The 143,779-nt window shown below is 44.3% G+C and overlaps 1 protein-coding gene and 3 long non-coding RNA genes across 33 annotated transcripts; 1 reads left to right on the top strand and 3 right to left on the bottom strand.

Moving 5' to 3' along the window:
- Positions 1–23,171: 23,171 nt before the first annotated feature.
- Positions 23,172–55,770, bottom strand: LOC117002110. 3 transcript variants are annotated; one of them, XR_004419210.2, is made up of 4 exons: positions 55,418–55,770; positions 31,778–31,904; positions 25,476–25,550; positions 23,172–25,289 (listed from the first exon to the last, which is right to left on the bottom strand). It is a non-coding gene; the product is annotated as an uncharacterized LOC117002110 (long non-coding RNA). The 3 variants fall into 3 exon arrangements; XR_004419211.2 differs by lacking the exon at positions 31,778–31,904 and having other exon boundaries at positions 25,476–26,214; XR_004419209.2 differs by lacking the exon at positions 31,778–31,904 and having other exon boundaries at positions 55,418–55,768.
- A 3,757-nt stretch (positions 55,771–59,527) lies between these two features.
- On the bottom strand, positions 59,528–64,210 carry LOC117002111. Its single transcript, XR_004419212.1, has 2 exons — positions 62,873–64,210; positions 59,528–60,364 (listed from the first exon to the last, which is right to left on the bottom strand). It is a non-coding gene; the product is annotated as an uncharacterized LOC117002111 (long non-coding RNA).
- A 2,802-nt stretch (positions 64,211–67,012) lies between these two features.
- On the bottom strand, positions 67,013–80,566 carry NR2F2 (nuclear receptor subfamily 2 group F member 2). 4 transcript variants are annotated; one of them, XM_033070510.2, is made up of 4 exons: positions 80,548–80,566; positions 80,096–80,157; positions 71,823–72,350; positions 67,013–68,666 (listed from the first exon to the last, which is right to left on the bottom strand). In XM_033070510.2, exons 2-4 carry the CDS (start codon positions 80,136–80,138, stop codon positions 68,392–68,394), a joined length of 846 nt encoding a protein of 281 aa, XP_032926401.1. In that variant the 5' UTR covers positions 80,139–80,157; positions 80,548–80,566; the 3' UTR covers positions 67,013–68,391. The 4 variants fall into 4 exon arrangements, with proteins under 4 accessions (XP_032926401.1, XP_032926400.1, XP_032926399.1 ...); XM_033070509.2 differs by lacking the exon at positions 80,548–80,566 and having other exon boundaries at positions 71,823–72,371; positions 80,096–80,317; XM_033070508.1 differs by lacking the exons at positions 80,096–80,157; positions 80,548–80,566 and adding an exon at positions 75,161–75,622.
- On the top strand, positions 77,001–124,788 carry LOC117001858. Of its 25 annotated transcripts, none has more exons than XR_004419168.1 (9): positions 77,001–79,451; positions 87,205–94,258; positions 95,533–95,584; positions 95,704–95,861; positions 98,559–98,837; positions 102,240–103,845; positions 107,965–110,688; positions 111,748–116,709; positions 121,417–124,788. It is a non-coding gene; the product is annotated as an uncharacterized LOC117001858 (long non-coding RNA). The 25 variants fall into 25 exon arrangements; XR_004419167.1 differs by having other exon boundaries at positions 95,510–95,584; XR_004419164.1 differs by having other exon boundaries at positions 87,205–95,861; positions 102,240–102,315; positions 102,812–102,876; positions 102,951–103,845.
- The last annotated feature ends 18,991 nt before the right edge of the window (positions 124,789–143,779 follow it).

Raw genomic sequence — 143,779 nt, 5'->3', positions numbered from 1 at the left:
TGTGCAGACAGGAGGGGTGAAGGGTCCATTGAAAAGCAGAGAGATTAGCAACTCATCACATTATATGTGGGTTATCAGGAGACAGAGGTAATGAAAGTGAGACCTATATCCTTGATCAATAAGAGTTTGACTGCATTTTGAGTTCATTTTCCCCTGCCGAGAGAGAGACAGCAAGCTTACTATTGATCACAGTGTTAATCCATAACTAGTCTGGGCCCTAGCCTAGTGGAACAAGGAGGAAAAATAAGATAATAAGCAGGAACTCTTGATCTTTTATTATGGTGTGCTAGATAAAAAGAGTGCAAGGTTCAAGGTGAAATACTTTATGGTTAACCCCTTCTTTGCTGCTTAACTCCAAGTGCATGAATGAAAGTAAATTAGGCAGGTCTCATGTTTTGATACATATTGACCTTGAATCCTGTTGACAAACCCTTTGCTATGAAACCCACACATGTGTACAGGTTACCACTCCACACCTCTTCAAAGCCCAGGGGATGGAGCACTCACGTGGCATCTGAGTGGTGCTGGGGTCACATCCCCAGCTGGTGACAGCCTTTGTTGTATCCCTGAAGCAAGCACAGTGAGGTGCTGTAGCTGAGACAAGGAGATGCATCCCTAAGCCTCACCTTAGCAGGGTTGTTTGAAAATTGAACTTGCTAGTCTTAACACAGGCAATAGTTTCCATTACTTGTGTATTTATTGCAACCTTTGTTAGAAGCACATCTAGATACTCCTTGGTCATTGATTTTGCCTGTGAGTTGTGTTTTTCTTTCCTCTGATGTTTTTAACTGACCACATGTGCAATTAAGACAACTTACTTTTTCCCATGGCAACACCTGACTGATGTCAGAGACTGCCACGTTTTGAGGCCAGCTGATGGGAGGCATGACAATTGTACTTTTAAATAAATCCTGTGAAAAGGAGGAAAATTAACACTTGTTGCAAATAGGTTTTTAAACTATTAACATTCCATAAACCACAATTTCAGTAAAATTTTAAAATACCAGCATTCCCTTCAAGACTAAAATGAGCTGTGCTTTTTGATTAAAGTTTCTATGAGGCATTCATAGTACAAGTTTTGGGTTCCTTCCACTTGGAGGTGAGGAGCACACCAGGAGCTTAGTCATGTTGGAAACATCTCCTGTGGCTCCTGTATAGATGCAATAGAAATATTTGTATTTCTACAAGCATTTAGCCTTTCTGCCTCGTGTGTGATCCCATCACAGCTCACCAGATAACAGCTCAGTACTGGCATTTCCAGCCAGAGTTAAGTGACTCATATTCCAGCAGAGCAGTGCCATTGCCTGTGCTATTGGAAATGTCCTGGGGATATGACTGAGAAAAGCCTTGCAAATGCAATTTATGAGGATTTTTTTCATTCACTTAAAAAATATAATAAAATTAACAGAACTCCTCTCTATACCTTGATTTTTTTGGGGCCAAAAGTCACAAGTTTGGTCTGCCTAGGTAAAAATTACTGATCTTCTGTAGACTGCATCAATGCACATCATCCCTGGGTGAATGGGGAGCACAAAGATACCAACACACACATGGCACTGAAGCAGGACTCTCACTCATCTCACTGTGAGTCTCAATTTAGTGTTATAATTTGATCCTCCAGCTCGGCCAAATCATAATTATGCTCTGCCTGTTAATGACACGTTGCTGCTTTGGCTGGATAATGTACTTTTCAGCTCTCCCAGGTTACACCTAACTCATTCAGATAGCCCATACAACAAATTTACAACCTCTCTGGAGCTACCTCACAGTTCGCTCCTCCTAGTAGTTGTTAAATTATCCCTATGTATCATTTACACGTTGCATGATTTAGTTGGGATAATTAATGCCTGCAAAGTACTCTGAGGTTTTGGGATGAAATGTACAGTAGAATTACAATGAATTGTTCTGGTGATGTGATGATAAATAAATACTGCAGGGAAAAAAAAAAAAAAAAAAAAGACAACAGCTTTAATATGCTATTAAAAACACAAACCTGTAGCTAGAATGCTCTTTTCCAGCTGTGAGTGCCCTGTAGTCTCAGATACTCAAACAAAGAGAAGATTAATCTTCAAGTGGTAGATAGTCACTTATTCTTTAGTGTTCAGCATGTTTTACACAAGGGTGTGTAATTCAACTATTCACTGTAACATAAATCAATTTATGGACAAAACAGGAGGAGGAAAAAGATCCCATTGTTCTTTAGCTTTATAACACAAAAAAAAAAAAAATAATAAAAGGGAAAATGAATTATAGGAGTCCAAAGAAATTGCAAGAGTGTTTTTTAAAAATATCAAATGGTTAAAATATTGCTGTAGGCAGCACCTACAGGTTAAGCTGAGTGATCCTTCCTGCATGGAAGAAGAGAAGCAGAGGCTCCTGCAGATCAAAAGCAAGCATCTCTTTGCAATTTTAGGGGCTATGTTTACTGGACTTTTCTCCTTTATTTTATAGTATTTCAGTAGTTCAATGAATGTTATTAGTTTTACATTCTGAAAACACAGCTTTGACTGCAGAGGCTCAAGTAGTTGATGCCTTTAATTCAAGGTGTTGGTTTTCCCCGACAAGGAGGTTTCCCCAAACTCTCTCATCTCGTTTTTGTCGTGCACTTGAAAGCACTCATTAAGTTTGCAATGAAAGGAGGTTGTTAGAGCAGAGGAAATTGTAAAGTGGACTCTTGCACAGGGGCTGCTTTTATAAGGCCATGATCTGGACTGGACACTGATGCCTCGAGTTTCTTGCACAGCTATTTATAGATGCACATGAACAAGGCATAGATTTGTGTTCTTTGAACGACATCCCCTCAATCTTTATGGATTGTATTTTCTGACTACAGCCTCCATTTATGCACATGCCAATATTTAGTGCAATCCCTGCACAAATAAATGTTATTGTCTTCATCTAACCACGGCAGCAACCTTAAAAATATCACTGATGACAGATGTGTGTGCAGAGATTCAAACATTCAGATAAAGACGTCTGTGTTCCTCTTGTGTAACGTGTGCCAAGCCAATAATGAAATGCAATGTAACATTTATAGTCAGATCAGAGCTTTGTGGTTTTACTCTCTTGAAAGTACCACAGTTCTCAGGCTGACATTTCTGCCCAAGCTGCCCCTGGGGAGGGCTGCAGAGCCCTGCTAAATATTTGCAAATGAGTCTACCCCTTGTGAAAGTCTAATATGGAAAGTTTTACCTTCAAACTGTGAACTGTAAATGTTTTTTAAGGGAGGAATAGCACGGTCTGGAGCTGGAAGTCTGTTTTACTCTTTGCTTTACATGTTTCTAGAAGTGAGAATTCAGTCAGCCTCTGGAGACAGGGCAAGGTTGTGATTCTGCATATTGAGTTATGCATTTTGTCCAGGGAGGAAGGATGTATAGCAAAGGAAAACCATGATAAAAAATAATTAAAGTGAGGTGGATTTTAATAAATTTTGGTCTAGTTTTCACATATACATAGTGTCCAGAGTGAAAACCTGAAGAGAGTCCCTCAAGTCTGTATCTGGTGCATTGTTACATTCCATGCCCAGCTGTCAAATAAGTTAGGGTAGGTCATTAACTGTCAGACAAAACACTTTTTAAAATCAGAGTTTACCCCTATGACTTTTTTTGGCCAATTTGTCAAGTTTGACAGCTGAATTTCCTTAGGCAAAGCAAGCCCCTCTGTTGTACTGTGTTTGAGATGGTCCAAAAGGACCGAGATGGATGTGGCAGAGGCTGCCAGGTAGGATGGGAAAATGCAGCCTTAGAGGACAGAAACCAGATGCCAGCACAAATCACAGAGTATTCAAAGAGCAGCAGACAGCAGCAATAAAAAAAAGTGGTAGAAAATGTCACTTATTTTTTTATAGTTTGGAGCTCGTGGGTGACCTGTGCAAAATGTGTTGCTCATAATTATGTCCCCAGTCCATTTTGTAAAAATCAATGCCTGGACATGCTGGGATATCTGGCATAAAAATTAATTATCCTGTACACATGAATAAAGTGGCAGTGGGATATTTTACTGTAACAGAGTCTCTAATCACTCTGAGGAATACTGGTATGAGACGTTTCAAAGCGGGTTTCAGCTCCAGATTGTCGAAACTAACAATAATTTCTGTAATTATTTTATATTAATTATAGGTCATCTACTAATATCTTTAATTAATTAATGCTCTAATGTGATTGTGTAATTTATAGTTAGTGTTGAAAAAGGTTAATTTGTCAAGAAAGACACAAGGTAAACAGAAATGTTATTAAAACCCTGTATAAACATTCAATATAAAACTTGAACTAAACTAAAAGCAACAGTTTAAAGAAATAAATGCTTGAATATCTACATATATATGGCCATCTATCCACTGGAATTTCATAGAATGGTTGGATTTCTTGCAGGGGTTTTTCTCTCCTCAGAAATTATACATCAGCCTTTTTTTCTTTTTTTTTTTCAGTGGGAATTTTAATCTAAAAAAAAATAACTTTCTTGTGTCTTTGAAGAAATCATTCCTTTTCCAAAATTTTAAATATTGGAAATTTAATTTTAAATTCCAAAAGAAATTTTTTAATATGTTGCAGTTGTTATTGTGATTTCATTTACATGGAAAACTTAGGATAAATGTGAATGAAAAGATGAGGAGTTCTGTAATCAGATCAGTCCCATTTTTGCAAACAAAGTTTAATTTTAAAACCTTTGAAATTAAGGAATTTTTTCTGTCCAACATACAGGTCTTTCCAATGAGTTTGCAATTTACCTTACTGTCAGGCTTTAAAAAGTGTATTGACCATTTTCTTGACTAAATTTCCCAATGCCACAGATCTCAGAAAACCAGAATTACCTTTAGAGATCATTCACAGAGCTCCTTCCCATGTTCCAGGTGGGCTTTTAGCCCTGAAAAACTTCAGATCCCCTTTTCCAGGGTGTCTTAGAGCCACTGCCAGGTTTCTTACATCCCTACTTGCTGCTGGATCTGACAGACTTTTTTATGCCTGACTAACTTAGTTCAGCAGAATAATTTTTTCTGAACTCGCTGGAATTGCTCTTATTTGTTTAATGACAGCTGCTGAAGCTCTTGGGAGTTCTTTGAGGGATGTTTCCTCTTCCTACAGGTCTGTGCAAAACCAAGGGTGGTTTGGGTTGGGATAGTGAAGGAAAAGATTCAAACAACCGACAAGAATCAGGGAGTCGAGAGCCACGATGTTAAACAGGTGTAGTGGGATCAGAAGCCATCCCTAGTGTTCATTACTGGCATATGCTATAATACTATCAAATTATTTCAGCAACCTGATGTGAGAATGGGGTGTGGGGTGGAAATTTGCAGATGGTAACAAGGGCAAAAAATGCCGAATGAATTTTAAATCTGCACAGCGTAACATTTTAGCATCAAAGTGAGCATTTAGTACCAAATACCATTAATTAACATTTCCATGGGCTTTTTATTAAATGCTTGCTCAGCAAGTCAAGTGTCTTTCAAGCTCCGAACAGCTGTGAATGTATAAAAATATATTGACACAGATATATTCATGCATGCAAATAAATGTATTTCTTTCGTTTGTTGTGAATGATTGTTATTATATTATAGGGTTTTAACAAGCTAAAAACTAATTTGCATTATCAATCTGAGCAGCTGAAAGGGGGTTGTACATGAATACCTGTCTACCTGTCTGTAATCACTCTGTAGCATCTGGTCCCAGCTAATTCCCTGTTTCCTACTTATTAGTAACTCACTCCAAGGCAAGGAGAATGGGCCCTTACCCAGATTTCACATCCTGCATCTCTTTTAAGGCTACTCAGGTTCTAATTTAATAGCAGCTTTCAATCCAGAAAAGTTGGTCAATGCCATAAAAAGGGCATAAATTAAGTTTAAAGTAGTGCATTGCAGTGAACAGTCCCACAGCACGTGCAGTACTTGCAGCTTAATCATCAGACCCAGTCAGCAGTCACCTGATAGCTTTTGTTTTTAGCCTGTGATAGTAACTAAATTAATTTGTTTCCTAATAAAATATTTCAGGATGTTGAGAAAACACAGATAAGTAGATAGAATCCTTATTCGGATCATCAGCATTAACATAAAATCCTTTTGTGCTCATTAAAGAAAATACAGTCAATTTAATTAATGCACATTAATCCCCAGTTGACATTAAAATCAGCTAAAAAACAACACTGATATAGATTATTAAAATGAAACCAAAAAAGTGCACAAGGTGGCCTCTATAGGAAGAAAATAATTCCTAAAGACCCAGGGTTCTTTTTTCTTTTCCCTCCATATGGAAAATGTAATCTGGTTGCCTGTGCATTACTCCAAGGAAAGTTTGCAGCCTCCAGTGGTTTTGCTATGGGAGTCAGGGGCAGAGAAAGAAACGTGCTGGAGTCAAACATCTGTCCCATACTGGGTGATGTGAAAAACCCCTCTGTCATCCTCACACTGGTCCTTGCTGGAAGTGCAGCCCTGGGTTTGGCAGACCCTGAGCCGGGTTATTTTTGGGACTATTGCTAAGCCTGAGAAATTGCTGCTCACCTTCTTTATCCCATGAGTGCTTTTTGTACTCTGCTGCCCTGGCCATGAGCCAGCAGCGTGTTAAGACAAGGCATGATCCTCGAGTGGGTGTGAGCTCATCCCTGCTCAGCAAAGCCCAAACATTTGCTTTTAGGTGTGAGGAGCCTCAGTCAGGTCCGTGAGATCCTTCATGTGCCATCAGTTAAGCTGGTGCTTAAGAGCAGTATCATAAAAAATACCTGAGTGACTCAGGTGTGTGTCAGACCGAGCTGACAGAGCACTGTGGGTGTTCAGGCACCTAAATCTCCTCAGCCTTACATGTGTGCCCAAGCATATCCTGTGCTTGGATGTGTGAGTGCACATGCCGTGCCCTGGCTGGCAGCAGTGCAGGATTTGAGCCCCACCTGGTTAGGAGCTGTTTGCTGGCACAGGGGCAGTGCTCAGGGACCTCTGAGCCCTGCCCTGCACTGAGTGCCCTGGGAAAGCTGTGCTGAGCCCAGGCTGCTCAGGGTGGATTTTTGCTCTGTCCTCAGGGATTTGTCCCAACGCGGAGTGGGAATCCAGGCACCATTCAGCATCCAGTCCCATTCCCTTATGAGCTGGGATGATAACTGGGGTGTTTGAGGGCTGGGGTTTGCAGCAGCACTGCCCAAGGGGATTCCAGATCCACCCAAGCTCATTTTCTCTTCTCTTTCCCTGTTGTGGCTCTGACCACTGAGCCACGGAGCCATGCTCATGCTTGCATTGTCTCTGGCTCTGTTTTTCTGCAGAATGCAGCCATTTCAGGAGGAACTGATGAAATGTGACCCATTTCTCTTCATGTCCCAGCAGAGATGGAGAAGGAGCTTATGTCCTCTCAGACAGAGGAGGACCTTGAGCATAGATCACCATCTCTCTGGGGCTGGTCTAACACCCGAGGACTGATGGCAGGGCAGGGAAATCACACCTTCCAGGAGGGAAAAAACACCAGGTCAGTCCTCTTTCTTCACCCAGCTCATTTTCTCTTTTAAAGACCCGCTGGGCAAGCACAGAAACATCATTTGTGAAGGGCTCAGAGAAAAAGCAGAAAACACCAAATTGTTCAACCCTGCCAAGGGATAGAGAACCCTAGATACATCCAAAGGCAAATTCTAAGCACTTACCAGGCTTCAAGAAAAAAAAGCTGCAGTCCTACAAATTCTGGGTTAATTTTGTCCAGCAGCTGCACAGGCATTTTGAGAAGCCACATTTTGGACATGGGTGTGTAAGTGCCTCTGTACACTAGCATAAATTGCCTTTGAAATTTGGTTTTAGGTGGCTCTGCAAATATTATCTTACTACTTTTTTGTTGAATGGGGACTGAAATAATTTTCTGATAGGAGGTGGGTGTTGAGGAGAGATTGACCTTCAATATGTAGCTTAGATTTCAACTGAAGATGGCAGAAAATTTCTGGAAAGAAGAAATGTAGTAAGTTTTGGTTTAAAATTGTTGCATGTATAGCAAAAACAAATTCACTTCCATAGAATGTAGAATCAATACTATATAGCTGTCCTCCTGGATACCAGTATTGCTAAAATACCATTCAAGTCACAGCAGGTCTTATTTAAGAGAGTGAGTTTTGCCATTGATTGTTTGGTTATATTGCACTTTGTATTTCTTCATCAGTACCTCGTGGTTTTATTTTGTATGGCTTTTAAATCCAGCGAGAGGGTTTTTTTTTCCTTTTCCTCCAGGATTTTTGTCTCTGTTAGAACCTTATGCCCTCCCTTCCCTATTGATTACACTCACAGACTCTTATCTTCAGCTTATAACTTATTTTATTAACTACTTTAGAAAGTGAAGATAAAACATGAAGGAGGAGAAAGGGAATTGTGTGGTTATCCCGTGAACAGGGAGGTTTTATTTTTAGAGCATACTTAGGTGCTAACAAAATAAAGAATTCTTTTTCTGTTTAATGGCATGACATGTTCCAAACTATGATAAGGTTTTGGGCTAATTAAATAAGAAGTGAGGTCTGTTAATGTACAGTTTTTATGATAGATGTTAGCATGTCGAGTCTTTCCTTCTTTTTGCTTCATATTTTAAAGTTTCCTTTTATGTGTGTGAAAAATGAGTAAAAGTGTCAAGTCTTATCACGGCTGACCTTGCTTTTTGGCTAGCCTCTTTCCCTTATCTATCGAACACATTACTCTCCCCATCATAACGTGGTAGTGCAAACATCGCAGCTGCCCAGCAAACATGACCAAAGCTACCTTTAAACTACCTCTAGACTCTTTAAACTCAACTAAAAGGCTGATTAGGTTCCACCTCTTTGGTCATTATCTCATTCCGATAGCCACGCAATGAAAAAGCAATCTAGTAAAAAGCTCTCTCCTAGGAAAACTAGTTAAAGTGTGTGCTTGCTTAGGACGGTGTACTTAAAGAAAACAATTTATTCGTTCGTCAAAACCAACTGTGTAAACTAGTTTAGCTGTTTGCCGAAGCTTGGAATGAACAAACGTTGTTGTTTTCCTCGCACAGCTCCTCGGGGAGGGGTTGGGGGGCTCGGGGCGGCCCCGGCGCTCCCGCAGCGCGGTGCGGGCAGGGCGCGGGTCCCGCATCCTGCAGGGACAGCCCCGTCCCCTCCCCGCACCCTGCCAGAGGGGACAGCCCTGCCCTGCCCTGCCCCGCAGCCCACGGAGGGTGCAGCAGCCTTTTCCAGGGCAGGGAGAATCGGCATCCCCGCGAGAAAAGCCGTGGGGAGCCCCGGCCGCGCTCCATCTCCCGCTGGCTGATGCTCGCCCCTCGGAGGTGCATGACCCTCCCCGCGCTGTTTGATCCGTTCTGCCTCCCCGCTTTCCCAGGAATTATCTTCTTTTTTATTTTTTTAAATATTTTTTTTTGTTCCCCTAAACAAATTTAGAAGGAAGAGATTAGCCAGGGGAGGGAGAGGCTGGCTGCGAGCCCGCAGCCGGCGGTGGAAGGGAACCACAAGCTTTTCTCGGGCGGTGTTTGCTCGGGCTCCTTTAGCAAGCTCGGCACAATGGCAACTATTCAGGAATCAGTCAATATGACCTGGCACTAACAAGCCCTAAAAACATATATGCTTCATTCTCACAGAGACTAGAAATCATGTTTTTAAGTGGGATTTACTTTACTTTGTCAACAGAACAGGTAATGCGGAAAGTCTCCGCTGTGGAGTAAAAGCGCTCCCCGTGCCCTGCTCCAAATGAGATATTTGGACCATAAAACCTTTCCTGAAGGGTTTTTCTCTTTTCCAGCACAGGTCCTAAGTGACAGTGTTTTCCCAGAGCAAAATTCAGCTGGGAGGGAGAAGTGCCCTGGGAAACCCGTCTGGCCTCCCCCGGGGGTTCCCGAGGGGTGAGCGGGATGAGCTCACATCGGTACCGGGAAGGTGCACAGGGAGAGGGCCCCGGCCACAAAAGGGTTACGAGCCCGGAGAGTGAAGCTATTTGTCACCGGCACCCACCAGAGGGAAAAAAATAAAAAAAAAAAATTACTGATTAACGTGATCTGTCAATACGCCTCTGCCCCGCGGCGCTGCGGAGCTGGAGCCGATCCATTACCTGGCACCTCCTTTGCCATCTCCCTCACCTTGCCGAGCCCCTGCATCCCCGGCCTGGCCCTGAGTCATGGGCAAACACCGCCGGGTGCCAGGCTGCGCCCGGGGTACCCGCCCGGGCCGGGCGAGCTGCGGGCCCGCACCCAGCGCGGGGGTCAGGCCGGGTCCGGGACAAGGTGCGGCCTCCAGAGAGGCACTGAGGGACATCCCCGCTTCTCCGAGGGGCACAGACAAGCCAGAGGGGGGAAAATCCCTCAAGAGCTGAGGGGTGAATACCTGCTCTGGAGCGCATCCCTGACCCGGCGGGAGGAAGGGGTTAAAAATAGAAATAATTATTTTAAATAATATTATTTAAAAAAAAAAAAAAAATAAAAGTTATAAAACGCTGTTTTCCGTAGCAAAACGTGGTTACACGCAGGATCAACACTAAAAAAATAAAAAGTGATGTCTTAATGGAAGCTGCCCTCGATGCCCCGCGGCGGGGCTGAGAGGGGCGGACCCGCATCCCGCACCTCGCCCGGGATTGCCCCGCTCCAGCCCCGCTGCCGCCGGGATCCAGACCTCCCCGCGCAAATTAATTCATCACAGAGTTTGTTAAACAATTTGCAGGGCGGGCATGATGTGCGCTGGGGGCGTTGAGGGGTTTGGGTTTTGTATTTTTTATTTTTTTTGGGAGGTGGGGTGGTGATGGGTGATTTGTTTTTTATCTCCTCTCTGGGGCCAAACAGCAGCTGGCAGCCAAAAGACTTTCTGAACTGTTTCATTTGAGGAAAGTGAGGAGAAAACTGACGTCTGACTCTCTCCGCATTTTAAATATGTTTGAATATAATTGACCGACTGCCGCTGTGGAGGGTTTGACGTGCGCGGTGCTGCTGCACCCGGGTGCTCCGAAAGTCCCAGGAAATGCTCATTTGCAGGAAGAATTTGTTAAAAATGAAGAGCTTGGATTAAATATAGAGGCTAAAGGCGTTTGCGTGTGCCACCGTTCGCATCACGGTTCTGCAAGCGCCCCTCCACCTCTCCCCGCACATCAAATTTTTAGTTCAGAAAAGCCTGGTGGCTGTGCGGTACTGGCTCAGAGAAACTCCTCACTGCATTTCACGAAAACCTCCTCTGTGCTGTAGGACCTGCTGTGTTAAATTATGATCCAAAGGCTGTGGGGTGGGAACAATCAATCAGAATACCTGGGGTAGTGTGTAATGTGTGTGCTCTTGCCAGCGGGAGCAAGCGGCCCCTGAACACAGTCCCCCAGCAGGTTAAATAAATATGATACTATAGACAAACCGAGAGGATCACATGGCCGCATCAATCAGCTGTTGATAAAATACAATCTTCCTTTAATACACGCTGGGAAAGTTATTTAACACTTACAAAACCTGAATTCAGTGCTGTTTCTTTTAGCAAAAGGGGAGAAAAATATTCTTTGAAAGTGCAACTCTTCTTAAAAGGCACGGAGAGGTGACAGTTGCATTTTCCTGGGGGATATAATAGAAAGCTTTTAATGAAGCCACAGACACTGTACAAAGTACGTGAGCCACGATGCTGGAAAAATACAGAAGCTGTTAAAAGAACAAGTCAATGTAGAAGTGGCCGGAGTCGGTTCCTGGCTGCGCATTAGGGTTTATTTCCTTTTCATTCATGATTTCACAACCCGGGTGGCTAAAAGGCTCCCGAGAACTGTTTCTTCTTGGCATGCAATTAGGAACGAGCCGCTCCAAGGAGGAAGCGACCGGGGGTTCTTCCCTCCCAGCTCGGCGTCTCTCGCAGCTGCCGGACAGTTGGAGCGGCTGCAGAAGCGGCAGAGACGCTTAGATTTATTTTTTTTAAGATAGTTTGTCAAATAAATACTGAAATATTAGAATTTCCCGAAAGAAATCAATTCTCCCGGGTATTTGTTGAAATAAAAGGTTTTGGTAGGGGCTGATCACAGGTTTTTTGGTTGGATTTTTTTTTTTTTTAGTGTAGGAAGGAATGGGGTTCTCGGGGTGCGATGTGTTCCCCCCTGTCAGGTGAGAAGTTTTGCCTTCTGAGATAAAAAGAGCTGCCGGCCGAGTATGCTTTGGGATTATCGCCCATTTGTTAACTTCCCGCTGTCCACTCATGGAAGTGTCCCTCTGGAATTCCCTACCCGGTCCTTGTCCCCCTTCCCCACCTCTCCCCCCGTCCCGACAGGCCCCGATGGTGCCGGATCTCCCTGCGGGCTGCAGAGCCCCCGGCCCGGTTGGGGGCTCCGAGCCCCTCTCCGTGCACCTGAAATTCCTCAAGGCACGGGAAAAGTCAGCACCGAGCCCCGGGGAGACACGGCATCAATCACGGGCTGCCCAAAGCTCCGTGGGGAAAAGAGGGAGGAAATTCGGACAAGCTTTCCCCTAACAAATGGAGATTAATGCTCACTGGAAAAAGGAAGCGGTTGGGAGTGATGTTTATACAAGAAAAATCCTGGAAACAGGGGAAAGACTGGAAAAACCCCAAAAGCCTGGGAGGCTGCCGGTCCGGCGCTGATGTCAGCCAAAAAATACGGGGCTGAGGAGCCAAGGAAGTGTTTGAGTCCCGGTGATTCCCTCGCCCCTGCAGAGCCCCGCAGCCGCCGTGGGGCATCGCGGGGATGCCCCGAACCTTGCGGTGCCTCCGGGGCACCTCGGAGCGGGAGGAAAGCGCCGGGAAATCACAGCTCGGGACGGGACGGGACAGCCACAGCTCGGGAGGCTCTGCCCGGAGCTGGAGGGGTGGCAGGGTCCCCGCAGCCAGCCCTAGGGGAGCCTCGATGTGTGCGCAAAGTTGCGCTCAGGAGCTCTGTACCTGCACCAGCCACCCTTAAGCACTCTCCGGGGGCTTGTTGGGCGAGTGTAATGGCAAGGCCAGGGGGTCTTGTTTGGCTAGACGTGGGGACATTTGTCATGGCTGACCTGTGAACTTCAGCTTCTGAGCCCAGGACTGTAAGGAGAGGCTCGGGCTAATGTAATAAAGCGAGAGAGACAAGAGGAAAGGCCTATCTTGCCCCAGGGCCACCACATGTTCACTCCGTTTTACTGTCAGTGCTACACGGAAGCTGTGGCTTCATTTCATATTCTATTAATATTTACAGCGGCGATTGAATTTCCCATTACAAAGTTCACCATCCACGCGCTGCTAATATGAAATATTAATAGTTTTGTGCACATTATGAAAATTCTTCTTATTAAAATATATATGTATGTATATATGTATATATACGGGGCAGTTTGCAGGGGTAACTTCATTTGCTGCGTCCACCTGGTGCAGAGGGGACCTGCAGCCCCATCCCCGCCGGGGGATGTCCCAGAGCCCGGGTGGCACCGCAGGAAGCAGCGTGGCCCTCTCGGTGCCACCTCCACCCACGGGGCTGGGTCATTCACTGGTGAAGGGTCACGTTTGCCATCTGCTCTGGGGCATCCCGAGGACAGGAGATGCCCAAAACAGCTTTTCCCCGACGAGGGATGGGGCCGAGGAGAATCAGGTGGATCCGATGGTGACTGAGGGGTTTTAAGTTTTTTGACTGCTTCTCCCAGCTCGACTTTCCGAAACGGTTTGAAGTCCAAGCAAACCCTGGGTGTCTCGAAGATGAGTAATCAGGCATCACCTTACTTTGCAGACCGCAGCTGAGTCACTTTTCAGTTGCTGCTCAGGGCGGACAGAGAAATCCTATCTCCTGTGAAAGGAAAATTGGCCGCCAGAGTCCCAAAAGTGCCCCGAGGATCAACTGAAATGAAAGTAAACCGATAATTTCCAGATCGCGTGGAAAACAGAGGGATATCGAATTTAAGCACCACAAGCTCAGCCCGGCAGGACCAGGCTGTCCTGGAGCACTTTATCTCACTCCCATTCGAGGGAGATGCCCAGGTCATTCTGCTCTTTTTTGTTATTGTTATTTATCACTCTGAGCACAAGCAGCCCTTCCTTTTGCTGCATCTCAAACCTGCACGTTCGTGGCAAAATATCAATTTGCAATTTGTGTGTGAGAAGGTGCCGGGAGAGAAAAGTCTGGGGGCTTTGGGGAGCCCCACGTGCAGCATCCACAGGTGTTTAATATACTGGGAAGAAAGTTGGCATAACTGGGTTTGTGGATTTTTTTTCCCCGAGATAACTCTTCAATTACTCTCATGCCTGTCTGGAACTCAGATTCCATTAAAAACATAAAAAAATCCTAAAACCCAGCCTTGTTTTCCATCAGGTGGGGATCTGTATTGATTTACCCGGGTATTTACTCTCTGCTGATTGCAGTGAGAAAAAACAGCTCTAGAGTCACTCACTTCACCTTGAATCCTTGGTGAAGGTTGTGTTTGAGCTGGGAGTGTTCCCACCTCCCTGCTCCCCCAGATTTCACATTTCCCCATAGCTCTGGGCCCTGGCTAAGGAGTGCCTGGGGGTTTTCTCCGGGTTGTTTTGGCAGTGGGATGTAATCAGATCCAGAAGGAGCTCGCTGGGCAGCTGTAGGTGCTGCAGATGTAGGTACAGAGATTTGTCAGCCAGCAGATCGTGGTGGCTCCTCTGTTTTCCCAAAGCTTCTCCCACGCACAAGGAGTAGATGCTATTTATGACTCCTAATAGATCTGGATTAAGGTAATTTAGGAATCCTCGGGTTCGTCTCTCAGCTCGGGAAGATGACAGGCTCTGGGAGGTATGGATGGGTGACATTTCCACCATGAGATCCGTCCTTCCCCCTCCCTGCTGCCCCCCTTCGCGTCCCCCCCTTCCAGCCCTAAATGTGTCATGCTTTGTCACATCCTCTGCGTGTGTGTTTTTAGAGAACATTTGAATAAAAGGCTCGATGCCAGGTATTGGTGACACAGTGGGTGGAATTTGCAGCCTTTCCACAAAGAGTTGGAAGCCTCCATTTGCATAAGGTCAGGGTACAGCTTCTCACAGAACTTTAGCAGCATCTCTGTCTCTTAGCAACACTCTTGCACTCTTGGTCCCTGCATTAAATTGACTGGTCCTTTCCTTTTCTTCCTTTCATAGGGAGGCTTACAATAAAATGTCACCCTTCCAACCTGTGCCTGTCACCCAGTAGGTCATCTGTTTCTCTTACACCTCCTCCCCCCCACCACCACTTCATCTCCAATTAGAGGATGAGATTATTCATTTGGTGGATTCCCAAAACTGCTTCATTTTTTATTTTGTTAATTAATATTAATAACATTTCTCCCTTTGTATTAATAAAAAGGAGCCCTCATAAACAGTGAGGAGATAAGGAGCAAATTGCAGGCACCTGCAAAACAATGGGATTGGAGTGGGGTAATAAGGCGAGTGGAGATAGAGAGAGCAAGGTTTAGGTCATCCTCTCCACCCATTTAGTTGATGCAGGGTTGAACTCAGCATGGAAGCCTTCAATGTGCTCAGAATATTAGAGTCACCCCTCTTGGCTCCGGCATGGGAATTGGTGACAGAATACAGATGCTGATAGGTGGTGTTAATGGAGGGTCAGGCTTGGACAATAGTATCCATCACTTGCCTCATGGCTCTGCTGTCAGATGGAGTCATTTCTGACTGCTCTATCACCAAGATTTGGGAGAGATTCAATTATTACCTTAGGCTTGGCAACGGTAGATACAAATCTATGCCCAAAGGACTGGAAAAATCACCCCAGTTTTCTTCTGTCCCAAAGTACTGTTTCCCCTTACTAAACAAAATAAATAAAATAAATAAAAAATTTTAAGGGGGGGAAAGAAAATTTAAAAAAAAAAAGAAAAAAAAAAAAAAAGAGAGAATCAATGACAGATCATTTGATCTGTCCCTCTGCTACGAATTCCTGGGGAAAAAAATAAAACAACCAACACTTTGCTCGGCCTGAGAGTTCCACGCCAGTTCCATCACACAGTCAAACTTTTGTAGGGAAAGTTATGGCAGAACCTTTAAACTTTGGAGTCTGTACCCAGAATTTGTGCTTGTTCCCCCGAGGTTCGGGGCTCTGCATCCCTGGCAGGGAACTAAATCGCGTCTCTGGGTGCCAGGGCATGAGCAGGACACACTGCAGGTCCCCTCTTCACCCAGGGCGGTGGAGACATTATTTATCGAGAGCCCTCGTTAACTTTAAGAACGGGGCTAAAGGACAAACTTTAAGCGTGAAAAAAGCTCTCAATTTCCCCCTTTCTACTTTTTAAAGGTATTTAAGTGGTGATAGCCGTTTTAAATTCAGTCCGGATTTTATTCCCTGGCTCCCTGTGGCGACCTGATCCACTTCTGAGGAGGAACGGCTTGTTTTCTCTTACACGTTATCCACCTCTTGAGTGGCGCAAATGCTAAGGTGAAACCTGGTGCTTTTCAGCGGTATTTCTTCAAAACTCTTATTCAAACGCCCCCCTCCCTCCTCGCTGCTCCTCCCGAAGCTTTCAGACACCGTAATTCCTGCAAGATAAATTCTCAGGTAATGGGTTCTGAGAAAAAGCAACAGAGGTTAGGAGTCAACTGCCTCCTCTTTAATAATTCACATGTCATATTTCTTCCACTTTGTCAAGTTGGCTAAAGAAGATGGGCAGGGCTGTCACAGGCAGACACTTGAGTTTATTATCTGAGGGCTGGGGGGACCCAGGGAAGGGCGATGCCCCCTGTGCCTCTGGCAGGAGGAGAGGGGCAATTCCTGCTGCCCGGCTCCAGCCTTGTGTCTGCTCATCCTCAGAGACCGAGCCAAGGAACTCTTGTTTCCAGCAGCCTGGCTCTGCTCTTCCTCGGATCCCCCATTCTCCCCTCCTATTTGCCTTTCAAGCAACTCGTCCCTTCGATTCTTTTGCTACTATAATTTTTTTTTAAATTGTAAAACAGGTAAATTAAAAATTAACCTCACAAGAGCCCGCACTTCCTTTTATTTAATTTTTATTTTAGCCACCGTACTGGGATTTGTCTCCCTGGATGCTAATACACTCTTGGATGGGATATTTCTCTGCTCAGGTCTGTAAAACTTCCAGGACTCGCTGGCTCAAATTCAAACAGTTTTGGATAACCAAAGGAAGGCTGTTATTTAGCAGTGAGGTGAGGAAGTTGGGTTTGGGCTCTCTTCCCGCAAAGCAGTGGTGCTGCAAAACACCAAATGTAGGCAAAAACTTGTCACTAAAGGGAAAAAAACAAATAGTTTATTCTTAGGAAAATGGGCACCCTTCCTTAAATTATAAAGGTCTCCAAAAACAGTTCAAAATGTATATGTTATAATCCCAGGAATTCCCACTAATCTGTCTTTTCAGACGGCTTTTAGAAAAACTTCCAAGATTTTCTAAATTTGCGCTTTCCTGCCTCATCCTTGACACATCCTTCCACCACATTCCCCAGCCCTATCTTCGAGTGTGAGTGCCGATAATGTCATGTACCTGTGAAGGTGTCAGCTGCATTTTGAAATAAAACAGAAGAAAAGGAGAAGAAAAGCAGTTCCCTGAGCCACACTGCCTGCTCTGGAAAGCACACATACAGGTGAAAACACGAGTGACAGCAGAGCAGAAAATGTCTTTATTCTTCTGGGAGCTTCCTCTTTTCCCTTCTTACTATATCATTATTTTCCTCATGCTATCGTTTAAAGTAAAAACAGGGTTTTTTTCAACAGTTTTTCATTTCAACAGCAACACATTTTAACTGATCTTTTGCAGCGTGGTCTCTTATGTGTGGCCATAAGTGTTATCCAGAAACACTAAATCTGTCTTATCTGTCAGATTTTGGTAACCTTATACATGAAAGGGAAGAGCAAGCAACTTTGGTGGATTTAGAAAAAGGACTTATCAGTGTGAGCAAGGATGACAGCAAACCCCGAGGCCCATGGGAAGTCTGCCCTTGTGATACCGGCCAGGGTTTGTTACATTTTTGGTTAGAGGCTCATGACTTTCACCCTTTCTGCAAGCATCATTTCCAGAAACAGGCAGCTCTGCTTTGCGGTGAAGATTGCTCTGGGATTTCGTTGGGGTTTGTTTTTCTTTCCGAGAAAACTCTTTGTGTTACCGGGGCTTCAACACTTCAAAAATAAATATAAACCCGAAACAAGACCCATGAGCCAAAGAGAAATAACAAGCTGACAGTCGGCCGGCCGGCTGGAGAGGGCTGGGGGAGCATCCTTTGGGAAGGGATGCAGAAGGGCTTCGTGCTGTGATTCCTGCCTTCAGCCCTCCCCACGAAACCCTGTGCGCCCCGTGCCTTGCACAGGGGTGGCAGGCTGGCACTGAGGTCACCTTTGGGCTCTTAAAGCACACGAATGTCCCCAAACTGTCTGCGATTGCCGCGTTTCTCCCTGCCCCGAGGAGGGTGAGAAGCTCCCCGTGCAGTGCTCACCTGCCATAAGGCACAACATTACCCGGGCTGAAACTCTTCAATTCACAGTCTGACACTTCAAAACTTTTTTTAAAAAATTCTTATTATTTATTTTCCAGACACCAGCACTCCTTTTTTTTTTTTTTTTTTTTTTTTTTTTCTTTTTTTTTTTTCCCCCAGCTCCCGAGATGGGAGTTGATTTTCCCGGTGCCAAGCCGCTCCCAGAGACACCCGGCAGGGCTCGAAGGGAGAGACAGAGCCATCCTCCATTGGCAACCAGCGATGAAACGCACTTGAAAAGCTGCCAGGGAGAATTAGGATGGTAGCCCTATCCTGCAAAATCAGATGGTTTGCAGTGTCCCTGAGCAGCTGTTAAGCTTGTTGAGTTTTTTTTTTTATTAGTATTAGTAGTATTATTTCCCGGCATATTTTTTTAACACCTGCGAAGTTTGTCTATGAGGATGCCACTAAAGACAGAAGTACTGAGTGCTTGACAGACTCCATAAAGTCCTTGGCATCCTTCTGGGTACGTGACAGGTCCAGGGAGCGGGATGCGAGAGCCGGGGGGTGAGCGCGGCCCGGCGGAGCGCCGCTCCCTGCCCGCTCCGCTCCCTGCCCGCTCCGCTCCCTGCCCGCTCCGCTCCCTGCCCGCTCCACCTGGCACCGCGGGCGGTACCAGCCCCTGCACCCGGCAGAGCTGCCCTGCTGCCCCCAAACAGCAGAGGGACGGAGGGTCTGGGTGGGGAAGCCACCTGCAGCCTGTCCCTCCCGCCTCAGCCGCACGCAGCGTGTCCTGCGCGGCGCAAAGGGGGCAGAAGCTCTCCAGGCATGGAGAAAGCACCGATTTAATAGGGGGGCAAAGAGGTTTGGTGATCTCTGCTTCTTGTGAATGGATGAGGAGTGCCGCTGGTAGCGGGGCTCTGTCGGGCAGCCCCGAGCCGCTCCGGGGAGCCCCTGCCCGGCGGAGGATGCGCTGCGCTCCGGCCGGCAGCACCGCGTCACTGCTCACACCTGCGGTACATCCCTGCTCACACTCTGGTACATCCCTGCTCACACTCTGGTACATCCCTGCTCACACCCGCGGTACATCCCTGCTCAAACCTCTGGTACATCCCTGCTCACACCTCCTGTACATCCCTGCTTAAACCTGCGGTACATCACTGCTCAAACCTCCGGTACATCACTGCTCACACCTGCGGTACCATCCCTGCTCACAGCTCCGGTACATCCCTGCTCACAGCTCCGGTACATCACTGCTCAAACCTGCGGTAAATCCCTGCTCACACCTGCGGTAAATCCCTGCTCACACTCCGGTACCATCCCTGCTCACACTCCGGCACATCCCTACTTAAACCTCTGGTACATCCCTGCTCCCACCTGCGGTACCATCCCTGCTCACACCTCCTGTACAGCCCTGCTCACACCTCTGGTACATCCCTGCTCACACCTGGGGTACCATTCCAGCTCACACCTGCGGTACCATCCCTGCTCACATCCCTGGCATCAACGACCTGCTCACATCCCTGGCATCAGCATTCCTGCTCACAACCCCGGTACCATCCCTGCTCACAACCCCGGTACACCCCTGCTCACACCCTTGGCATCAGCGCCCCTGTTCACAGCGCCGGCATCAGCACTCCAGCTCACATCCCTGGCATCAGCACTCCAGCTCACATCCCTGGCATCAGCGCCCCATCTCACAGCCCTGGATCAGCTCCCCTGCTCACATCCCTGGCACCAGCGCCCCTGCTCGCACCTCTCGTCTGAACCCATCTTCCCTCTGCCTGCCAAACATCTGCAGCATCCCCCCTCCTGCCCCTTGATTCCACTCGCTGTTTCTTCTTATTGAGTTCTCCAAGTCTCTCTGCAAGTTGTCATAACCTGTAATAAAATGCCCTTTTCGTCTGGAGTTAGAGTCCAGAGGGCATCAGATCCATTTCCAGCTGACGGTGGAGAAGCCAGGCAGGGCATCAGCGGCTTTTGTGCCTCCAGGGCTTTAACTATTTCACAGCGAGGCACCCCGAGGGCAGCCGGGCCCCACCCAGCCCCTCTGGGTTCTCATTGCAGCCTGGCACGGGCACCCAGCACCACTCTGGGACCAGGGCTGGGGGTCCTGGGCAGCCCCTGCCCTGGGGGACCCTGGCAGGTGGGCACTAAACACCAGAACATCCTCATGGCCCAGCCAGGATATGTGAATTATTCTTATTTATTCTTATTCACATTGTCATTGTCATTATTCTTCATTCTTACTCTTAATTCTTTATTTTTATTGCTGATATCTCTAGAGTACAATGGAAGAAACATGACTACTATATGATACAGATATATACAGTATTATATATTATATAGAAGGCAACATCAGACATGTAATGAATATTTGTTCCTTTTCTATCTACATGCCTATGCATTGAGAATGATGCACGACCATAAACATGAACATCTGTAAGTGCTGTGTATTTATGCTTACATACATATGTACATTGATAAACATGCACTGTATAGGTGTGTTTGCACAGAGAGGGGGTGTATCCACATAGAGACATAAAGACACATTTTCCTTCTGTTATACTGCACAAAAAACGTTCACCCTGCCCAGGCTGCCCCCTCCTCTGCTTGCAGAGTTGTGTGTAGGACCGGAAAAGCATGTCAGAATATAAGGTGTGAGAGGCCAATAAGCCCTTAAGTGCTTACACGTGATTTATTTTCCTTTAAAGCCCAAGCAAACAAATCACAAAGAGGAGGCTGGTTAAAAAATACTCCCAGCAAGGTGCTCTGTAACCCCAGCATCGCCCAGCATGTCCTGGCAAGGGGTCAGGCTGTGGGGCTGCTGCTGGGGCTGCTCCTCTGATCACGTATTTATGGCCACTGCATCTTTGCATAACATTTACTTTGCTTTCTTTAATGGCTTTCTCCACTCCCTTCCCTGCTCCTCGCTGCAAACAGCCTCAGTCAGCTCCAGCGATGATATCAAGAAAGGTTTTTCTTTTTTTTATGGTCCAGCCAAAGCGAGGTCATTCTAATAATACCCAAGGTCACTGGTGGGAGCCACCGAGTCTCCCAGTCATTTTTCATTTGCTTGCAACAGTTAATGACAGTCACAGGGATGGAGCTGGGAGCTGATGGCCATGTGATGTCACCAGCACATGCTAGGGGATTATAAGGGCAGGTACAGGGCAGGGCAGTGGATTAAAAATGATGGAAAAAAAAAATCACTATTAACTGCTTCACTCCAACAGCTCGGTGGAAAAAAAAAAAGGTGCAGACAAAGGAGGGGGATTTCTTCCTCCCATCCCCCCCCAAATCAGTCCTCTAAAATGCCAGCTCAACTGCTCCATTTTTTCCTGATTTAGTGACTCAGCTGGAAAAGATCTGTGGAGCGTGTGAGAGGAGATGCTGCTTGCTGTACCAGCTGCTGGGCAAGAGGTTGCAAAAGCAACCTTGCAATTATCTGGGGGTGTTCCTCTCCCTCCCACCCAAATCAGAGGCCTCATCCCTTCTCTCCTTCTACCAAGAACAAGCCTGTGGTGGCACCAGCAGGAGTCAGACCTAGACATGTTTTTAGACCTATGTAGGTGTGTTGAGGGAGTTTTTTGAGTTTTTACACGAAAAGGAAGCAGATCCCCAGGTGGGGCTGCAGGGCTGTGGGGCTGGAGGAGCCTGGGGAGGTGGGTATTGATTTAACCATGTGCACTGTGAGGTTTGTGCTGCACAGGGCCCCTCTCACGGCCGTGCTCATCCTCAGAGCTGCCCCTCGCCTCCAGGGAGCCACCCCAGGGCTCCCAGGCCTCATGTGTGGCCCAAAGCTCAAAGCCAGGCCTGAAACATTCCACCCTGGAATGCACCAGCCTGCAGGGACCAGGGAAGAAGCTCCACAAATCAGCTAGACACCAAGTTTCCTTATAATTTAATAAATACAATCATATTCTGCTCCAAAAGGTGCACAAGAATTTTTTAACCTGTAGGATAACTAATAGTTTGGACTATTAAAACTGCTTTTCCTCATCGATATACAAACCAAAAGATAAATTGCATATTAATCTTCACTCAGCCTCTCATCATTGAACTATTTTGTCTTAGTTATGTCATCTTGTATTTATTTATGAAGCATGACCTTCTCATAGCCTTGTTTGTGCATTTTTGTTTTCTGGCATACTTACTGTATAGTGACCATCAGTTTCAGGGCTTATTATTGTCAACACATATCTTTTAAAAAAATAATTCCAAGCAGAAATTTGGATATCAGCTGAAATTTTCATCCAATGATTTTTATTAATTCAATGTACATGAGCAAAACATGGCAAACCAGAAGAAAACAATTGCAGCAGAAAACAAGTGACTGGTTTGTACGAACACCTAATTTCTAAACCTGTTTCACAGCCTCCAACCATTTATGAAACTCTCACTACTAAGGTCAGAGGAGTTTGGATTGACTCCTATTTAAAGCAGGATGGGTCAATGGAGTGGAGAGATGAGCTCAAAGTGATGTGGCTGTCCAAAATACACCGAGATTCATAAACCCCACACTTGCTGTCTTCTGTGTCATCTTCTGGTAAAGCTCATCCCTGCAAATAACTTTTCCTGCAAATCCTGTGTCTCATTTGGATGAGGATGGAGAAACTGGAGGCTGAATCTTTGAGCCAAGCTGTGCTGCTCTGAGCAGTGGTGGCTGCAGTGAAGCCCTGTGAAGGATGCTGAGCTGTGGCAGCACGATACCAGCTCTGAGAGGTTTTGTTAAGGATCTTCAGGTGTTACCTGGTGGTTACTGTCAGAATCAAAGGCTGCTATATTTATTTCTTTTCCCTGGGAGGACACAAATCCATGTGCTGCTCCTCAGATGAGAAGATTCTTCCTCTCTGCCTGTTTTGCACAGAAATGCCTCACGTCCCACTTACAATCGGGCCTGACTTGATTCATCGTGGTTAATAGGATTAGAGCATCAGCCTTTCTGGAGGATATTGAAATGCAGGGGAAGAGTGGTACTGAGTTGCTGGTGTCTTTCTTCTCCTCCTGTGATGGGCAGAAGGACACACCTCCAAGCAGAGGGGATTTGTCTGATGGGAGCAGGCAGATTTTCTGTATCTAGTGAAACAAGGTGTGCATGGCAACCTTTGCCAAGGCTCAAAGCCAGAACCTACTCACTACAAAATAATTGTGTCACTACCTAAGCAAGGCACTCTTCATGTTTCATTTATCTTTTGACTGTAATTGAATGGTTGAAAAGCAAAAAAAAAAAAAATGTAGACAAATTCCAGCTGTATTGAGATCTGTTTCTTTCCCTGCTACCATGGCCCATCATTAGATAGTTTCACTCTCTGTACAGAAGGTCAGGGAGTATAAATATAGATTGCATTTTGCATTACTTCTAGATGAGTGAAGCTGTCAAAGCAATAATATAAGCTTTCAGTCCCACATTCTACCACTTCTTTCCCATTTTTTGGCCAGGAGGTCATGTGCAAATTGAACGTGACAGCCCAGACGACATGTCCAACAGACTTATATTGTTAGACAGTTCTGCCATGGCACTCACCACAAATTAAACCCACGTCGGACTTGGAGCTCTTCAGAAGCTGCTAACAGTAGCTCAGGCTTCTTGCAAAAAAGTTTACATCCACATCAAGCCTACACAAGAATAACAGCAACTCTTTTGGAGGATCTTGTCAAAAAATGGAGAAACAAGGGGGAAAAAAACCTGACAGGTAAACCTGAAAGAGCTGATCACAGTGATGCAGAGTTTTAGTTGTTTGAAATGTGGGTACATCTGTGCTGTGTGTATGTGTGTGTACTCTTCACTTCTGTCAAAACTCTCTCCTCCAATCTATTATTAATAGGTAATATCCAGTATTTAGTGGATATTTTTGCTGTCGGCATTCAAAAGAGGGGGACCAAACTCCTAATTTTCCTCTTTTTATATAAGCAAATTTAACTTACTTTGTGTTTGTTGATAAAACACTTTGTACAGCAGTTAAGGCATTGTTGATGGTTTGGATATTAATGTATATTTCTAGCATTAAAATCTTCATGGGCAACTCCACTAGTGCCCATTTGAATGATGTAGCCTAAATTAATTTGTGAAAATAGATGCTACTGAATATTGTCTTTTATATTAACTCAGAGCACAGTTTTTTGCAGAACGCCAGAAGGATGAAATTGAGGTTGTTGTCTTCAGCCAGAGTCAAATCAGGTGTCAAAGTAGCTTTAGAAAGTTCTTTGTGCTGTGTACAGTGTTGGAGGAAAGATAATGCTGAATGACAGTGAAACAAGATTGCTCTGGGGACAGAAAACCACATTTCCAGCCCTTCACCTTTAGGTGTCTAAAAATGCAGCACAGGTTCTGAAAATTCCTAGCATCTGGCAGTGTCTGCTGGCCCATGCTAAAGAGCTGGTGGTCTTGGTCCAAATCTTGTCAGAAAGGAGTTCATGTTATAAATGACATTATCTGGCAAATCTTGGCAGCAGTCTGAGCAGAGGGGCCAGGAACTCACTTGGCACAGAACCCCCTGCTTGCCCTCATGGCAGAAATGCTCTCCCTAGATAAGGGCTGAGGATGGAGCAAGAAAAGTCCCTGCCACTCTTGCTCTACCAGCTTCCCATGAATGAACAATGAACTTCATTTTCAAGGACTACCAGGGCTTTTTCTCTCTTTCTTTTTTTTATTTTTGTAGAAGGGCTAAACTTAGAGTGGAGAGTTTGAGCCCCATCTGGTACAAATCGGTAGGGGCTTTGCAGGCTTCAGTAGAGCTACACTGATTTACACCAGATGATGCTATTAGAGGACTGAACTATCCAACAATAATTATTAAAAATGTCTTTGATTATGCATGTGCAACAACTATTTATGTTTACATTGCAGAGATTTGCATGTAGCACAGTGGGGAGTATTTTATCTCTTGAAAACATTGCACCAGCATAAATAATCCACTGACATTCAAATGAGCAAAGAAATACCCACGTTTTACCACAAGATGGACCATAAAGGATGCTCTTCACGTGGCTTTTTCGAGCAGATTTGTCAATAATCCTCAGCTGCAAAGTTTATTCTGAAGAAAGAAAGATGGAAGAAAAGAAAAAGGTAAGAGCTCTGTTCTGTTCCAGGTGGTTGCATCACAGATTGCTCTGAGCTGTGGGTCTCAGTGCAACCAGGTGATCCTGCAGTTGGGAAAGAGGATGGGGGAACCAGGTGAAAGCAGGACATCAAAAATGCCCCACAAAAGTCAGTACCATACCTCATCTGGCAGCATTCAAAGCAGATTTTCAAGGAATGTGAACCAGTTCAAATCCAGAGCAAATTGGACACAAACCTATCAAAGGCAGAGATGGAGATAATAATGTGAAAACTGGGAGATTCTGCTGAAGTACCTGCGTGGCACAGCACAACAGAAATTACCATTGGGGTAATTACACCGACATTTCAGCTTTGAAAACAGAAAATGCTTAAAATATGCAGTAATATCTTTGTATCTTTGACTCACAAGAGGAAAGGGAGATGAAAGCATAGGTAATATTCCTTTGATGTTTGAACTACATACTCTGGTCTGCTGCCTTGACTTCTGGGATTTTTTTATTTGCTAATTGTGCTTTGGTAGTCTTCGAAGGCATTAAATTTCTCAAATTAAGGCATGTTGCCCTACTCCAGATATAGCTTCCCTCTCGAGAGCAAGGGAGAAGAGAGTTGCTGACATTTTAAGTTCAAATGCCCAGCAGAGAATTGGAAGATCCACAGACATCATTTTCATGGCCTGGCTCCCCCTTTTTCACCTTTGCATCTTTCCAATGAGGAAAACCAGGAGATTCTCCCTTTATACCCAGCAGCAGAGGATTTTGTCCCACATGGGAGACTGCAGAGCACTGAACTCACCTGGGAGGTTTGACAAAGACTCCACTCTGTTTTCCTAAAAACACATTGCCTCAGTTTCCCTATCAAGGAGTGAGGGTGTGATAATGACCATCTGCCTCTGGGGAGCACTGTGAACAGAAATTTGTGGTCAGAGTTATTAAACTGGGCTTAATTGGCAAGGGTTTGAGAAGAATTTCTATCATAAAAAGGTGTCTTTAAACAAGTGAAGGAGTTGGTGGAACTGATCCTGGCATGAGGCTTCTCTTTTGTGTGGCAGAGGAGGGGAACCATCCCACCCATCCCACTGCTCCTTACATGACAGCCTAAAAGACAAGGTATGTGCTCAGGATCAGTGTGAGACACAAATCCCAATTAATTTCTGAAGTAAACAGGGTGAAGTGAGTTTCTCAAGAATCCTGGCTGCTCAAAACAATGCGAGAACTTTAAAAACCAGGCACAGGTTCTAGCAGAGGAAATGTGACAAGGGGAACACAGGCTTAGTTGGGAGCTTTGGAACACCAGTCAGATGGGATAAATCTACTTTTGTATCTTTGTGGATTTGGTTTTCTCTAAAAGCAGAGCTCTGTTTTGATGGCTGGTTTGAGGGAAAGCTAAGCTACTGTCATTAAAACCCAAATTGTAATCCTAGCAAATTAGCCAAACCTCGAGGCACTCTGCTCACCACAATTTCCTTACCAGAGGAATCTGTCACTTTGTCACTACAAAATGAGGCCAAATTTTCAAAGATGTCTCTGCAATGAGACTCCTAGGTCTGGTACTAAGCCATCAGGAGATTTGCATTCACAGTTTGGGTTTCCAACATGACAATAAGAAGTTTAACTCCAAACACAACTGTGTTGCACGAGTGCATTAAAAAAAAAAAAAGAAAAAAACAAAGTGAGAAAAAGCCTCTTTTCATTTTCTGGGACAAGCATGAGTAAACTAAAGTGACAACTGTGCTTTTGCTTTGCATTCAGGCTTCCTTTGATTTTTTTTTTTTGAGAGCTTGGACACCCAGAAGCTGCCTTCATAGGAGCTAATCAGGAAAATAAAAGAAGTTTTTAAAACTTCTCCTGACTTGAAATCAATAGATGTTGAACACTGAAGTCACCTAAGAGTTATGAATACCATTCTCCTGAATTTTTTTCTGTTGATTGCAAAACTGCCTCTAGATCCTCAGAGGGGATATAGCTGTTCAAGATATTAGGGAGTACAGTGATGAGTGGTAATGGTTTTAAACTGAAATAGGTTAGCTTTAGATTAGATACTAGAAAAAAATTCTTCCCTGTGAGGGTGGTGGGGCCCTGGCACAGAGCAGCTGTGGCTGCCCCATCCCTGGAAGTGTCCAAGGCCAGGTTGGATGGGGCTTGGATCCACCTGGGCTGGTGAAATGTGTCCCTGCCCGTGGCAGGGGGTGCAGAGATGATCTTTAGGGTCCCTCCCAACCCAGAGCATTCTAGATTAAATGATTCTATGAAGATGAATCTGTTGTGAGAGTCTGGGTCCAGTCCTGTGTGTCAGCAGGGACAGCAAGGGAAGAGCTGGGTCACTGCTCCCTGCTGCTCGAGGGGAGGTGGCAGAGACTGCAGAGTACCAATATTATGTGCAGGTCTGAACAGAACTGGGCAGTTCTCACGTGCTTAGAGACATCTCTTCCTTAGTGGCACCAGCTCCTGCAGTCTGCCAGATACATCAAGTGTGCTTCTAAATCTGGTGTTTATTTTTCACTCGGTTTTGCCCTCCATCATGATTTAACCAGCTGGGCATGCAGTGCTTCTCTTTCCAATTTTATCACTAACAGGTTTTGCTATGGCTCCGTTTCTTCTGCATTTCATGCATTTTTAAATTGGTAGCTGCTTTAATGATATTTGCAGCTAATATGTCCCTTTCCTGAACCACATCCACCACACTTATACCATTCCATCAAATACCTGTGCCAGGGCTCCAGTGCCACAGGGCTTCATCTTTTCACCCTGTGTGGAAGGGGAGTTTGGGGTTGGCCATCACTGGCTGGTGTCACAGGCTTCAGATCATTCATTTACATGTATTTCCCAATTTGTCACCCTGGTGCAGCCCCAAAGCAGGGTGTGTCATCATGCAGTGACTGCTGTCCCAGTGCAAAGTGACACAGCTGGGCAGGCCAGCATGCTCTGAGATCAGTTTTTGTAACTGGGCTCTGCTTTCTCTACAAGTGCACAATGTGTGCACACTTATCTGTGTGTTTAAAGATATTTCATTATTTGTTTATGCATGAATTCATTGCATGTATTTTCATGGTACATGATAAAATAAATTTAAAACATTTGCAAATTTATCAATCCAGAATCTTTTTTATTCTCCTTTTTTTTCTCCTCCTCTTTACTGAATGACTAATAAATCAATGTTTAGGAAACCAGGTTATCATGCAGAGAAAACTTGTGCTCAAACCTTCTATTTATTTTTCTTTTTCACTCTGTGGTTATCTTCAGCATGGGTCACTTTGTTTTTCTTCTGGGAGGATCTCTGCCTCAAAGGTTTTGGCCAGAATGTCATACCTAGATTGAAGAGGCCTTACAATTTAACAGAAAGAGATGTCATTTATTTTAAAACATTTTTATTTTCCAGTGAGAGCAATACATGCATGTATGGGAGTCAAGCTAAAAGTCTCAGGGTCTCCTCTGTCTGAAGAGTTTGTTAGGGCTGAGGGTTGGATGAGTTAACCAGAGCCTCTCCCCTTTCACAGGAACATCTGTGAGGAGACAATGCCTGGGGTGACAGGAGAAACAGCCAGGGAGAGCTGACCTTTAACCAACTCACAGTCACCACTTCCTTCCCATGTCCTCTCCTCTAACACAGAATTTTATACTGTTGTTATTACAGGTCTGGATTTTTGCACGATTTTTTTATGGTTTGTGTGTTTGTTGGGTTTGGTTTGGTTTGGTTTTTTGTAGAATGAAGAGCTGTGATCCTTGGCATTATTAGGAAAAAAAAAAAAACCACACAACACTTTCTTAGCCCAAAGCATTCACGTTGCAGATCCCCCTTACCAGATCTGCTGTAATAAACCAGGGTTGTTCTTGGGAAGGTTGAGGGTTACTGAAACATTTCATGAATAAAATAATCCCTGAATACAGGTGAGCATGATCAGGAGTGGCCAATACTTTCAGCAACTCTTATTCATGCCCATTGCAGGAGCAACTCAAAACACCATTCCAAATTTTAATTTTTGGGCAGAGGAGATGTGCTGAAGACGCTGATCACTGCAAGTATCTGCTCCTTTACAGACCTTGTGTCACTCTCCTGCTTTGTCACCCATCTCAAGCTGCTGCTCTGCTGATGCCTGACATAACACAACCAGAACCGAACGTGGCCATCCTGAACGTGCACATCCTCCAAGGATTCAGGTGTCCCCTCCTGGTGCTGTGGCCCTGCAGCCCTGGCTGGGTGACAGCACCAGGGCTGGGCTCACCTGGCTCTGCAGGGCTCCCCCAAACAGGGGACACCAGGTGGTGCAAAGCCACTGTAGTGGATCCGGTGCCATCTGCCCTTCTGGCCATGAGCACAGAGGCTCTGGGATGTGCCAGGGAGTCCTGGCTGCCAGAGCAATCCCTTGGTGCTGCTGACAGCTTGTAGGAGGGACAGGACTGTGTCCAGATGGCCCCAGATTTTGAGGAGCTACAGAGAGATGGAAGCTGAGCTCACCCCTCCCATGTCAGTGGTGGGGGCTGAGAGCTCTTTCTTCTCCCGTATTCCCCATTTCCTGCTCCTGTCATCTGCCAGCCCTGACAGTACCAGCACTGACAGTGCCACCCCATCACCAGGCAGGCTGGCAGCCATCCCTGCCTCCCCCAACCTGTCACCTTCCCCCAGCTCCCTTCTGAGGGCCAGCCTGGTCTGCTGTGTGCCCCTGTCTGTGTCTCCTCCCTCGCCACAGCCTCCCGTCTGTCTGCCCATCCCAAAAAACAAGTGACAAATCCCTTTCCCACCATCCTGTGCCCATCCTCCAGATACCCTTCACATGCTTCTTTCCCATCCTTCAGCAAGGTCATACTTCTTACCCTCATTTCCCAGATGCCTGTGCTCTTCTTCTTTTGCATATTTCATTCTTTCTTACTATATCTCAGTTTCTTTTCCATCAGTAATGCCAGCTTGGATCGTCTGTTTAGTCACAATTTGTCCAACTGCCTCTTTTCCTCCATTCCCCCAACCCTCTCATCATGGCATCACAGTGGATAAACCCTCTTTCCTATCACTTAAGAAATGGTACTGAGGTGACAGCTTTTAAAAACATTGCCAAGACCATGATGGATAGGTCAAATGTAGAGGGAAATCTGTCTCTTAAGTTGTCCCTTAATTTATAATGGACATTGGGATTTTTTTCTTAGTTTGAAGTTTACCCTGTAAACACTTTTGGATTCAAGGAGCACTTGCAGTGATGTGGATGGACACCATTGAACAAGGCACATGTTTCCATGCAAAACAGCCCCACAAAAGCAAACAAAACCCTCACCTAATCTACTCAGATTTGCTTTTATTTGGGATGGATTTACTGCTAGGACCAAGGACTCACTAGCAAACAAGCCATGGATTCCCTAGAAGAGAAATGCAGAAATGCACCCCATCTCTATAATGGTGCAATTCAGGCCCATTTGTGAAGAAAACCTTTTGCTCTTTGCTGCAAAAACAGCCCTTCTCTCAGTCATCTCTTTGCTCTGGAAAGTATTCTTTGTTTCTTCATTACTTTTCTTTTGTCTGCCCTGAGCACACCATGAGCTCTTACTTATCACCTCCTTCCTCTTCTCACCAGTCACCTTGTCACCAGTGACCACTGACAATCACCCCATGCAGCATCTTGAATTGTGTGACAAAGTTCTGATTAGGCCTGGTGGGTTGTTTTTGGTGTTTTGGGTTTTTTTTCTAGTTTATACTCCTGTTATTTACCTGGTAGAACCATGCAGAAGCTGATCATCAGTATGCCTTGATCTTCAAATTACTTGAGCAGTGTTGGTTGGATCATAGAACTTCACTGTTTTATTATTGGGAAGTTCATGAGAGCCCCTGTGATTGACACCCTGTGTCCATCACTATCCTTGACCAAAACATTGCTGCTGAGCTGGGTGGGAAAGGAGAAATGTGCCCAAGGCAGCACTGAGGCCACAGCCCTTCCCTGAGTGCTGCTTTTGCAGCAAAATCATCTCTGAAAAACACAGAAAATGGAAAATTTCTAAATTCTGTGGAGGAAAGAGCTAGCCTCCTTTTCTCAGGTTTGATTTCCAGAGAGGCACATAACTCCATTTTTTATATGTACACACACACACACACACACACACACACACCTGTGCCTGCAAGCAAAAATGTTCAGATCACAAAGATTTAAAAAATAGACACAGTGATTTCTTACCAGGATTTAAAGGTCCAAAGCTGTACAAAAATCTCAGAATCAATCAAATGACTGCTGAAGAAAACTTAGAGATAAGGGACACCCAAGGAAACATTAACACTTTAATATTCAAACCGACTCTTTGTATTGTGTACAGAACTCAGTGTGCAGTCCTCTGATGCTTCCTGTGGCAAAGGAAACTTTTTTTTAAAGTTGAAACTGAGACTGCCAGGCAGAACAAAAATAAAACATTGCTTGTGCCACATTGCTTGGTGTGTGTGAGCATCACACCAGGCCAATGACCCTGAGAGAGGCTTGTTCTGCTCACTCACACTGCTCCAAGCAGCTTTCTCAGCCTCTGGCTGGGGAAAACCTTGTGGTCCATGAGGCAACCTCCAAGTGACCAGGAGAGGCAGCACCAACTGGCAGGTCTGCAGTCAGCAGGAAGAATGGCAGGGGCTGGAAAAGTGAAATGAATTGAAAATCCTGCTGCATGGGAAGAAATTCATTTAACTCTTTAGTTCTAGTTCTATTGCTAGGGCAGGATAAAGCTATGGGACAAGCTGTTAAAATTACACCCAATTCTTCCAGAGGTGTAAAAACACCCAGAGTGCAGCTTAAGTTGTATGGATGAAACATTCAGCTGGCAGATCTACCTTTTATCACATGAACTTTTAATGCAATCAGATTGCCACAGTTAGTAGCTTGTGTCCTTTACCTTGTGGGGCCCTCAGCTGAAGATCAGTTTGTGGGACACACAAACTGGGAGCTTTGGGAAGATGAAGCCACTTGGATGTCCATGCACGGAGCAAAGAGAAACCAGTTCTGCAAAGGCACCTCCAAAGGAGGATTCCTTCTGCTCCATCCTCCTGTCAGAAATGGACTTAGAAATAAAAGCAGCACTGCTTTGATTGCTGCAGGGTGGTTGGCTTGACAGTCCCTGATGACACCATGGAGCAGAGTGATACCCAGGTGGGCTCTGCAAGGGACATCATTTTATCAGAATAGATGAGAAAAGGACTAATCTCTCCCTTTGCTTCAATTTCCACTTCTTTCTTTTTGGATGCATCTATTGAAAGGGAAAGGTGTCTGATGTGTGTAAGCAGGTGCTTGTCTGGCATAAACCATCACAGGATTTTTGAGAAACTTGTGGTAATCTCCAGGACCTGGCCATCAAGCTCTTTGTAAGGCATTCAAGGCAATACCTGATACAAATCTTCTTTCTAATTTAATCCAGACTAGCTGAGACTGGGCTACATTTAGAGCAGTGCAAATCTGGTTGAAAAGCCATCATCAAAGTCGAGCAACAAGGGGAGCAAATTACCAAATCAGCAAACTTGGGGTAGGTGTCCCCTGGAGAAAGGTTGGTGAGCTTCCCTTTAAAGGCTGATTTTGTGCAGGGGAAGGCTCTCACCTCCCAGAGTACCAGTTCTGTCACAGATTAACAGTCTCTTTCCATAGCAACACCTGACCCTTTCCTCCCCTTGCCTTGATTATACATACATATATACATATATATACATACAGATATATTCCCTGTCTAGGGAAAGAATGGACAGCTGACAATTTTCTGTGGCATCAGCACAATTTAATGAAAGGGAGGCTTAGAAAAACACAGAAAAGAGGAAGAGCTGGAATGCTACTTCTAAAAAAAGAAATATGGGGAGTCACAGGATCTGCAACCGTGTCAACAGCACAACAAGCTGTTATCAGGAGCTTCAGACAGGATCCTGAAGCTTCCTGAAGAGCCTCTACAACGTCAAGTATTGAATAAACGTGGGTGACAGCACTTTGGAAACAGGCCACTGCTGGGGCAGCTGCAAGGATGTCCAGGAAAAGGCAGATGCCTACTTGGCCCCTCTCAGGCAGTGCTGTAAAACTTGGTCTGCAAGTGCCTGGCTAAAATCCCAGCTGAGCTTGCACCATCTCTGGCCACAGGCTTTCAGATGAAAAGCACACACTTGGGGTTGGAGGCAGAGACATCTTCAATGGCTTCATTCAGCCCTTGGTGTGCAAGATGGCTCGGGCAGAGCTTGGCCTCCTGCCACCTCTTGCAAGGAGGGAAGTGCAAATAAAAGCAAAAGCCTTGCACCTAGAACACAGCACCAGGGAGTGAAGTGAATAGGAGCTGGAGAGGAAATTCTTTCCAGAGAAGTCTCCATCAATAATATTGTATTTACAAGGAAAATAATTGTGCACAAACAACTGTAGAGTTGGGTTTGCAAGAACTGAGCCTGTGCATGAAGCCATCACATGTCCAAAGGGGAAAAGGTGATCAGGTCCAGGGAGGGGATGTAGCACCACACAAAGCCACCAATAAAAATCTCAAGGGGTTTTGGCAATCCCTTGATAAAGCAGCCAGCACAGGAGAGTGTCCACCAGCACTGAGTACAGACCACTGCAGGGGATGGGTGACACTGAGGTGTCCTCAGGGGGACAAAGAACTGCCCCTCATGCCTGCTCACCACATTTACAGGGGATGGAAACATTTGGAAGAGGTGAATCCTACAGGATAACTCGGGGTAAAAGTAGATCCCCTGATCATGTTAACAGAGAAACAAAATGCTTTCAGCTCTCGTAGAGCTACTGAATAAAAAATAAAAGCTTGCACAGGAAGACGAGCTCATGTTTAAGAAATCCAGTATGGAATGGATCCACATCCCAGAGAAGGGAACTTGCAGGTAAATTGGAGGCTGGCAGTGACCCAAAACTGCTAAAGAGCACAATGCAAAGCATCGAGTGCCTGCTACTGATACTCCAGTGATCTGATGTGAAGAAAAGATATTGCCCAGGGGGGAAAAAATCATTCCTAGGGGCCAATAGATTAGGTAGTGTTTGTTCCAGCTGTGAGGAGCAGGAGGCAGCCTATCAACATACCAAAATATCTTTGCATCTCTCATTAGAGCTGATGAATTTTTCCTTTTTTTTCCCCTCTGATGAAACAGATGTCCAATTCATCACATCTGAAACATCTTGTTTCATCCCCAAAGATCTGGGCTGCTCACCCTGGGGCAGTCCCCTGCTGGGGCTGTCCCTGTGAGCTCAGGGCTGTGGGTCAGGAGGGATTCCTGGGTTCAAGGCCCCGCAGCAAAGCCAACAGGCGTGTTCCAGGGGAGGCTGAAACAAAGGGGGTTGAAATTCCCAATTTGTTAACCTTATGGACCCTCCGAGGCTGCTCACAGCCACAGTAGTTAAAAAGGATGGGGAGAGGTGAGGAAAAAAAATAATAATAATAAAAGCCAGTGCATTCCTTGCTTGATGTTATTATCCCAGGGCCAGCGTGGGCTGGGGACCACTGGGACAGAACAAAGAGTGGCTGCAGACATCAGTGTGCTCAGATGGAGGGTCCCACCTGCTGAATGAACCACAGATTTCTGACTTTTTAATCCCAAGCTCAGTCAGAAGGTTATTAGACCCATGACCACTGGGCCTAAACCAACAGCAGGCCCCCAGCTGATAATTTCTGCAGGTTTTGTTGATAAAATACAGGATTTCTTGGAACCCAGCACACATTTCTGCTCTGGCCATGCACAAACCATCCCAGAGAACCACGTGTGATGCGTTCCCTGTGCACTCCTCTGGCATTCATGTGCATCTCCAGTGAAATAAAATCCACTAAAGTCAAAGCCAAGCTATGCTCAGCTGTGCTGGAGAAATAAAAATACACTCATATAATGCATAAAAAGTGCTTCCAAATTAGCTAAAACTAAACTCACAGATAAAGGTAACTTCTATAAATAAGCTTGAAAGAGTTAAAACCTAGAAAGAAATTGTTAGCAGGAAAATTTGATGGAGTAAGACTCTCAGCAGAGTATCCTTACTCTGTGTTTGCACCAAGCTCTCAACCTTGCAGCTGAATTAAGGGTTATCTTCTACAAAGATATCCAAACCTGATGTTCAAGACTGAAGTGAAAAATAAACTCACAGGGTCCTTCAAAATAACAGTTTGAAATATATTGTTCACCTTTAAAATCCTGATAATTATGGCACTTTTCAGACTGGGAATCCAGGAGAACAAATTATAGTCCCAGTGCTGAGCTGCAATTCCAGTTCAGCATCTCCTCACTGTGAGTCTCCTCACAGACACACCTACTCAGTCTGTGCCGGCCTGATATTTTGTATTTTTTCTTCATAGAAAGGTGGGACTCACTAAATGTAGGCATAAATTAGGATAATCACCCTAAAAGGCTGAGTTGCTTTTAAATTTCTCTAAGGTTTTCTCTTTTTTATATCATTTATTGTGCTGAGAACAGGAAAGATTTGCCCACCTGGGTGTCTGCAAACTTTCCTGGGGTCTGTGTCAAGCTGATTTTTATTTATTCTCTCTTGGAGAAGATTCCTCTACAGGGAACAGTAAATTCAGATTTATAGTAGGGAATATAAGAACTAAATTAGAGTTCTCACGAGTGTAAAATAAGGATAATCACAAGAATCGTCTTCAGCTCAGTCAAACGAACAAAGTTTCGATCAGAAGGCAACTTTAATTTTGTTTGTCAGTCCCCACCACACCTATCAGGTGGAGACATCCCCCTGGGGGCTGCACCCCGAGCCAGGTTCGTGCCGTGTGAGGGCCAGAGAGGGTTCGTGCCTGCGGGCACGGAGCCCCGAGCGCTGCGGGAAGGGAAGGAGGGATGGAGGGATGGAGGGATGGAGGGAGGGATGGAGGGATGGAGGGATGGAGGGATGGAGAGAGGGATCGCTGCCCCCCCTCGCAGCCACTGCTCCGTCCTTACCCGACAAACCTGCGGGCTCGGGGGGCATCGGGGAGTTCGGAGCAGTCCTGGGGGTGGGAGGGTGCGGAGTGGGCAGGGATGAGGGCAGGGATGCAGCAGGGATGAGGGCAGGGATGAGGGAAGGGATAAGGGCAGGGATGAGGGAAGGGATAAGGGCAGGGATGCAGCAGGGATGAGGGCAGGGATGCAGCAGGGAGGAGGGCAGGGATGAGGGCAGGGATGCAGCAGGGATGCAGCAGGGATGAGGGCAGGGATGCAGCAGGGATGCAGCAGGGATGCAGCAGGGATGAGGGCAGGGATGAGGGCAGGGATGCAGCAGGGAGGAGGGCAGGGATGAGGGCAGGGATGCAGCAGGGATGCAGCAGGGATGAGGGCAGGGATGCAGCAGGGATGCAGCAGGGATGCAGCAGGGATGAGGGCAGGGATGAGGGCAGGGATGCAGCAGGGAGGAGGGCAGGGATGCAGCAGGGATGCAGCAGGGATGCAGCAGGGATGAGGGCAGGGATAAGGGCAGGGATGAGGGCAGGGATGAGGGCAGGGATGAGGGCAGGGATGCGGGACCCCCAGCAGGGCGGTTGCGGCACGGCCTGAGAGTGCAATTAGCATTATCTTGATGAATTTCTAGGTAGCGAGTCCTTGCTGTGCCTTTCAGAAGTCGCAGGGCACTCTGTCCCCATCTGTTCCTTTATGATTATTACTTTACTTTTTTTTTTTTAATAGTAATCGTTGACCTGATATAGATGACTGGGGGAAAGGGGAGTGATGTGGCTCCTACAGCGTCAATCAAAACTCTTTCTCCAACCCTCCCCGCACGACCACTTTCTATCTCCCAGCTGTACTGGCAAGATGTTCTTAGCCAAATACATGATTCTATTAATGAGCACTTATATTTGCTAAGGAATGCAAATTCTTTCTCTCCGTGTATTATTAGCTGTATCAGAATGTTTGTCCTTTCAGTACTCTTTGAAGTTGAAGGAGGAAAGGCTGCTGTGTGGCACTGAGAAGGGGGAAAAAATGAGAGAGAGGAAAAAACACTTCTAACTCCTCCGGGTTTTTGTTTGTTCTCTTGCCAAAACCGCCAAAGGTAGCAAAAGTTACAGAAATGATTTAAAATCTATGGTCTTTTCCCTCCAAATTAGCTAGATTTTTTCCCAACTGATCATTCCCTTTTCATAATAACGGGATCTAATGAACAGCCTGGTTTGAATTTGCTTTATAAAATAATCTCTCAGATGCTCTAGAGAATCTATTAGTCGTGGGATGGAAAGAAATCCAACCGCCTCCCCAAACACGAGAACGGCTGTTTGCGGTGCTTTGGGCCAGCAAGGAGCTCCCTGAGCCCTGCTCGGTGTGCGGCTGCTGGAGCGATGGGCGGGCAGCGCCGGCTCAGCCGGGAATCCCCGCGGGATGCGCGGCCGGAGGAGCGCCTGTCCCTGCGGGGGGACCGCCCGGCTCCGCGGGGCCCGGCTCCGCAACAGCGCTGCTCCTCAAACAGCGCTGCTCCTCAAACAGCGCTGCTCCTCAAACAGCCCAGCTCCTCAGCCCTAGTGAAGGTTTTATTCCAGATAAGCCGGGGGAGATGGGGGGTGGAATAAAAGGGGGTCCCTGCGTCAGCTCAACTTTTGTCATGTATCACTTTTCCTCTTGAAAGGTGTTATAACAGCAATTCAATTACAATAAATAGTGTACATCATCCTCACAGCTGGAAAATTCTGTAACTAACTGTGACCAAACGATGTAAAGGAATATAGTTTAACCAGCATTACTTTTTTTTTTTTTTTTTTTTGGTCGCTGACCACAGGTTAATTAATTTCAAGGAGCTTAGTATATCTAAACAGAAACACACTGTGATGCTGGCAAGAAATCATAAAATATAAAACGTGGAATTAGGAAGATCATGTGAAATCTCCACAGCAGTGTTTGGTGCCTGGGAATAGTTCTGGCGGTGCCGCCTTCTTTCCTGCCCCCCAAACCCACCGGAGGCACCGAGTGCTCTGCAAACACCCCAGGGCACACGCTGGGATCTCTCAGGGACATCCCCGCGGCTGGGGCTGTGTGTGCCCCACAGTGACCCCGCACCCACCTGCAGCGAGCCCCGCGTCCCCCAGGAACACGCACGGGGAGTTCTGTACATCACAGGCCATACGTACACCTTGGGTTCAACACTCCCTGCCGTGCGGGAGGCGATGAGGGCTGCAAGGGGCTCACAGACAGAGGGGTGCGAGAGAAACCCAAAATCCCCCGTGTAAAAAACCCCGAGTGAAGGTCCCCGCTGGCCGAGCGCGGCGATACCCGCTGCAATTGGGGAGATTTCAGGAGGATTTTATCGCCTCGGGGGTGTAGGGAAGGTGCTGTGTGCCCTGGGAGCTGTTTTCAGCCCGACACCTGGAAGTGGGGGGGTTCCACCTCACCCCGCCCGCAGCGGGATGACCCCGAGGGGGGACACGGGTGGTGGGGAACGAGCGGTGTCCCCGGACAGGAACCGGGATGGGGTCAGGGAAATCACACCCAGAACCTGGAGCCAGCTGGGGATTGATGTGAGCCTGCACTGGGCTTGTCCTGCGTGGGGCAGCGGGAGGGGGAGGTTGGGTGATGGAGGCGGGGCGGGCAGGAGGATGGGATGGGGCATCCCGGTTTGGGGAATTAAAACTGAATTACAGAGAGCTGGGTGAGAGGCAGGTATTTCCCTGAGGAAGGGAGGCAGGATCGGGCCCGCTCGCCCGCTCCTGCCTCGGTTTAGGGACGCTTTCACCCAGCGGGCTGGAGTCACCAGGAGAGCTCCCGATAATTTCCACGATTCTTAGCGAGCTGTTAGCCACGCTTCAAAACAAAAAGAAAAAAAAAGAAAAAAAAAAGAAAAAAAAGAAAACCTAAAACTAAAAATGCACTCTAGATTTGTGAAAACTTTATTGCGGCAAAAATGCCCATCCACGGATCGTCCTGGTTTTCTTTAAAAAAGGGCGAAATCGCCACCTCCAAATCGCAATGGGCAGCCCCAGAACAAAGGTCCGAACCCCTGCGTTTTGCAGTTGTCAGGACGATCTTGTCTATCTCTAGGGTGAAAGGAATACAAATTCCCCCCCTCCTCTCTCTCAGCCCGCAGGAGGGGGCATCCCCACTTCAATCCTGCGCCCACCGCCCTCCCCGCAAGCCGGCTCGTTAATATTTCAGTTTTTCTACTCTTCCCAAGTAAAAGTTTGAGAGTTAAACTCCTGCCCCACGTCCTTGCCCAGAATGGCAGCGATTCCCTCCTGCCAAGTTCGTTTGCTGCTTTTCCTCCCCTCCCTCCCCTCTGACCAGGTACGAACTCCCCGCAGCGGGACGGGACCTTTCCAGAGATTAAAAAATATCCACGCGATGCGAGCACAAACGTGCTGATTTACAGGACAGCTCGATGGCAAAGTTAGGACTTCCATCATTTTTTCGGCTTTTTTTTTTTTTTTCCTCCGCGAATACACTGTTCAGCTAAAAGCGGAAAATTCGGCAGACGCTGGAATTTATGTTGCACATATGGAAAAAATCTCGGATATTTTTCCCCAGGAAGGGAAATAATTATTAAAATTTGACTTATTTCTGTTTCTCCCCGCTCTCCGTAGAATGTTTTTAATCTTGTGTCTTTCTAATTCTGTTTCTCCGATTTTCTGTCTTTATTTCCTTATTTCTAAAGTTGCACCTGAAATTCTGGATTGCAAACACGTCACCACTCAGGTACAGGCAGAGGCGCACAAAACCCCGAATCCTCCTAATTCTGATTTATCTTTTCTGGAGAGAAAAAAACAAAATCTCCCCCAAAATATATTTCTAATAATCCTTTGAAACAATCCATTTTTCCATGTTCGAATTCTTTTATTTTAAATTCTTTAGCCCTGTTTAGTATCTTCAGGAAATTGCTTCCACTACCGCTTAGGTTTATTTGTGTGACATAACCCTGAAATATTCCCAGCGGAGGAAAATACACCCCAAACGCATCCCTCAAAAGTTTTTTTGTTTTTTTTTTTCCTTCACACCCTCAAGTTCGTTGTTAATTTTTCGTCTTAAACTTCTCATCCTTCATTTAGAATAAGTGGGGTCCACGAAAAATGAGGGGGTTATTTGTTAATTAACTGGTTGCTTCAGATGGCAAGGTTTAAAAAAAAATGTTTTGTTCATTATTGAGATGTCATTTGCCAGAGTTACCACTGTCACATTTGGGGAGTATTGAGAGAACGGGAAACTTTGGTGGTTTCAAATACAGAATTTCTTATCATAACTTTAGCAATGCAAATCTCATCATTTTAGGCATTTCGCAGGGGTTATTTTCTGCTTCCCAGCGTGGCAAGGGCGTTTATGTTTTATTTCTGAAGAGATTGTGAAACTTCGGTTACTCAGTGGAGCCCGAATTCTTTTCCATCCTTTCCAAGTAGAAAAAAAATTAATCTTTCTTGTTATTATTTTTTTTCTTTCATAAAGAAAAAGAAATTTCATCTATATATGTAAATGGTCAATTACCAAAAACATTTTCGCTGTTTCCCTCTCCTCTCTCTACCTGAAGAAGCGCACACAGCACCACAGAAATTGATTTTAAAAGATCAATCCAACAAAAATCCATGCAGGGTGTGCAGCACCGGGCAATTTTTACTAATTCTTAGGACCTGGCTTGCAGAGCATGCAGGAGTAAATCGTAGGGAGGGAGATTTCGGGAGGTTCGAGGTCCCAGGCACTCGGAGCTAATTAGGAAAGAGCATCCCGGCAAGGTCCGGCTTCCAAACCCAGCTCGTTTCCTTTGGAAAGTTACCCGCATCATTTCTTTCAGAAACCACAATAATTAGACCTGAGCTAACTACTCTTCCTCCTGGTCAACAAATCAATAGCAATTAATTTGAAATAGCTGAGATGATAAAACACTTCCTATTGCACCTGACCTTGCCAAAAGAGTTATAAACAGAATATACTGAATTTATGTTTTAACACAATTCCCGTTGCTTTAATCCTTCTCTTGTTGTTCTTCGGCTCTTAGGACACTTCTAAATTTTCTATTTCCTTCCGTTTTTATTACTTATTTTTATTTTTACACATATTTGTTAGAATGATATAACGTTTTAATAAAACAATGACGGTAGGAGATGTTTGTTGCTAAAATCATGTAGCTACATTAAGTTCGAGTAAAAAAAGTAATAAATCTCATGGAAGAATATAGGATGAATGCTACAGTATTAGACACGAATATACATGTAGCCAGTATTTTATCACTTGTGCACACTGTTTCAGAGGACCTGGATTGATCTAAAATTGAAATTGTAGAGAAGAAGAAGGTGATGGGGTGGGAGGACTGTAAAGGGAAGAGATCAGAAACGTTTAGGTGTGGAATATTAATTATGAAACACAGAACTCTCTTCACTTTTCTTTGCTCAGTAAGAAAGCCTCGTCTTCCCCCGCTCCCCCTCTTGCTCCTTCTCCCTCTCTTTTATTGGAAAGAGGATCCTAAATTCCTTTTGACTGATAGGAAGTTACAAGACAAGATGCTATTTTCCCTTTCTTTTCTGACAACTCTGTCATCCCCGGGATCATAGTCATGTCAGAGTGTCTGTCTGGGAGAAGAAGAAGAAGAAGGGGAAAAAAAAAATCAGTGGAGCCTGTGGCCATCTTTGCATCAAAATTTTCCAGACCTCTATTTTTGATTGTGATCCCGCTGATCTGAGTTTGAAATGCGAACACAGCAAAGCCCCTAAGCCTTCAATCGTGTGAAATTTTCAAAAGATCTCTAGAAGCAATCTCAGGCTGTCTGACCCCTGACAGGCGGAGATCTCTTTATACCTCTCTCTGCCAGCACTTCATTTGTTGGAATATCTTTCAGATTTGCACCTCCAGATGACAACCTGAGTGTTTATTATGTGTATGAATCTGAAATCTTCACTGCAGTACAAAGGAGACGTCTTAAACATCATGTTTAATTTCAGATCATAATTACCTGCTCCTCTTTTGCTTCTAATTATCTATTCCTCCTTCCTCTCTGTGGCATGTTGATATTTTGTTGATTCTCCCTTTTAATCAGCCTTTCTTGCTTACTTTTCTTTTTTCTTTCTTTTTTTTTAACTTTTTTTTTTTTTTAATCGTATTAGTTTAGTCCACGGGGGAATTAAACACGTCACGGTGGACACACATCATGCCTATGAGGAGAGATAAAATTCTGGCGATGAGTGTGTGCTCCCTATGGCTCCCTGTATACATGGATGTGCTCTGGAGAAATAATAACTATTCCTGCCATTATAATCCAGGTTGTTAGTATGCTTCATCTCCCATTAATCTTTATACATCACTTTAAATTGGCAGCAGTGTTTATGTTTTGTCCCGTGACGTAGCAGCAATGTCATTTGATAGCAACCAAAGCAGCCGAAGCCCTTTAGCGTCCCTCCTTTCAGGAAAGCAGAAAGGGGGGGAGGGGGGCGGAGGAGGAATGGGAAAAATACAAATAATACATTAAAAAAACACCCCCAAACATCTCCAACTTTCCCCCTTTTCTTTAAGGGAACGTGTGTATCTCCTTCCCACCCTCCTGTTCACCTGGTTAAAGAAACCCTCTGCTGTCCAGGCTCTTTGGAGAGGGAGATGGAGCTGGTGCTGCCGATCCTGGTTATTTTTATTACATATTACATTGCTGGCGTTAATTTCTCAGGTGGAACAGCCGTCCCTTGAACCGCATGGAGGTGTCATCCCAAGTGCCCAGCTCATTTTCACAGCCTTGCTAAGGTAGAACCCCGCCTTGCTCTGCAGCTTAAAAAGGGGGGAAATAAATGACTCCTGTGGGATGGCAGGAGCCCGCAGAGGTGGGAGGCTGCTGCGGGATCCCCGGCGTCCACCTCCTCCCCGGCGACCTCCCATCTCTTCCAAGGTGCTTAGGAGTTGAAGATAATTTTTTTTTTCCTATGGGGATTTCACATCATTTGTCCCTACCCCGATGCTGTAGACCCGTGGTGTTGCTCTGCTGAACTTATGAAAATATCTCCTCCTCGCTTTAGTTTGTCCCGAAAAAGCTTTGCCTATGTGTTCAGCTGTTTCTGTGTTTATCCATTTTTCCCATAAAACTTGTATTAAAACAAAATGTTACTTTTCTTTCTCTCAGGAGCTGTGTATAGAGACCCTCCCTTTTTGAAATAGACCGCAGGGACTGTCATTAGATCAGATGGCAAGCCTTTATAGAAAGTGTTTTGCATAATTACATACCAAAGCCAGAATAGTCACCCTCACATTTTATGGGTCACAAACCATCAACAATTGGCACATTATTGTCCAAGAAACCCAGTCCATTCACTGATAGAGAAAACTAGACTGCCTAATCTAGAACTGAAGAAGATTGAAATTTCTTCTAACAAGAACCCAGAGAAGATTATTTTCAAACTGACAACGTGTTTACATATAGTTATAAAGTTCAGAGGACCGGTGGGGAGAGAGAAAGGGTATAAACCACTAAACATGATTAAGAATCGCACAGTGGCCTAATATAGATGGTTCATCAAAAGGGAACAGACTGAAAGCTCCCCCCCCCTGCCCGCCCCCCCGCCCCCCCCGCCAGCCCCTCTCCTTTTCAGATCTGTTCCCTTTTCTACCGTTGTGATTCAGTAATTAAGATATTCTTATTTGGACAGACAGCTCCTCTGGTAACTGAATAATATTAGTTCCCTTTGATGTCAAACTTTTGACAGTTATCACACTAGCATTGGGCAATTTAGCACAAATGCCCTCTTTTTTTTTTTTTTTTTTTTTTTTTAAGAGGGGGGGAAAAAGTCTTTGAAGAAAAGTAATAAGTGTGATCGCTATCAGCAAATGATGTAAATCTCAGTGGACAGGCATCCCTGGGTATAAATTACATTTTGTTGTATATAATGAAGCGAGTTTTGTTTTTACCTCATTCCCTTATCAATGTCCAAAATTAAGGCAATAATCCCACTTCCTTCACACCAATTCACCACAGTCCCTCTCCCCCCTGATTATTTTCTTTTCTTTCACGGGAAAATTGGACGGTTTTCCAAGCCCTCCCTCGCTCCCTCCCTACGCCCCCCTGCCCCTCTTCCCACCCACCCGGCACAGAGCGGAGCCACCGGCGCTGCGGTGCGGGGGAGCGGCGGCAGCTGCGGGCGGAGCGGGGCTGCGGCTCCTCGGGGCTACCTGAGCCCCTAAAACCTCGCCCTGAAGCCACTCCTTTTGCCAAAAAAAAAAAAAGAAAATATACAACCCAGCAACCCACAACCCTGGCAGCCGTAGGGAATAATAATAATAATAATAATAATAATAATAATAATAGTAATGTGAGTCAGCGAGTTGGATTTGCGAAGGGCGTGAAGCCCGGCTGGCTGGGAATAGAACTGGTTCCTGCCAGGAGTGGTGAAGTGGGGGGTGTGGATTGCAAACATTGCAAGATCCAGTTCGGGACTTTGGGAGAAGGGGGTCTCCTGGGGGCTGCTGGCCTCTCTCCAGCATCCCCTGTCCCCGAGCAGGAGAATTAAGGATGAGCCCCCCCACTCGCCCCCGTGTTCGGGCAAGAAGCCTCCCCGGTACCGGGTGGAGATGAGGTGGTGGAGACCGATTTATTCTGCTTTTTCCATCGTAACTTTAGCGGAGGGGGGCGGGGATGGGGGGGAAGCCAGCTCTCGCCAGGTTTGCCTTATCGCGAGATCTGGGCAATTAAAATGATATGAAATGGGATTTTTACAAAATATAATAAACCCACCCTTGGGTCCTTAGCGGAGCTGTATGGAGCTGGGGTGGGGGAAGAGGATGCAGCTCCCTGGCTGCCGTGTCCTCACTAATCCCCGGGACAGCGGGGTGCGAGTGGCGTGTCCCGGTGTGCCGCCCATCCCCATCCCCACGGCTCTGCACGGAGGGACCGCCGGCACCGGCAGCACATCGAGCCTCCCCTCGGGGCCGAGAAACAACCCCCGGTCCCTCCCCAGCGCTCAGCCCCGGCACGGGGGTGCCACCCGTGGGCTCCTCCCGGCCAGCCCTCCCTTCCCTCCCCGCCTAATTAGCAGCCGTGGGGAGCGCCCTGATTAATTTAAATGCTTTTTGTAACACTGTAAGGGCGAGAGCCGTGTCTGCGGCCGCAGACGGGTTATATTATTTTCGGGCTCAGGTTTCGGTGGCCCGGGAAGGGGGGAAGCGCGGTGGGATCGCTGAGGATGCGCTTGTGCTTCCCGGGAGATAACGTCGCCCCCAGCATCGTCCCTCGCCCCCAGGGAAGCGGCCAGGCTTTTCTGGACGCTTTGCTCCAAAAGGGTATCCTCGTGTTGTGTAACATTTTCCGAGGATTTTCATTACACGTTCAGCCAAAGGTAACACAATCAGAGAGGGGAAAGTTTCTTTCCGTGGCCTTTTTCCCGGTGCCGGCACCCCGGGGCTGGTGGGGCCGGGGACTCGCTCGCCCGAGGCGAGGCCATGTCCGGGCCGGTGGCCCGAGGGGTGTGAGAGAAACTGGGCCCAGGTCGCCCCACAAACTCCTACCGTAAAAATAAATCTTCGCCCGCAGCTGCCTCCTGATCCTCCGTGCAAATAAACCCCGGGGAAAGCTCCCCGGAGCTCCTGGGAAGCCCACGCGGGGTGTCGGGCGAGGGAAGCGCGTCCGAGGCAGGGCACGGCTGGGTTGGGCTGTGGGACAGGCAGGGGACACTGAGCCCCGAAGGAGCCGGGGTGGGCACCCACAAACCCCCCCTGCCAAGCTCGGAACAGCTCCCGCCGGACCCAGCCTGCCCGCAACCACTGCTGCCCTTCCAAACTGGGGGGACGGGAGTCACTGGGGCAATCTGCACTTGCAACAGGTATAGAAGCAATTTACCTTCCTCCCGAGCTCTTCTCTAAAGAGAGAGGCTATTTTTTCTTTTTTTTTTTTCAGAGAGAAAGGGGTCCCCGCGGAGGATCTATTGTTTTTCTTAGGGAAATAAAAAAAAATTTAAAAAGGAAGGAAAATGTATCTGCCTCTCCATATTTTTCAAGGATAAAGACTTGAGAAGTGCAATGTAAGAGACAGCGTCAGCTTCGGAGAGAATGTAGTGAGCCAAGGAACTTCAAATAAAGTCCTTGAGCAGTGAAAGAGAAAGTGCGGAAACTTTCCCAAAGGTCACCTTTAAACAGCAGAGAAACTTCTCTCTCAAGTTCTCTGCTCTGACATTTCTCGGGGGGGGGTGAGGGGGCCGAGACTTGCCTAAAAATCGATAACACTTTCTAGAAAGAAGCGCTGGTAACATCTCAGACACCCCCAGCCCCAATTCCCAGCCCGTGGCCCGGGTTTGTGCCGCAGGTCCCGAGGTGGGGCCGCGACCGCCGCCCGCGGGGCGCGGAGCTGGGCGCGCACCTCTGCCCCTCGCCACCTTCGGGGAACGTAAAAAAAAAAAAAAACGAGGACTAGAAATAAAATCAAGGACAGTTAGCAGTGCTGGGAAATGAAGAGCAGCGCTTTGATTTTTCGGGGAAGGAAGAGGGGGGAAAAAAGGCAAATAAAAAATCCATCCCGGCCCTGAATCCCAAGCAGAGTTCTCATCGTTTGTTTTTCTGTTTAAAGCTTATTTTAAAACCATTTTACAAGCTTAAAAAAAATTTAAAAAGGAGAAGTTTATAAACCCCCGGGAGGTATTTTTATTTCCCAAGAGCAGAGGCAAAGCCTCCGCACCCCGTCCCGGGGCTGCAGCCCGGAGCGAGATTGGAGAAGGGCGCAAGGAGAGCCTGCGGGAGCGAGCCCTCCGCTCATAAAACCAGTCTTTGATTCATTCCTAATAATTCATTCGAAAGGAGCGTCAATTCCTTCCTTTGCAATACTTTTCGGGTTCCACGCGAGGCCGGGAAGGGACGGGAGGAACAGGCGATATCCCCCTCACGCTTGTACTTGCTTCGCCCACGAAAATTGTCTTTTTCCCCCCGAAAAAATCGACCTTTTCCTCTTCTGTTATTCATCTAGATTTCTTTCTTCATTTCTTTCCCTTTTTATTTTTTTTCCCCGCTGTGCCAACAAGCATGTAGGTAATAAACGAAGCAGGTAAAGTGGAGGAAATGGCCCACATTTATTTTGAAAACCTTCCTGGGGGAGGCTGTGGGTTCGGTACAAGGAACAGTTTGGCCTTAAATGCCAGCAACGCGGCGAGACTTTTGCTCGAAAGGCCTCTAAAAATGACGAGAGAAAAAAAAAAAAAAAGAAAAAAGAAAAAAAAGAAAAAGAAAATAGCTGATTCCTCCCTTTCCCAGCTGGATGTTGGGGATCGTTTAAATACCCCTTTTTCCCTTCGAGGGTCCATAATAAAAGCGGTGAAAATGACACTGGTTTCCGCACAAGGAGGGATGTTTTGCTGCTTTAACATTGTTATTTTTGGCGGCGGGTGAGGCTCGGGAAGGCGGCAGCACCCAACGCCGCTGCGCTCCCGCAGCTCCTACTGCGACACTGTATTAACTCCTAGTTAAGCCAGCAAATAATATTGTTCATTCATCTTTTTCAAAGTTGATTTATAGCAATCGACAGGTTAAAGCGTCATCTGACTTCATTACTTTTAAAAGCTGTCTATTTCAGAACTGTCACTTTTCATCACTTAAACCGAATAAACGGTTGAAGAAATGAATTGAGAGAGACTTGGAGATCGTGTTTATAATTCTTTGTCTCGACGTTAACATTCCTAATGACCTGACCTGCATGGGGAACCTGCGTGCCTAACGCCGAGATTAAAAACAATAATAAAAAGAAAATCAACATCATCCCAGCAGCCTCCAAAAGTTACGGGGAAGGCGAGGAAGAGGGGACGGAGGAAGAGCAGGACGGAGATGCTGCACTCACTCGGAGGAAGCATCATGTATGATCACACATGTGCCCACGCACGGAGATGTGCTGGGTTAGCAGTAAATAATTCTCTTGTGCCCGTTCCTTCCTCACACTCCTATGGCGGCTGTTAAAAATTTAGCGGGGGGATGAATGGGGTATAATAATAATAATCATCATCACCATATTTTAAAAACCATGACAGGAAAGGTATCTCTGTTCCTTTTGGCTCACTGAGTAATTTTCATACACTGTTAAGATATGTTTTTAAAAGCGACAAGCGATCACTTCCGAGAAGGTTGCAGGTATTGTAGGGAAAGGATAGACCCATAAAAGATTTTTTTTCCCACATTTTTTAGAGATCTTAAAACAGTAAACAAAAAATTCTAAATCGGAGAGATGCGCTCCTCAATGACAGCACGCGTCAAAGCTCTCAGGAGTTTCCCTGGCCACATAAAAACTGGCGGCTCTGTGTTTGCTCCCCATGCTGGGAATTCACCTTTGTGGGAGTTCTTCTCCCTGCGCGTCCAGGTTCCCGCAGCGTGTTTGGCTCTATAAAACTATTGCCAATAACCTGCGTTTATTAATAAATCCGCACCCGAGATGCTTCCAGGGGGCAGAGCTGTGGGAGAGGGGGAATTATTTTAAACAAAGCAGACAGGTTGCTCCCTACCTTTGCTCTCTCTTAACCGCCTGAGCGCTAAATAAAGACTGACCAGCCAAAAAAAACGGAGCAGAGGTGCCGGCAGAGCCGGACCCCGCTCCGCGGCCGCGCAGGACGCGGGATGCCCGCAGGGGCGTGCGGACAGCGCGGGTGCGGAAGGTGCGAGCTGCAGAGCGCTGAAAAGGGGATCGGGGCGCTCAGACCGCGCCACGAGGCGAGCTGCGCTTTAATAAAAATACATATTATCGGTGAGGATGGTGAGGGTATTTTTTTGGGGTTTTTTTTTGTGGGGTGACCCCGCTGCGCGCCCGCGGGGCTCCCGCGTCCCCCCGCGCCGCCTCCCGCCGCGCTCCCGAGCGCCACCTCGCTGCGCCGGGCGCTACTGCAGCCGCGCGGAGCCCGCGCACCTGCGGGGGGAGCGGAGCGGGGACACAGCCCCGCGCAACTCCCGCGCAACTCCCGCGCAACCCCCGCCGGACCAGGCCTCGGGACAGCCGCAAAACCATCAAAACAACGGAAAGAACGATAGAAAGGGTGTCTCGCTCTCTCTGATTTTTTAATTTTTTTTTTTTAAATCCCTGACCTTGCAGGGAGATTGAGCTTCGGGAAGTGTCCCGGAGCACAAACTGCTGCGACAGGATTGGATATTCAGTTAAAAAGAGCAAAATCTCCCCCCTCCTGCTATGGCCTGAGTGCTCAGGCAGCAATTTCTGCACCAAAAAAAAAAAAAATTAACTACTATCAACTACTTTGCTTGGATCAAAATGCTACTTAGAAGGCAAAGTAATTTCCTTATAGACCACGTACAACTGCTATTCCTCAAGATACTTTAACATTTTTTAATCTGTTTGTTTTCCCCAGGAAAGAGAAAAAAATTAAATGGTGAAACCCCCAAACACCAGCATTAGCTGATATAGTTCGAAATTCCCACGTCGCTTAAGGGAATAATCATAATAATAATGGAATAGGAAGCAGTGAATAATGCAATGTAAAAAAGATGATGAAAACGTAAAGTCTCGAAATAGTTCCAGAGCTTGGAGGACTCATTTGGGAAATTATTTAAAAGAAAAAGAAAAGAAAAATAAAAAAGGAGGAAGGCCCCTGCAGGCTCACAATAGGGACAGTGTCACATGCGCATTTCAAAGCACCCCGCGGATCTCTCCGCGGGCCGGCTCGCAGGCAGGTGCAGCTCGGGGAGGTGAATTTGGGGGATCCCTTTTCGCTCCTACTGAGAAGGGAGCAGCGGCACAGGCAGGGAGGAAAGGAAGGTCCCCATCTCCCCAGGTTTTGGTGGCTTTGGGTGACAACGGAGGGCAGACATCCCCCGGATCCTCTTCGCCCTCCCGTTTACAGAGAACTCCTGCCCACCAGCACACATGGTAGTTGTTTAGCATGAAACGTGCTATTAAGTATTGATTAAGAGCATCCACATGTTATTCCGAGAATGTAAAGAGCTATTAAGAGCCATTTGACTTTACCAGAAAGTAGCGAATATTAGTTAATGAGTAATGGAGAAAATAGAGAGGTGCGGGGCGGCGGGCCCCCGGCCGGCCCCTGCACAATTGGATTCTTTCAAAGAAAGCAGAAAAGAAGAGGAAAAATCGCTCTATTTTTTAATTCCAGCGAGAATTTCAACCGGGAACAATATAACCCAACAGCTGCGACAGGTGGAAGAGAGATAATTGAGCAAAGGCTGCTTTTGACAATTAATATTGCGGGGAGATAATGTCCCCGGTCGGGGTTTGTTAAGAGCCCGGGGATGCGGAGGGGCAGTGCGAGGGATGCAGCGACACCAAGAAATTATGAAAAACACTCAGAATTATGGAAAAGGGGAAAAACCCAACAAAACAGGAGGGTGAAAAGATTGGGAAGAAATTCTCCCTGTCCAGTGTGGTCAGCGGGGATCCTCCAGGTTGGGAAGTTGCCCGTCCTAACATCCTTTTTTTCCCTTTTTTTTTTTTCTTTTTGGCTAAAAAAAAAGTGTTTCAGGTAGATAACTTAATGCCCGGAATCTTTTCCAAAAAAATGCTTTTATTGCTATTGCACTTCCTACCACAAGATGCAGAGCAAGTCAGTGGAGTTTGTATTACAACTATGTCATAATGTTTCACTGATGCAAAACATGTAGCCAGAGGGGGTTGCTAATGATTCCTGGATTAGAGAGAGGGAGAGCGAGAAGTGAGAAAAAGAAAACCTGGTTTCTTTTTCTTTTTTTTTTTTTTTTCTTCTTAAACTACGTTAAACCTGCCCATTAATAACCAGCCCTTGCGACATCTCAGTATCTCGCACAGACACGCGGACCTGCCATGAGCCTTTAAACACCGCAAACGTTTTGCATATTCCACCTATTAATTGTGTTTGCAGCCTATTAATTTCAGGAGGTTCTTTTCAAGAGAAGACAACTTCCAACTTTGTATCCGTGTGGGGGGCGGGATGCTCCAAGAGCTCAGGATTTCCGCTCGGGGTGAACACCGCTTCAAAGTTACCCTGTCACTGCTTCCCAAAATCTCTCCCCTCTGGCCAGGATATGCAAAACCTCTGTCCCGGCTGCTCCGGGTGCGGAGCGCTCCTGTCAGGGCGTGCAGGTTCCCTGGGGAGATGAAGAGAGGGGTGGGAAGGAGAGATGTCGGGATTAAGGAGCGCCCTGCGGAGATGCCACCCGGCGCTGCGGGGCTTTCCTCGCCCTCCTCCTGTGCTGGGCTCTAGGCCCGGTCTCAAAGGCTCTCCCGGGCAGGGTGGGAGGTTTGGGAGGAGGGATGTGCCCCGAGCAGGGCACGGTGAGCAGGGAGAGGAGGGGTTCGGCCGCCCGGAGCCGCCGGGCTCGGGGTGTCCGTTCCCGGCCTCATGGTCCCTGCTCCCCGCAGCCTCTCCAGCAATGCTGCAGCTGGAAAAGATTTTCCCCCATTTGACAAGATAGTTTTCTTTTTAATTTATCTCTGGGTTTTTTGGTTTTGTTGTTCTTTTTTATTATTATTATTTTTTTTTCTCCTGAGGGTGAACCTCAGAAAGCCGTGCGGGGAACCACGGGCATCTCGGAGAGCCGGGCAGTGCCCAGACAGCCGGGGAGCCTGGCGGGGGGACCGCTGCCACCTGCCCTGCCCCGGCCACCATGGGCTGGAGCCATCTCCATCCTGCCCGCAGGCTCGGGGTGCGATGCTGGCCGCTGTCCTGCCTCCTCCCCCCAGGGGCAGCCCCTCCGGCTCTGTCCCTCTCCTCGGAGTGCCTGGTCACCGGTCCCATCCCTGTCCCCTCGGCCCAGTTTGGCGTCACCCGCGCAGCGAGGCCCGGCGGGCGCTGGGGAGGGACCTGCGGGGCCAGGTGGGACCAAAGAGCCGCAGCCCTGCAGCATCCTCGAGCAAAGGCAGAGGCGAGCAAAGGGCTCGGGTGATGGTTACAGCCCCTGAGATCTGCCGGGCAGGGCGAGCTTTGCCCCTAAATCCTTGCCTGAGCAGGACCAGCGGGCAGCTCCCAGCCCCGGAGCCCGACCCCGACCCCACGGCTGCCACCAGCCCCGGGCACCCCGCCGGGACGGGCAGCGCCAGGAGCTCTCCGGCCCCTTTAGCTCCGGATTTCGCTCAGAAGAGATGAAAAATAAAAAGTTTCAAATGTGACCTACTTCCATCTCCCCCTCCCCCTTCCCTTCAGATATTCACGTCATCTATTAAGGGAGGGTGGGGGGGAGAAGGGAGAAGCTAAATTTACGAGGTCTGGTGGGTTCTGGAGTCTGGGTGCTGGGAAACAGGTGTTGGCAGTTCGCTAGAGTGTCAGTCAACTTTTGGAGATGAAGTCATTAGGGAGGTAGTCTCCTCGGAACAATCTGGTGGTTTCAGTCGGAGTTAATTTATACCGAAAAAAAAAAAAAAAACAGAGGGAGATGGGGAAAAAAAAAAAAGGAAAGAAAGGAAAAAATAAAAGAGCCTGTAGAAATACCGAAGGGGACAAACATAACGAGAACAGATTCACACTCCCACAGATTATGCCACTTGGAAGTCACATCCTGAGAAAAATAGCCGGCTCTCGCACAGCAGCGGCGCGGGGCGGGCGGGGGCTGCGCCGGGGGGCGCGCCGGGGCGGCGGGGCTGGGAGGGCACAGCCGGGGGCAGAACAGGTCCTGTCCACTCCCCGGGCCGCCCCGCACCTCCACCGCCTCCGCTCCGGCTCCCAAGGCGACAACTGTCCGGGAGGCGAGCGGCCAGGGTCACCTTCTGCCTGTGTCCCCCCCTACCCCGCCGCCACCGGGGCTGGAAATTGCCGGTGACCCTGAACTGTTCCCGGCTGTCTGCGCAAAGGCCGGCGATCCGCGGGCCGAGACAAAAGGTTTCATGTGCACAAACACAATCTCCTTCAGGCCTGAGCACGGCGCTGCTCGGAGCCGGGGCTGGCGGCCGCTCCGTGCCGGTGAGCCGGGGGGCGCCGGGGGGCGCCGGGGAGGGGAGGGGGGCTCCGGCAGCGAGGGGTGGGAGAGCCCGGCAAAGGCGTGGTGCGAGCTCTGCCTGCGAGGCATCATGGCATATCATGTGCTTCAAAAGATGGGGGGGGGAGGAAAGGAATGATGCTCAGATCCCATCGCCCACCCCCCTTTGCAGTTGGGTGACAAATCACCTCCGTTGTATCAACCACTTGTTTCTTTTAGTATCGCGGGGAAAGATTTCATTAATGCTCCTCCAGCTCCCCCTTTTCCCCCCTCCCCTCCCTCCAAATCTATTTTCTTGCTCAGAGTGTGTCTTCTAATCATAATTAAAATCGTCTCATATACATCGGCGTCTCTTGTGTGCATATTGAATTGCAGGTGACTGGGCGGAATGTTATTTCACTCGTGTCTCTCCTTTTTACATTTACACTCACACGAAAACAACAACCACCAGCACCACAACAACAACAACAAAAAGGGGGGGAAAAAAGAAAGGAAAAAAGCAAAAAGCCCACCACCCAGCGCCCCCTCCCCGGCCGCAGATAAGGTGTATCGTGAACAGCGATAGAAAGGCGATAGTCACGAGCGATGCTTTACCAGGCGGCCGTCACGCATCACGTTCAACCCCACGGCCAGCCCGCTGCTTCACTTAATATAATTAAGATTAAAACTGAAGTGCTGGCGGAGGGAGCGGTGTCGCTGGGTCGCAAGGACAGCAGCGGGATGTGCTGCCCCGGCTGGGGCACGCAGGGGTCACTTCTGTTTGGGGATTTCCACCTGATTTCCTATGTCCTGCTCCCTAGGTGCGGGCTGCGCATACGCGCGGCGGTGCGCGGAGGTTCCGCTCTGGCACTGGCCACAAAGCTCAGATGACCTTTTTCCTTTTTTTCCCCCCTTAAAAGCAGAGAAAGATGATCTCTGCGCCGTTATTTACAGCCACGTAATTAAGTCAATATGATGGTTTCGAACCAGAATCCCAATCCCACTCTCGGTTTAGCGAGAGGGGCTGAAGCCAAGTTTATTGTCTATCACTTCAAGGCATGGGGGTTAATTTAAGCGCTAGTATTATTATTCCTCTGCGTCCGAGGCCACAAGCAAAGCATAAACCGAGGTGCTGGGTGTTTATTCCAGGCGATGTGACAGTCTGCATGCAAGGCAAGGAGGGAGTGTGGGAGAGTTCAGGCGAGGGCTGAACCAGCCCCGCAAGCAGGGCTGAAACCCGTGTCTTCATTTTTCTTCTAGGCTTACGTGAGGATTTATCAATCGTTTCTTTTTCTTTACTGATTTTTTATTTTTTTCTTTCTTTTATATATATATATATATATATATTTTTAACCAAACAGATACGCTTTGTTCATTTTATTTCCCAACACCGTATTCAACCTCTGCGCCTTAAAGTCTTTTAAGCGATAGGTCCACGTTTATACCTCCTCTGGAGCAAATGCAAAATACACTTCAGCTCAAGGGCTGGAGAAAAACCTTCTCCGCAAGCAGAAGCTCTGCTGAGCAGCCTGGTGCTGCTGAATATATAGTGCAACTTGAAATGATCTCAGACGGTGGAATATTAATCAAATCAATCAGGGTTGACAAATGAGAAATATTTGAGGGAAGGTGGTAATTTACAACTTTGTTATTAGTTAAGAATCTCCCGCCTTGTAAGAGTAATTAATAACTCCTGGATGGGAACAATTTGGAGACGGCAAGAAGACAGCGTCTTGAAATAAAACAGGATAAAGAGAGGGGTTGAGAAGTGAACTGCGCCTCCGTGGAAGAGAAATTGCAAATGGTTTTTTAAAATATGTCTACTGGGGCATTATATATATAATATGCACATAATGTATACACAAGTATAAATATGGCATAATCAGGCGAGCGAGCCAGGGAGACTGGACAGGAGATAAATACTGAAAAAATAAATCAAAACACTGATTCTTATGGTCACGTCTCCCATCCAAAGATTAGACGAAACGCTGGGTTTCAAAGTACTTCAAAGAAATGATCCCCAAAATGCAAAAGTGCAAGGCAGAAACCAAAGGAGTGAGTCCGGAGTGATTTGAGAAATGTATTTTTCCCCCTCTGTCTCGTTGACCCACACTCCCCCTCTTCAATGGCTGATAAATGTGAAGACCCCTTTTCTCCCCAACTCCCGCTCAGATGGGAAAACTCAATTGTCTGCAATGTTTATAGTGTTAACCCTACTTATCTACAGAACCCTCCCCTCCCCACCCCTCCCTTTTCACTTTCCATAGACACACATTGATTATTAGACTGTATGGACCCCCCTCCTTTTCCAAAACCCCACCCTCAACAACTGACCAAAATAATGACTTGTTGGAAAACTATAAATCATTTTCGTGTTTCAATCCCTGAAGACTCTATTTAAGTAAATAGGCTTACTGTGAAACAATGCATAGATCCAAGTCCTTCTCCGGATTGCTTCCAAATGCTGCCATCTCCAAAACTTTTATTTACAAGAGAAGAAGAGGAAGAAGAAGGAGGGGAAAGGAAAAAAAAAAAAAAAAAAAGGCAACCCAAACTTTGGCAAACTTTATCTCTTCTTTATTATAAGCTTCAGCCTCGCCTTGGTAAGCCCCAGTCTGTTCTACAAAAGGTGGCTAGAGATTGAGATTTATTGGTTTCCAAATGAAAAGATTCATTCGATATAAGAGGTTAACTCAAAGTTCCTTAAACCGTGACTAGCATTGGCAAGGAGCTTTGCCTAGTCAGCACAAAGGCAGTTCAAAGAAACCTTTAAAAATACACACAGATATACATACACACAAACACACTCTCACACTTTAGCCTCAACTGCAATTTTCTTTTCATTTTTGTTTCTTTCTGCCATTACAAAGCCCTGAGCCCCTTTGTAGGTAGCTGGAGGGTTTTTTTTTTTTTTTTTCTCCAAGCTGAACTTTGCCATTTTGGTGTTGACCAACCCCCTTTTCTTTTGCAACCAGTGAATGAAAAGACTCGACGAAAAAAAAAAAAAAAAAAAAAAAAAAAGATTAAGAAGTAAACGGGGGTGAGCAAAAAAAAAAAAAAATCCTTCTAATTTATGACGAGCAGAACAACGTTTAAAAAATAATACAACCCCAAAGAAAACCCCAAATCCGTACAAAGAAGGGGGGTCAGGCAAGGTGACACGGGAGAGAAAAGCAGCGAGCGCGCCCCGCGCTGCCGGGGGTGCTGCCAGGGTTTGGGGTGCTGTCACGACACATGTCCCCGTGTCCGTCTGTCCGGCTGTGTGTCCGTCAGCGCTCCCCGAGCCGCACACAGCGGCTGCGGGCTGGAGGGCTCCGTCCTGTGTGTGCAGCCCGGGCTATGGAAATGGTAATGAGGGAAAATTAACCCGGCCGTTTGTTACATTGCAGAGAGATCAATGCCTGACCCGGGGCTGAAGGATAGCTTACTGCTGCAGGAAAGATATGAGATAATCGCTCTGCAACACGCTGGTGGCGGGGACAAACAGGCACCCATTTGAATATCAGTAATAATAATAATAATAATAATAATAATAATAATAATAATAATAATAATAATAGTAATAGTAATGGCAACAACATGAAGGTCTCGCCAGAGCGTGCGAGGAGATGGAGAGAGGAAGGTGCTGGGGTTGTCCCAGGAGAGGCTGTGGACCCCAGAGCCCCCAGCCCGACCCGCACGGAGCCCCGGCCCCGGCGCTCCCGGGGCTGCCACATCCCCGCAGCAGCATCGGAGCGGGAGCAGGGACCGAACCTCGGGGCTGCGGGAGGCTGCCGGGGATATTAGAGCCGAGAGAGGCTGACCTTTTGGGGATTTAATGGTTTTTTTTCAGTGAGACCTCGAAATAAAACATGAGAAGATGAAGGGGTTGGACAAATTCAGCTGGAGGAGAGAGACTGAGCTGCTGTCTAAAAAGCAGCCAGCGGAGGCTAATGAGACCTTTGGGGTAGGAAAAGTGTACTTCTTTTTATTTTTTTTTTTAGTAAGACATCAGTAAACCCACAAAATTGAAAATAGTGACAGTGCAAAATGAATCATCCTCCTATAAAGGGACTGGGAAATACAAAACACGAGCGGGGAGGGGATGTCTATCAGGCGTGGAGCATGATAAAAATATATTTTTTATAAAGGCAGCTGAAGAAGAGGTTCTTCCCATGTTTCAGAAGACAATATGGGCAGTGTGATGTGCTCTGACCTGCCTCCTATTGTACAAGTTCGCCATTGGCTTCAGCGAGGGAAAGATCGAGTTTTATCTGAATAAAGTCCAGCAAACTTTGCTGGATGGCAGCCCTTCCTCTCACTCCTCCTTTGAGCCTCTTGCAGTGTCAAAGCAAAAAACTAGTCTGGATGTCAAATGTCTCATTTAGGGCTTTATCCTCAAGATATTTTGCATATTATTCTGTTGTTTATTATTATCATTATTATTACTTTAGTGAGCTTAATTTTTTTTTAGCTTCTTTTAAAGGCTAAGTGAAACTGTCTGCTGAGAGGATGAAATTTGAGGTCACTGTACAGTTAATTTCCAGCGGTCGTTCCCAAATAACGACGCAGGAGTTAAGGCAGGAACTTGTTGGCTGAGATTAAATTCTGCAGGAAGGAAAACCTGCGAGTGGAATCCATTACATCTGCAGCGGGGGACGACTTTCTCGTCCAGAAAAATAAACGTTGCAAAGAATAGGGACGGACAATGATCTCCAAGGAAGAAAAGGGAGGCGCTGGGATGATTTGGGGTGCTCGGAGCTGAGTCCCAGCCGCTGCCCCAAAACCAGAGCCCTGCAGCGAGTGGGGAGCAGCTCCGCTCCCAAAACCAACCTCAAACCCAGCAATGTGGTCTGGAAAAGGCTCTGGGGCAAGGGGGGGAAAAAAATTGGAGAAGGATGGAAAATCGCACTTAAGATGACTAAACAGTTTGTGATCAAGGGAAGAGAGCGGCTGGTGAAGCCGCTTTCAAAATTAGGATTATCTTTAAACCTGGGAATTAAGAGTGGCTGAATGTGGCTTCGCCTGCGGGGCGGTAGTTTGTGGGTAGCGATGGATAAAGTTTTAACCCTAGTACCTGACAAATAGAAATAACCACGGGAATTGTTAAAAAGACACTGGGAAGTCTCAAACGGAAAAACAAATAAATAAACAAACAAAAAAACCCGAATAGCTAAACTGCCCGGAAAGCTCGAAAGGGCACGAAAAAGGAGATTGGGCGGGGGAGTGGGAGAGGGGGGCAGAAAAAAAAGAGAGAGAAAAATGATTCTGTGATGCCTGGATATTCTGACAGGAATAAATGAAAAATGAGAAATCGGAGAAGCGATTCTCTGCAGCTTCTCTGGTCTATATTGCAGGGACTTAAAAATTACATCTGGAGCAGAGCCGTCCTTGGCAAGTTTGCCTTGCTCTTTGATATCATATATACATGTATATATATATGTATTAGCAACAAGTATTCAAGGATCTAAACTAATTGATTCTGAAGTTTCTTGGAATTTGTCCAAAGAGCAATATAGTTTTAATTGTACATTGCTTAAAACTCCATTTCTCGAACAGTGTGGAATAAGTCATAAAAGTCATAAAGCGTATCACTGTTTTTTCCCCGCACAGAAATACTCGTCCGACACCCTCAATTCTCTCCTGATACTCCTAGGAGATGTAAAAATAATTTCGAAGACATGTAACTACATCATTATGGAAACCTGGAAATTTGTAATCCATTTTAACTAATTCGGAAGGCACTTTTGATTCTAAGTTTCAGTGTGAAAAGAAGAAAAAAATAAAATTAAGACACCTTCCCAACTATTTCTACTTACCCACGAGCAAGAAAGGTTTTGATATCTAATTTTAAACCTGAGTACTAATGTTCCAGTTGGGCTAATGAGGTAGAACTGGGTTACTGTGCAAAGTATTGGGGTGGAGATAAAAAGGCCTGTAAAGTTTATATACATTTCTGTTTTGCTCATCCCGCCCTTGGAAACACAGCCAGCAGCATCCCCAGCTAATCAGCCAGAACCAACCTCAGCAAGCGAACTTTTTTTTTTCAATTAACAACACTATATTTTCAGCATTAGAGGCCATGGCTATAAATATCTGACTATTTCTCTTAAAAAAAAAAAAAATTACGACAGAAGACTGACTGCCCCCTCCCCCCTTTCCCTGCACACCCACACTTTTCGTGTCTAAAATTAGCAGGAAAACTATGCACTGGAGAGAAAGTGCGATGCAGCTAAAGGCAGGGAGGCTTCATTAGTTCCTGCAAAGGCTTGGGTTGGAGCTGGGGCCGGAGCGCCAGCCATCAAAGGAAGCCAACTGCATCTTTGCAGATCATTTTGGCGCTTCAGAGAGCGATTCAGGCTGGAAATCTGTAAAATCCACGCAAACCTTTCTCCTCTCGCTACTAGGCACCCTTTGACACAGTTGTATTGAAGTTGGGGCTGGAAGGTCCTTGGAGGTCTCCGAGTGTGACAGTACTTAGAATAGCGGGTAGATGGCACAATTTTCTAACATTTAGAGAGAAGAACCCACGCTGGGAGCAATAAGTCCATTTAAAAGCCCTTTATTTAAAAGGAACAAAGATAACTGACAAACAAAGTACAGAGACATCTCAATGAAATTTCTGGAGAAGAATAAAAAACTCTCTGCAAAGGAAAACACAAGTTCTCGGGTTTATTTATTGTTGCTTTAAGTACAATACCGAAATTAAATTAAATTAAAATGTAGATGTATCTAACAAGCTCCTAGAAGTGAGGATGTTTAAATCAGGGATCCAGGATAGTAAGATACGAGCAGCTATTTGAAAGGAAGGAAATTCAGAAAATAGGGCTAATGTTTCAGAGTGAATACAGCTCTCACATGCCCGTTGTTTAAAGGGCTCCATCACATCAGCACATGCAATTTTTTTTCTCCAAGGCGAATCGGAGAAAGATGTGGTCAAGGGTGTGTGTGCGTGGGGGGGAGGGGGGGAATAAAACCAGGGAAGAAGGGGGAGGGGGCAGAAATCCGAGGTTAGGAGCTACTTTCTAGGAAAGGGAAATAATCTTAAGGGCGCTATGTGGCTGCATTTCAGTAATTTTTTTTTTTTTTTTACAGTGCTTGAATCCAACAATGAACGGTGCTTCTTTCTGAGTTCATTCCTTTTATTCGCGTACAGGCTATTGGGTAGGGTTCAAAGCAAAAGCTAAGAAAAAGGAGAGAAATTTCAGCAGAGGTAAGCAGCATCTCTGCGAGGTGGTGTGGCTCCTGAGAGCCGCTCGCAAGCATTTATGAAGCGACACGCAGATAATTCAGGGACAATTTTCCCCTCTTTTATTATTCATCTTGGACTTCGCAACTCGACGGGTTTTGATACCGAATACACGTATCGTCGATATTTTGGGGCTGAAGGAAAAAAAATACGTGAAAACAGTGGGGAGAAGGGAGAGGGTGACGCCGAGAAATGAGGCATTGATCCGGGTTTGATCGAGTCTGGGAGCTTCCACCAGCAATAAGCAGGCAAACACTCCCAAAACAGAGACAGACACACTCTCCCAGCTCCACTGATTATGTTAAAAAGGAGGGGGGAAAAAGGAAGACGGGTGTAAAAAAGAAAAAAATTAAAAGAAAAAGCGAAGGGGGAAAAAAAAGGCAATAAGCTGTATGTTCCCTCGAATCTGTGGTGCTGTAAAGAAATCAGTTTCTGTATAAATGATTGTATTTGGGTGGGTGCTTTTCCGACTTATTTGTTGAGTAAATCTCTCTCACCGCGCTGAAGGCGAATCCCTGTTGATAAATCCATCATTACCGTTTGGATACAGGGAGACAGCAGCGCCACTAAATTTATCTTACATTTGTAGCGCTTTAATAGACATTTATTAAATGCTTTCAGAGAGAGACATGGGGCGCCTGATTACATCCTAGTTATAGACAGAACATAAAGACACACGTTAACAGCAATTTACAAGAAGGAGGGGGGAAAAAAGAAGAATAAAGAAAAGAAAACAAAAGAAAAGGCAAAGTTTGGGAGTGAAGCTGCTGGGAACCAGGCAGCGTGCGCCTCTCCGTATGGCCGCTAAATACCAGCTTTTTTCTCCTTCATTTCTGGGAATATTAATCGTGGCCTATAGATGTGTGTGCATGTCTCCATACAGAGTGTGAGCCATGCACTCGCACACGCAGATGCGCGCGTATGGATCAAACAAGGCGACGCAGATTTCTGTTCCATTCCCCAACACACAAGAATACAGGAGAGCATTTACAATAGATTCATCACCCTCTTCCACACTCGCCCTCCACCCCCTTACCCCTCTTACACCCCCCACACACCCCCCCGCCAGCTTTTAACTCTAATTTCAATCTTCTTCAACTGGAGAATCTCCAGGGACCTGGGCAAACTTGTGTAAAATAGTTAAACCAAGCGTGTTTCAAAGAGGATTGCTGAGTTCCTCTTCCTGCCTTAATAAACCGAAAGGCCCAGTTCAAAGAAAACACGCTGGAATCAAAATTCAAAATATCTCACGACTCGCACGGATGGAGCAGGCTCCGAGCGATGGATACGGCTTCGTGCGTTGGTGGGCATGTAGTGACAAACATTTCACCCTCCTTTCTGCGTGTGTGGAAACCCTTCCTCTGGGCTTTTTCTCCCTTTCTTAAATATATATATATGTATATTTTAAACCTTGCTATTTTCTTTCAAGCCCCTTTTCCTTCCGCCGTCTCTCAGGTACAGGTTTAAAGCCACCTCTCGCTTTTATAAAGTTAACCCGCTCCTGCAGAGATCTGAACAAATTCGGGTTCACGCCGCTCCCTGCCCTCCGCTCCACAGCGCGCCCGCACCGCCGAGCCTCTGCCTCAGGACCAATCATTTATACACATAGATATATATATTTGGTTGGTTTGTTGTTTTTTTCTTTTTTTGTATTTTTTTTTCCGGGCGTTTTGCAAGGATCGCCTCCGCGCTACCTTCGCACCACCCGAGTCACTCCTAGGGCAGCATCGCCCGGATAACACATGTAGCTCGGAGCTTCTCCTCCTCTAACACCCCGTGGGTCGCCTTTCACCGGGGACAGGGACACACACACACACAGACACATCCGCACAAGCACAGAGTTGATCCCTGCACCTCCAGGAAAATAAATAAATAAGTAGCCACCACGCGAAACCTTCCCTCCACCTCTGCCCTTTTGCGAGAGCACTCCTTCTATCTAAAAGTTTCCGAAAGAAAATAAATACAAGTGACACAGTGGTGGGGGAAAGCTCATTAGTTCGTTGTCCAAGTCTAATAAAAGAACAGAAGTGCAAATTATAGAGTTCAGCTTCAACACACGCTCTGTCAACTAAAATCAACCGAGTGCAGCCTTGATTCAAATAGCTGCGAAGTTGGTCCGCAATTCAAAACCACCTTCCCCCTCCTCCCTTCCCTTTCCCACCTCCACCCTCCGCCCTGCCGCAGGGACATTTGGTTGGAAAAATATTGTTCCAAGGAAGGTAATGATAAAGCTTAGCATTAGGAAGAGGAGTGCGCAAACTCATTTCCCCATCGGTAATCCCAATAAAAGGAGCGTGGTGCTTCGCTGGGAAGGGCTGGGACGGGGGCTGCGTGTGTGTGTGGATGAGGGGGGGGAGGAGGGACAGGACTCCTGAAATAACATCTTCTTTCCAGCAAGGTAGAAGAAGAAACGGCCCCTTTGTTTTGATAATTAGCTAAGCCCAAACTAGGAAAGCAGATGTGTTTGCTTAGCTAATCATAAGACAAGTTTCTTTCAAAGAACTTCATTGAGCGATGGCAATTCTGAAGGAAGGAGAAGGATTTCATTTTCTTCTCTCCTTTGCCTCCCACCCCCCTCTATTTTTATTATTATTATTTTTTTCCCCCTATGCTTCTGATATGATAGAAACGCTTCCGATTACCTAGATGGGAAGAAAGCAAACCCTCTTCATCATAGCACCGGGCTCGCCCCCGGAGCAGCGCAGCCACCTCGGGCTCTCCCTGCTGCACGTTACCAGCCAGATCTGTTGACATTTTACTTGGGGGGGGATGGGTAGAGAGAGGGGGGGAAAAAAAAAAAAAGAGAAGTGGGAAAAATAAAGTTTTAATGACATGTATGACATATTAAATTAGGCAGTTTTACAATTGGGTTTGAATGCGATGCTAACTGATTACAACTGTGTTATCAAAAGGGTGATAAGATTTATAACTTCGCGAGCACAAGCCTCTCCTCTTAATGACAATAGATGTTCAATAGCAGAAATCTGGTTTCTATTTCCCAAGAAGAGACGCTGTGTGTCTCCGTTGCCCCTTTATTACCGCAGGATTCAAGATCCTCTCTAAAACAGCTCGGCACTTGGAAATCCACAGGCCAGGAATACCTTTATGGTCCCTATTAAGTACTGTGTTATTTACACTTTCGCTGGTGCTTCTCACTCAATACCCGTATTACATACGAGGGGATAACACAGCCTCTCTCCTTGCCTTTCGCTGGCTGTTTTGGGTTTATATTTTGCATTTCTTTGCTTTACAAAAGGTTGGAGGGGGGGGGAAGGGGAGAAGGGGGAAAGGGAAAAAACCAACCCCACAGCTCTGTCCCTTACACCCTTCTCCTCCCCAGCTCCCTAAACCAACACATTAAGCAAACTTTAAAAACTGGGTTCCTATTACAAAGCAGCGCCCAGGACTAACTGCTTTAAAATTACTGCATAATTAGATTTAGTTGAATTTCACCATTAATTAGGCAGCCGCACTGCGGGGAGCCTTTGAAATCTGAGAAAATGGGAAAAATCATCTGAAGCACGTTTTTTAAACCCAACTTCAATAAATCCTGACAAGGCCTGCATTTCTCCGTGTATCTCTTTCCATTCTACAAAGCAAAGCGAAGCGAGCGCGATCCCCAGGACCCACTAAAGTTTTAATTAAAAAAAAAAAAAAAAAAAAAAAAAAAAAAAGAGAGACAGAGAAAGAAATAAAAATAAAACCCATCTCCATTCCCTCATCCCGCTCGTTATCAGCGGCGGTTACGGAGCGCCTCGAAACATCCTCGCCTTTTCCTCGCTATCCCTCTTCTTTCTCCCCTTTTTCTTATTATTTATTTTTTTTCCCCATTCCCCCCATCCCTTTCGGGCCGGTCCCGAGGATGCCGCGCTCCCTGCGGGCGCACATCCCGCTATCCCACCCGGGGTCGGTGTGACCCCGCCGGGGCGCTCGGCGCTCGCACGGGGGAGATGCTCGCCCAGGTCACGGCCGTGCGGATGGGATGCGGGCCGGGCCGGCTGCGCTGCCCGTGCTGCCCGTGCGGCCCCAGCGCTGCGCGGGCGCGGACGGGCCCGCGGGGCCCCCCCGTTTGCGCGGGGCCGCCATGTTGGCTGCGCGCAGCGCCGCGCACTTTCCCACGCGCCTCCCCCGCGGCCGCGCAGCGCTGTGCGCACCCCCCCCCCGCCATCCCCAGCGCTGCTCTGCCGAACCTCCAAACCTCCAATAAACCTCCAAAAAAAAAAAATTAAATAAAAAATCATCTCCAAACGCCTCCCACCGGCCCGGCCCGGCGCGGCCGCAGGGCAGAGGCAGAGCCCCGCGCACGGCTCCGCGGGCGCGCACGGAGCGGCGCGGCTCCGCGCAGCCACACGCGCGGTTGCACACACTTGCACACGCTCATTCACACACGCTCACACCAGGGGCTGGCACCGCCCGCCCGGCGCCTCCTCCGGCCCCAGCCCCCGCTTTTGTCTGAACTTGGGGAGCCGCCTCCGCCCGCGCCCCCTCCGCGCCCCGCGGGGCCGCCGCCCCCCGGCGGGGCCGGGGGAGGTTTGGGAGAGCGGCGGCGGGGAGGGGAGAGCGGAGCGCAGGAGGAGGAGGAGGAGGAAGGGGAAGGGGGGGTGAAGAAGACCTTTCCCGAGCTGTGGGTTGCACCGCGGGCGGCTCCGCAGCTCTCGCTGTCGTTCCGGGTCGCCTTTGGGTCTTTCCCCGCCAGTCCCGGTGGCAGGGGTGGGGGGGGAAGGAATAGAGCGAGCTAAGATCAGATTAAAGCAGAAAATATAATAAAAGGGAGGGTTGGCAAGGGGGGAACCGCAAGGAAAAAAAATAAATTAGACACTTAGAGGGAAAGAGTCGCCATGTTTAACAGCTTTTTTTTTTTTTCCCTTTTCTTAAAAAAAAAAAAAAAAAAAAAGGATCTCCTCAACTCAACATAGAACAAGCTTCTCGATCCCAACCCTCCTCTTTTGTCCAATTCAATCTTTGGATAGATCTTTTGTTCTAACTCAGCATGAAAAGAAAAACTTTCTTTAAATGCTATAAACTTAAAACTAACTGAAGTCCCTAAACAAATCCTCCTCTGAGCATTCCAAACATATATACACGGGGCTTGTGTGTGTGCGTGCGTGTGTGTGTGTGTGTTTTTATTTAACCCTGGTGCATTTTCTGTTTACTATTATTCTCTGTGAACCAAAGCTCGCTGCAAGAAACTTATAAATACAGAGATAGCTTACAGGCTTTAAAACATAAAAAGCAGAGAATGTTTTGGATTTGAAAATCATAAATTATAATTTAATGCCAATAACAATTTACAACAAATGGTTGTTTACAATAAACTAACACAAAACAAACAAGTCAAGATCCTGTGTTCTTAGTAAGCATAAAAACTTCACACACACACACTCACATGGATAGCACTTGCAATAGAAAAAGCTAAATCTAGAGGTCAGCAATTCCCCTGCAATAATAGTATATTTATATATTTATATATATTTATATATTTATAGAAAAGGAGCCATGATTCAGATGTAAAACTCTGCTCAAATTCACAGTCATACGCCCCTCAGCCCCCAGTACAGATGTGTCTAACTGGAACACACTAAAGATCAGGGTTTAATCGACTTTACAGAATGATCTCTCTCCCTCCCTCTCTCTCTTTTTGTGAAACCACAACATGGTGTAGTTACGTGTGGTAAAAAGGGAGAGGGGGAAGCCTCAGACAAGAACAAAATTGCAAGCTTTCACATACAAAGCATCTGCTATAGACCAAGGGGAGGGCGGGCGGGGGGAGAGAGAAAGAAAAGAAAAAAAAAAAATGACACGCACACACACGAAATAAAATATCAACCCCTTGCAAGAACCACATCATCTTGCCTTCCTTCAGGTTTGGGTTGGGTTATTTTGTGGGGTTGGTTTTTTGTGCCTGCTGGGGATGGCAGTCACTCCCCAGCGGTGTGTCCTGTGCCACCCGGGCAGGCAGGTGCCAGTGGCGAGCAGGGCTGCAGGACAGGGCCCTGCGCCTCCCCAGGGGACAGCCACGGGCGCCCACGCGTGTCTGTGTGCCAGCACACACACAGACACACAGCCCACATGGGAAAGGGAGACATGACCTGTGCTCATGCTTTCACAGTCTAAGGTTAAAAAATAAAAAATAAAATAATAATAATAAAAAAAAAGAGATCCACTTGAGAGTATATATACATTAAAAACCGACTCCTCAGTGCTAGAAGCTAAAGCCACTCCATTTGAAGACCTCTCAATGACAACGATAGATGGCAACTACGGAGTATTATAAAAAATCACACATACTTAAAGAAAACTCATTGCAAACAACTGACCTATATTTACAATACTGCTATTACCTTGCTTGAATGATCTTGTGCGCGTATGTCAGACATTTACAAAAGATTTTTCGCCCCATTCTGATCATAAAATAGATACTGATCTCCAGATTTCTAATACTTTTTCACAACAATACCTTTCCTACGCAGGCACTTAAGTGTGACAAAAATAAGGGCCTTTTTTTTTTTTTCCCAGAAAATCCATTTTTAATTAACAGGAGGATTAGATGAGTGGGGGTTGATGGTTTACCATTTCAGCATAGTACTTCCTAAAACCAGAGATAAACCACGAACTTAAGTCCTCCACCCCCATCCCGGAATTAAACAGGTAAATACACTACAATACATCTGCTACAAACTTACTGTGACAAGTAAACAAATCAATCGCCTATGGACTTAAATGACTGCAAACTATAGAGAAGTAATGTGGTTTCTGAAAGACATTTATGACAGCCAAACAAGTTTCAGATATCAAATAATATTTTAATTTCTGAATACTTTCAATTTTCCTTGGAATATAACACACAAAGACTCGACCAAACAGTTCAGTTATTATAACTTTTACAGTATACAGAAATGTTGCACTTAAAAAAAAAAAAAACCTTCAGTTTTTTTAAACACAAAACTGTAAACTCTAAGATACTGAATCAATCACGTTATCTATAAGTGCCAACAGTGTTATTTTGTCATGCTGATTTCAATGGTATTTTTTAAAAAGGGAAAATATCAACAATTATTATAATACAAAGGGCTTGCAAATATACAAACAGATAGAGGAGTTTAATAACAATTCATGATGAACTATGTGGAACCCAATTCAAATTACAAAAGTTCACTTTGCTTGTTTGCTTGTTTTTTTGTTGTTTTTTTTTTTCTGTTTTTTAAATCAAAACCGTAGTGTGTCTTGGACACAAAATCCTTCTACCTATAATAAATCCCCACAGTTCATTTTCTGTCCGAAATATCAAAAAACCTAGATTTGGGGGGAGTTATATGACACGTGTGGTTCATTCGGGTCTATATAATTATAGCTCTCTCAGCTTCAAGCTAGATTTTGGGTCACCACCTTAAGTGCGCTTCCATCATTGTGTTGTTGAGGGTTTTTTTTTTTTTCTCTCTCTTTTCCTTTCTTCCTATGATACTTTCGTGGACTCAGTTTTAATTCTTTCAGAACATATATTTTAAGGATACACAGTTTATTTTTTTTTTTTTAAAGAAGCCAAGGTTATATCAAAAATTATTATAGAACCACAGAATAAACTGGTTTGAAACCAGAAAAATACAAAAAAGAACAGCTATAGGTACATAGACACATAGGACAATTAATAATTTGGAAAAAAAAGACTTACTTTCTTCCGTTCTGCTAATTTACTCCAAATTTCCTTTAAATGCACTTTAAGCGAGATTTTTTAAAAAGTTTACCCCAAAAAAAAAAGAAAAAAAAAAGAAGAAAAAAGAAAAAAAGAAAAAGCCCACCATCGTTTCTTTTCTTCTTCTTTCTTTTTTTCTTTCCCTCTTTTTAATTTTTTACAAAAAAAATGATAAGTAGCAAGTTTTTTTCTGAACGACACGGGAGTTTTTAATGCATTCTGTAAAAGTTCATTTGACAGTCTCTTTTTTAAATTCACAGTCCATTATTTTTTTCCTGTCTTCTCTTAGCAAACTTGTAACATCCTTTTACATCCTTTCTTAGCAGAAGGAAATTTAAGAAACAACCAGAACCCAAATGTCATTTGCTTTCCTTTCACTCTCATCTCCCTTCTCAATTTCGAATTTTTATTTCTTTTTTTTTTTTTAATTTTTGTCTTTTTTTTTTTTTCTCTCTCTCTCTCTCGAATGTTTTATTGAATGGACATGTAAGGCCAGTTAAAACTGCTGCCAGACAGTAACATATCCCTGATTAGGGTTTCTATGGGGGTTTTACCTACCAAACGGACGAAAAACAATTGCTCTATGACAGAAGAGGAGACAGTGCGAAGGGAGGGGAGACGTAGTAATAGCTTCCCGAATCGTGTTGGCTGGTTGGGATACTGGCTCCTAACATACTCTTCCAAAGCACACTGTGACTTCTCCTGTAAACTTTCAACATGGGCTACATCAGAGAGACCACAGGCATCTAGAAGAAAGTGTATTAAAAAAAAAAAGAAAAGAAAAGAAAAAAAAAAAAAGAAAGCAATCATCAGATTAAAAAGGTTTTGGTGGTTTGTGTTTTTTTAAAAATTTTTTAATTTGAATTTTTTTTTAAATGTCTAGGTTTTAGAGTGGATCGTGCGCCATCACCTCGCCCCCCAGAGTTTAAGTGGGTTTTACCAAAAGGGACAATCTCTCTGTGCATGTGTGTGTGTTTGTATTTCTCTCTCTTCTAGAGGGTCTCCTTCAGGACTGAGCACAGCTCCCAGAGTCGAGATTTCGAATGGCACGACAGACCTGAGGGGTTGGCAAGGAGCTGCTGGCCAAGCCTAATTTCATAGATCTGTATTTTTGGGGGAAAGGCTGGGGGGGCGGGGAAGACTTGAGCCAAAAGCGGGGAAAGGGAGCCACTATTTCTCCACACCCCCCCCTCCTTGGAAAATAATTGGGGAGAGCCTAACCCTGCAATGAGAAGGAATACTACTCATGGTGATAGAAATCATAATAATAATAAAAAACTGGCCCAGCCAAAGATAATGGCGCCCCGGATCCAGCAACAGATTCTCCCCCAAAGAAGACAACGCGTTTTTCTTCAGTCTTTGAAACTGATTTAAGTGGCCCTTTAAAACTGATCTTGTCAGTTTAGCCTATTCAGAGGCAGCCATGCAAACTGTGATCTCTCTGTTCATTTGAGCTGTTTCTTTTCCCCCCTCTTTTCTTTTCTCTTTCTTTCTTCCCCCCCCTCCACTCCCCCCTCTTTTTTTTTCCTCTTCTTCTTCTTTTTAAACCTAAAGGCCCTTACAAGAAGAAAACTCCCTGATAGGGTCTGGACATTTTTTTTTCTTTTTTTTTTTCCCTTTTTTTTTTTTTTCCTGATACGCTAAAATACAATAAGTTCCCTTTAAATCAGAGACGTCTGTGCTGAAAGAGCACAGGTTGTGACCTGACCTCCCTGTGGCTTTCCTAGGCACAGGGCTAACACATGCATATTCTGCGAGTCATTAGAACCCAGATTTTTCCCCCCTCCCTCTTAAAAGAGGCTGCAGCAAACATTATATGCATCTATGTGCGTCTGCTTTACATCAGGGAGGGTTATTGGGGTGCTGCAGAAGCTGCAAGCATCACCCTATATTTTTTTGCATGCGGCTGTCTTCCCCAGAATCAGATAACAAGAAACGTTTATCTAGTTGGGAGGCAATTTACACGCCAGGCCTCCCATTTTGAAAATAGTCATAAATTAAACAGTTACGACAGGATCGGACGATTGTTTTCTCAGAAGGCTCAAAAAAAAAAAAAAAAAAAAAAAAGTGATTTGGGAGAAAAGGCAGGATTGGAAATAAACTCCTTGGTGTGGGTGTGAGCTGGGCAGGGGCTGGGGAGGGATGTGAGCGTGTGTGGGATCCTCGCTGAGCGGTTGAGTGAGGGAGAGGAAAATGCATCCTAGAAAAACGATAGAAAAATAAAATAAGCACCCCACGGACACCCCTTCCCACTCGGGATCCCTGTCTCCCTGTGGCTAGAAGAGCTCTGCTCATTGATCACCTCAGGATTTAGCACGAGTAATTTGGGGTGGGGGGGAGGAAAAAAAAAAAAAAAAGGAGAAGTTTTTTATGTGTAAAGCAATAATATATAAAAGGAAGTTTAGGTCACGACCCAGAACCTGGACAAAGTCCAGAAAATGACTTCGTTCCCCAGACCCCCTTTAACACAACAAGGAATGGATTGTGAGCCCTTCTTTTCCCACATAAACTACATTTTTTTCCTGTTTCCTGATATCAGGCTTTAAAAAACTCTGATGAGTAATTATTTTGCAGGTCCTGCTTCCATTCATATGTTTATCGCGTGGCCACTTTCCCAAGCGTCCAAATGAGTTACAGGCGAAATATATGTATTTTTAAATTTAATCCCCAAACTTCGAGGGCTCCAGCACACTGGGTTGCTGGTGCAGCCTCAAAGTTAGTGATCTGAGATAACGTATTGCACAAATTAGCGAGCAGATTTTTTTTTTCCCCTCAGAAGAAAAAAAAAAAAAATTTAGCCTCCAGAGTTAATATCAGGATTATTACTCACCCAGGTTAAACTCTAGTGCAAGCTAATTAGATTTCACAACGCACTCAATTATTGCTTTATAACTCATGCACTATTTCTAGGCAGCAAAAGTTGACACATATTTCCCCCCCCCTCCCCTCTTTGATTATCTAAGAAACACCTCGAGGTCTTTTCCTCGGGAGAGTCATGGTTGTGCCACCCCGGAATTACACTGCGGAGCGGCAGCTTCAGCCTCCTCTTACTTTTCCATACTATCCCTGTCTACTTATGGTAATGATCTTTTCGCACCCGCTACTCGCTTTGGACTATTCAGTTCCTGCTGGGTACAAATGCAAACTTTTCCCCTTAGCTTAAATGACACAGAACTGCTCACTGCCACATTCTGTTTAAATCAGAGACAGCTCTTTGCAAAGTTGATTTATTTTATTTTATGAGATGGCAGGGAACATATTTTAAACTCAGATTTGAGCATTAAACTTTTTTTTTTTTTTTAATTCAATTTTTAATCCTGCAGGGCTTTTTTCCCTTCCTGGCTGCCCATAAAATGATCCTCTTTTTAAAGTGATTTCACTGATAGGACGACTTGTATTTAACAACATCAAACAGATTTTGCTGCTGTTCGGATGCGTGTCATTAAATGCAACAACCCAGAGCTATACTGTTAAATAAAATATTATTTTCAATGGGAAGAGCGCAGTCTCTCGTGGCGAATGGGTGCCTCTTCCCGGGCCCCTTCTATCCCATTCCCCAGCATTATTCAGCTGGAGTTGGGGTGTATTTTACCTCTCTGCTATTTTTCTTTAAAATAAAATAAAATTGTGTGTGTGTGTGTTTTATTTATATTTTATTTTTTCCTGATTTGTGCTCCCTGGAAGATGGGATGCTCGGATCCGAGGCCCTGAAGGGGAGAGCACAGGGCACCGCTTCCTAAAAGGAAAAGAGACCGCGCTGGTTCTCGGGGGGCAGGGAGCGGGCATGGGGTGCAGGCAATAACACTTTGCAAGAGCAAACACTTCTCAAGGGGGGCCCGGGGAAGGAGAAAAAAAAAAAATTAAAAAAAAAATAAAAAAAGGAGCAAAGAAACGCAGCCTACCTGAGGTGAAGAGGACTATGGCCTTTAAACAGCTATATTCTGCAGAGTCGACATGCAATGCTTTCAGTTTTTCTACTTGCTCTTGGAAGATTCGTATGTGGTCCATAAAGGCGACCACTCGGTCAGCAGACATTGGCGAAGCGTGCAGGCCAGCAGCTGCCAGGAGCGGAGCTACGTGGAGGGGCATGGAGCACTGGGCAGCGTTGAGGACAAATAACTCGCTCCAGGTCAGCCTCAGGAGGGCCACCTGGTCTGTGATCTGGAGGTCTGGGAAGAAGGGGATATTCCTGGCCCACTCCACCGCGCTGAAGAGCATCCTAGCTGCCAGTTCACAAATGTTCTCGATGCCCATGATGTTGTTGGGTTGCATGCACTGACTGCCAAAGCGGGAGGTGGGGTAGGGCTCTGCTCTCAGAAGAAGGGAGATATATCCGGATAGGTAGGAATGGCAGTTGAGAGGGTCCCCATTTGTCAAGGCGAACTGACCATGAGTTGGCTGTGTGGGTGGCATTCTGCCCCTCTGGACCGCTGCAGTAAATAAAGAAGAAACTACAGCTATTAATATCTGAATTGCGACCATCGGTTCAAATACAGCCTGCTTTGTGTGCTTGTGCGTGCCTGTGTGACCCCGGAGCCGGGCAGCTTCGGGGGGAACATGCATTTTCCCGGCCAGAGTTCAGCCCCAGCCCCGCTCTAAGGCTCCGCACTTCTCGGGTCAAGTCAAAGCAACAATAAAAGCAGAGGGACGCTGTAGGCTCGGCCAGAGCTGCTGCGGGAGCCCGGCTCCTCACTTCCCAAAACATACCACAGTCCAGCCATCCCCCCCTCCCCTGCACCGCCACCCCCTCCTTCAAGAGATGCAGGATACGTCTTTGTGTGTTTTTTTCTCCATTACACCTAAACCAGCTCATTGCTTTGAGGCTGGGGGAGCGGGATGTGGAGGGAGGAGGGAAGAAGGAAGAAACACTTCAGTTCGAAATGCCCGGCTCTGGTCCCACACGCGTTTCTCGCCCACTGAATACATTGTTGCTGCTGGTATTATATATCACCCCCTCTCGTAAAAAATACCAAAGGAGGCAAAATCGGCCCACAACGTCCCCGGCAGGTCCCCTGGTGAGGCCGAAGGCATTATCCAAAGGCACCTTCCCCCGCTGCCCATGGAAAGTGGGCCTTTCATTTTGTTAATAAATTTACACGGTGACAGCGAGAGAAAAAGGAGAGAGAAAAAGGGCTCAGAGGCAGAGAGACGACAAGAAGGGAGAATGCCTAAAAATGTGCTTGATTTATATTTGTTATCGCCTGTATTCCAAGGTTAGTTACTCTTGCAGAAACACAAAGAGAGGAGCCCGGCGAGTCCCAAGCCCCCTCACCCTTAACCTACATAGCAGCGTCCAGACACAGAGCACGCACTGGAAAACTGCAGGCTCACATTTCCCGTCTAATTTTATATCACAAAGACTCCACTTGCAGAGATCCGAGCACCCCACACTTACTTCTGGACTGCTCCTTACACCCCCCACCCCATCCCTTCTACCCCTTCCTGCCTCTCCCGGAGGAACAAGAAAATAAGAGGAAGAAGAGAAAAGTGAGGTAATAATAACCAGGAAAGGCAGGCACACGGCAGTGTGTATATACACACACACACGCGTGGAGATGTGTATGTGTGTATATATATTTTTAAAGGAGGAAAAATCCGGCTGGGAATCCACAGTGGAGTGCTGTAGAGCCTCGGTAGGGTGAGTCCCATTGTAATAGTAATTTGAACCGCCTGTGTAAAATTGCAATGTAAGGCAGGGTGCTGGAGGATATATATATGTATATATTTGTGTGTGTGTATGTGTGTGTGTGCGTGCATCTCGGGAGGCTCCGTGTGTGTGTGTACACACACGCACAGACACACACACACAACACACAGGGCTGCTCGGGGGACAGGGGCTAAGGCTGAGCATGCAGGAGGAAACACGAAGGAAAAGTAACCACACGTCAGAATCATCATCTCGCTCCTAAGCAGCGTGAAACTAAAAATCCACTTTCAATAAACCTCCATCAGCAAAATCAAAACAAACACAAATCAATTACGAGTGCAGGAGAAAGCATGCGAGAGCCCCTGCCTCCCTGCCCACCCTTCCCAACACCGCTTTCTTTCATTACGAGAAAGTTTCTGGCTGGTTTATTCGAGGGGGGTGGGTGGGGGGAAGGAAAGATTCTGGTTGGGTTTGGGGTTTGGAAAGGAAGGTTAAAAATGCTAAGAGTAATTATATATATTATTTAAAAATAATAAAAAAAGGAAAACCAAACAAACCCCAAAACGCAGCGAGTGAAAAAAAATATTGCAAAACAAATGAAATCCCAATACCTTCCCGTCTCATGCCAACTTTGAGGCATTTTTTGAGGCGGCAGTACTGACACTGATTGCGGTGGTGCTGGTCAATGGGACAGTTCCTGTTGGCACGACAAGTGTAGCTGAGATTCCTCCTTACACTCCGCTTGAAGAAACTCTTGCAACCCTCGCAGGTAAACTGGCCATAATGTTTGCCACTAGACTTGTCCCCACAAACCACACATTCAATGTGCTGCTGCTGCTGCTGCTTGTCTCCTTGGTTCTGCTGGCTCGGCGGGTTGGTCTGGGCTGGCGTACTGGGAGGGCCCCCGGGCCCCGGGGTCTGTGGGGTGTGCGGGGCCCCGGCCGGGGGTCCCTGCACCGGCGGGGCTTGCGAAGGCTGCGTTCCCTGAGCTCCGGGCACATCGTCCTGGGGGTCTCGCCACGCACCGACTACCATTGCCATATCTATTGGACACCGTTGCCAAACTTCCTGTTCCCCCTTTATTTTCAAAGTTTGTTTGCTTTGCTTTTCAGATCAGCTTTGCAGCAGTCTTTTTATTTTTTTGTCCTCCCCTCTCTCTCTCTCTTTCCCTCTCTCTCTTTTGTTGTTTTGCCTTTTTTTTTTTTTTTTTTTTTTTTTTCAGGAGGGTCGGGGTGGGGGGGATCTCCCGGTACCGGCGAAGGTGCAGAAGCACGGGGCGATGGAGGTGTGTGTGCGGGGGGGCGAGGTGCGAGTCGATTGTCTGGGCTCCAGGAGAGCAAAGTAAAGGGGTGGTGGGGGTGGGGGAGAGAGGGGGAGAGAGAGAGAGAGAGAGGAGAAAAAAAAAAAAAATCTCTTCAAAGATCTCCCTCTCTCTCTCTTAGAGCTGATCTGCAGCAGAGTAGTTGAAGGAGGAGAGGCGGGTGTCTGGGGGCCAGGTCCAGGGAAGCTCGCAGTCAGCCATTCAGGAAAGCCATCAAAATAAGAATGAATAAAAGGTTAAAGATTACACACACAGCGGAAAAAAACACGCACAGCGGAGGAGACTCTTCTCGGCGCGGAGAGCGGTCGGTCTCGCCGTAGTTTTTGGAAGTCCAGCTTGCAGCAGCAACATCAACTGCGATCGCTTTGTTTTTGTGGGCTTTTTTTTCCTCCTCCTCCTCTTTCCTCCTCTCTCTCTGCTCTGTCTCTCCTCCCTCCTTCGCTCGCTTTAATTCTTCCTCTCCGCCGCTCCGCCCGGCCGCTGCGCTCTTGCTCTCTCTCGCTCCCTCTTTTGGGCTCGGGGGTGTGGGGGGGCTGTTGGCTTTTTTTTTTTTTCCTCCTCCTCCTCCTCGCTCTTTTTTTTTTTTTTTGTTTTATAAAAAAAATTCTTATTATCGTTACGATTACGATTATTATGAATTATTATTATGATTGTTTATTTGTTCCTCCTCCTCTCCGGCGCCGCCGCTCTGCTCCGCTCTGCCCCGTTCCGCCGGTTCGCCGCTCCCGCCGCGCCGCGTCCCCGCCGCCGCTCCCGCTCCCGCCGCCGCTCGGGTGCTGCTGCCGCCGCTCCCGCCGCCGCCGCTGCCGCCGCCGCGCTGCCTTATGCTGCTTCTGCCGCCTCGCAAGTGGGCTCTCGCCTCCGCGCCGCCGGTGCTCACGGCGCGGGCAGGGGGAGGGGGGCCGCGGGGCGGGGGGGAGGGAAGGAGTCAACTCGCCAGCGCAGCAGCGCCCAGCCAGCCAGGATGATAAAAGAGGGGAGCGGGAGGAGGAGGAGGAGGAGGAGGAGGAGAGGAGGAGGAGGAGGAGGAGGAGGGAGAGAGAGAGAGAGAGAGAGAGAGGGAAGGATCATAACCCAGCGCGCAGCATCGCTCCTCAGCCGGGGAGGGAGGGAGGAGGGGAAAAAAAATCACCACGGGGAGAGCGCGCCAGCGCTTCCCCCCCACCCCCCCGCCCCAAAATAAAAAGAAGCAGGGGCTCCCCCCCGCTCCCCTCCCCTCGCGGCGGCGGGGAGGGGCGGCGCGGGGCGGGGCGGGCGGGCGGTGCGGGCGGCGTGTGGGCCGAGGAGCGGCGAGCGCGCTCCCCGCCGGCCGCTCGCCCCGCTGGCGGGAGAGTGAACTTTGACACGGCTGCTGCAACTCAGCGCGCGTCGCCATGGCGACCGCGCGCCTTATAAGGCAACCGGGCCGGCGCCTGAGTGGCCAGGAGCGCGCGCCCCGCCCCCCGGCCCTCATTGGCCCGCGCCGCCCTTGCGCTGCCCGCCATGGCGGCCGCCGCCGCCCGCGCGGTCCCAGCGCCGCCCGCCGCCCCGCGCCCGCCGCCCCGCGCCCTCCGCCCGCCGGGGCCAGGGGTTAAGGCGAGCCCGGCGTGCGGAGCGCGGCGCCGCCGCCGCCGCCTCACCTGGGGCTGCCCGCCGGGGCACGGCCTCGCGGCTCGCAGGGGGGCGGCGGGCGCGAAGCGGAAGGCAGCGCTGAACCGAGGTGAAACTCCGTGGAATAAAGTAAAGCCGAGCCCCGGCGCTGCCGCCGCCGCCGCCGCGGGGAAGGGGCGGCCGCGCGTTCGCCGAAAGCGGGCTGGGAGCGCAGGCCGGGCTGGCGCCCGCCGGGGGTCTCACGGCAGAGCCCCCCCAGCCCCGCTCCGGCCACCTGCGCTGGCCGCGGCCGCCCCGTGTCCCGCCGGCCGCCCGAGCCGTGCCCCGGCCGCCCGCGGAGCCGCGCCGAGCCCGGCCGGGCTGCGCCGAGCCGCGCCGAGCCGAGCGTGCCCGCGCCCGGCGCTCCGGGACCCGCCGCTCGCACAGCGCGGCCCCGGCGGGGCGCGGGGGCTCCTCCGCTCTGCCCGAGCGCTCCTCGCTGCCGCTCGCCCCGGAGCGAGGGGAGCGCGGCTCCGCTGCAGACGCTACCGAAGCCCGGCACGCCGCTCCGCAGAGCGTGACAGCCGTGCCTTCCGCGCGGCATCGCCGCGGCGTGCCTCGGCTCGACCCCTTTAACTTTATTTCGGGGTTTTGCGGGTTCGGGGGTTTCATGACCACACGTACCCCGACACTGTAACGCGAGCTCCGTGCTGTACCGCGAGCAGGTAACAGAGCCAAGCACGGGGATGTGTTTGTTTCCCGCTGAATGGAGCTACCGGCCAGCGGAGCGGGGACTCGAGTCCGTCTCCCGGTGCAAATGGCCAAAAGACACTCGAACAAGCGAAGGGACGGAGAGATAAAATAGAAAACGTGTTAACATAGACAGATAAACGCCCGGCCGGACCATTCCTCCTCTGCGAACACACGCGGCTATGAGCGCTCACATCCCAGCCGGTCACCAGGCACGGCCGCGGGAGCACAGACCTGGGCACAACTCTGTTAGGGAGTAATTGCCCCTCACCTCCTCACACACACTTTTTCATGTTGCCACATGCCCACACGCTTCTGCCGCAGAAAGAATACATGTGGCTAAAGCCGCAGGTGCGGAGATGGTTGGAAAGTTGTAAAAAGCACCTCGACTTGAGAGTGTCCTGCCTGGAAACCTGGTGTGTTCAAACCCCACGGGCTAAGATGTTTTCGTGACTCAATTTCAAAGACAAGGCTGCAGCGATCCCATTGATCCTCACGGAGCAAAAAATAACCTTTACCCTAAACAGTGACCAGCAGGGACTGGGAAGACAGAAAGTGGGAAAGCAACCTTTCCTGGGTAAAATGTGGGCAACTGCCTTGTGATTTCCAAACAACCCAGAGCTGAGGAGGTCACTTTTCGGGGAGGGTAGGACAAGGTGGGGGTTCAAAATACAGACTAGTCACAGATTGTTGCTGATGTTGAATTTCCTGAGGAAAAAAATAAAAGCCAAAACCCAAACCACAACCCAACACCAACCTTTCCTGTCTCGAATCTGACAAAGTAAACAGGATTAATTCACCATATGAAAAAACACAAACGCAGTCCTAACAAACGCAGAAATAAGAAGAGAAAGCGGTTTTAACAGGACGCACAATATTAATAGTTTGAACGTATGATCGTAAAAATGAAAAACCATTGATACACGCTTAAAAGCCGCCGTATACGCTGATTGCTCAAGCATTAATGAAGAATGCCCCAGATTAACTATTTGCTCTTCGAGGGATGCAGCGATATAACTATCTATTAGCACCATTAGATGCTTTGCTATTTATTTGAAAACACCCCTGCGAGTGGGTTGAGACAGAAGAGATGAATGTAAAAATGAACTGCAGCTAATTTCGCTAAATAATCCTCGAAACCTGAGCGCCTCGCAAGGAAGGGGGAGATTCTCCACTGTCCTTCTCCGAGGCTAATGACAATAGAAATGCTCTGGTTTAAAAGTGACACCGTGTTGGTTTTCCAAATAAACAAACGCATCCCTCCTGCCATTTTACTGCAGATGTAAATTTATTTTAATGAGAGGGAGTGGAAGGATTTATTTTGCTAAAATAGAGTTGGGGATAGAGCCGGTGTAAATCTTTAGGTTTCAAAAAGAGAAGAGGAAGGAGGGGGAAGCTGATTTCCTGGCAGAAAGCTGCCTAACAGTCTTCTAATTCTTTCTAGATTAAATCGCAATATGAATACAGCATCGAACAAATACCGAGTTTCGCTCTGAACTCAGTGGAAAGCAGTTACGTCTAACAGAATTCAATGAATTCCTCTTCTCCCTCAATGTAGTATGTGTGTGTTTTTCTCTTCCACCACACTGAAGTTCCATGAATAGGGAAAGTGGCTCCTATTGTGTGCCTCTGAACTTCCAAGTCAATGCAATTTTTAACCACTGGCTTGTGGTACTTTGAAAATCACCAGGGGCTGTCAGAGTTGGGTCCTCTGAAAAATTTACAGTGCTAAATCAGAGCATATGCTGTGAGAGAGGAAAAAAAATTGCTTAAGATTGGAGCAAGTACAGTATCTGGCTGCCCCCTAGTGTAAGTCTCTTATCTGCCTAAAATTCAACTTTAAAAGAAAAGGATCTCTTAAAGGGAAACGACTTTTGGCTCACGTATGCATACGAGAATGAAACTTCTGTACATTTTAATCTGATTAATTCCTAAGGATTTAAAATTAATTGGCTTGGGCACTCCTAGACCGGACTATAAGATTTCTGCATCACGGTTTCTGCGAGAGCTGTGCCGAATAGGTATTTTTAAAGGATAGTGGTAAGGGATGGGGGGGGAGATCCTGTTTTGTGATTTTTTTTTTTTAACGAGGATCCGTGCCTCGCTTGCTGTTGTCAGAGCAAAACACTTCTGCTGCTTAAAGTCAGATCTACGTCTTTTGCAATAATACTTTGAAAAAAAAATTTATAAAGGATAAATAATTGCCTAGAGCCTCAGCCGATCTGCCAACCACACCTTCGGATGGTGAGTATATTCCAGCTTCTTTCCATTGTACTTGCTTAGCCAGGGAAGGGACCGGAGGGGGAGAGGGGATCTCGGCGCTCTACCTTCACCACCGATATTTTTATTATTATTTTTTTTCCCCCCCTCCTTACCCCCCAAATAAACGCTGCCAGCTGCACACGGCGACGCGATCCGGGGCAGTTTAATACCTATCACTTAAGTTAAGAGGCTCGTCCTGCCCTCCCACCCTCCGGAGCAGGTTCTGTCCGCGCTCGCCCCCGAGCAGCCCCGGCGCCGGGCAGGGGCGGCAGCTCCGGCCGCTGCTCCTGGGGAAAAGGCTTGGAGAGGCTTTGCCTCGGACCTGCGAGCCGGCTCCGCTCCTTGGGTTTGTTCGCTTGTTTGTTTGTTTGCTGCTTTGCTTTATTTAGCTAAAGGACGTGCTAACTGATGGTGCTGCAATTACACATACTTGGGTCTGCCCCCCTCCCCTCTTCCCCTCCTTAGAGCAACCCACGTAACCTTAGAAACGATCATTTAAGACGCACGTTAGCTAACATTTGCTTTTTTGGATTTTTTGTTTTCCTTAAAAGAGAAACACAAGAATCACAACACATTGCCCGAAAAAAGTGTCAAAGAAGAAGAAAAAAAACTATAAGTAAACATACCAAAACCATATTTGCCTTGTTCAAGGTCCCAAATCGCTTGCATCTTCCTTTTTCTACCTCTCCTTTAGTTTGGCAGGTGAAACAAACAAATAAAAAAAAAATCAGACCGCTGTTTGCCCCCCAGAAAGATGTGCGTTGGGTAATTAAAGAGAAGTCTCCTTCTTGGTGTTTATCTAAGCGATTGTGCAAACTGATTTAAAAAAAAAAAAAAAAAAAAAAAAGAGAGAGAGAAAAAAAAAAGTAAAGTTACAGCCTTCAGGGGGGGAAAAAAAGGAAGCAAGGTGAAGGGAATAGATTTCCCACAAGCTAAAGGGAAGTGCTTTCGATGTATTATTAGCGATCAGCCTTGGGAGAGAGAGGAAAAAAAAAACACCCTGAACACACTCTAACTTTACACAGACAAGATTTCAGGGGGGGCTTTGTACACAGCTGCTTAGGAATGTACGCCTTGCCTTTAAGAAAAAATCCCCAAGCCCAAGGTAGGAGATGTCTTTGAGTGATCCTTGTCTCATTTCATTCCTTAGAAGGAAGAGCGTCTCGCTACACCTTGTTTGGAGCTGGAAAGGCGAGACTTAAAAAAAAAAAAAAAAAAAAAAACAGAAAAGAAAAGAAAAAAAATGGGGAAAAATATTCACAACCCACCCTTCCAATTGGGGAGAAAAAAAAATAAGAGAGGGAAATCTCCTAAGTTAATGACTGTGGGGGTAGGATGGATGCGACGGATTTCAGCCCCCCCTCCCCCCCTTTCCCACCTCCCCCCTCCCCGGCAGGAAAAAAAAAAAAAACGAAAAGGAAAAAAAAAAGCCAACCGCAAACAACTACAGGCTGGACTATCAACACATGCACCGAAGGGGAAAAAATATATAGTGTCCTGTGTAGGGTCGGCAGGGAACGCAAGCACACGCTAAAGCAAGTTGGGAAAGAATCCGAGCTAATCAGCAATCTCTCTCTCTCTCCTTCTCTCCCTCTCCCCCTCTCTCTCTCTCTCACTGCCCCTGAGATCCCAGCTCGAAAGAGGTACTCCACATTTTTTCATTACCAAAAATCCGTTGCAATAATCATTTGTTGCTAATTGAAACCCTTGGAGACATTTTTCCCCACCCCCTTCACAAACATGGCAACTTTTAGTCATGGGAAGCACGTTTAGTTTTTATTTTATTAAAAAAAAAAAAAAATTACGGTTAGGAAAAGGCTGAATCTTTCACCCACGAGAAATATCAGCGAGGCAGCCCCCTTCCCCGGGATGGGAGGGGGGGAGTGGGGGGAACGGGACCCCGGTACAGTGAGGGCTTGGGAAAATTTGGAATACATTATACCGCCTTTGGCAGGAGAATACTCTCCAACTAATGGATTCCTGCTCCTTTTTGTGTGTGTGTGTGTATCAGTGTGGGGGGTTTCTGGAAAGAGGGGTGGTGGTCGTGGTGGTGGGGAGCCGAGCTTTTATTTTAAGAAACTGTTAGGGTAGGGAGTGTGTCATACTTGACAAATGGAACAAACGCTCTTCCATTTCTTGCTTGTCCTTGCCTTAAAACAGGAATTAAGTTAACCACAGTGCTGCATGTTAATTGCATGTTTACTGGGCTAATGAAAATTACAAAAGGGTTTTGCCACCTCGATCGGTGATGAAAAAGTATGAAGGCGATTGTCATTGCAGCCTTCGGGGAGGGCCCGGGGGTGGGGGGGAAGGACCGGCTACGAACAATATTGATCAGAAGAAGGATAAATCTTTTAACTGCTTGTTAATACCATAAATATGGTCTACACAAGTTTCCACTCTTGTTAAGTCTAATCAGTACATGGAAGATGGAGACATAGCCCACTTGAATGAATTTTTATTATTGCCAGAGGGGTACTCGCATCTGTGGGCTCCCTCCTCTCCTCAGTTTGAGCACCCCCTGCCCCCCCTTCCAAAATCCCCCTTGCAGAGGAGGATCGTGAAGGTGTGCAGAAAGCACGGGGGACAAATCCAAGCTTTTTGTCCTTTCTTCATTTTTCCAAATACTCCTTTTTTTTTAATAAAGCTGAACGGTGGGGAAAGCCTAAAGGGGGGAGCCCCCTGCCCACCCCCCCGCCCCCCCTTTTATTCTTGAGATCTCTGGATGAAAGGCTGACCCAGTAATTCAGTTTGATGATAACCATTTTCATGCTTGAAAACAATCTGCCAAATTAAACCTAAATGGAAAGAGCAGTGGGAAAGGTAGTGAGATCAGGGCATTTTGAAATCCCCCCCACCTCTCCGAAAGGGATTGTTTGGCCAAAGGAGGAGGGAAAGGCAATTAAATAGACTAAAGATGATTTAAATCCCAACCAAAAATAATTCCAGGGAGAAGTTTGCCCCCTCCGGTGCTGCCCAGCCCTGGATTTGAAAACTTTGGCCCAACTTGTGGCAATAGCTACAACTTTGCTCCGCAGGGGTCAGAGGTGAGGGCTATTTTAACCCTAAAAGCCTGCGAGTGACCAAGGTTGCGGCTGGGCTCGCAGCACTAATAGCCATAATTACCTCCTCCCCTTCCAGGGACATTCCTCGCAGCAGCAGTGTTAGACCCCGAATTGAAGAAAATCCTGGAGTTGAACATATCTTCGGGGGTAAATAACAGCAATATGAAGGAATTTCAGAGCTCTCCCTTTTGCTTGGGGGGATTGAAGCTTTTTTTCCTTTTTTTTTTTTTTTTTTCTCTTTTTTTCCTTTTTTCCTCCTTTTTTTTCCCCCCTCCCTTGCCAGCATTCCCAAGGCGCTGGGTCTTTGTCTTAGAAGGAATGGAGTGTCTGAATGGTGTGAAAGGGACAGAGAGGGTTGCTTCAAATCGATTTTACTTGTCCTCTCTGTCTTTTCGGATCAACGCCCTTCAATGGACACATAGGTGCTCTTTCAACCAAAAACTTGTGCAACATTTTCTGCCTGTATTGGTGCTAAATACAATAAATGCTGGGCAGATTTTTTTTCTTTCTTTCCAAAGCAGAAAGCACCCTAATTAAATTGTTTTATATGGACAGTCAAGACAGACCAATTAAGTATGCATTAGTATAAAGATATATTCGAGAGATAAGCGCTCTATAGGAGCCCTGTCTAGGCAAGGTGTGGAAAGTGTCCTCTCGAAGAGAGGCTGCGAGCAGGGTTTCATATGGATTTTTCCCCTCCATTGCCTCCTATACTCGAGTAACGGGCTGAATAAGTTCGAGAAAAGCCATTAGTGAAAGTGGTTTCTAAACAAAGTTAACAGGTGGATGTAGCTGGTTTTACATTTGAATAACAGTCGCACATCTGTAATACACAGCCCCGGATTTATGCAGCGCCTGTGCAGGCAATGTCCATTTGCACAGACAAACGCCTTCGACCTAGAGCTGAGGTGCAAACGCGCACGCTGGGGAATAAAATAAATATCTGGGCACCTCTGTGGGCTGCAGGACATGATGTGAGCGAGCACACACGGACGGTGCAGATATAACTGTGTGGCCATTGTGTGAGGCACCCAGCCTGCACCAGGCAGGCACCCACACTGCCTCGGACATCTCACCGGGCACAGCACACCCTGGGGTGACTGCAAGGGGAGGCATTGGCTTTCCCAGGGCTGAGATAGCAGATCAGGATAAAACATACACACACACACACGCGAACTTCTCTTGCTGCCCATTTTATCGCTCTGGGAAAGCTCTCGTTATGGTTAACCACAGGAAACGGGTTTTAAGCTCTTCTCCATTTCCATTTCCATTATTATTATTATTATTTTCTTCATTACAGATTTTCCATGTCGTTCAAAAAAGCCACTCCAAACAAAAAAAAAACCCCAGACAAACAAACAAAACAGCACTGAGCCTGGGTCCTGGGGCAGGCAGAGCCGCGGGATGCGGTCAGGAGCAGGGGGGAGCTGGGTTGGAAGTTTCTGGGGCTCCCTCCATCCCTGGGCACATCGGTGAGGCTGAGCTGTGCCCTGTGCCCGAGGATGCTGCAGGGGAATCGCCCTTCAGCCGTGGCACTGCCCGGCAGAGAGCGGAGCGGCTTTCCCTGGAGGGGTCGGGCAGAGGGGATCCGGGGTTCGGGGATGCAGAGCAGCGGGGCGGGGGCTGCCCCCTTGGATCCCCATTTTCCAGCAGCGCTCTGCGTGTGCCAGCCCATCCCAGGGATGTGGGGGACGGGGATGAATGAGGCATTCCTCGCTTAGGTGCTTTAATGGCACGGTAAACAGGTTAGAAAGAGACGTTTTTAAAGACTCAGTTTTTCTTTATTGGTCACCTTCGAGGATAAATCATAACAGACAGTATGGGGGGCAAAGAATTCATCTAAAGGAGATCTCAGCAAGTCACTACCCGGACAATAGTCCACCTCCTGTTGGGTTGCGTATTGATCAGGAGAGGAGCTGAGGATGTCGCCACACTAAATATTTACTGATCACACACAAATAGCCGCGACTTGAACGATTTTCTCCTGTGAGGAGAGCAGAGAGAGAAGGGTAAATCATTTTATTAGTGTGTATAAAGCAAAGAGCACACTCTGGCTTGGAGTGTTTTAAAATGTGTCTTCAGCTGGATGAAAAGAGTTAGGGAAATCGATATGGAGTGATTAGACGAACCAGTCGTGTCAAAGAGAGAGGCTGAGAATTTCATGGATTTGGTTATACCGGGAGGGGGAAAATATACCGAGAGATTAAAGGGAGGAACCCATTGTAGCAGAGCCAATGAAAAAATAATATCTAATCAGAGCCGGCAAAGGTAGGGACGGGATAAGACCCACATTTCTAAAGAATCACATCAGCTGGAGAGGGATCAGGGACACAGATGAAAGAGGCAAACGGGGGGAGAGCTGGAGAGTGGGAGCCTAGAAATGCTACAGAGCAAATCCAGGAGAGGCAGAGAAAAGTCGCCTCTGTGGAGCAAAGCTGAGATACCACGAAAAAGGGGACAAAAGGCTCAGGAGCGAGGGAGAGGGCTGGAGTGATCGGGCGCCTGCCTTGGAGGTGAAGTTGAGGGGTGCCCAGCCCGTGTACCCACCAGGCAGAGAGGGCTCTGACAGCAGAAGCGAGGGCACATCCAGCTCCCATCCGAGGGCTTTAAATCCTTCTCCTACAAGTTTGTTCTCCCCTCTCCTTCCCGCCCCCCTCCCTCCCCACAAGCAAATGTGGTGAGTAAAATGGATTTTAGCGTTTAACCACCTCATTTTATCCACGTAATGACAAGGCTCGTAATATGTAATCTACAGATTACTGCCATTCGAGGGTGACCACAAGTGGCATAAAAAAAAATTATAAAAAAAATTAAAAATTCAGCATTTCTGCAAATGACAAAATGGCTAAAACCAGCCCTTGCTCTAAGTATTGAAGTTGGGGAGTTTTTGCTGCAGGATTTTATGCGTCGTAGGGAGCAATTTAGCCGTGGCTCAGGTACAGCCCTGGGGTGTCTCGGCGGATTAAAGAAAACTTTGCTGGAGACAAGCAAATATCTGAGTGCCAAAGGGCAGAAAGCTGGGAGTAGGGCAGGGCTCTGCCATGCGACGTTAAGATGCGTTCTCTGGGGATGCTCAGGATTATTATTATTAGTAGTAGTATTTTATTTTTGCCTCTAATCCGTGATGTTTGGCCCGTGTTCACATGCTACCTTCTCTCCGCGTATTTTTCTTTAGCAGAAAATAGGATGAGACTGCAGAGAACTGAGTCAAAGCAGCGAGAGAAAGTTTGAACCGCACTTTAAATGATGCTGATTGCTGGGAGGGAGGAAAGGCATCTCAAGCTAGGAACCGAGGAGGAAAACTGATGTGAAAACAGCTTTTCACTTCTCCTCCAAGTGCTAATTTTGCTACTGTAAACAAACACCGAAGTTAGAAACAGCTGCAAATAGCCTGCCGGGCACCCAGGGCTCGGGGACCGGAGGGGGTTGACTTTTGTTCATCTCTCGGGCTACATTTTCCCCCAGCTTCGCTTTTATTTTTTACCCCGAAATCAGGGGCTGATGGTGATTTCAGTTGTGGAGAAGGGACAAAAAAGTATAGGCACAGCGAGAGCGTTTGGTGGGAGCCCATGGAGTGCAGGCAGCTCGGCTGGATCACTAATGCAACAGGAAACCTCGGGACAGACCCAGCCTAATTAACAGTTTTCCATAGCTGAAGCGATTTTTAAGAATCCCAGTGGATTAGCCCAATATGTTCAGGTGTGAGGCTACGAGGGCCTATAACTCCTTTCACTATAATCTTATAACCTCCTTACCTAATTCCTTAGATTGCAGATAGGAAGAGTCTGACCCTGGAGGTCGTAAAGAGCTGGGTTTCATTAACCCTTCCCTCCCCGGCGCCGCTCCAAGGTTAACTGCGCCGGGCTGTGTGCTGGGGGGAGCCAGGGAGGGCGGCCAGGAGAAAGGGATTTGCAAGAGGGGTCGATCCGACGGGAGGGCAAAGCTTAAAATGATTTCTGCTCCCTTCATTCCCTCCCTTCAGCCAAAGGAAATATTGAAATAGGGAACTTTTCTTTTTTTCCCCCTAAGCATCCGGAGGTGCATAAATGTACGGATGTTTGTGAGGCAGTTCATCCCCTTTACACCATTTCATTATTGTTTGTTATTTTGAAATTATTTTTTTCCTCCCAAACGAAACATTCTAGAACCATCAGAAAAAGCAAAGCAATCTCCATCTTTAGGACCAGCACCAATCTCTTGAGCTTCTTGTCCAAAGTAGAGCTGTAATCTTTAAAGGAAAAAAAAAAATCTAGAAAAGCTTCTCAGACTGTATTTGCCTGGGAACACACCTGGTTTATATTTTAATAGGTAGTTACATTGTATTGATTCAGGGTACACCATTGATGTTGGAAGTTAATAACTCTCAAATTATATCTATCTGCCTACATACATAATTGCATACACAGTATAACACTGGAGGAATTTGCATTTTGCAGCACATTCTTTGTTCTTAAATCTTTTAACACACTGAGTTGTTCCTTTGAAGAAAATGTTATTGAACCACATGTTTAAGGAAAAGATGCTTCTAAACTATATGTTTAAGCAATGAAATTGTTGAGTGAAATACAGATTTCTTTGTATCTCACACAAACCTTACCACACGCCAATCTTAACCTACACATCGAACTGCCTTTTTTCTTTTTTTTCCTTTTTTTTTTTTCCCCTCCCAGTTAGAAGGCAGAAATATTTGAACTGCTGAAAGAGGTGGGTACTTTTTGGTAAGTATGTTTAGATATGATCTTCAGATACATTTATTGTACTTTCAAATTCTTGGGATACTAATTGAGCTAGCAAACAATATCCCAGCTGAATGTCTCAGCTTCTTCCCCATTTAAAAGGCTTTAATGTAGAAGTATATTGTAGCCATCCTGCTACTAAACAATGTAGCTGAGGAGTCAGCAAAAAATGAAAAAAACATGTTAAAACCAATTTATAATTGCTGCCTTATATCTGACTCTTCTTCCTTTCTGCAGTCCTAATGAACTCTTTAAAGTTTTATTTATTTATTTTTTTATTTCTGAGTGACAGATCAAAAATAATTAGCAGAATCAGAAGCAGCCGGGAAGCTTGAAATAATGTGTCTAAATATTTCATATTGCTACTTATAATACCAGCCCTTCATGGTAAAAAGGAACCATTCCCTATTTATTCTGTGGTGGTTTATAAATACTGAAGGATAGATTATTTTTTTTTTTTCCCAGGGCCTGCCTCAGCGATGCCATAAATAGAGATTGAGCTATCAGGAGGGGAAGAAAAAAAAAGAGAAAGAATAAAATAAAAGCAAAACCCTGGACAGGAATAGAGACAGACAGATAAATGTATAACTGCATCTGAACAATGTTACGTAGCACATTAGGAGTTGGTGGAAAAAAATTAAATCTATCGCATATTTATAACCTCATAATTAAAATACATTCTTATCTCTCTCCTCTGAAAGGTTGCAGCTTTCTTGGAAGTATTTTGAGTGCATATTTTAAACTCCATGTCTCGAATTGAATTAAGATGAGCTGTTTTGCCCAAGAGTAAAACCCTTGTTTACAATTTAATATTTAACTTTCAGCTGCCTGCCCATCGCCATATCATTTTCTTTAGATTTCACCTCCTTACATTTGCAGGCTTTATTTAAAATGATGTTAGCTTATATCAAATCCTAATTGCTCATCATAAGAAATGAGTCAATATAATCCAAAACAGTCCCCCTGGTCTGATCGAGGTAAATTGGATGAGAATATTTCACATTCAAAGAGTTAAAGCTAAACAGAAAACTTTAAAGCAAAAAGATACCAGCAAACAGTGAAAAATGGTACATCTGCTCTCTCTTGACAAGCTTGCATTATATCACATGTAAGGAAGCCCAAATTTTTGAATCTGAGACCAGTTTTAGTTTTTAATAGGAAATAATTACATGGAACTTTATTTCCAGAGAGAATGTCCCTTCCAGCTACAGTGTTTTGCTTTGATCTAAGTATTAACTGGTAATAAAATAACCATATTTTGGATCCTAAGCATATTGATGCTTAGAGGAATGTTATGCTTTCAATCAAATTTTAACTTTAGATTATCCGAAGGTATTCATCCTTCTTTTGTCAGAAACCAATTTGCTCTCTTACTCCTACAGCTACTCACATGTGGTTTGGTATACTTTGTTATTTTATAGTGGAATTTGCACTATCGAGGTGGAAAACTTTTAGATGGAGTGAGATCATGTTCCAGCCTGGCAATTTGGGCTGTTTCTCACCCAGGTCCCCAGTCCAGCCCTTCTTTACACTTGTGCACCACCACCACCTTCGCTCACCTCCGAGGCGACCGCCGTGCCAGGATTTTGGTTTAAATATTCAGATTTTTTAAATTTTTTTTTTTTTGTTTTAACCTGGAGAATCAATCATTTGGACCCATCCTGAACAATTAACCTCCCCTTTATATTCCAGCCCCAAGTGCAGTACTTCATAAAGACATGAAAAGGACATCCCAGTCAGCAGGACCCGAGCCCAGGCTTGTCACTGAGTATAAAAGGAGAGAGAAGGGGAGTTTTTATCTCTTTGCCCTGCCAATTCTTAATAGTTCTAAGTTTCAGTGTGACAATAAAACAGTTTTGATAACATAGCTCATGGGTTTCTCTGCCACATAAAGTTTTCTTAATAATAAAAAAGAAGAAACTTTATCCCTGCTAAATTAAAATAGGGCAGATGTTGGATATGGTTCATATTAGCCAGCCTTTCACCCCTTTGCCCCTGGCACTAAAGTTCTGACTTTTTCTTTCTACTATGTCTGTTTCTAACTGAAAGGTATTATTCCTGCCCTGGCTCTCTTCTTCTATTTATTTTTTCAGTGTCTAAAATTAAACCTATTCATTTAGTAATATACATTCTATTTCACATTGCTAAACCTGGCCAGAGAGGGGAAACGTTTTCCAAAAAAGTGATGCACCACTGACCTTAAAAGAAAACATGAAGCAGGGAAAGCTGTTCTTAAAAGGTTTATTTCTTGAGAATTTTGTAGCTCTGTTGACATTATAGGGATAATGGCTGTATTGCAATGGGCTTTCAAGGCCCAAGAGGTTTATGTTTTCTTCTGACCATAAGTCTAATAAAATTTTAAAGGTGCACAAAGTCTCATCACTTTAGATATTTAAAACTAGTTTGAAAAATCTCTTGGGAAACATACATTATGGTGGATAGCTCCACTGAGAAAGCAGGGGATAGGAAAAAAAAAAAATACCCTGAGTCCAAACCCAAATAAACCCCCCTCAGTTTTTTCATGCTAGCTCTATGAAAATCCTGGCTATTAAACTCCCAAGGATAGTACAGCTCTTTTCTCCAGGGCTGTGCAGATAGAATTTATTGTCCATTTGGAATGATCAAGTTTAGGCTAATAAAAGGCTCTCTGTAAGCAGAAATGCCCAAGTTGATGTTTGGCAGAGTTTTCAATGGTGGAGTTTATACAGGATGGGGGCTCTGCACTATTTGAAATCACTCCTATCCCAGCAGCTGAAGATGATCTGACACACAAGCAAACGTTAGCAGGCAGTGACTGAAGGTTAATCAGCGCTGCTTTCTGAGCTGCCTGCTTGAAAGCAGGAAAAAGTGAAAGCTGCTTTCTCCAGCCCTTCCCTATGCTAAGGTGCTGCTAACTTTTATGATTTTTTCCCCCCCTTCCTCTTTTACTATCTGTCTTTGTGCCTGAGGGCCAGTGAAAGAACACTGCAGATTCTAGATTGCTTTCAGAGTTTCCCTTTGCTGATGATGGATTACCATGTCAATTTAAACGGCATAGGATTAATTTGTTTCAATGATTTCTCTTTAGGCTGAATGCCAGTCTTTTTTTCTATCTCTCTCCTTGCTCTTCAGAAAAAAATAATAACAATAATAATAATAATAATAAATCCTTAAACCCCCCAAACACTTTTGAGATGCCATGTTAAAAAGACAATAATAGAAATAGACAAGTTAGGTGTAATGTTGCAACACAGTTGTAGGTTTGAGTGTTTTTATCTCGTTCTAAGGGGCTGCAGCATACAGTCAGTCACATTAAAATGAAATTGGATCCAACGTTTATTCAATAAATACTTGTCTTGTAGGTAATCCAGAACAGAGTGCTTTTGACACATAAGGACTTAATTTGTCTTGGATAACAAGTTATTAATATGGCACATTTAAACTTGCCACCTACAATAAGGTCATTTAGATCTATAATACGACTCATGAGAGAACTTCATAAAGCCAGGAACAAAGTTTGAAACTGCCTCTGAGGCGCGGAGCAGACGCACGGCTCACGGTTTGCTCTTTTCAGAAGAAAGTTCAGAGCAAGTAGGAGCCACCCAAACCCAAATGGTGTGCATCTGCTCCTCTTTGAAAGGCAAACGTAAATGGAGTGAGGAGGGGAGAGGGAAAAAAAAAAAAAAAAAAAAAAAAGGAACCCAAACACACATTTTTGAATGAGTAAGCTTTAAAGCTGTGCTGCGTCTGCTCGCAAACTCATCGCAGCTTTGAAAGTGAAAAAACAACATTTGGTTCAGAGTGGAAATTCGCCTGCATTTGCACCCTACCTCTTCCATGTGCTTCGCAATTTACTCGCTTTTAATAATAAGTGAGGAAGTTGGAACATAATCCACCCATAAATGTTATTGCTGTAATTTGTCTGCTCTGTGTTTGTTCATGCATTAGTTGTATATGTAGAGCAAAGTGGGGATGGATGCTGGGGATCCCCGTGCAGCACGAACAAACAGAGGTGGTTGGGTTTTCAACACCCAAACAGCCTGCAGTTGTTTGCAGTTTTGAGGTGTTTAGTTTCAGACCTATCCTAACCCAGTGGTGCCTGCAAGAGGTGCATCAGGAGGGGAATATTGTGGGAATGCTGCTCAGGACGTGTTTGGTGACTGGCAATTCTGTCTCCACAGTGTGTCCCTGAGCTTTGTTATTCTGCTTTTCTGTACTAAGCTCTTGGTTGCTCCTGCCCTGGCAGATTCTGTCTCTTTAAGTAACTAAATCTCATTTTTAAGCTATTCCTGGGAAAAGGATGTTACACATGAGTAGAAAAATGCAGGCAAGAAAGGCTAATTGAATGAAAAGAGAGAATTAGGTTAAAAATAGAGTACAATCTAGTATCACATTTTCACTAGTGTAACCTGAAATGAAGGTGTCTCCAAGTCCCCAGTGATGCCAGAATGTTTAGATGTTGGGCACAGATGGAGACACCTATTGAAATGTGTCTGAAGAAGATTAATAGGACTTGTCAGTGTTGGGAAAGCACTGCTTTGCTGTAAATTTCTACTAGCACAAGATGAATTACCGATGAATGCTCAGTTATCAACCCCATCACTATCATTGGACACTAAATCAAATTGAGCAGTTATCTACAATCAGAAAATTTCTTTTAAAAGTAGGCATACATCTTTAGGCTTAAACTCTTTAATAAGACAATATCCTCAATGGTATGTGTGTGTTCATGGAGGGATATGATTTGAAGTTTCTGTACAAAAAGCTTCTGCTCAGAAATGAACTCCAAGTTCAGTGTGAAATCAGGGTTGTCAAACAATAGAAGATACTCAGAAAATGCTGGTTATATAATACAGAGTTCTGGTGGGGGCCTGATCCAAAATGGATTTTCGTGTGTGTCATTAGATTTTGAATCCATCCCTATTTATGAGAAGTTTTTTTTCAATCTCTGCTCTCCCCTTATTTATGGTGATGATAAACGCCCCCCCTTCTCTCTACCTTAAAGACTGAGCATCCAAATCATACATTAATGCAAAATAGCCATCATGACTCAGGATATATGTATAATAATAATACCACCCCCCAACATATTTAGGAAATTACAGCTTAATATAATGAACTATGTGATGAAAGAGTAAATGAATAATATTTTAACTGAGAATATTTCTTTCTCTCCTTCATGAAAGGGGAAACTGTCACAAGCAAAACTACCACAAGCATTTACCAGCCCACTCCTGAAGAATATTTCCTGCATTTACCATCTGATGACAATGATATTAAATGAGCATTACATACTTTCAGTCTCTAGGATTTCTTTCCCTCTCACCCAGGCACTGAATACTTCATCCAAGGAGATTTATCATGGCGTGTTTTCCAAAGTCAATTTTTCCCTTTTGTTAGAGACAAGGGCAGTCATTTGTGTTTAGGGAGGGAGACAGGTACAGAGCCTTTATCTGATCTGCGTCCCCAGCCACCAGCACCTTCCTAATCGACGGCAGATTCCCTCTCTGGTTTCTTCTCAGCCAAGGAATGCATCCTTCCCTTCATCTCCACATATCTCACCTGTGATGCATGCTGCTTTTTGAGAAGCTGTGTTTACCACACAGCGTATTTTCAGAGCCTTTGTGTTTCTCATCGCCAGCCAAAGCTTATTATTCACCACCCTAAAAATGTACCAGGGTAAGGGATAGCAGAAGTCATTCTGTTCATTTTTACACCCCAATTTTCACGCAGCAAATGCCCTGCATTAGGACCAGGTTCCACTCAGATGGAAGTTATTAACTTTGAGCAGAACGGGGCTGATTTCAGCCTGTGCCCTTCGAACACAGTCGCTTTGCAGCATCCCCGTGTTTATTTTTTTCCTTTGGAGGGCATGATTCTTTAAACATATTTGTTTTACACAGAGCAGCAGTTGAATCCTAACTTTTTTTTCCCCCCACAAACACGTAAAGAGAATATTAATAGGGAATATTAACAGAGGTGAGTGCTGCATGAAGCTAGTTAGGTTGTAGTAGCTGAGAAATATGAACTAGTGAACATAATCCATAAACTCCATTTGGTTACTATAATACTCCAATCTGTATTTATTACAACCCCACTCTGATGCTTATACAACTGCAATTGCTAGATTTATACACTCTAATGGTTTCACAATAGGAAAAACCTGTGTCTTTATCTTTCTTTTCCTGTCCAAAATAACCCCTTCCACATATACTTCAGGCTTCTCTGGACCTTGTCTGGGTTTAATCACAGGCTTTGGGACAAAATGTGCATTATTAAGAAGTATAAATATTTTCAGAAGCAATCAAAGGGTTGAAAGATTGATTCGGCATGTAGATTGGATTTAATTCGAAGCAGCTTTGTTCTAATGAGGACTACTGGGATACAAAGACGGCAGCCGCTTATGGCCACCAGTTGGGAACCTCGACTGGCTGCAGCAACCTGTCAAGAATTCCAAGGAACTGCCAGGTATTGAACAGAGGGGTGGTGGGGAACACGATGGTCTATTGTTTGCAGCCTTTCTCTAAGGCTGGGTTAAGATTTCATAAGTCAAATTCACCAAAGTCCTATTTTACCAAAATGACAATTCAGCTTCTTGCTGTCCACAGAGCCAAATTCTGCAGTCCCTCACTTGGGGAAAATCCCTATGGACTTTGTGGGTGGCTTTGCCTTGAGGAAGGGTGGCAAAGCTTGGCTGAGCCTCAACTCCAGCCAGTTTGGGAGCTGTGTAGCAATTTGTCCTGCTCCCAGACCTGGATGCTTTCACAGTTCCATTCAGTTTTGCTATCTGCACTTCCAGATGTGATGGGACCTTTTTGTATGGGGAGATGTTTATCCCTTGCAGCTCTGTGAGGGCTTGGAAGCTCCTGTCCTTGGTGACCCCAACAAGGGGTGACCCCATCCTGCTTCCCACCTGCAGTGCCCAACAAAACATTCTTGGGATGATACTGAGCCAAAGGGAGCTCTTGACTGCTGTCCCCTCAGACTGAGAAAACCTCAACAGTAAAATGTGAGTGTGGGCCGTGGGGGGGTGTCACGTCACAGGTACTTGGTTTCCTAAATGCTGAGCATACAGTCAGAATCACAGGATATACAGGATCAAACACGAACCAGTTTCTCTCTCCCCTTAGCCCCCCCTTGCCTACTTTTGTCCATAAAAGCAATAGAAAGAGAGAAAGCTTGAATTTTCTGAACTGTTTCACCCATCCACAGCTGGAATTCCAAAGCGAAATGAAAATGCCTTTAAAATCAACCCTACATGGGAGCCTGAGAGAACAAGTTTTCCTTTGTTGTAGGGTATAGTATTATTTGCTGTAGGTTTTTGATATACATTCTAAATTAGGCCTGCAAAGGAATGCTTCATCTTTAATTCATCACTCTCAGCTGAAAGAGATTAGCAATGTCTAGCACGCACCCTTCGTATGGTGCTGACCTCATCAAGTATGGCCTGAAATTAATTAGCCTCATTCATTCCAAATGGAAAAGGATAATGGAGCTGCATTTTAGAGATGACCATCACAAATTGTATGCAGCATATTTAAAATCTTACCCCCCTTGCTCCCCTCTCCATTTAAAAAAAAAAAAAAAAAACAACTATGTAGATTAAAATTCTTTCCAGAACTTGCAATATGTCGGAGTTATCGAGGCATTAGGAGCAGAAACCATTCCGTTTTTATTTGTGGAACTGGGAGCCACATTTTGTATGTGTGGCTGTAAAAGCAGCAAGCCTGTCTTAATGGCAGAACACCTGGAATTAATTTGATATTTCCAGGTGCTCTGGCAAACTGGGACATCAAGCACTTGATGTTTAAACATTCTTCCACTGGCTTGCTTAAATCAATATGAAAGTGGTGTCCCTTTGTCATTCATACATGCAAAGTGCTAGCACAAACTCCAGCTTGGCTTCAGAGTCCTACATCACTCATAATCTAATTAGAAATCAGAGCAGAGCTGAAGCAGCATTCTTTGTGGATTCTTGGGCAGCAAATAGGGATACTTGTCTTTTGTTTCCCTCCTCGATTGCATCGTTCACAAGCTTTCACACCACATCTCTAAAGGTGGTTAGGTGCCTCAAGATGTTGACAGGCATGAAGGACAAGATTATTTAGGTGCCTAACCCGGGTGATTTCAAATGGAATTAAGCAACTGGATGTTACTAGGCTGGGAGGGGGGGATGGCGGTGGTGTGGGGATGGGGGGGAAAGAAAAAAACAAGCGGCCAGTGCATATTAAAAGCTCTAATTTGTTGTCCTAAACTCTAGCAACGTGGGCGATGTTTTTGCAGGGTAAAGTTGCCTGCAGGGTCCATTTTCTGAAGCCTGCTAATTTCTCCTGAGGTCAGTGGGTAGCGGGTGTTGGCAGCGCAGCCTCTCCTGGCTGGGCACGGTGGTCGCGTGTGCTCCGGCTGCTTCCCAAGGGACAGGGACAGTAATGAAGAACCTGGGGTTTCCCACAGGAGTTTGGAAGATGCCCATGTCTAAGACAATGGTGAGGATTGGGCCAAAATCCAGATCCAGCCTTGATTCCTTCCTCCAAGTAAGCCTGTGTTGAGCCACGAGTGCTGACGGATGGCAGCGTCCTCTCCTCACATCACCAGGAGCACCTGACACTACTGTGAGTAAGAGATGTGTTTTTTTCTCACACCAAACAGTTCATTGCAAAACTTCAGATTTTGAAATGACAAGGTCAAAATGGCTCATATCTGCAATGCTGGGGCTTGGGGAGCATTCCTGCAGTTCTTATACCCAGGGCTGGAAACACAGGGAAAACATTTTGTGGTATGTACTATAATCACCTCATACCCAGAAAAATGGAGAATTAATTATTTCTCTTTTAACACAAACAAACATTTGTCTTCCAAAGACTCCATTCATTAAGAACTGCCATTGAATCCAAGATTGAACCTATTGTTATTAATCCTAAATGAATTCAAGTTTGTCTACCATGAACAAAGCTGCTTGCCATCTGATAATCCAAATTTACTCAGGAAAAAAGAATGAGCAAATGTTAGAAGCAGCAGGTGAAATCATACCACAGTTATTAAGCCTTCTTTCAGGGGAAGCATAGGATAGATTAAATTGTTATGTTAGGCCATGTTGTGAGTCCACGTCAATTCTGTCTGAGATCTTATCTTAGCCCAGAACTGTTTCCTCCTAAATTAAACTAAATGTTGAAGACATGAGAAGCGTATTGACCCAAAGATTCAAAACTTGGGATTCAGCAGACTTCTGATCTTTTGTCCACAGAGTATCAAGTTGTAAAGCTGAGGAATATTAAGTAATCATGATTATCTTCAACTTGCCCAAGTTCATTTGTCATGCTGGGACACTGGCACAGATTTTCCTTGCTGTTTTTTTTTCCAGAACCAGGCATTGATTTTACCTGCTAGCTGGTATCATTTGCTGCTGACCTTGTAGACTGTGGTCCTATCCTAATATTAAAACTGTGGGCTGTAATTCTGTCTCCAGTGCTCTTAACCTCTCTTTTGCAAACACCTTTGTCCAATAAAGCAGCAAACAAAAAATCTTACAATCACAACAACTGAATTATGCTGGTACTTCGATCAGCTGTTATCAGGCACAGGCAGTTCTGGAGATTCAGAAATGCAGTGTAATTCACCCGGGATAAGAAATCAAATTTAAAAACGAGCTGAACAGGCATTTTTAGGAATAAGTAAATTTCTAAATAAACCAGCTTTTTAATTCCCCCTTTTCTGTATTAGAACAAATCAATATTGTCTGCACTTGGAGATGAGTTTCAGCTGTCATAATTAAATATCATCTTGCTTCTGCAGCACAGCCAAACAAGGAGTTTTACTCCTGACACAAGAGTTTCCTCAAGTAGGGACAACTTACTAGCTTATTACAGCAATGATTTAAGATCCACATGGTTCCATCATATTTTAGAAAACAAATCTCTACCAAAACACACAGCACAATTCATCCCCAGAGTCAGAGCACTGAAGAGATGGAGTAATAAAAGAAATAATATATTTTAAATGCTTTTTAAATACAAGCATAATGATGATACATTAAATAATGTGATCTACCCAGCCGGACTTCTAATTATCTACATGCAAAGCTCATGTTCATTCATCACTTCATTCTCTTCAGCTGTAATGTTGGTTTTTGGTAGACACTAACACCGAGCCATAAGTTTGAATGGAAAGGGAAACAAGGACAGTGCAAGGCTGTATATTAGCTTGGACAAGTAGGATGTCATTGCCAGCCTGAATTTGTTGATGACACCAGGCATTAAGCAAGTAAATCTTCAGCCACTGAAGCATGAGTTTGCTGTCTTGAAGTAATGACATCCAGGAGGTGATGCAGTGGATTTACACCAACAAATACCTATGGACTGAAAATGGCCACTTAGACCTGACCACAAAATAGAGAGTCAAAACTGAGATTCACCTCTCCCCTGAAAAGAAAGATTTTGTTTTCCTTATTCTAGTCTCATTTCAAATGTTCAAGAATCTGTGTTTGATGTTCTTTTTGTCTCTGAAGAATTGAGCTCATGGAGTCAATTCCCATTTGCACCCAGCAAAGACAATGGAGGCGTGCAATGGTACAAAAAGGTATCAGCTCCCAATGTGGGGGCTGAGTGTGAGGCTGGGCCTTTCTGTGGGCTGATTTGTACCAGATATTGGTGATCTATAGTGGTTTCATCTAAATCCCTGGGGTTGCAGGTCCACATGCACATGGTGACCTCATGTGCTGAAAACAGGTGTGACCAGGAGCCATCACGGCTCTTCACCCCAGCTAAACTATTTAGCTCCCCTTCCGCAATGTTTTCTTTCCATACATCCTAATTCTACCATCCCTTTCCCCTAATAACAACATAAATGAGTACTCTACAGGTGTAATTACAGTAATAGTTCTTTTACTGCAGATACTAGAAGCCTGTAACCTGTAATTCACTTTTTCTGATAGTCTCCTATTCTAACACTAGACGTGTTATTTTAAAATGTCTAGGACCTGAAAGCTAAATTTATAGTGATAGATAATAGTAATGGAAACCAAGCATCCTCCTTAGTTCAGACTTTAGAGCTGTGCTGTATCTCCTGGCCAATTGTTGCCTTGTTCACCTAGAAATATCATACCCACCATTCCCACAGTGATTCAAATATCAGAGTTAAACAGAAGGAAAAAAAATATATCTCAATTTCTTTATTTTAAGGTATGAATCTATGAAAAGTCAAGACATACTAACATGCAATGTCTTTTTATTTAATTATTCCATGGGGCAATTATTGCTTCTCCATGGTGAATCTGCCATATTTCTGTAACATGAGCTACCCTTCTTTTCTAGGGATGAGGCACCACAAGACTGTGATTGAAGTGTGGGGCCCAAGCACTCAGGAAGATGCTGATGCAGCTGCCTTGCCCTGTGGTTCTTGCTCATGGCACAAGCCACCAGAGGCCAGAGAAACATCGTGGGGACTGTTTTTGTCTTGGCTGCTCCTCATCAGTGCTTTGAGCTGCACGAAGCCATGAGAACCAAGGCAACACGAGTGCACCCCCAGGGATTTGCTCCTCTCATGATCTACACCTGAAGCACAGCACAAAGTTCCACCCTTTCCTTCTGCAGGTAGGAGCTCAATCGAATTTACAGATTTTAGTTTCAGTTTGAAGCAAGGCAATAATCCTAAAATAACTCATGCAAATGGTCACCCTCTTCTAGAGCTGACAGTGTTTCGTCATTTTCTCTCCTTTTTCTGGATGAAGCAGCCAGCATGAGGAGGGCATGCTGGCACATACCCCACTTGATAGCTGAAAAGAACATACTGACAAATATTTTTAATAAGCTTATCAACATCCCTGTGCATAAAGGGCAAATGAGACTTTGCACTGGTTATTCATAGATCTACATGGAGATGCTGATAAACTGCCATTTAGTGCAGAGACTAAATAAATCACCACATAAAATATTCCTAGTGAAATCCTTTATGGAATGTGCTCTTGCCCCAAACCCCTCCTGGAATAGGCACAGAAATGCTCCCTGAGACCTGGCAGCCCTTCTAAGTGAGCATATGGTCTGCTCAGCTCTCTCAGTAGTGGTGCACGGTGAGTAAACACGCTGTACTGTCAGAGCAAACAGGGGGCTCTTTAATAGCATGAGATTCTGTGCCTGCCTCAAACTCCATCACTACTCCAGAAATGGATTTCCCTTCTCTGCTGGAGCGTGCACTGTTTGCTGGAGGGGCAGGAAAAAAAGTGAGAGTCTCCTTGGATGGTGTATGCAACCATCTCCCAAAGCTGGTAATGCTCTTGGTGTGTCAGAAGTTGCATTTTTTGGTGATGCTACATCACCTTCTCCGTTCTTTTGAGATGCCCCCTGATGTATGGTAACTTGCTCAGTAATTGGAATAGAAGGAGGGACCTGAAGGTAAAATTCCCGACGTTAATCAAGGCTGGCAAAGGGCAGAACTTTAGCTGCAGTAATTGTGTTTCTGAGGGAGTCAACAAAGCCGGGCTCGTCTGCGCTAGCAAACAGATCTGGTCCTGCCTCTGTGCTCCTCACACTGGCAGAACACTGCCCTGAAATCACTGGAGCAGGGATCGGGCCAGGAATGAGCAGCTAAGTTGCAAAGCAAATTAATTCCTGCCAAAAAAGTTCAGCTATGCTCAGAAGTATGTAAAGTGTCTGATTTGAGAAGTGTCAAGTAGCATTTGTGACCAATTATCCAAGATGAAGGGGGCAGAGCTATGTTTACATGTACTAATCTTCAGCCAAAGTTTGAAAACTCTAATTCATGGACACGCATCAAATTTCCTTTCCAGGCTTGGCATTTGCCTGTACGCACGCATGCACATTGCTCGGGGATGACAGGAAAACATGATTATGACTTGCAAATAATACAAATAAAAAAAAAAAGAAACAGCGAGGAGAGCTGCCATGCAGCAGCAGCATGGTAATTAAACCTATACTGTGATATGCAAAAAGAATCATGGACCACTGTATGAGTAAAATAGCTTTATCAGCTGTGCAGAAATATGACGTGTGGTGTGTCTGTATTGTTGTTTTTCCACAACCTGTGAAGCTCTGGGAAATGATCTACACAAAAGAACAAGAAGTAAAAGCTGCCTCTGCCATCTTCTGTTTAATTAACATAGGTATACCAATTTAATGCAATTAATCAAGATAGGAGGGATTAAACAGTAACTCAGCTGACAACGACAGTGTTAGCATTGCTGTGGCACAGGAAGGGCTGCAGAATGAGCGTGGTGACTGGGAGCACTGTGAGGAAGAGCAAGCTGGCTCCAGTTTTGGGAGCTTTATGCAGATGTATTGAAATTTAGGGGCAGCTGATTTTTCATGTGGCCAAGTGTTTATCTGCCCCTGCCCTTTCCTTTACCCTCTCAGACCTTCCAGGGTAATCCCCAGAGTGGCAACAACTTTTAAAGCGATTCCTCTTTCTTCTAACAGATTCCTGATGCTAAAGGTCTGACCTTAAAATGAGCAGTGCATAGGGCAAGAGTGGGTACTGCAGTGAGCTTCTGGCCTTCAACCCTTCCAAATACAGCTATTTTGGTAACCAGAACAGTATATTCATGATGGGTGAGGGAGAGAGCCTTCCAGTGCAGGGCTTCTCAGCACATTAACTCTGTCAGTGCTGGATTCTGGGCCCCTATGCAACTTGCCTGTGGTTGTTTAAGACCATAAATGAAAGTTTGCAGAAGTTTGCAGCATTCTGTAACTTCATGGTTGGTGCTTGATGCACCTAAAAACTGGACTGAATCTTGTGGATCTGGGAGGGGCTGTAATCACATGCAGCTGAGGGTAGCTCAGACTTGGATTTCTTGTTGGTAGGAGAGGCTCAGCCTGGTTTGCTACAATGCAACTGTCCTCATTAATGTTCTTCAAGCCCTGATGTACTGGGACCGCCATGGTTGGGTCAGAAGATGGCTGAGTTTTCCAGGCTCATTCTCTTGTCTTCAGAATGTTAAATTGGGTGATAATGAGTAGTAACTGTGTCCTTTTTTATGGTGAAGTTGACACTTGCCTTCTAGTAAACAGACACAGAGATGACCCTCCTCATTTCGCACAGGTCACCAAACAGCCCTGGAATGGTAGGGGTTATTGGCCATTTACCAAACTCTGTTTGACTTGGGTTCATGGGTGAGAGATGAAAGGCTCTATATTGCATTACCAGTCCCTGGGGCCAGCCAGTCTCCCTAAAGAAGCATTTCATTTAGCAAGGCAACTGCTGGCCCATGGGAATCGGAGACTTGGGAAAAAGAGGACACAGTTTCAATTGCAAATGTGTCCTTAGGGCAGATGTCTTAAAGCCACACAGAAACTCACTGCTTCAGTGTCACAATAGTTGCTCCAGGACACTTAATGACCAGCAGATTTTCCTTTAATTAATCTCCCCTTTTTCCCAAGAAAACATCCGTTAGGTTGCTTGTGCTATTTCTGCCTCGGCTCTGTTCTGCCCATCTCCTTGGGGCAAGACCATTGCAGCAGCTGTGAACTGTTACCTTTTCCAAGGGCTTCAAAACTGAAACAGATGAAGCAAGGAGCCCTGCTAGCACACTTGGAGCTGTTGGGCTCTTGGGTGGAGAAATGAGTACTCCTGAAGTGTCCAAATATTTTCCTTACCCTAGAGCAAAGATGCTGACTGATTTTCTTGGTTACAGTAGAGTGGTCGTTGCTGTTGGGGTAGCAGTGTAAAAGCTGCCTTTTTACAGATAATGGATGAAGTGATTGATGGCTACAGGAAGAAGAATATTTGGTTCAGAGCAAGAATTCAACCCAGACTCATCCTGAATTTCCTATGATTTAAAAATCCAATGTTGTTCCAAATTCATTATCACTGATTAAAATCCTCTCCCAGTTTCCTCCCCTATTGTTTGTGATGTGAATCACGAGACATTCAGAAGTTGCATTTGTTGTCTGATAGTTTTACATCATGGTTGTAACAGTGCATCTGCCAAGTCAGCAGGTTTTGTTCTGTGTTTGTTTATTTATTTACCACTCCACTTCCAGCAAGTTCTTGTTACCCAGTTCCTGCTGACAACAGGGAAGGAGGCACAAGCAAGCTCAGAAAATGAACCACTAGAAGGTAAGTGAAAAGAATAGTAAATGCAGGCCATTCATGTAACAGGATCCAATTCATTTTTATGCCAGGGAGATTTTTTAAATGGAACTTCTCCCAGTGGAGAGCTCACAATGCTCAAGGCCTGTTTCACTATAAAGACAATACATAATTATTCTGGGCTTATTATTGTTTTTTATCACTCCTTTTCCAGTTGCAGGGAGTGAGGGCAGAGATGAGATCAGGACCCAGTTTATTGCTGTGCAGACTGAGCAGCACACGTGGCTGCAGGACCCTGTGGAGACAGGGAAATGCACCCAGGATGAAGGTCCAGGTGACAGATCTGAGATGGGACAATCCATCAGCAGCAAAAATGGGGACTCAGCCTCCTGAGGCCTTCAGCCCTGGGCTCCTGCTGCTTGTTGCTTTCAGCATATTTTCTTTTCACACTTATTTTGAATCACCGAAATGATGAATTGAAAAAATGCTGTGTCATTTGAAGAACTCTTTCTTGTATTTACAGGAAACAGATTATCTGTTCTCTCAGGATAGTGGAAACTGAATACGATGAACTCATCTGGAGAAAATGTAGGTTGGGTGTGACAGAGAAACTTGTGTTTTATACCGCAGTGACATCTTAATTTCTGGTTTTGGCATGGCAGACTCAGTGATACTGAACCATCCCAGCTCCTGCTTTCAGGCTGGGGTCAAAGCTGGACTTGGAAGAAGAAACTTCCATGGAGATATGTGACTGCACTGTGAATACTGTGCCTGGGTAAGAGAAATTTTGTTTAATTCAGGATTTATACAATATGTAAAGTCTATACCAAGTCTGTTGTTCATCCCAGCCTAGTTAAACTGCATTTGACCACTACTTGTTCAACCCAGTAAAGTGTACCTGGATACCACAGCAACACCTGCTCTATTTATATATAAAGATTATTTTGCCAGGTCAGTCTTTTGGGATTTAGTATTTCATTCATAAAGGATTTTGTAACACATGCCAGTTGTGCTGCCTCTCTACTTCCTGATGATTTAGGTGATTTTCTCTAGCCAATTTATATTTTAATTAGCTGTAACACTTCTTTACTTTCTAATTTGAACAACTGAGACTTAAGAAAAAAATAAAAGCTAGAAAATAACTCTCAAAGTCTGAATGGGTACTCACTACAATTTCCTCTTCAGTACTTGCAGGTCCTGGGTTATCTTAGGTGACATTTTCATGTTGACTGCTCTGTGTTCTGCTCAGACAGAAGGCAGTGACAGTGGGTCATGTGTTATATGTTTTTTTACAGATGAAACCTACAGAGTGTCCTGAAGTCCAGTAAACTACTCAATACCAGCAACTTCCACATCCCTCTGTGCTCCTGCCATTGCTTTGAACCAATTTATGTATTCATTTGGGCTCTAAGTACTGGGATGCATTCCTTCTTGCTGCAGCAGCAGGGGTACAGGAAGGGGTGTTTGAAACCACGCAGTCATTTCCACCCTGGATTTCATGAGGAGTTATTCTTGTCTCAGGGATGACGCATTCAAATATCCCTCTATGGATTCCAGGTGAGTTAGTCACATTTAAAAGCTTCCAAGTAATACACAGAAAGGTGCTGAGAAAATGATGAGTTTCTGCCTAGTCACACACACCAAAAAAAAAAGCTCAGAAAAAGTAGATCTGAGCAAATTACATGTACTAGCCCCCAAAATATTCTAAAAAGACCTGGGGCCAAAGGGCTTTTACCTTAAAAACAGTAGGGCTGCACAGTATTTACTTCACTGACTGACCCATCAGCTGCTCTCTGTCCCCAGAAACAGTTCAGGAAATAACTGGAAATAACTGAAGACATAAAAAGGATAATTAAGTTTCATTGTGGAAATAAGAGGGTAATCTGTCCAGACAAATCTAGGACCTAGTACTGAAAGCTGTAGTATCTGAATATAAAAAAATGAGTAATTTTGGAAAAAGATGTCTATCAGGACTGTAAATTCAGAGAGTAAAAATGCAGCTTTGCTTAATAGACCATCTCTCTCTCCATCTCCCTCTAACTCATTTTCTTATTCTCTTTCTTCCTTTTGTGTTATTGCAAAAAAAATGTGTGCAAAATCTGATATTGAGAATGCTTTAGCTTCATTTCAATCTTCTATTCTCCAAATGTTTTGTTCCACTGGGAAGATTCCCCCTGGGAGATAACCTCAGCCAAGACTGCACGAGGCTTGTGGGGTGACTGATTTGCAGAGGAACAACTGTATTTTGAGGTGGCTCTGAGGCAGCCAGGTCCCCACTCTTCTGAGGCTCTTAAAGATATTTGTGAGCTGCCATGAGAAATCACCTGGGGCTCAGAGCAGACCACAAGTGCTTAGGACAGTGTTTTCTCTGCACCTTTTTTTGCTGAGCAGAATTGCAGCACTATAAACAAATGTGAGTTTTGCCTCATTCTTAGGTCCTGTGAGTTATGAAAGCCCACTCCAGATGTAATGAATGTATAGATCATTTTGACCAGATCATAATCTATTAGTAAATAATGCTCTCTGAAAATGTGTAGGTGAAATAAAGAACTTCTTGCTACTATTGCTGTATTGGTATCAAGGATTACTGTGGAGACCAACACGATCCTGAGGCTTTGTGCCACTGACATTTAAATACAATGCAGAATTAACTACAGGGTTTGGTTAGCAAATTCCCTTCTGGATTAGGGTATTCAGGATTTACACTGCTGGAAATAGAGCCCAAAACTATACAAGGCTCATCTGTGGCTTGGCTTCAGCTCACTGACCCCCTCACTCATATTTATAGATTTTTTTCATTAGATTCCTAATTTTGGTGGTGATATTAATTAGCAAACCACACAATACTTTTCAGAATGAGTATTCTGATAGAGCAAACCCCTATAACACCTATGACTTTTCTTCACTATCCCTGGAGGAAGCCCAAGGGTACCAGACTAAGACCTAAGGCAAATTGTCAGCACAGTCTATAGGCCATGGGAAGGTTAGGTTTAAAGAAGATGTCACTTTAGGGACATCTGTGTGACACATGCTGCAGTGTCCAGACATTGGAGACTATGTTTTTGCTCGAAATCTAGAGAGGAAGTCACTAGGAAAAAAAAAAGGAAAGAAGCACGGGGGAATAAAAGTACTTTTGAAAGAGAAGAAATCTACATTTCAATGAAAATCCTTTCAAGGCATTTCAAATAAGAGTCTGAGAGAAATAATTACAAAGTTTGGAGAGAAAGAACGTTAGCTTTGATATCTTTTTCTTCTATGAAGCAATTAAAATAAGCAATTTTTCAAATACTAAGCAGAAAATTACTAATGGCTGAACCCAAAAGCTTTCATTTCCTTCTTGGGGCCTTTATTCTTCTAAAAAAAGACAAAAAAAATGTGAAGGTGGTTTTCCAGATAGATTAATGCATAAAGCAGTCGCTAGTTGGATGTCATAAAAACTACAGCAGCATAGAATAGCTGAGATTAAGAGCTAGATTTAAATCATGCAACAGTCCAGTTAATATCAATGTCTAATTAAGAAATGCATAAGAAGTCTGTAATGTTGATTTGATGGAGAAAAAATCTAATAGGGTTTCTTTTGGAATTTTCCATTTCAATTGCTGTGTGGACTTTTAATGGATGTCCCATCCAGTCTTTGGTATTAGCAGGAATCATCCTCAAATTAAAACCAAGGCCTAAAATGGAACACAGGTAGACAAATTAGCTGGTCTGGGAAGCAGCCTGGCTAGAATGACAATGTGAGCTGAAGCCGAAATTTTAGTACAAATAAAAGAGAACAAACGTCTCAAATCTGGCGTGGAAACCCTCTCTGCTTCTCCTTTGAAACAATCTAAAACCCTGTAATTTGAAACAATGCAATGTTAACCCATTTCCCCACCTCCCTAAGCCTGCAGAAATCCCTGACAATTCATACTCAGACACCTAGACCACTAAGCATTATTAATTAGTCTTTTTTTATTTAAAAGACTTTCCATAGTTATGCATATTAGTAGTGTGTAGAGGTGGGTTCTTCTCTGCTTGTGATGGGATTTAGAGCACACAGGTCCCTGTCACCATCAACGAGCACCATTAATCTCCCACTCCCCTCGGGGTAACTAAATCTCTTAAACCCCTGGAGCAAAACTAAGCCTGTGGCATCTTCTGTGTCCCATGGATCATCCAAGATGTTTGGTCTCTAGATATGAAAGGGGAACTGCTTTTGAGCACATGACTAATGCCCTGATGTGGCTAAAAGAGGAGCAGTGTAACTCTTAGTGTGCACAAATCCACTTCTACCAAAGAGGAGGAGAGTTAAAGCAGAAATGTATTTGTTATCACCACTCTGTTGTTGACCCAACAGATCCAGAGGGAATGATCTCAAGGGTCCAGGAAGATGGCTCACTCAGAATAACCCCTCTGACCAATGTGTGCTGGGCAGTAATTTTAAAGTTCATTAGAACACATTAAAATATAATACATCGGCCATGGCAAAGCAAGGCACGTGATTCTGTCTGTCTACATTTCTCTTTCCAGTAAAAATCCATCCACAGACCTTTCAAAATGATAGCATTAAGTCTTGTCATGTCCACAGAGAGTGGAAAAGACTGGAGGTGAAAAGCAGAGTAACAGTAAAATTTTGGCACTTTTATTTTTGGGTCATTGCCTGAAATGTCACGGTGCAAATTCATACCTGACATTGTTCCACTGATCCACGGGGCACAAATATATCATATTAAAGAGTGACACCATGGCCCTGGGGGATGTCCCAAGGATTTTTCTCCTTGAAAGAGATGGGAACAAGGATGTTCTCAGTGAGACATCTGCCTTCTCAGTGGTACAGAAGGTCTAATGTGAGGACACTGGTGCCATCAGAGCAGTCTGGGTTTTTTACCCTGCTCTTGATTGCAAGACTGGGAGGTGCCATGGGTTGGGATGATGTTACAGGATTGCTCAGGTGGAGTTTTAACAGGGTGCATTGTCTGCAACCTTTATTAGATCTATGCAATACTTAGGGAAAAAACAAGAGTATGAGGCAGGCTGTCTTTTGCAAGCATATGCAAACAAAAACCCCAAACCTTACCTTGTCCAAAACACTTGAGAGCCACAAATTCTGTTACAGTTTTGCTAAATGAGAGGAATATTTCTCCCCTCCTCTATAAAACCATCCTTTTAGACATTACTGCAGTCATGACCTCACTGCAGTTCCTGGATTCCTTCTGAAAAGATTAAAATGAACTAATACACAAATGATCTCATCCCAGCATAAAGGACATCTTACACAGGGGGAAAAAGTAATCAGGAGAACTTCAGTGCTGCATTTGTAGCAGCAGTAGAAAAAGAACTGTAACACCAATGTGGAAAAACAAACTAAAGGTACAATGCAGAGAGGCATTTTTCCATCTTATGAACCATTTGGATTTCTCCCTCCTGATCCTGCCTGTCACACCTGTCATCCTCTTAGCTGTCTCCACATCTATCATCTTTCATTTTTTTCCTGCCTTTATCTACAATTTCCCTTGTCTCTTCTGTGCCCTTCCCACCTCTTTTAATATTCCTGGTAACTTTGAATTGTATGCACTACTATTCTCAACTACATCTAAAATTTGCAGAGCACCTTACACAAAAGTTTTCACACATACTTCATCTGTAGTTTATGTAATTCTGGATTAAGAACACCTTTTCTATGTTTTCCTACAGTTCTCAGGCCAAGGGGTCATGGATGATGACAGCTCACATCGACTTTGGAGCTGTTGTATCTTTTAAGAGAAATCAGGAAGATGACTTGGGAGAGATGCTTTACTTTCTTTGGTAGGAGAATCTATAAATTAACATTTATGTAAGTGAGACTCTCACCACATTTTTAATGTTGCATCACATTTTGAGGCTGGAAAACAGAATATCTTGGAACTAGGTGATCTTTAAGGTCTTTTTCAACCCAAGCTTTTCTATGATTCTGTGACCTTCAGAACAAGATGAACATAGTGTTAATAATGCAATCTTACCTCTCGTGCCCATAGGTGCTCCTCAGCTCTGCCTTGAGGTGACACCATGAAGCAAGAGGTGACAAACCGGTTCCTTGCTCAGGCTGAATGTCACCAAACTGCCCAGGGGCCTGTTTGGTGGGGTTTGCACCCTGGATTTTCAAGGAGAGGTGTGCTGCTGTGCCCACCCTGGCAGGAGGAGCTGGAACTGCTCATTTACAGCTGTGACATTTCTCAGGCAGGAAGGAAGGCAGGAGGCATCAGGCTGTAGGGAGGAATCAGAGCAGCCACCTCCAGGAAAAGAAACCTCCAGAACTCATCCAGTTGAGATGAGCTCCAGGGCTGGACCTGGTACAAAGGATGGTGGTGCCTTTGTATCCACCCAACGAGATTTGCTGCTCCTAAATGGGGCAGCAAATACATCCAACCCCAAATGCTCTGCAGTGGATAGCCCTGCTTCAAGAGAGCTCTGAGCAGTATGAGTGTTGTAGGATATGTGCTGCAGGATTAGACAAGTCCAAAAAGCCCAAGGAGCAGTGCAGAGCTCTGTCACCAACAGGAAAACAGCGTGTGAAAAGCTGCTGTAATTCCTGTCCCCTAACTGGAGGCACAGACTTCCCAAGGCAGAGAGGACTTGCAGAACTTGGAATCTCCAGTGAGAGCTCTCCCCAAGCCCTGCAGATTTACCAGGTCAGCTCAGTCCAGGCCAAAGTTGCCGGGAAAGGTCCTGGGCTCTACTCCAAGTTCAGTGCTCTATTGATTGGAAGAGGTATTTATTGTAGATCAGGATCTTGAGCCAAGACAGCTGAAGCTGCAAGGACTAAATTGTCTATTCCCGACCCACAGATAAAACAAATGGCCAGTTTTAGCCTAATCATCACTTCTGCCTGAGGAAAGAGAAACTCTTTGAGGTAAGTTCCCTTGGATATAATTCTTTCTTTCTAGGTTAAAGAGGGGCTGCAGCTAATACATATCCTGAGTCATAATGTGGATTTGCACCTTTCCTGTTAAATATAGCTGGTTTATGTCCAAAGGATCCCTTCTCTCCCTAATGCTCACTCATATTGTTACAACTCCTACATTAGTTGCAGGTGTGAAATGCCAACTGATCCACACTTCTCCTGCTGTCAGCAGGGGAGTAATGTGTGTCAAAGGCCTGGTTCTCAGAGGGGAGGTCACCTGGATCTCCATTTGCACATCTGCTTTGCTAAACACAAAACTCTGGAGGTTTGAAAAGCTCCAGTGTGCACAAAAAAATGAGATGTGATCACTGGGGGCCATACAGAAGGAACTGCTTGTGCCTGTCATTTAGTAGGCAGGACACAGAATTTTCCTTGTGTACAAAATTCTTCCTACACTATGGCAGGCGACGCTTTACTTGTGAGCTCTATATTAATAAGAAAAAAAAAAAAACAAACTACATTTCTCTGCATTCCACGAGAAAACAGGATACCAAGAGGTGAAAAAAGAGCCTGACACATTAAGCAGCTTCAGAAAGATGCCAATATTCAGTATATCCCTGCTTGGAGTGTGCAGTGAAGATCAGGAAAGTGCCTGATCAGAGCTCCTGGAGGGACCATGCTGCTGGAGCCTGCCTTCCACAGAGGCATCCTGCTTGGGTTCTGAGGGCTTCCAGAGGAGCTTTCAAATCTTTCTATTTCCTGCTGTTAGTGGATTTTTTTCATACCTTGGAACAAGTGTTCTGATGGTAATGTGTTTGCAGTTGATGCCTGGATAATAGTTCTTGCTCAGGGGGCCTCTAACACACAGTATTTTATGCTTTCTACATTTTATAGATCAAGGACTCGTCCATATATGCCTGGTTCTTTCCTGATTCCTGCTAGAATCTAGAATGTCCCTCAGTATCTGCTGTAAGGATGCCCACAAGGAATCTATACAGAATATTTTTTGGTTTGGCCTTTTAATGTCATATGTTTATGGCATCGTGATTCTGGTTACTCTGCACTAATAGGACATTTTAAACAGATGCATCATTCACCACTATGAACTGCATTTTTCCTCTCTCAGTTGAGTATTTCCAAATTTTTTTTGGGGATAATGAAACCAATAGTGACCTTTTTATCCAAAATGAGAAAACAAGGACTTGGTCATCAGCTATATGCTGATGTTCCATGGATGTAACTCCATGTTAGATGGAATTTAGATCCTGTATCCTCACAGTAACTTAGCCAGAATTAAAGAAAAGTGATTTCTAAAACCCAGAGAATACTGGGGAGAGCCATGAGCTGAACACACAGCTCAGAGCATGTTTCATGAACACCTGAAATTCCAGCCCTGAGCCTCTGCTGCTCATGATGGACATCTCCTCAAGGAAAGCCATTCTGATCCATGGGAATCAGAAAAGATTCATTTTAATACTGAGGAAGGAGAGCACTTGCATTTTAAAGAAAAGTTTGATTCTGGAAAAGTCTCTCTGTTGGTAAGTTTGAGGAGCTGTTTGGCTTTTCATGGAAGCATTTGTTGAATTCAGAGCTGCCTTTGCCCTGAAGTGAACACCAGAAATTCAGAAATTTTTTCTTTTATCAGAACACCCTCATTACCTTCCTGAGTAATAGAATGACATTGGTTTTTCCCTGGGCTGTGTGTTACAGATATGATAGACCCACGAAAAGAAATGGAGAAAGGGATACTGATTTTCTTGGAATGAAATACAGAAAAATTTGGGCTTGGAAACCATTTAAGTATAATATGTTGAAAGTTTAAAGAAACATTTAAAAAGAAACATTTTCCAAGAGCATGCCTGTTAGTTTTATCTTCATTTTTGCCATGTATAATTATGAGAAACACAGGCAACTCATAAGATTTTTTAGTTTCTGTTGAGAATTGCCTTTTCCAAGATAATTCTGTACACTATTACTTTAGCCCACTGGGTATCATGTAGGGAAGGTGTAAGATTATGCACATGAATATTTCTGTCTACCACTTATGCGTGCTGAGACAATATCAACTTATACTTTCTCCTGTCATTGGTCCTTATTCCATAGAGAATTTTCTTAATTACCAGCAAGACAATTTGGTAATATCATGTAAAGTGTAACAGCATAATTTCTGTGATGATTTACACCTGCTAAGGATGTGAATACTGAATTTTAAAGCATATTTTAAGTTCAGAAGAAAGGGTATTTTTTTTCTGCAAGACACTATTTCTATTTTTAATAGAAATACTGTGATTTATTTAATTTATTGGCACAGTTCTTCTAAATGAAATGGAGCTTTTGAACACGAAGACACCATTTTTACACATTTTCACTGCCCTGAAAAATTTAGAGCACACTTCTGTGCTGGATTAAATCAACTTGAGTCTAAATGCCTAAACACTATTTTTGACAACTGTGCATGAGGGACGTGCCTGTACAGGGATTCTAAAGAATAAAAAACCTAAAAATATCTCAGTTGCAAAGAAAATTCCCTGTATTCCTTCTTACACTTTGTAATAGTGGTTATATATATATATGTATATCTTTTTTAACCCTCACAGGTTTGTCCCTAATTCTGTTGGAAATGATTGAAATTATTCCATTGACTTTAACAAACTCTGTTTCCTACTGGATTAAATTTGTGCAGTGGATTTGCTGGTGATGTCCCACTAATGAAACAGGTAATTTTACAAACATGTCAGGGAGGGTAAGTGCCCAATAAAAAGATGTCAGATAGAGATCCACAAATTACAGTCTATTTGTAATGGAAATAAAACCAGGAATTGTTACTATGAGTCATGAATTTCTTTATAATTGCTTCCACATTTGGGGCAACTTTTTCCTAGGATGTCTACAGAAACTCTGCAATTCTTGGGGCTTTTGATGGCAGTTATGATCACAACAACACATCTCACTTCTGATAAAAATTACTTACATTGGGAAGGATTGTTTTTTTTCTCAAATTGCTTTTCTGAGTCTTTATCTACAACTATTTTCTTATCCTCCTCCTCATTTTCTATTTCTAATATAAAAACAGGAGTCCTTATCAATTTAGAAGAGCAATAAAACTAAAGAAAATTCAGGAAGAACTGTATTTTAAAGTTCCAATGCAGATAATAAGACTCTGGTTTATGCTGCACCTCACTCATGGACTCAGTTTTCCATAGTGCATTCAGTGTTGTAATAATGCAAATCAAATACAATTTTAATAACTCCTTCCATTAATGTTTTAAGACTGCAACACTTATGAGCATGATTCTAATTGCATGATTTTGCTACAGGCAAGTTTTATAGATCTGCCTGATCTTTGGATATTTGCACCGTTTGGATTATTTTAAATAATTAATTTTTGGAAGCATTTCAGCCTCAGTAACAACAGTTGGGTTTGATAGTGGCTGTCTTGTCAGTAATTGTATCTACTTCCATGCCAGGATAAACTAGATAAATTTAGAACTCTTTGGAAGGAGGTGGCTGAGGTTTATACCATGGCAAATGTTATGGAGAACGTTCTTAGGAGGAGAATATTTATAGACTATGTTAATAGGAGCAAAAGAGGTTTAAAGTGAATAACATTTTGTCATGCAGTGCAATTAGTTAATTAAATTGCAGAACTTTCTGCCAAAAAAATACCAAAAATATAATCAACTTAGAATGCCATTAAACATTCTTGCTTTATGCAACTTTTATTGCCAGTCTGTAATGCACTGAATGATAGGAACACGGAAAATACCTCATGGGAGGAATTAGTTTGACTTCTGACATTTTTCTGTGTATCTGCTGGGAGTTTCTGCCACAGGGGCCATAGAATCATGGAATCAATAATGCTGGGAAAGACCTCTAAGACCATCAGTTCAGCCATTCACCCAACACTGCCAGGTCCTTCACTTAATCATGTTCCTAAGCACCATATCCATACGTTTTTTGAACACCTCCAGGTATAGTGACTGCACTTCTTCTCTGGGCAGCCTGTTCCAGTACTTGATCACCTTCTCAGTGATGAAATTTTCCCTTACATCCAACATCAACCTGCCCTGGTGCAACTTGAGTCTTCTTCTCTTGTCCTGTTGTTTGTTACCTGGGGGAAGAGACCTGTGCTGGCTGCAGGATCCTGTCAGGGAATTGTAGGGAGTGACAAGAGCCTCCCTGAGCCTCCTTTTGTCCAGGCTGAGCCCCCCAGGTTTCCTCAGGTGAGGGGTGAGGGGCTTGCAGGACCTCTGGTGTCACCCAACTGTTTTTAGGCAAGGTAAGCGGCTATTTGAAAGCTTGCTCCTCTCTCCAGAAACCTGTGCAAAACCTCAGGCTTTCCTGTCATTGTGCAAAATGGGATGAGGAAAAGGACAGCACGTGGGAAGAAGGCAAGTGGGGCACCAAAAGCCACAAAGAAAGCATTTGCTGAGTGGCTGGTGAGGGCCCTTACCTTGACACTGTCCCCAGGGCTTCTCTCCACCTGCAGGCTCTTGGCTCTCCTCCTTGTACGTGCTGGTCGTGCCCTCCAGCATCACTTGAGATCTGCAGCAGAAGGTTCCCTCCTTCAAGATGAACAGAAACACCAACACAGTCTTGCCCACTCTTGATTCCACATTTCTTCTGTAGAGAATTTACTCCAAATTTTGCTCGTGACAAATGCCTACACAAGGCTTGGACAAACAAGCATTAAAAGCAGCAGAGGAAATTTCCTTTAGGGGCTGAAGAATAGCTATGAACCAAAAGTTGCTAACTGTACCCTGAGAGGTGATTTATTGCCTGCAAAAAATAGCATTTTCTTCAGTGAATATGGCTTTACCCACCCCAACAGTGCAGGTCTTCCTGTGTGTTTGGTGAATTCTGTGTCTGGCATGACAGAAAAGAACATCTCATCTGAAATACCCTGACAGCATTTTCATTGCAGGAAAAAAATTCTAACAGTCTTGCTACAGAGTTTACACACTGACAGAGAAATAGTGCACAGGTTGTGCAAAACCAATGATAAACTTTTACCTCAACAGAAGCACTTTTAGTCAATCCTGTCTGAGAGGAATGGAAGGGGGCATAGACATAAAAACCTTTGAGAAATGTGAATTTTCCATGAATGGATACTCAGAAGTATGGGTAATTACAGCAGTATTTGAGAATTTCACTTCTGGATCAACTCAGCATAAAGTTCTCAATTATTCTTTCCCAGAAGTCTTCCCAAAGAAGAACACCCTGATATACTGAATTAATGACAATGGATTATGTCTAGGGTTTTCCATGAGAACTTTGTCCTGCAGAATGCTAAGCAAGCAAAAAGGTTTGGATTGAATCAGTTTTCTCCACTGAAAAAAAGATGTTAAAGACTTTTCAAAATCATTGCAAGTGTCCCAATACATATTGTTATAAGTGAACATATATTTGCTTTGAAATATATTTTGATTTTAATTTTTAATTTGTAAGTGAAAGTAAAAAAATGAAATATTTTGAAACTACTGAAGCAAATGGCTCAGTTAGATTTTTCACTTTTTAGCAGCTTATTGGTTAGCCACAGAATTAGCTGAAAAAAAATGAAATCTTGAAAACTCCCGAAGGACAGAAAAAAGCACTTCCCTGTCAGCTATAAAATGAATGAAAATTATAATGACATTTTCATTTAGCACAGAGATTTACTAAAACACCCACATTTTCTCAGAAGTTGCAAAGACTTGAACTCGGACGCACTTTCAGTTTCTCCCCAGGTGTGATGCTTAATGAGAATGTTTTTACTAGACCTGGTCACCCACACTCACAGATGAAGAGCTGGAGGTATTCCAGTCTCTACAGGGGTAATAATCTCTGTTTCATATATGCTAGCACAAGAAGGAAATATCACAGTTTTATTTCAAACTAATGTGTCTAAACTGAAAATTATAATTCTTAATTTAGAAGTGAGCTATCCAAGGACAAAGAGCCCCAGATGCTGTGAAGGGTTAATCTTTGTAGGGTAGAGAGGGAAGGCCTGTGTAGCTTCACTGTGCTAATGGTGTGGGGAAAGAACTTCTGAGATGCCTGCTCAATTTGTCAGGATTTTATCTTCTGAACTATTACCTCCAGCTTTCCCCAGAACACCCTCCCCAGCCCTTTTATCTGCGAGCTATCTTCAAGTTAACTGTCTGCCTATTGCCTTGGCTGAACCACACTAATAGTCAGCTAATTACACATGAACACTCTAATTTGCTTTGTCTTTCTCAAAAAACTCACGCGTGTGCAGGCATGCAGGCATGCACTTCTGCTGTAAAACTGCACCAGCTGGACCAGGATAAAATTTGATGCATTTGCTTTCTGCCCCCTCTGATGCTTCCCCCCAGCAGGCCACCACCAACGCTTGTCATTCCTGATTTGCAACATCACCTGTTGCTCCAACACCAGGCTCCTGTAGAGCAGAAACTGGAGCAAAGAAGAGAAATACGTGTTTGTCATTGAACTGAGCTGAGAAGAAGGAAGAGGAGAATGATAAGATCATAGCCTGCAGCACTTTGTTTATGAGAACATCCTTCCAGTGATATATGTCTGCACCAGGTGAAAGTATTGTGTCACCCCTAACATATTTTAAATGCCAGGGCTGTCATGCAAGAAGACAATGATGAACAAGTTTAAACAGAATATGGTTTTGTAGCCATGTACAGAGTTACCCTTTGAAGGTTTGCACTGGTAGTGCTTCTTAGCAAAATGTTTCCAAGCTCTGCTATATTCCCCGACAGAACCCCTCTCACACAGAATTTAAACTGAATGGAGACATTTCTGTTGCAGGCAAACGGATGGGGTTATACATAAAGCAGTGCATTTCCTCAGGCAGGATTTTCAGGCCATTTCACACATGCCCCCAGCCATCCTATCCAAGCTTGTCATAACTCCTTGGATAGGAACCCTGCTCCAGTCAGCAAAGAGGCAAAGAAAGGTCTGAGGAGCAGGGACTGGCTTTACTGGGAGGTTTACTCAGACTAGCACGCTGCTGTGGACTGAATTCCCGTTAGCTGCTGCAGCTCCCAGACCACATCACCTGCGTTCATTCCGCACACAAGAATTCCCTTTGCGTGCTCCGAGGCTGCCTGGCCTGGTGGGACGGGGTGAGCAGGGCTATTTGGAGGATTCTCTTCCAAAGTGCACTCCTGGGCCAAGTGAAAGGCGAATGCAGAAGCCTTTCCTCACCAGGCAGATATGCCCAGAGTTATCATCACATGGCAGTTTTCTTCCCAGATATTTATCTGGAGCTCAACTGCACGAACACCATCCCCGCGTTATAACTCCATTGCACAACACCACTCACTGGCTCAGACTGACAGCTCAAATTGAGCCAACATCCAACACATGATACTGAGAATGGGCATGACCATATCCACCTTGGATTCAGGTGAAAGAGCTGTGGCTGTGTGCGTCACGTGGGAATGAAGGCAACCGTGACACCGCGGAGTTGTGCGTCTTTGAGGAAGACTAAGGTCAGAGCCACTCCATGACCCATCCAGGACAGCATTAATAGCTTTACAGGAGAGAGGAAAGGGAGCTTCTGATTGCCTGAAAAAACCTTCGAGGAGGTAGGATTTCTTAAGTACTTATTAAGGTCCTGTGTGGGCTTGTGTTAATGCTTTCAGCATCTGCCCCTCAGTTTTCCTTTCTGTAAAATGAACATACTTGTTTTCCTCCAAGGTTATTAGGAGGATTTTCCAATTAAGAGTTGTCATAAATGAAAGTGACTTGCAAACAGTATTTAATCAACTGGCTAAAATGGTCTCCAACTTCTTTGGGGATGTGAGTTTTCATAGGGACTAGTCACAGTGTCCAGCTTTACAGAAGGCTATGGGATCACACTCTGCATCTTTAAGACAGAGTTTACTTCTGAATCAGTAAATGTACTAGACAAAGCAACCATTATTTATGCATTCCTGCATACATGGCAAGGTGAAAATAATAGAATAAACATCATATACTTCATTATGATATCGGTTTACACTTCCAGGGTACACAAAAAGAGGCCATTTCATCAAGCTAATTGCCTGAAAGTAAAAGAGAGAGAACTTTAGCTATTAGTCTATTATGGGGCTTTTTTCTTAATCACAAATAGGGGCCGTGTGTCCCCAGGGGGATGTGTATTCTAATTTACAATTGAACTACAGATCAGAGCAATCAATCTTGTGCAGCACTTTTACAGTGTAATTGCTGCAACATAACAAATAAAAAAAAAAGGGGAAAAAAAAAAAGAAAAAAAAAAGGAAGCCTAAGTCGAGTTTCAGCTTGAGGTGGAGATATTTACCAGGCATTGGTTCGGGGGTGGGAGGGAGGCAGAGAGAGGAGAGAGGCGCCAAAGCCATGAATATGCAATGAGGGCTCATTAGTGCCCCAGTGTTGCCATGACGAATGGCATTATCCCCAGACTGGTGCAGCCTAAACATGAATTTTATAACGACCCATTTATCATGACTTGTCATGGGTTTCTTTACTGTACTTTCTACTGACTCTCACACCTTCCACCATTAGCACCTCGGAATCCCTTCCTTTTGTTCTTTAATCTTATTCCATCTTAGTTTTTGGTAAGGATGCTCAGTTGATAAGGAGAGTAGGGCTGAAAACGCTGGTGTTCAAGAGCTCAGAGCTCCCCAAGCTGAAGACCCACTGTGGTCTTCAGTGTTGGTGGTCTTCAGTCCACTTTCCAGTGGGTACTGTCCCCGTTGTCACAAAGATCTGCAATCTTGTCAGTTGGCTCAGCAGAGAGGTCTCGGATTGACCGAGCATCCAGACTATCTTTCCACTCTGCCAGATGTGATGGATGAATCTGTTGTGTTGACCTAGGCCTGTCTCCTCCTCAGCCCACTCCAGCTATGTGTAACAATCCACCTCTCATCTTCACGTTGAAAAAGGCACAAAATCAGATAAATAAACAAAAACGGCTTTCTCCCCAGTTTCACTTAAATGAAAAAAAAAAAAGCACTAGGTGTAAAACCTAACTGATAGGAAGCAATATTAGTCAACTCAACAGGAAAACAAAATTACTGTGAAGCAATTAGTGCCTGGCTTTAGCTCATTTTTGGTCACTGCACTTTGTCTCTGTTTTACTGCTGTCCCTTTGGCCTACCAGATCCCACATTTAATATACCACTGCTTATAAAGAAATCCCTGTGGCTCAGGAGGCTGAATTGCCACCGCTGGGCTAGGGCCTGCTCTCTTATACAGAGGCTTTCATTTCCCAAGTTATGAATCTGACATCTCATGGTCAAATCCATGCCAGTTTATTTCTGAGAAGTCTGTCCTCATTATTTACCCCAAATAGTTTCACTGTCAGTCTACCTTTTTTTCTTTTTTCCCCCACTGTGAAGTGACTGGAGTATCTGAAAGTATCAAGCCCCTCTTTGTTGGGTTTTACACTTTTGCTATTACATGAATTTGTCTTTAGGGATAGAAAAATCAAGCAACTTATTTCTGGCTATTACTTGGATAGGACTTCATGTTCTTAAACAAGCTGTGAGCTCCCATGATCTCTGCAAACAACTCTCCTGAGGTCCTACATCAGGGTAGTCCTACACTTCTTTCATTACTCTACTGGATGTTTGAAAATATTAAAAGGCATCTAATGTCCCAGGCCAGCAATTTACAGACTCAAAGTCTGGTGCTGCAGCCCTCAAAACCTCTATTCCTTCCACAAAATCTGCACTTTGCTGTTGGTATCGCCAAGACAGCCACGTGTTTCACCAGGAGCAGTTTGTCAATGCAACAGTCCATGATCCAAAGATCCAACACAGGTTCCCAATCTGGTACATGATCGAATAGAAGCTGGGTGTCAGAGAGGGAGGAGAAAGGAAGGCTCCTCTCAGAAAGGTGCATGTGGGAAATGCCACACCTTGGTTTATCAGGGCATAGCTGATGAGGCCAGCAAATGCTTGCCATTTTGTTCTTTTTCTTTTTCAAACCCATCTGTTTTCCTTTGGAGAATATAGATAGATATATAAATATATGTATGTGCAGTTTTTTAAAACCCCAGACAGAATTTTCCACAAGTCCGTGACCTATGATGGAGAACTCCAGCTCCCACTACAATACAACATTCTGTTAATTATCAGGACACAAAAGAAGAATAGAAATCACTCTTAAAGAAGCAAACCAGAAATGATATCTAATATTGCAGAAAATGTCCACTGTCTTCACAAGGACTCAGGACACAGCAAATATTATCATTATTCCTGAGAATAAATGTTTGCCCTATGACCCAGGTGATCTGATCACCTATTGAGTGGAGAGCATGGAGAGCTGTCACAAACAATGTGGTTTAATTAAATTATTTTAATTTAGCTCCCGTTAGGAGTACTAAAACTGACTGTACCCAGTCTATAAGATCAGATTGATACATCTGATCCAGAATCTGTGGTTTATGTGATGGAATAAGCAGATTCCTGTTTGAGATGGTTGCAGGAACTCACAGGTCCAATCTACAGAGGTTATTCCATTATTTTTATACCAATCTTTGCTTATTCCATTATTTTTATACCAATCCTCGAAGCTCCCTTTGAGAAGCAGGCTCATCTTTCTTCCACTCACCTCATGGAGCAGATAAACATGGAAACCAGGAATGTTAAGGGCCAGCCAATGCAGATGACACTGAGCTCTGTGCCACTTTAGCACCCAGTACCACTGGAATCACAGAATCACAGCAGAGTTTTCTAGGTTGAGATCAACAACCATATGGAGGGCAGCTGTCCAGGAAAGGAAAACGTTCACTATTCCTCAGTCAACCCACAAATGGCAACCATTAAAATAAAATAATTGCAATCTTTAAAATATTAAGTCCTTGGTTCTAAACTGACAGGACTCTAATGATAGGAAACACACAAATTTCAGGAGGAAAATGCTACTTTCATTGTCAAATGAATCCAACTTCCTATAAAGTATCAAATTTGAGATTGTTTCATAGAGAAATTAAGAAATATAAGCAATATTTTCAGGGGGAAGAAAAATCTATAAAGTGGAACTGCATGTTTATCCTGAATTTAGGGTAATTTTTGTGACCAAATGCTGTAGGATCAGAAGTAGGTTGTCGACAGACACATAAGAATATTCTGCTTTAAATATATATATTTGAATGTAATAAAATTCTACACCATATAGTAAAAATCTGCAAAATTATATATGCAGTAGTTTTCTACATTTCCAGATAGAATTCATAAACATAGGGGGAAACCCTTGAGAAAAACTTCAGGTGTGATTACTATTCAATGCTTTTCAATGTCCTTTCAGCTGACATGTATACAAGAAAATTAAAAAACTCTATAAACCCAGATACAATTTCTCTGTGTAAAGTGAGAAAATTCTAATCCTGAACACAAAACTCCTTCTGACTGAATACTGAAGTGTTTGAACACCCAGGCAGTGCCAGGGACACATCCTTATGTGCTTGTAAGGGCTCCTGATAGTGCTAAATAAACCTGACCAGCTCTTTTTTGCTACTTTTGTGGAGAAATTCATCCCTCCCTTTTCAGTCCTGTTTCAAATATGACCTAATATTTTTTTTTGTCTCTGTTCAAAGTTTAGCTTTAGTCATCCTGATGAAGTAATGATCTTTTCCTCTGAATATACTTCAGCTCTGTCTTTAAGGCTCCTCACCTTTCTCCAAGTGGAGCCAATGGCTTGCTGCTCCCCACCTTTAAATAAACAAACACAGTGTCCCTCTTCCCCCTTCCTCCCCACTTTCTTTAATGACATCTTCAGTCATTAATGAGTTAATAAAAATCTCAAAGTCATCTGGGAATAGATAAGGGGGAAGAAAGAAGAGTATTGTACACATAATGACAGGCTCCCTGCTGGCCCTAAGATGTCATGGGTCAGCCATGTCAAGAATGTGTGTGCCCAATCATCTGCTGATTTTTATCAGCAAGGCCTGAAGCAGAATCTGACACGGCCAGTTTGGGAGTTACAATGAATAAACAATGACTTCTTGGATTGTTGGCTGCTGTGTGATAGAGTGAGAGGGTTTATATATACTAAAACATGATGACATTAGCAATCAATATACCAATTACTGGACAAGTTATTGGACGAAGAATGCACATGTCCTGAGCTTTGTGCACTTTGAACATGCTACCAGCAAAGGAGACCACAGAAATCATGTTAATTAACCCATTCCAAGCTTGATATGCTAATACCTGATGGTGCCTTGAAGTTTCTGAGAGTGTGAGCTAGAAAAAGCCTTGGTCTGACATAGCACATTAAACATTTTAAATATAAGACACAAACCTGATAAAATTATTTTTCCTTAGGACTAGAGGAAGAAAGGAATAAATTTCTTCAAGTGACAACTGGGATTCTAACAGACTTAAATTGTTCTCTATAAAATTTCACCAAAGCACCCTCAGCATACTATAGTGATTTCATCACTGAGAAGTTGGAACATATCTTTTATAGGCTGGTTAAGGAAATATCCCAACAACTCTCACCTACCTATTCTCAAGTAGAGAAAGGAAGACAAAACTCTAACATGCTTTTTTATTTCTGTGTGACTGGAAATGCATTTCTGCATCTGATCAGTCTCCTACATTCTTTAGTGTGCTCAAAATATTCAGTGTTTATGAGTTTGTCTTCTCTTATTCTGGAAGTGATTGTGAAGATAAAATGACAGTATTTTAATTGAAGCCAGAATAGAATGGGATTATATGTCACCTAATTCCTAGTACAATATGGAAGAAAATAAAGATCAACATTGCAGGCAGACCTAGATTGGAGTTAAATGGTGTCAGCTCTCCATTAAGATGGACAAGTCCATGATCTACTGGAAAGCTCATGGGTTTTGCCCTGAGATGCATTATTAAAATGATGTGGGAAACACAGGTTTTATGATGGTTCTCCATCCTTTTCTGTGTTGTCTCTGAATGACAATTTTACTGCCATCTGGGAAGCAGCAATACCACAGACCCTTTGACTTTTGCTCAGGTGGGAGCAAACAAGGCAGGGCGTAAATATAAAATTTAACTCTGCCTGCCAGGGCATCAACCAATGCAGTAGAAATTGTGTGGAAGTAGGGAGGAGAAAAGTTCAGACATCAGAGTGGCCCTGTGTACTTGCTGTGTGTCAGGGGCTGAATAAAATCTGCAGATACATCTTTTTCACATCACTTTTGTGATGTTACTCTAAATTGCAGTCAAATCTGCTTCTGCTCCTCAGAACACTAAGCACTTCTCAGAGTTGTGTTGAAGGGTGATGGCAGAGGAACCAGCCCCAGACAAAGGGGAAAAATAGATGATTCCATCTGCTTTTAACTGCAGTGGTTATGAAGTGTTCAGCTGGATCCTTCCAAATGGCTCTCCCCTTCCCATTGAGTAAGTTCTTGAAAAGTTTAAAAGTGAATTTGTCCAGCATGTGTGATATGAATAATGAAATGCTTTTAAATGTAAATTTCACAAAATAGCAGCATTACCATACATTGCAGTGAATACAGTTAAAAAAAAACCCCAAAAAACAACTCAATAATCCCTCCTCTGTAATTTACAATTAACTTTTTGCCTCAAGGTAACAGCTACATTCACAAAAATAATGGTAATAGATTGACCTTGTTATGAATGGATAACAAGCTGGAAACAATATAGTTTGTCACAGAGCATTAACTGTTACTGTTGAAATTGTAAATAATGTGTATGGAACTTACAGTGTAAATGGCTCCCCTTAAAAATATTAATTATGTCAATTAAACACTTGATGCATAATGGATTATTCTCAAACCTATTTAAGTCCATGTCAGACTGAGTACACCATTTTCTAAGATCCCATTCCCAGACTACTGGAAAAATCTGTGGCTGTGCTTTGACTGGCCAGGGTGGACAAAGGAATATTGCCTTAAATTAAAGATACACGGCTGCCTCTTCTGTTTACATTTCTCACTGCTTTTTCTCATCAGAGGATGAGACTGTTCACAGACACAAGGCTCTTCTGAAGTGCTTTCAGGCTGCTTTGGAAACTGTTGAAAAGCAACCCACATCCCAGTCACTGGAGGATGTCCCTGGGATACAGAGCGCTCTGCTGGCTTTTGTGCCCTGCTGGAATCACTGGTGGTGGGGCAGAGAAGGACAGATCAGCTCTTACACCTGGCTGGTTTCTCTATCTAAGTGATCTAACTCAGCATTCTCAAGCCAGTGAAAGCTGAGGGTGATGCTGTTCAAATCTCTTTGTGTGCTCACCCAGGAGAAGGAGGTTGCTTTATGGAGTGATCCAGAGTTGATATATAACACATGGCTTAGACAAAATTAGTTTTCTCCCAGTGTCTGATCACCACCAATTCATGAACATGACACTGAAATGTACTTTTTGTGCTTCCCAGCCACAGCTCCTCAGCTGTAGCTCAAGACTGGACTTAACAGCACAATACTTCAGTGTTCTGGCCAATTACCACGTTGCCTTATAAAGGAAGGATTCCCACTAGATTATCCACATAGAGAAAGTGATACTAAAGTGACAAGCCACCAAGAGGTCAAATAACCAGTTGCCAGAAGTTAAAATAACTAGACTGTGGAGCAGCAATATCTGAGGAGCTGGCATGTGTCCCAGGACTGGTTGTCATACAAATGAAAGAAAAGACAGCTGGAATCTTTTTGGATTGACTGTTATTTTCTGTGAATATAATGTAAATCTACCACTCTGGTTTTTCAACCAGATGCCTGAACTGGGAGTTGAGGAACTGATTCAGTAAAATACAAGGTCTCTTTAGATCTCATTTTTCCTCGTGTGAGTTTCACCTACTTTGTTTAGCTTTATCCTTTGGGATCAAGGACTGTTCAGAGTGTCTGAGCATAAAGAGTCTGATTACAGTTTGGGCTCCCCAGTAATCCAAGCAAATACATTACATCCTCTCTTGCCAAAAGGTGTGCTCTCCCATCTGGGCAGCAACAAAGCCTCCACAAATGTGTAACTGAGCAGGCACCTCTACCCACCATGGAGTCAGGATCCCAGCCAGGCTGGGTAAGCCACAGTTGGATTTCCCTCCACCCAACCATTTTCCCTGGGCAGCTCTTGTTTCACCATCAGTTAAAGTTTAGCTGTTTGCTATACATTCGGTGCCATCTCTTTCAAGATGTATATCTGAGTGGGCAAGAAAGTTGGGGATTAGCAATGGGCAGAGGTCAAGTCTGTCAAGACTTTAAGCATGTTGTTGGTTGTAAAAAAGATTACATTACTGGCAGCCCTTTGCCAGATCAGTACTTCGATGCCAAATGTTAATCCTTGCTGGGGACAGGATGGCTTGTAAATGTTATGGGAGAACACAGCTTTTCCTGTAGAAAACAGGCATTTATGGTTTAAACATGGATTGTTTTCTCATGCTTGTGTTTGCATTTCATGCCAAATCACTCTTGCTTGCTATGAGCTTCACTTCAGTACTTACATTTAATCACTTAAGGTCTTTATTTGTATAGCTGAGGAGAGAATGGTTGAGTTCTTGAAGAACTGGGGAGTAGAAGAGCCAGAGCTCAGCCTCAAGTTTTGCCAAAGGACTTGCACTGTCAAACTGGGCAAAAGCAATGTGCCCACTGAACTTTGCTTTTCTCATCTGTACAATGGAGCTCCATGTAAAAAGGATCCTGTAAAATTTTATTTGTGACTGTCAGAAGTTCAGTGTTTCTTGGATCTATAAAGCAATCTACCTATTTTAGTGTGGCTAAATATGTATCTGTAACTTTCTAAGTAATGTCCTTTCCTACAGTCAGAGAATCATTGAATGATTCAGGCTGAAACCTTCAGGATCATCTTGTTCCAACTCCCCTGCTGTGGGCAGGGAACTTCCCACTACACCAGGCTGCTCCAAGCTTTGTCCAACTTGACACTGGGCTGCCAGGGATGGCACATCCACAATCAGACACCTTGGGAGAGCCAGGGTTTCCAGCCCAGGTGCTCACACAAGGGCAGCCAAGGCATAAGCCAACACAAGATTTTAAAATAACAGGAGATTCAGATGCCCTGAAGTTTGTTCTGCTGTGGACCAAGAGCACAACTGGGTGTGAGCAGAAGCTGTTGTCAGACGTGTGCAGAACACTGCACATGGCTGAGCACAGTCAGGAAATTCATGTTGTACCAGCAGATCTCAGCAGCTGACAACGCTCACAGAGCATTGCACAAACTCTAGGAACCCATGGCTGTGAAAGGAAAGCCAGCAGATCTGGGTGCAAACCACACTCACACCTGTTTTTGGCATCTAAAGATCCTCAGTGTCTCTGTGGCTCAGTTTTTCACCCTCTTTTGGGAGGTAATGAAACTCTATGCTAAGGCAAAAATCAATAAAGCTTCACTTTAAAGAGTTTGATGAGGTCAAGAAAACACCAGTGCCTGATGCACATGAGTTCAAGAGTAGAGGGGACCATGTAAGTTCCCAGGTAGATTTGATAACAGAGTTCATAAAATAAGAAAAGCAAATTCAGTCTGGGGAAACCTGAGCTTCTAGGTTCCATTCCATGTACATTTAGTAGCTATAAAATTAGAATACTTTGGTAGAAGGGGATTCAACATTTTTTCTGGCAAGAAGTAAAAAAATGATATGCAGCATCCTAAGTATTAAATTCTGTTAGCTCAGTTTTGTTATGCAGATGGATTTTTTCCCTTCTCCTCTACTCTTTAAAATGTTTTGAATTAAAATAGCTTACTCAAGGTCACCGAAGGCATATGGTCCTGCTCAAAACTTTAAACAAAACATTAGTTTTTACAACCTTTTGTAATTTGGTATTGTATACAACATGGTTATAGACGGAGTTTCTGTAATCTTTGCAGTGGGTGACAGAAATATGAGAGCCAAATTTATAAGCCATTTAGTGAAGCATTTAATCAATTTCATGCATAGGAAATAACTCCAATTGCTTTGCTTTATCAATCTTGCTTTCTCAGAGACCTGCAGTCACCCCAACCTCAAAACACTTCAGTGCATGAGGGGGGAACCATATGCAAAAATCTAATGCTGTACACAGTGTCAGGGACTTCTGAGGGCTGTTTTAACTTGCCAGCATCAATAATCCCTCTTGAGGCTGTTAATATATTTCAGAAGGAAGGCAGAAAGCCTAATATTTATAGGAAGTTGCAAGGCCTCTTTTTACAGAGATTTTCCTTAACCATCCTTTGTCTCGAATGAGTCTTTGACACTGTGTAGAGTTATGCAGATTGAGCTTGCTTCTAGTACTAAAGTGTTTCTGAATGTTGCCTTTAATCACTTACAAACACTTAAACACCCTCCCTGCATCGTGCCCCTGTTTCCATAAATGATGACTGGCATATCATTATTCAAATTCAGAGGCACTGCTTGAGAGGACACTGCTCACCAAGGCCGCAGCAAGACAGACAGCACGAGCTCTGCCCTGTCTTCAAGGGAATGTGAGAGTGAAAAGCCCCATTTGACTGGGACTGGGGGATTTTTGGGACACTGAGCTGAAGAATTACAAAAGTTCCTCTCTGGTCTTCAACCCACGGCTCTGGATGGACAACCTGACTTTTGGCAGTGGGCAAGAAGTTGGGAACATCACTCCTCACCCCTTCCACAGGACAGCTGGTGGGCTGAAGCTCCTGAGCTCTGTTCTGTCTCCACTCACAGCTGCACTCACAAGGGGCTGGGGAAGTTCTGCTCTACTGGCACATCACAGCACAAGGTACAGCTCTTCCCTACAAGGGAAAGGAAAACCTTGACCAAACCAACCTCATCCCCTTCTCCTGTATCTAAAATCCCTACCTGGAGTAAGAGATAAGGTTTAAAGACTATTTCAGAGCACGCTTTCTTCTCATGTGCTACAACAGCTTGTACAATACCCCGAGCAGAGTACTACGCAGTGATTTTTTTTCCTGAGTGAAAAATTCCTGAAGGAGCAAAAAGCCAATCTCTCTGATAATCATCAGCTGCTCAACTATATTAAATTTAGACAAGGCTACAATAGTGCCAGAGTTGTCCCCTGCCCTCTAAAATTAGAACTGAAAGAATGGTGGGCATAGTGCTAAATATATAACTCATTTAAAAATAATGTGCTCTCAGGCTTTCCTAATGCTTGAAAAACTGATCATCATAAATCCCTAAAGATCTGTTTGCACAGCCAGCCCGCCTCCATCAGCCCCAAACATGTAGGGTCTGTCCTTTCCTGAACATCCACTTTTTCTCACAGTATATAGGGGAAAAAAAAGCAGGAAATGTTTGCTGCTGTTAAATGATAGTTAAACAATAAACTTCCTAGTTATCTACCCAGACAGAAGCTTCACCTGGCCACTGCTTTCTGTTTGGAAGCGAAAAAGGAAAGAAAAAAGGGCTAATATTTACTATCTCTCATAAGCACTAGTCCTGGAAGAGTTCATTGGGACAATCCATCTGAAATGATCACAAGTGTGAGGTTTAGCTCTTCAAGCTGTAGAAAACCATAACAATCCTCTACAGAACAAAAAAGGACCCACAACAAATCAAGAAAGCTAATTATTCTCCTGTTTCTCAGCTCTAGCAAAACCCAGTGCTAACAATTTCAGAATCAATAAAATCAGCAGGATGGATTAAGAGCAGTTTTGCATAGAAACAGGGGCATGGAAAACCTACAGCTTTCCTTCCTTCAAGGTCAGAAAAACTTCTACCTAGAAGCAAACCTCTTCTTTCCTTCCCAATTCCCTTCTAAGAATGCACAGGAACCCCCAAGGGAAGAAGTTGCATTAAGGAAATTTATAGAGAGTTGGGCCCTGGATGTAAATTGGACTAAAGGAATTCTGGGTCCTTGCAGGACTTAAAAATCTCCATTATGAGACAAGGGGTGCCTTGGAAAATTTAGGCTTTTATTTGCCAGCTGTTTTCCTTTTTCTGTTATTTTGACTACTACAAAATCTATGAGAGACATTTTTGAGGAGGGTGAAACGAGGAGAGGGGAAATATTTGTTTGGGAGGGTTTCATGGAAATAGTGAGAAATCACTCTGCTGTCAGGTGTGGCTCTTCCTTGGGGTGGGGAAGCAAACCTGGGGTGTGTGAGAACCCAAAAACTGCTTAGAACAATTAGAGATGGAGTCTGTGTGAAGCTGGGGGCCGTGGTTGAAAGAGGGGATGCTGCTTCACCACGGAATTTGGTTAAAAATGAAAAGTTTTCATTCTACCTCAGCTGCTCTTCCCACCCCCCCATGCTTGTGGGGTGCTGCAGAGGGCTCGGGTCTGTGCTCAGGGTGTCCTGCAGGGCTCTCAGAGGTGCCTGTGCCACAAGAAGTGGGTCTGGACTTGATCTGCTGCAAATAGAAATGCTTGTTAGGGAAGCAAACAGGTCATATTACACTATTCTTGTACCTTAAATAAATCAAGAAAGGTGTAAATGTGCTAGTCATGAACTTATTTCTCCCTTGGGCTACTTCCACGAGATGTTTCTTTCTCTTCCTTCCCCCTCCCTGTTCTACCTTTGCTCTTTTGGATGCCATCAGCTGATTGGAGGGGTTTGCTGAAAACAGAAATATTAAAAAGGCATGTTTTCTGTTTGCTCATCTGGAACATTCTGGGGAGGATTAACCCTTTGAATTCTTCACCCCATAAATTTGGGGGTTTCCACTCTAGTTTTGCCTTGCAGAAATACTAAGGTAAGAGAAGTAAAAGAAACTGAAAAGTTTTTTCTATACAGATACACTTTTGCAACCTTAGTGAGCAGGTGTTTCTCCTTTTCTTCTTTTAAATAGTACCTAGGATAAAAAAATCCATGCTTTTCTATGGGAGGAAGTCAGATGCAACCTAGAAAAGTTTATCACAACATGAATGCAGATTTCTGGGAGGGGAAAAATGATAATAGTCAATAGTAAGGAAGTCAAGGGTAATTTTTAATTTTTGTTTTTTAAAGTGATACAGTGATTAACAAGCACGTTGCAATGGGCTGTTTCTGGTGAAACTGGTGTTTTTAATGACCTCACTCTAAAACGAGCCCTTTGTCACCCCTAGGAGCTGTTTGTTGGTCTAGAGCTGCTCAATTTTTACCAACAAAAGTAAATGAGAATTAAAAAAAATCCTACTACCTACTCACTTGCCAAATCAGGTTTTCTTGAAGCAGAATGGACACAATTTAAAAAACCTCAATCAAGTTTTTTACTCTTTGAAGAACACAGTATTTTATGGATGTAATTTATAAGCAGAAAAGAAGAAGGCTATTCCCAATATTATCTTTATCTTCTAGACATAAATAACAAACAACTCCAGTAATCAAAATTTACTGCAATTGTAATAGGTTTTGGCATCGTTTATGCATCACAGGGAATGTTAACATAATGTTGACTTTCAGGATTGAGGCCAATTTTTAAAATTTCCTTTTTTTGGGCTGGATTCATTGTGTGTGTGTGTATATGTGTATATATATATATGTAGAACCTCCCTTCCCCCCAGTATATTTGTGACTTTTATGGCATTTGAGAGATTAATCCTCATAAATAACACTGTTTATATCTCCTAATCAGAAAGTTGAAATTATCTGTGACAATGTGAACAAGAAAAAGTTGTATACTATGAAAATATTTCAATAATTAATGTATGCACTATCCAGAGCAATTGACAGTGAGGTCATAAACATAATGGGCCATCTGTGTTTGATTTGTATCTGAAAATGCTTAAAGGGAAAGGCAGGTAATTCAGGCTTCTCTTACAAATGTAAACAGGCAAGATTTTTCACCTTCTCAGAAGGTTGTTGAACCATTTCATTACTTTAAAGAAGAAGGAAAAAAAAGGTTTTTCCAGGCTAGAGCCTTTTAACACACTTGCATTTTGCTCCTGTATTCTCTGACAAGCAGCACACACCAGTGGGGCTTTTAGTTTTCTTTTGGAGTACACAGAGGGTTGTCATTCTCCTTTATTTACTTTATATTGTTTGCTCTATAAAAAAATGCCACTTCAGGCTCCTGAGCAACCTCACCAGCTCACTTTGCATTCTGGGACCTGGGTTTAAATAGTTTCCTTTGGACCTTTCCAAGTTCAGATCTGCACTGTGCTGCTGAAAGACAGCAAGAGGTTTGTGCAGGGCTCTGGCTTGTTGTGCCTTTATGACCCTTCTCTGGATTTGTCCCAACTTGTCTCCTGAACCTTTTCTCCCTTGTGAAAGTCGAGATTCAGGTTACCTGCATATCTGGGCTTGGAGTTAATTTAGCACTGGATTTCTGCGCTGCGATGGGGAGAAATGGATTGTCCTGCTATCGTCGGGAATAACTCTTTATCTCTGGACTTATATGCATTGGCATAAAGCCAATATCAGGCTGGAATGACTCAATAAATAAACAGCCATATACCCCTCTTGTTTCCACTGGCTGATCTGATGACAGTCGGGCTCCTGCTCTTGGCACCCAGCGAGGCTCTGCTGAAGGAAATGCCATTATCTTTCCCGTGCCAGGCAGAGATTAATACATTCTTAGAAATTGAATCCAGACAGGACTTCTAAATGATTTCATGTGACCTCCTGTATATCAGGGCTATTAAATACTACAAATTACCTATGATAAGACCAGAGATTGCAACCTATTTAAAACTCTGTACATTTTTTTTCCCTCTCTGCTCTGCCCTTTCTTGTTCCTCAAATACTAAGTGCAGGCAGAGAATGGGTCAGAGCAAGGCAATACTAAAGTCCAGAGAAACTGGCTGAAATATATCTGGTATTCCTGCCCAGTAAGAATTCCCTCACTGTCCCTGATAATCTGATCTGGGCTAATTTGACTCTCAGATCTGAAGCTGGTGATCAGTGTAGTCCTGAATATGACAAGAGCAGACACCAGCTGCCACTTGTGAGACCTCCTCACTGCCCCCCAGACTTTGATCACCTCTTCAGCATTTCATGTCTAGCATTGCAAAATCTTGGATGTAGCCAAGGGAAAAATTACTGGCATAAAGCAAGACCAAAAGCTGGGATATACACCAAGGTGTGAGAATTATCCTTGACACTGCGAGTACTGCCTAATGCTTGGGACTCTGAAGTATAAATATTTTCTTCATGTTGGACCACAAAGATAATGAAAGGGGACAAGGCAAAACCCCAGATTCACAGACTGGTATAAGAGAAAGACTCTGCTTTATGGATGTTGAGCATTTACTATTCTCTTACTTGCATAAGAACCCTCCTGCTTCCCCCAGATCCCCTCAAACAGGAGGGTGTATAAATCACTGGGTGTTCCAAGTCAGATGATGAAGAAGATAAATTCTACCTTGTCCAAGCCCAATGATCTTGAAGTTTAGCAGTTTGCAGCACTGGGAAACTGCATCTTACTTCAAAGCTGAGTTTCTGTACCTCCTGTTTCCATTTTTGCATCTTGTCATGTTGTTGGCAGCAAGGTCAAATGCCCCATGTTATCCAATATTCTCTCTGTGCACAGGTCCCACTGCTTAGAAATCAAGTCCTCTTCCTCCTTTCTTGTTCAACTGAGGAATTAGAGTTTATAAATTCCACAGCACTGCTTGTTTCTAGTACCTAGATTATATTTATTGTTTATTTTATTATTTATTTATTATTTTATTCTCCTATAGTCTTACTTTGGTATGTCTCCCTTTTGAAAATAAAGCTGTCTAATAATTTGAATTACCAACTTTTGTCAGAGCAGACAATTTCCTTGTTTCTACTTGAATCTGTCTCTCTCATACTTTTTTTTAAATTCCATCTCTGGACTCCACAGAGCTTTGACCTCTTTATGCTGAGTAGAGGTGGAGATTAAAAACTTCAGGTTCAGATGTTTTGAGACAGTTTCCCACTCTATAAAAGTGGCCTTGTTCCCTGATTTCTGCATTGTTTGGCTACATTGCAGTAAATACAGCTTAACAGACCACCCTGAATCAGAACCTCATCCTCTCCCATCACTTGCTAAAATAATAATTCTTCCTGTCATCTGCAGATTTTATTAGCACAATTTTATGTGCTATGTGAAAATTTCATAATAAAGTTCATGATACTATAAACTGCAGGTTGTGTCAAACCAAAGTAAAACCTGGTGCAGCCATAGTCTGTGACAGATTAGGGAAAGATTATTGGAAGAACTCTGTACCTTCCTGATTTCAAAATCAGTAGTTAAAAGACATCCAAAGCTGATGTTTAATATTAGTCAGTGAGGTTTTATGGTTTTCAAAATCCATATATACTTTTGTTCTCTCCAACATCTTTGAAAATGAGTTCCATCATTGAATTCATGCTGAGGAGAAAAATACTTTCTTGTGGCAGGTGCCCTATATTGTATTATGAAAAAGAGTGAATAATCATTCCCTACTTACCTTCTCTATTCCAGATTTTATAGGCCAGATATTGTGTTCCCTTTTTCTTTTTCAGATATTCTTTACTTAAAAGAAGCAGGAAGCTGTTATAATTTTCTGCATCTATTTTGAGTCAGAGTGACCAGAACTACTGTGGATTTATATGTGGCATGAGGATATTTTCTGCATTTTCATTCTCCACTCATAATCTTGTATCTTATTTTCCCTTTTGTGGGGCACTGAATTGATGCTTTACAGTGAATTATTCACAATCACTGAGATCTTTCTGGTACAGATGCATCTACAGCCTCTGTGTGTGTCTGTATTGCACTTTTATTACTCTGAATTCAGTGACACTGAATTTCTCCCGTTTTTCTAATGCTCTGGCACTTTGTACAGGGAGATATTTCATCTTGGAGTGTTGGATAATTCTCTATCATTTATCCATATATGATCTGCATAGTTGGGGACAGACTTCTGGGGGGCCCTGCTCAGTAAGTGCCCCCACTCTAAAAACTGGGTATTTATTCTTGTAACCATCACATTTTAGGACTGTTCAGTTTAAACACTGAAAACTTCTCAAAGCCTTTCTAAAAATCTGTGTGCCCCTGCTGGAGATGCACATGAAGTTACTGATTCCTTTGGCAGAACCTCATTAAAAACTTTGTGCAGAGCAAGGGATGGTTCTGAATATCACTTGGCATTAAAACCGTGGTGGTTTTGCTTGGTTAAATTTAAAATAATTTCAAAAGGAGAATGTATTTTTCTACTTAATGCCATGATCTGGCATTTGGGATATACAGGTTATGCTCCTTCTCTGCCAAAAAATCTGTTTTACTGAGCAAGTTGTTTCACCTTCCTGCAGTGCTGTTGCTCAGAGGTGCAATCATTATTTATTTCTTCCATCACCTCTCTTCAGCTTCTAAGCTTTCCAGGACAGGGGCAGCATCTTTATATCTAGATTTTTCTCTAATCCATTTTGTATGGTGACTCTGAATGATGTCATAATCCAAGCTGATAACGCATTTGTTAAGGTCAAATAGTCTGATAAGGGCATTAAGTCACTGTTTTTAATCAAGCCCCATTTCACTCTTTCAGTTAATATATATATATTTTTAATTTCAGTGATACATTGTCTCAGTGAGAATATTTGTTTTGGCTGGTAAATCAACCAGTATGCCAAAATAAAAAATTCTGTTTTATTTCCAGTAAAATGAATTTGCTTTTATTCTGCTGTTTTAAAGAAACTGGTTGGACTCTAGCAGTGATAATATCAGTAAAGAAAAAGCCAAGGGCCTTTTTAATGAGATTTCATTAAGGTGTGGTAATTAAGAAACAGAAAGAGGACAAAGATTCTGCACTGAAGATGTTGTGCCTTAAGAATCAGAGCAATAACTGTTGGGTCAGTGATTATAAACCAGTCCTACAAATGCAGAATATAAGATGTGAACAGGGCATTTCCTCACAGCAGCTAATGGTCACATCCTTCCTCCCTCCCCTTTTAAAGTGACACCATCCCTGTGTTCACTCTGTATCTGTCATAAAGACACATTGATTTCCTTTTGGAGGAAAACACATATTTCTTCCCTCCTGCTAAGAAGATAAATCTGACAGATTTTAATCAAATGTAGTTGTTCACAACTACAGAAATGTTTCTAGTGGCACAGATGAAAACCTTTCTATTTTTTCTATTTTTTTTTTTAAAGGGGGTTTCTACAACTCAAGTTTATTTGGAGAGTGCACCTGTGCTAAAAATTTTACAGTATGCACCAGCAGTTAACATTTGGGAATGCCCTATGGGCAGGTTTAACTTTACTGCCCTCCAACATAATGCCTGTCTTGTAGTGGTAACCATGAATACTGCCATAGTTAAGGGTCTGTCAGTGGTTCTGTCATAAACTCCCCTGTTTCCAGGGTTTTTATAACTCAGCCATAAAAACTCTCTCCAAGCTAAAGCTTAGCTTACCAAGGCAGACCTGATTCTGATCTTGGAAAGGCAGCTGATGCATATCCCTCTGTCTCTTCTGAAATTAGCTGTGATCCCCCAGGAAGGGCTCTCACAAACCATGGGGGCCATACATGTCCAGCAATATATGATAGATGAAGGGGGAATAGTGTCTCAGAAAGGCTTTCATCCTCTTCAAATGGCAAATAAATTGGCCTTTTTACTTTGAAGCAAGAGAAGTCAAACAACACAGTGCTTTCCAATTTAAATTGCATTTTTACTCTAGTCTTTTATTTCTTAAAGTAACTTTAGGAGTTCATTACTGCTTAGCCTGGGCCATAGGAAAATATCTGATAGCATTTAGAAATGTGGAAAATCATTCACTACTTAAGTATTACTCTGGATTTAAATCTGTGGGAATGAATGTGGAAATGGAAATCCTGAAGAAAAAGATCACTCAAATCTGAGTAGAGCCAGTGTTCAGCAACACAGAAACCATGGCTACAGTGACCTTGAAAGAAAGGGAGTGGTGTTTAAAATGTAAAATGGCAATTTAAATTTCTGCTAATTTGTCTGTAGACTTAACCCAGCTTGTAGGCAAGGCTGGCTGTAACAAGCTCCAGAAATAGAGCAAATATTGGTGCATAATAATAATTTTCTATAATGGCTGCTACTATAGATTTGAAAATAGGTTATACATTCCTCAGTAAAATTAGAATGGGAGGTATGGATGCTAGCTGAACTATGGTTTGGATGCTGTGTTAATACCCACTAATTAAAAAATATTGTACACTTTGGATACTGGATATATTTGGGTTGTAGAGGTTTTTTCTCTTTTGGGAGCAGGAAGAATTGTTCAACTCTGCCAAGATATCCATGGGTTTTCCATCCTATGCTGAATATTTTCTATTATCCCCTGATGGTTGAGGTGCTCCAGCCCTCCTTATTCCCTTCCTGAGTGCCCCAAAGCTGAACTCTCACCAAATATTTCTAATTTGAACCCACAGGTACATCTTAAAAATGGCAAAGAGAAAATAAAGGAAATATCTTGAATGTGCTACAAGAGCTGGCACCTTCACATTGTTTGTTCCTAGTGCTGACTTTTGTCTCCAGTATTTGGAATTTTGCAATATTAAACTCTGGGCTCTAAGGAGCAGGAACAGTGACTCAAACTGTGACTCTCCTATGATGATTTTATTTCTGGGTGCCATGTGACGTGTGTGGTGTCTAGCAAGGAGGGAAGGTTTAGATCAGATATTAGGAAGAAGTTCTTCCCTGTGAACGTGGTGAGGCACTGGCACAAGTTCCCCATCCCTGGAAGTGTCCAAGACCAGACTGGACAGGGCTCTCATCAACCTGGTCCTGTGGAATTTGTCCCTGCTCATGGCAGGGTTGGAATGAGGGGACTTTAATGCCCCTTCCAACCCAAACCATTCCATGATTTGCTTTGCCTCATCCTCTGGTTGTCATTGTGGTAAAGTTTATTTGGCTTGACCAGGGTAATAATGTGGGCTGTGTCAGGAGCTGGGAGAGAGGGAGAGAAAATCATCCAGGTTTTGGTGCCTCCTCTGCTTTTTCCTCCTCTGCTCTGCTCCTGGGACAGTCAATCTGCTTCATGCCTCTGCCTGCTTCATGCTTCAACCCAGGGGGAAAAGCAGAGGGGAGAGCTGCCAAGCCATCTCCTCCAAAGAGCATTTTATAACTCTAAGGAAAAAGTATAGAAAATGAAAACTAAGTAGGAAGGGAAAAAAACCCCAACTTTTATTTGCTATTTCTACACTGATAATATAACATTTATTTTAAGAATCCTTTTTGTAAATGAGTCAGAGGTAAGCCCTGGTCAAAGCTGTTCTTGCTTTTAAACGCTATTTCTGCTTATGGGGAGCTGTCATGGTTTGTGCCCTGAATCTGATAATTCAGCCTTACTCCTGTTTAGATCTAGACCCACAAGATGATTTTTGGTGACCAAGGTTTCCTCTAATATTTGTGCCTTTATGAATCTTGTCTCTTCAAGGTATGAAGGAAGTTTCTGCTTTTAAGGAGTCTGGTCTCCCAGTAACCTTGGGGTGGATTTACACATTTAAGTCACATCAAATGCTAATAGGAATTCCTTGGTCAAATCCTCTGCCCTGTCCCTCTTCATGCCTCACTGGGAGAAAAGAGCCATTAGTGTGTTTAAAAGTAAATTTCAAGGTTTCCTTTTTGTGTGTTCCAATGGCTGAGGTTTATTCCTCTCGTCCTTTCTATTTTATTGTGAGGCACCTTGAGTTATTTGCATGATAAGACACCCTGTAAATGGATTATATTGTAATGCATTGTGTAGGTTTAATGCTGACAACAGCTTGGTTTGGAAGTAAGATAGCAACTTAGATTTTTAGTTTCTGATGTGCCATGCAGAGAAATGCCTTTTGAGAAGCATGAGGCGAAGCAGGAGGGATGGAGTTAAGTTGTATGAATAACGTGAGGGGAGGCTGGCGTTCAGGATGAGCTGAATGCATTAACTTCTCAGCCCCCAAACTGCAGAGAATCAACAGCACAAATGCCACTGGCTCCCCCTGCTCTGCTCTAACACTTAATCTGTTTTTCCCCTTCATTTTTTCCCAAGGATACCAAAGAGATGGCGATGCTTTCTGGTAACAGCCTTTCACATGGGATGGGTGTACCTTTGCACACACTGTGCCTAGAATATTATGTCATTATATGCTACCTACTTAGAAGCTGAAGCTGGTCCTCTGGAGAGTCCCTATATTTGAAAAAAAAAGGTGAAATGAGCAAAAGGTCTGTTTTTTGGGGAAATAGATTGCCCTTAACTCTCACTGGACCATGTAATGAGTGCTGGTGCAGGACATTTGGCAGCCTGAACATGGAAAACATGCACTTCCAGGATCAGTGAGTTTAAACCCTGGCAGAAAGAGCTTGGATTTTCCTGCCAAGGTAAGTATGGAGTTTGCATTGAGTGGGAATTTTAGATAACGCCACAAAAAATATAAACTTGCTGTGGAGACTGAAGTGCTTTTCATCTCTGCTGCAGTGCTGCACAAGGTTGCATTTCGTGTTACATGCCTGAGATACTCTGTGCAAGTGGCAGAAATATTCCCCTTTCTCCCTTTCAGTTGCAATAATAAACCACTCCATTTTAAAAAACTTTGTATAACTCAAAGCTTGAATAAAATGATAGCAATTAAATCAAAGGTGATGACTCTGTTTCACTTGTATCTGGTTGCTTCAATTCTTCATAGTACCCAGCACCCTTGTGCTGTTTTGAAGTTCATTTTAAAGTTCTTGGGCATGTCTTCAGCTTTTGGCATGTTCATGGCATCATTTCACACTAATAGAATTATTCACATGTCCCACATATTTTAAATAACTCTTTATTATCTGTAGTGGTTGAATGGAGGAAGCTGAGCAGTCGTGCAAAATTTATGCATCACTTAAATTAAAATGAAATGCTGCTTGGAATCACTTTAGGTTTCATTTTTTTAGCTGAAAGTAGTCATGAATAGCATTTTGAAAAGCACTTTGATCATTGTACTGTTAAAAAAAACAACAGAGGAGAGAGGGGAGTATCTTTTGGGGAGAAGCCTTTGAAATCATAAAGTGTAACTAAACTTAGTCAGCATACTGTGACCTGTCAGGAAAGAGCTGATCCTATTTAAGCTCCGCTGCATGCGGCCAAAATACTTTAAAGAGAATTCTGTAGATTTCTCTGTTTCCTGACGTCAGCGTGGCACAAGAGGAAGATTGGCTGCTATTTATTTTTGTAAGAGAAAAAGAAATGCTTAGAAGTGCCACTAAAGCATTCCTGACTTAGGTCACCGTGCTGGTGACGCTGCAGTTTCTGGGACATATTGTCACTCGATCCAGCTCTGAGTCTGTGACTGTAAAAGGGAGATTTTGTTTTACCCATCCATTCTTTTCAATTAAAATACATAGAGAGTCTTGTCTTCCCTGCTACTCTGTGGTTATAAGGAAAGAATTGGGCACTAACCATCCCTTATGGATGAGTGGCGTGTAAATCTGGATTAATTCTGGCAATCTGAGGGAAGCAATACAAGGATCTGTCTCACTCCAGTGCGTGGCCTTTATGCCATTGAATTCCTACTCTGATAGAGATGCTGCACAGTTGTACATCCAACACCACTCTCAGGGCAAGAAATCTTTAATAATAGTTTAAATTAAAACAACTGGTGCTTTTAAAGAGAGGAAGAGGTTCTTTGTGAAGCACAAATAAATGCTCCATCTCTCTCTGTGAAGACGTCACTAACAACTCATTTAAACTCTCCTCGTAAAAAGAGTGTTTGTGTTCTAACAAGAAGTTTTGCAATCTGGAAAAAAATGTTACTGATTGGGGAATTTGGATCTCAGCTGCTCCTGAATGACTCCAGATTGAATTCTATTCATGATGGTGCTATTATTCCAGACCTGCATGAGGGCAATAGAGCATACATTAGGGAAATCAGTGTGGCTGAATTATTTTCTGATTAAAAAAAAGAAAGAACCTTCAGTTGTCACTGGAAGCAGTACTTGGATGGCTTTTTGCTGCTGAAAATGTCTGAAGCAGTTGAAAACAAAGCTGTGCAAATGGTATTGCTTTCCATAAAAATATCTGTCATGGGGAGTGTCCTTTCCTTTTGTGGGAACACCTGTTTGAGTGGTTTCTGCACTGTGGGGTGGGAGTGTTGGATCCAAGACACCCCAGGATGCAGCAGAATATTGCAAAATAAATCAGCCTGCCTTTGAAATCTGAAAGAAATTTTGCTTTGTATACAGGGACGCGAAAGTCTGATACAGCACTGCTGTTATCTGAAAGAAAAAAAGAGTGATCAAAATTGGCAATAATTCTTCCATTAAGTGGGAGATAAAACTTTAATTAAGACAGCCCACTGGAAGCTCAGGATGCTTCAAGTGTGACTAATTTTGACTGGCAAAAATATTAATTTTAACAAACATTAATTAGGGAGTTTTTCTCTGTGCGAGAAGACAGTTGTTGTGTGCAAGTGTCAGCACAGGGCTGTGCATGGACGTGCACATTGGGGTGTGTGACATTGCTGAGACAGCATGAGGGGTCTCGTGTCCCCCAGGATTTAGTACAGGGTGGTTTGGTGTCTGGGCAATGTGTCTGAAGAGGTGCACACATGAATTCCTCACCATGATGATCTCCACCAAACCCCAGCACTGCTGTTCGTACACGAGGCTGCACCAGCACCTTCCAGGGAGTCACCACTGCTTTGGGATTTCTCCACTTTTGTGTGCCAGGGTGAACTCTTGTGGGACTCCACCAGCAGCTCTGCATCCAGCCCTGAGTCCCCCAGGACAGGAGGGATGGAGACCTGTTGGAGTGGGGATCCAAGAGCTGGAACATCTCTGCCATGGGGCAGGCTGACAGAGCTGGGGCTGCTCAGCCTGGAGAGGAGAAGGCTCTGGGGAGATCTCACAGCACCTTTCAGTGCCTAAAGGGGCTCCAAGAGAGACTTTTGACAAGAGCAAGGAGTGACAGGATGAAGGGCAATGGCTTTAAACTGAAAGAGGGCAGGGTTAGATTAGATATATGGAAGAAATTCTTTACTGTGAGGGTGGAACAAGTCCCTCAAAGTGTTCAAGGCCACTTTGGGCAGGGCTTTGAGCAACCTGGTCTCATGGAAGATGTTCTTGCCCATGGCAGAGGCTGGAACAAGATGATCTTTAAGAGCCCTTCCAACCCAAACCATTCTGTCATTCTCTGAAAACCTGACCCCACTACTTCAGGGTCCTGGCAGCTGCAGGGAGAGGTTATAGCTCTGATTTTCCCTTTTCAGCTGAGGCATCTGGGGCTGTTTTCCTCATCCAGAGCCCTGGAGTTTCCCCATGGCTCACAGCCTCGAGGGACTGCACAGCTGCCTGTCCTAGAGCCAGCTCAGACTGAGGTCAATGGCATAACTCGCCCTCCAATTTTTGGGGACTAAGGTTACACTGCTGATGTTACAGGAGAAGTGCTAAATGGCAGAATCAGCTGGATGGAGTGGCTACTTTAGAGTATTTTAGCCTTGTGGCTTGAGCATTTGGGTTATATTTTAGCAAGTGAGATGACCATTCTTTACAGATATTAAGAATGCAGAGCCTTGTGAATAGCGGAAAATCTAACATTTCATGGATATCAAAACTCATGCTCTTTTTTTCACAATACTAGCATGTTGTAATTCTTTTTTGCCCTCTATTATCCTTTTACACTGCCACAGAATGTACTTTCATCTTTTGGAAATGACCCTTTAATGCAGTGGCGAAAATTTAATTTAGGATCTTTTGTTTTAAAAAGTGTGTGCTTTGCTGCACAGGAATAACAATGGGGCTTCCATAGTTTTTATTGTGACTGTTAGAGCAAAAATGCATTTTTGAAAGGTATTTATGAGATTTTTCTTTTCCTGACTGCTCCATCTGCAAACTCTGCTCAACCTTGGAGACCAGGCTGTTCCTCCTGAGGTGTGAGCTCTTGTTGCTGACACAAATTCTTCCAGTGATGGCTTTGTTGCCTCCTTCATGCTAAAACAAGCATAAAGTAATTAAAACTTAATTTTCTTTGCAAGATATGGAAAGGAACATGGTTTTAAAGCACCTTGGACAATCCATTTGAGAACCAAATTGCTGTTTTGCAAAGAGTTGTTTCTTTTTCCCCAGTGTAAAACAGAACTTTGAATGAATTTTGAATCTCAATTACCATCCTGTGTGGGCCCTAACATGAAAGTTGTTACCACTCTCAACTTTTAGCTGCTTTCAAATCATGTTCAACTGGAACATCAGAGACAGTCCCTTCAGCTGGTCAGAAAAATTTCTGTTCCAAATATCTTCATGAAGAAATGCAAGAGCAGATGTTTGTATCTTTTATTGTCTCAGTGCCTAATTTACTCAACTGCAGTAGCTACAGAGGACTTTTGCCTCTATTATTATAACTTTTAAAAATTTTTCTCTGTGGTTATCAAAGTTTTCTTCCATTCCAGCTACTGATTTTATTGCCTAATGCTGGCAATACTCTGTTATCTTTATCTCATCTTGATCTATGCTTTTTATTTGAGTTGCAAAAGACCACAGCCACAATTCAGCCTAAGAAGATAAACTAAAGTAATTCAAGCCCAGTGAATGGTTTTATTCTCTTGTGTTCATACTTTCATAACTTACTACTCTTCTGATCCATTTTCAGCTGTAATGTACATATAATCAACCTTTTCAGACTCCTCACAAGAAAAGCTTTTGTTCACTGGGCAGTAATCAGTATTAAAGGCCTTTAAAATGGTGAAAGTCAATGACACTGGTGCATTGTCCAGACACATTGTTGTTGATGAAGAGAACTGATATTTCTGTGAAAGACCAATTTCATCTCAAAGTTTCTTCATCTGCTGTGATCACAACATTTTTCACATATTGTTCTTCACAATCACATAAGTTGGTGTCCATCTCTGATATTTCGTTCTAGCTTGGGTAATGTTTTCCCCCCAGAATAACTACAGGATTATTTGATGGCTTGGAATAAAGCATTGAATTGTCTCAGTTCATTAATGGGGCCTCTACAGACACCATTATATATGAGCTATATATATTACACCATTTGAATCAGTGAGTAAAAAATCTTACAGCAAGAAGACACTTGATCACAAATATAGTTGTGTCACTTCAATATTTTAAATGTAAAAGAGCATCACTTTAAAAAAGAATAAGAGAAGTGAAATCAAATAATTTTTTTTTCTGGGCAAGCTCTATACTACAGGCTAAATTATAAACCTAAGACTGGTTCCAGAGATTTCAAATCCTTTAACCTTAAGCTTGTGATTAGCTGCCTTGATATTTGCCATGGCTGGGGAGACACTCATGTATTTTTCTCCCAGATTTCAAATGTTTGTTTTTGACTCATTACAAACCAGATTTCTCTGTGAGGTGTCAGGTGGAAACAAGATTCTCTGAGTTTTATGGTCTGCAGTTGAATGCTATGGTCTCCACTGCCTTACAACCTGTTAACTCCAGTGACATTTGGATCCAACCCCAAGCTGGGGAACCCCCTCACATCACCCAGAGCTGTCCCATGGAGGAAGAAAACACTGACTGGAATTTCTGGTTCCTTCTGTTTGCCTCAGGGTGTCCAGCTGCTGAAGTACAAGCTTTTCTGAGTTTTACAGCTCCATGAAGCAGCTTTGAAGGTAGTTGATTTTGGGACACCTTGACTTGCTACCAAGTGGAAGTCCTTACAAGAGCTGGCCTTCAAAATTAATTATGTCAGACGCACATTTATCACTTTATACTGTCCTAAATCATATTTAGATGCAAACATTGCTACTTTTTAAACTAAGTCAAAGGCTGTTAGGTGCAGTGGCTTTTGTTAGATCCCATTGTAAAGCTGGGAAAGCAGCTATTGGGCACTGGAAACCTTCATTATGTCTGAAACACGGCAGCAGACTTGGCTAAATACAGCTGAAAATAGTTGCCACATGTTCACTGTATGAGTCAATTACACAGTTGCTGACAGGGAAATGGTTGGCATCCACAAGAAAAGACTAAAACAAAAGCTTCTTTACATATTTTCCCATTTCTTTTGTTTGAAGCAAATATTAAACACCTATTTCCCAATTTTTCTTTTTTTTTTCCCCTCTAAGAGAATAAGTAGTAGTTTGGATTTTCCCCTTTATTTTTCTTTTTCCCTCATTTTGCATTCCTCATTTTTCTTCTCCTTATTTTTACTATTTTCAGACTAATTCTTACAAATTGTTAATTCTGGAGAACTTACAGAGGAAAGCAAAGGAAAACTGAAACTCTCTAAAGTGGTTAAAGTAGTTTCATTTTTCTTTCTGCTGTTATGTCTTTTCCAAACCAAACTAAAATTTTGGATATTATTCACTTATTCAACTGAAGCAACAAAAAGGAAAAATGAAAAGAAATGGACAGGAAACAAAAGTAATTCCAGTGCTTTGCAATAACATCATGTAAACAGTAGAAAAAATAATTGATGCGTTTTGTACCTTGTCAAGGGGAAAACAATGGTGTTTTGAAATTTTTAATGAAAAAGTTCTTCCATTTTTCAGCTGTTCTGAGAAATCCAAAGACCTCAGATGTTTTCATCACTAGTGTTACTGCATTTCTACTTGTCTTGGATCTTGCTTTTACAAGATGCTATCACAGCTATGCTGTGCCTCTTCTGAATTAAATGAGCTTTTCAGCTGCATATTTTAAGTCTACATGAGTCAAACATTCATTGGACTCATCAGTCATCAGCCCCATATATCACTAATGCCAACTTTGATACTAAGATGACTCACATCTTAATTATTTTGAATAACAAGTGTGCTCTTGTGGTAGGACAATATGATTTTGCTTGCTACAAAATGGATCAGGAGAAAGTTAGCAAAGCTATCATGAAAGTGCATGTTGGTACAAAATTGTTCATTCTTCATAATTTCATAATTTTCACAAGGATGATTTTCCCCCCTACTTGTTAATGAGTCCATTGAGCAATTTCTTGGCTTTGGAGGTAACAGGTAGTTGAAAGTTTAA

This window comes from Catharus ustulatus, chromosome 12, assembly GCF_009819885.2.
Source record: "Catharus ustulatus isolate bCatUst1 chromosome 12, bCatUst1.pri.v2, whole genome shotgun sequence".
NCBI classification, from domain to species: Eukaryota; Metazoa; Chordata; class Aves; order Passeriformes; family Turdidae; genus Catharus; species Catharus ustulatus.
The sequence above is the reverse complement of the archived record's forward strand: the minus strand, read 5'-3'. Positions and strand labels throughout refer to the sequence as shown.

Excerpts from the sequence above, each read along its gene's own strand:
- NR2F2 (XM_033070506.2), bottom strand. The coding sequence starts at position 74,608 with ATGGCAATGGTAGTCGGTGCGTGGCGAGACCCCCAGGACGATGTGCCC. Across the intron at positions 72,351-74,178 it reads AGTTGGCATGAGACGGGAAG|CGGTCCAGAGGGGCAGAATG; the intron begins GTATTGGGATTT and ends TATTTACTGCAG. Across the intron at positions 68,667-71,822 it reads CATAGTCCTCTTCACCTCAG|ATGCCTGTGGTCTCTCTGAT; the intron begins GTAGGCTGCGTT and ends ACTTTCTTCTAG.